The following is a 144,179-nucleotide window of genomic DNA, read 5'->3' on the forward strand; positions in this document are numbered from 1 at the left end:
ACATACTTAACAATAAAAAAAATTCCATTAAAAGTGATAAAGCAACTCATACTGACTATGCTTCACTTCCCTGCTTCCTTCCTCCTAAGCAAAATTATCCCATCTTAACTTGTAGTCCACAGTTATTCTTAGAATGCAAATCCTCCAGGGGTGGGGTCATTATTACAAGACAGTTACAATTTGACAATAAACAATCCTCTATCATTTTTAACCTAAAAATCACACTTCCATCCCAGGTACTTCAGCACAGCAGCCCTCTATTACCTCCTTGCTTTAAAAAGTGAGACTAAGACCTATTCCTCCTGGTAGACCTGATGGGAAATTTCAAAAGCAGCTTGGAATCTAATTTTAAAACACACATACACATACTCTAATAACACAGATATTTCAACACATATTTGATTGACAACTATTAATCAGGACTGGGATACAATGAGAAACAAGACACATGGCTCTCACTTTCCTGAAGCCTAGGGATCTGGCAAATGAGTTGATTAAACAAGCACACAAATAAATGTAAACACACCTACTGAAGGAGTTACGATTTTTGTCAGAGGGAAGTGCCCTTCATTAACTACCAGATAACAAAGCAAGCAATATATTCCAGGAAGACGCAGCTCCCTGAGAACTATCTTTCACAGCTACTTTATAAATCATTAAGGGTCCAACGCTCTCTCGTTTCATTTAGAGTCTCCCGGTGAGTAAGGCAAGAAAAAAACGAATCAAATCCAGGGCTTCCGTTTTTAGGGCAAGAGGGTGCTAGCTTCCATTTCCTGAGAGCCAGAGGAAGACAGGAAGTCCCAGCCAGCAACATCTCGCGCCTCATCTCGGAGTTCTCGCGAGACCAGCAGAGGCTTGGAAGCCTGCCTGGTGCATGGGCGCCGGCGGGGGAGGGGTGCCCAGTAAGGGCCAGGCTGTGGGCAGACGGCAGTTGAGGCACAGCCTTTACTGGGGGCTTCAGGGATGTCGCATTTCCTCAGTTTGTGCCTGCTGTGGCTGGGGTTCCTACTGGTTCCGTTCTCCCGTGAGTTGAACCAAGACGTGGGCTTACGCAGGAAGCTGTGTGGCAGGCACCTGCTGAGAGAAATACTAGAACTCTGTGGCCACACCAACTGGAGCCACTTCCATTTTGAGGGAACCCCTTTGGCAGAGTTGATTTCCGAAGCTTCGCAGAAGGTTGAAGCCTTAAGCACTGATGACTCGGAAAGCCCCCAAACCCCTTTACCGGTTTGGGAAACAGTCACAAATCCAGGTAAAATTTAAAGTAAGGGCATATTTGTTCTAATTTGTACATTTCTTGTCCCCACATTTGCCCTGCCAGACAGTGAGCTTCTGCAGAAAATGGAATTTGTGCTTTGTACACCGGTAAATTCAGAAAAAAAAAATTTTTTAAGCCAGTATATTAAAAATTCATAAAACCTCTAAGAAGCTCTTTTTTTAATTTAGAGGAAATAAGTGTACACATATAAGTGTACATATTTTCAAGGAACACTGCTCCTTCCTTAGCTTCACTTTTCTGGAGTGTCCTGTCATCTGGAAACCTTTTTGTCCTTTCAAAGCCCAACTTACGGTTTTTCCTTTGAAATCACCATTGACGGTTCTGTAGTCAATTGCTACATTTTCCCTTCTACCACAGTATCTAGCACAGGCAACAGTTCTGTTTGACTATCAACACTGGCTACATAAATGGCCCAACCGACTGCAAGATAAAAAGAGGGCCCTTGTTCTAAAAGCAGAAAGGGGTCAAATGTAATAAAACGTAAAGCTGTAACCTTTTTTTTTTTTTCTTTTATTCATATGTGCATACAATGTTTGGGTCATTTCTCCCCCCTTCTCCCTGCCGGCTTTGTAACCTTTTTTGTCTGAATCTCCTCTGCTCATAGGCATGGTCTGTTCTCCCATCACATACTTGCACTTCATTTACAAGTTCAATGATAAAATTACTGAGAATTTCAAGTCTGCCACAATGGACTTTCAAACTTAGTGCACAGCCTGTGCAGCTGCACAAACTTCACTCCCATAAAACCAGTCATGCATACCATACCTGTCTCATGCATATTTTTCCTGAGCACATAACATGTGCATAATGTGTATTGAGTTAATACTTGATGCTTTCAAGCAGTTTTTACCAAGAATATTCTTTAGGGTTTTTGCTTTTGCTGTTTGGTTGTGTGTTTTTTGTTTTGTTTTGTTTGAAACAGAGTCTTACTATGTAAGCCCAGGCAAGCCTCAAACTCTTGATCATTCTGCCTTAGCATCCTGAGTGCTAGATCACATGTGTGCATCTGGCCAGGACAAATACTCTTGTTTCAGATGCATGAGTATCTTCCAGCTACATTTTTATGTTTTGGTGCTAACATTTTATTCCTAATATGGTTTCCATTTTAATAGAAAATGAATTTTGTTCATATTCTATGCATATAAATAATGATAACACCATTGAAATTATTGGCTTTTAAAGTAATTCACTTGATTCAATTTGGACAAATCTTGCCAAAGTCAAGAGTTCTGAAGTTAAGGAAACAAGTAAACTCTCATGCTAATAGATGCTAATGTAGATGACTGAAACAAACCAAAACAATGCCTGGCATGTTGTAAGCACTCATTAACTTAATTTTGAATGAATAATGAAGCATAAATTTACTGCTGCCAATGGAATGAAAACTTAGTCAGAAACCATCAGACTGAATCTTGATTATTTTCCATCATATAACTTACTTAGATATAAACTCTCCTTGTCCTTCTCTTACAATGAAGTGTCTCTCCCCAGTCTTTGATTTGTGACTTATTTCAGTGATTCTCAGATTTTAATGTGTATATCAATCACTTGGGAATCCTGTTAATATACAATCAGAATTAGTAGGTATGGGGTTGTAACTGACATTCTGAATTTTTGACAAGCTCCTTGGTGATGTTGATGCTGCAAGTTGGTGGACAACACTTTTGAATTACAATAGTGTACCTCCTCTCTTTTTCTTCCTCCTCTTCCTTACTCATTTCTTCAGTCATTTTAGTTTTGCTATCTTATTCATTTAAACAACAACTCTTTCATTGTTACAATCTTTTCAGGCATTTCATTAGAATTCATATTCTGGCATAGAATTCAATAAGAAACTGCAGCCTTCCCAAGTAGCATGTGCTTTCCAAATTCCCTAACCTAGGAACCTCAGCAATTAACTAGCTCAATCCCCCTTGAAGTATAAGGAGGGTGAGTATATTCCCTTTGTGCTTCATGTTGAATAGGCATTTCTCCCACATCAAATACTTTTCTCCCACCACTTAAAGCTATAGTAAAAATATTACCTTCAGATCTTCAAACCTGAGTTTATTATTTAAAGAGAATTTGGAATCCCTTTTCTCAACAGGGTCTACTCTGAAGACACTTTTCATGATTTTAACTTTTAAAAACTCAGAGCTGATTAAGGACCTTTTGTTTTAGGTGTTATTTACACTCTTCTAGAAGAATAAGTGTCATTAGTTCAATGAGAGAGAATCTGCAATGAAACAAGATTTGTAGGGAATAAAAATATATCTGATAATATTTTAGATATATTTTAACCTGCTACTATGGGAATTATGTAAAAGACAATTTGTTGAAGTAGAAATATCAGACACCAGGAAAACCAGTTATTTTGAAATATGTGGAAGGAAAAACAGGTTTGGGTTATCACTATGAATTTGATTGAAGTTTTACAGACTATCAATCTATAAGGAGAAATGGTATTTGTTTTGTGCTGTTAATTTTCAATGAATAATTTAGAAGTTGCAGAGAAATATGTGCATGCATGTGTGTGTACATATATCCATTTATTTTACATGTGGCGTGGCTCAAAAATTTATTTTTATTTAGCTTTTACCAGCAGGACACATGGCTATATCAAATCAAGTCAGTCATCTGCAGTTTTTAATCTTCTGATGATCCATTCAAGCCTGGCACAGGAAAAGACAGTTTGGCATAGTGACACTAAAAATGTTTTCTTTTTCAGAAAAAAAAAACATGCATAGATAACTTGAATCTGAAACTGTATGCTTCTGGTTAGTGGATCATGGTGTGAACAATGTCTCCAAGACCTACCCAGAGTATGGTACCATGAAGCAAACATCATAATTCTAATTCCTACCTAACTATGGTTCTTCCCAATTCTTAGTGCCAGGTGAAATCATTAATGTTTCCACATCAGCTTTTCATAATTTGTAACCTTTTTTCCCGGTTAGATTGATCGTATTCTCCAATTTTTGGTCTATTGTATGTCTGTTCTTGGTATTTATTATTTAGTTATCACACAACTGGTCTGTGCAAGTCCCCTTTTCTCATACTATATATTAATTCAACAAATTTGAGGACCCTTTTTGTGTTAGGCATTCTTCTTGGTGTTTGGTGTAAGAGACTCCTGCCCTTATGAAGTTTATGGAATAGTAAAGACAGAAAAACAAAATAAATCACACAATATATTAGAACACAATTGTCCTCACCTGTTTCAACTCCCTGCCACTATATATAACACTGCAGTGAACATCATTGTATGTGTCCCCTTACAGACTGTGTGAAATATTTTTCTGGTGTATATATCTAAGAATGAAATTTCCGTGTCATAAGTATGCTTACATTGCTTGAGATGTGTCAGATTGCTCCCCAGAACAGTCACACCAGTTTATAATTGCTCCACCAGTCTGGTGTACTCATATTCATGCCAAAAATTAGTATTACATGGTTCTTAACTTTTGCCAATGTGATAGGCATGAAATGGCATCTCATTTTGTCTTAACTTGCTCTGGGTTTAATTAACTGTCTTCATAGGCATGTTAGCCTTTTAGCTTTCTCTTTCTGATAATTTCCCTTTCATATATTTCCCCATTTTTGTTGGAGTTGTTATAATTTTCCATTTGATTAGAAAGAGTTACTCAACTCTAGATACAATAGTAAACAGTTGTTGAGTTTAGTATCACAGATATGTTCCTCAATTTAGTTGTCTGCCTATAGGTGTTATTTGTCAGAAAGCTTAAACTTTTATATAACCAATCAAAAATTATTTTTTGTTATTGTTCCTACTTTTGAAATATCATATTATAGGTCCATTTTTGTCCCTGTGTGAACTTTGAATTTTACTTTCACATATGTCCTTAATTCTTTTGGGGTCCATTTTGGATTCTGGCCTACATAGGGATACTACTGTTTTAGTTTTCTCAGTAAGTCTTATTTTTATCTATATAGAAAGCAACTTTTTTTTTAACTTCTTCTACTAACCAGTCTTTTTTCCCATTTATTTGTGAGGTCACCTTTATTATTTATTAAGCTTGTCTGAGCTTCTTATTCTATCTAATTGATCTTTTTATTTGACTTTATAGCATTACTACACTATTTTAATACTGTGACTCATTGGGATGTCATTTATCTGGGAGGACAGGACTCCAGTGTTTAGTTTTTCCCCTTAAGATTGACTAAGTTAACCACCATCCTTTATTCTTATGTATGTACTTAAGAGTATGGTTATTTTCTTTTTTCTAAAAATTAATCTGCAATTAATTGGGATGCATGGAATATATAGTTTTATTTCTCTATGGAGATTTTTTTTGAAGTTTTAGCAAGGATTTATTTTAGAATAACAGAATAAAGTATGGAGAAGTGTGGGGGGGGAGTAAGAGAGAGAAACAGTTCCTGTTCCCCATGAAGGAAATGGAAACAAAGACTATGTAGAATTTTTGTATTTTTGGTTAAGTTCATGCTTAATACTTTATTTTGATTCTGTTTAAATAGTTGTGAAGTATGTTTTAGTTAGTGATTGTGGGTCAGAGAAATGTAATTTTCATAAGTTGATTTAAAAAATATTTTATTTTTTTATTATAATTATGAATGCATATTAATTATACATGTGTTTGACTGTGACATTTCCATATATGCCTATATTGTGCTTTGATCAATATCTACCCTCCCAACTACCTCTCTTAACTCTCTTTCCTCTTCCTCCTCCAAGGTCACATTACCCTTCCTTACAATTCCTCTACTCCTTTCAAGTATTTTTTTAAATTCTAGATTCCACAAATGAGAGAAAACATGCAATATTTGCTGATCTGTGTCTGGATTATTTCATTTGCCATGACAACCTCTAGTTCCATCTGTTCCTACAAATGAGACTCTTTCTACCTTCCCCAATTCCTCCCTTTCTCCCTCCTCCTATATATATTTACATTCCTTTATTCCATGGCAAGCCTAATAAAATCATTTCAGCTTTGGATGTCATAAACTCATCTTTTTTCTTATTCATAGTGCCAATTTTAAAAACAGGTAATCTGATTGGCTCAATCAGCCTTTGTGATAGATTTTTCTCTTTTTTCTTTTTACAAAAATGATGGGTTTCATCATTCTGTTGTCATAAATGTGTATAATGTAGTTTGATCACATTCACTCTTCAGCAGCCTCTCCTCTTCTACTAGCTCCTCTCCTCAACAGTCCTCCTTACACATTCATGTAATTATTTTTAGTTCTAGATTCCACATACAAGAGAAAATATACTATATTTGTCTTTCTGTAATTGGCTTATTTCACATAACAAATGATCTCCAATTCCATCCATTTTCCTGCAATAATAGTTTTATTCCTGTTTATGGATGGATAACACTCGATTGTGTATATATACCATATTTTCTTTATCCTTTCATGTGTACGTAGGCTGATTCAATGGCTTGGCTATTGTTAATAGTGCTGTAATAAACATGGGTATATAGGTATCTCTACTGAATGCTGACTTAGTTTCCTTCAGTTATATGCCCAGGAGTGTTACAGCAGAATTATATGATAGTTCTATTTTTAGTTTTTGGAGGAACCACCATACTGATTTCCATGGTGACTGCACTAATTTACATTCCCACCTAACAGTATGTGAGTTCTTTCCCCCTGCAACCTCACTAGTGATTTTTGTTGTTTTCTTGATGACAGCCATCGTGACTGGTGTGAGATAGAATCTCGAGGTTGTTTTGATTTGCATCTCCTTTATGGTTAAGGGTGTGGAACATTTCTTTATGGATTTATTGGCCATTTGTAGTTCTTTGAGAACTGTTTGTTTAATTAATTTGTCCATTTATTAATGGAATTATTTGTTCTTTTAGTGTTTGATTTTTTTGAGTTCTACATATATTCTGCATATTAATCCTTTCTCTGATGAAAAGTTGGCAGAGATTTTCTCCCACTCTTGTAGATTCTCTTGATTTTGGTCGTTGTTTCCTTTTCTATGCAATCCCATCTTTTGATTTGATACAATCCCATCTGTCATTTCTTTCTCTTTATTTCCTGAGCAACTGGAATCCCATTCAGAAAGTCATTGCCTATGCCTGTATCTTCAAGTGTTTTCCCCTAATGGTTTCAAAGTTTCAGTTCTTGCATTTAGATCTTTGGTTAATTTTGAATGAATTTTTTGGAGGGCATGAGATAGGGGTCTAGCTTCAGTCTTCAACATACTCAGTTTTCCCAAACACTATTAGTTGAAGAGTCTGCCTTTTTCTCCACAAATGTTTTTGATGCCTTTTTAAATAAATAAGATCTAAGTTTTTTTTAAGTAGAAGATATCATCTGCAAATAGGGAATAATTTGACCTACTTTTATTTCTTTCTCCTTCCAAACTGCTCTGGCTAATGTATCCAGCACTATATTGAATAAGAGTGGAAAAAGTGGCTGTCCTTGTCTCATTCCTGGCTTTAGAGGAAGTGGTTTCAGTTTTCCCCATTTAGTATGGTGTGGCTTATAGTTTTATCATATATAGCCTTTATTATGTTGGGCTGTGTTTACTTCTATTTTCATCAGGAATATTTTTTATTATCATTGTAGGGGTGTTAACTTTTATCCAAGGCTTCTTCTGCATTCATTAACACAATCTTGTGATTTTTTTGCACCTTATTCTGTTTATGTACTGTATTACATTTATTGATTTTCACTTGTTGAACCTCCTTGCTTCCCTGAAATGAAACCAACTTGATCAGGGTGTATGTTCTTTATAATGTGTTGCTGAATTCTGTTTGTAGGTATTTGAGAATTTTTGTGTCTATGTTTACCAAGGATATTGGTCTACAATTTTCACTTGGTCATGTCCTTATCATAAAATGATCTTGATAGTATTCCTTCCCTCTCTTTAAGGGAATAATTTGAGGAGTATTAGTTCTTCTTTAAAAGTATGGTAGAACAAACAAGAATGAAATTTTGTCATTTGCAGGTAAATGGATGGAACTGGAGAACATCGTCTTTAGTGAAGTTAGCCAGATTCAGAAGGCCAACAGCCATATGTTTTCTCTCATATGTGGAATATAGACCTAATACAAATGCAGCAGTATTATGAAAAACAGTTCACCTTAAAGGAAGGTCACATATGAGAGAGGGAAGGTTAAAAGAAGGAAGTTAAGGAAGTGAATATAGTTGATGTAATCTTTTTTTGTTGGTGGTTTTTTTTTGAGACTGAAAAGAAATGTTTATTATGAATGGATGATAAGATGGTATCTTTGATACCAAATAAAGGAACAAAAAGGAAGTGGTGACTAAATGTGTCACAAACTGTAGTGCTAATTTGGATAAAAACTGTGAGGAAAAGATCACTGGATTTTGCAAGTTGATGTAATCTTTACACAAGAATGAATATAGAATTTTTAAACCTATTGAAACCACCATAAGAAAGGGTTTAAGGTAGAACAAAGAAAAATAGATGATGAACCAATTTCAGTTATAATACATATATACATGGAAATATCACAAGGAAACACCCTGTGTAGCTATCTTAAATAAACAAAAATGGCATTTTTTTTCTTTTACCAAATCAGAGAACAGGAGGGCAGAACAGGTCCTGTTTGTAGGGGGAAGCAGTACCAGTGGGAGGGGGGAGGAGAAGGGAAAGGTTGGGTGAATATTTTGCAAATACTGTGTACACATATATGTAAATGGAAAAATGATACCTGTTGAAACTGTTCTAGGAATATGGGGAGAGGGGATAAAGAAAAATGGTGGAGGGCTAAACTCAAGTATGATATGTTTGATATATTGTAAGAACTTTTGTAAATGCCACAGTGTACCCCCACCCAGCACAGCAAAAAAAAAAAAAAAAGAGTTACTGAAAAGCTAAAAAAAAAAAGAATTCAGCAATGACTCCATCTGATCCTGAGCTTTACTTTGTAGGGAGACTGTTTATTACTGCTTTGGTTTGATTGCTTAAAATAGATCTTCTGGTTCAATTTTGGTAGGTCATATTCATCTAGAATTTTATCCATTTGTTCTATATTTTCCAGTTTATTAGAATATAAGTTTTTGAAGTATTCTCTAATGATCCTCTGAATTTCATTGGTGTTTTTGTGACATCCTCTTTTTCATCTGTGATTTTTATTAATTTGAATATTCTCTGTCCTTTTGGTTAGTTTTGCTAAGTGTCAGTCTTTTCAGAGAAACAATTTTTGTTTAATTGAGTCTTTGTGTTCTTTTAGTCTCCATTTCACTAATTGCTGCCATATTTGGAGCCTCAGAGTGTTTCCTACTTTTCTCTGTCATCTTTCCATTTCTTGTCCTTTTTATCTGCCCTGTCCCTGTCATGATTCTCAATGGTCTTCCTTTCTTTCTGTTTTCAGAATATAGTCTTTCTTTTGTTACCCTGTCTCTTTTCATTCATGGAGTCAAAAGAAGGAAGATTTTAATGCACCATTTTCTCCCTGCAATAAAATTTGTTTCCTTGGGATCAGTTACCAACCTTCCCTCTATCCACTTATGATGATAGGATGGACTTACATGATGCAGAATTGGGGTTCTTAAGTGCTGGATCTACCTACAGTGGCTAATATATCCTCCTAGAAGGTACTGTGGATGGGCAAGGGCCATAGTGGAACTCCAACAAACATCCAACTTATTACCTTCTGGGATTATTTTAGTTTCTAGTACACAATATCTAATAATACTGAATGAGTTAAGAGCAGTATAACAATAATAATCCATTCATTGTACTTTGAGCATGTCATCACTTCTTGTACTTTGATAAAGAACAAACTGGTTTCTACTTATTTAGTTATAAAGCCACTTTAAAATGGTAAAAATACTGAAGAGACATTTCTTCAAACAGGATATACAATAAGCATGTGAATAAATGCTCAACATCACTAGGTAAATACAAATCAAAATCAATCAGATCCGTTAGGGTAGCTATAATAACAAATAGAAAATACCAAGTGTTACTGAAGATATGAAGAAAGTAGAACCCTAGTTTATGGGTTTGGGATTTTAAAATGCTCTATCTGCTGTGGAAAAATTTGGCAGTTCCTCAAAAAGTTAAAATTACTACATGATCTGGCAGTTCTGCTCTTAGGTAAATACCCAAAAGGTCTAAAAACATGTTCACACATTGTATGCACATATGAATAAAAAAAAAACATGTTCACATAAAAACTCATATGTGAATGTTTATAGCAGTGCTATTCATAATAACCAAAAAGTTTAACACCACCAAAATATTGTCAACAGATAAATAAAATGTAATGTGGAATATCCAAAGAAAAATTATTCAGTCTTAAAAGGAATTAAGGAATTACACATGATACAATATGGATAAATATGGAAAAACATTGTGGTAAATGAAAGAAACAAACACAAAAGACTGGACTATGCATGCTTCCATTTATATGAAATTTACAGTATATACAAATCCACAGAAACAACAACAGTTTCCAAGAGCTAGGGGAAGAGGAAAATAAGAGTGACAACTAATAGTCACTGCCAGAAATTTTTACAAGGTGATAGAAATGTTCTGAAATTATATAGTGGTAATAGTTGTACAATCTTGTGACTATACTAAAACCACTGAGTTGTATACTTTAAAATGATGAATTTTTAGTATGTGAATGGTATCTCAATAAAAATATTATTACAAAAATGTACAAAGGTTTCTAACTTTTTGTAGGAAAATACTGTAAAATACATATATATGTATATACATATATATGTTTTGAGTAATTTCATTTAAAATATAATCACAATTTAAAAATAATTAGCTGATTATTAAATTTCTAAGGGAAGATTTCAATAAAATATTTTTTTTCTTGCCTATCAACAGCCTCTACTTCTACCTCTCAAGAAGAAGTAACAAACAATTGGGAGATTCAGTCACAGCCTGTGTATCAGTATACAAAGATTGGCTTGTTCCCTGATAAGACAACAGAAATTTCCTCATCACATGATGTCAACCCATCTGTTCAGTCTGTTCATAAGAGTATGAAATTTCAGAAGAAAAGTGGAAGCAAAATGAAAGCCTTAAGCAATTTATTTTGGGGAACTCATCCCCAAAGAAAACGCAGAGGATACTCAGATAAATGTTGTCTTAAAGGATGTACAAAAGAAGAACTTGGCATTGCATGCCTTCCATATATTCATTTTTAAAACTTAATGATAAAAGGACCATCATTTGTGACTGAAATGTACTAACCATCATAGGACCTATATTAAGTTAATAAAAGCTTACTATAATTTACTATTTATTTTGGTAATTGTGCTTGTAGGTACCATACTGTGAAACTACTGTTGAATGTACTTGCAAGCAACTAATAATACTTTCTGGTGGTAATTGTGAGGGCCATATAGTAGGATATAAGCAGTTACGGAAAGATGGTGGATTCCATGTGGTTGATGGATTCCATGTGACACCAGTGGCATGGTGTCTTCTTTGTCCCAACATGTCCTGGGACTGGGGAGGTCTCCTGCACTTCTGTACTTGTGCAGTGCTCATGCACACAGATGGGGGAACCAATCAAAAGGATACTTTACCCCTCATGCACACAGGCAGGGGATCCAATGAGAGACAGGGAAAGACAGCATGGACAGAGGGTGACAGAAGCCCTGGCAAATTTAAGGGGAGGGTATACCCCATGCCACCTAGGGGAGGGGAAAGGGAGAATCTTAAAATGGGAAATCCCAGAGGATTTCAATGGCCTACCAATTCCCTGTCCCCTTCTTGCTGGAGAAGTTCCTGCTTTACTTTCACTTTCTACTTCCACAATGAATCTTTGCTAAACTCCCTCACAATTTTCCTGCCTCTTAATTATCTGGAAGAGAAAAAGAACCCATTCCCCTAGATAGTATCATCTCTGTGGGCTCATCCAGGATATTAAGAGACCTTCCAGGACCACCAACTGAAGGTCAGTATACACTTAGCTGAATTAAGAAGGGAAATCAGAAAGTGGCTGTCAATTGTCTGGCACTCCTGATATTCACCCACTCAGGGAGCACCTCCAGCCATGCCTAGCATGGCTGAACCTCCCAGCAGGCGACCCTTTCTCCCATTCCCTCCCAGAAATGAGTGGTAGGTCCCACTGTCCTAGGCAAAAGTGGGGTTCTACTTTTCAGACATTTGGTGGTGGAGTCTGCCTCTCACAATTGATTTCTCTTTTGTGCCCTCTTCAAGTCCCCTGTCTATTCTGTTCCCCACTTTTCAATTAGCTTTCACCCCCAATGCTCAGACATGTCCCTCTTTTCTTTAATTAGAAACTTGGCCCATAGTACCACAATAGTACCCCATGTGGCTGCAAAATGTGTACAGGACTTGATGGCCATGGGGAAGGAAGCAGACGCTTTAGTGTTAATTAGCCACCTCCTCCAAGAGATAGAGGGAGAAATAGGATAGCCCCCAATGCTGGACCCTAAATCTACCCTTGCTGTGGTGCACAGCTATCTGACTCACAGGACTGTGATGCCCATTATGAGGCCAACTTGGCTACCTCCCCCAGGTCTCCTAGCCCTGATAACAACTTTAGCGCCCTTCAATTCTAAATCCCTATATGAAATCATGGCCTTTGGCAATCAGAGAAATGAGATATTGGGATATAAGAAACAGAAAGGGACAAAACACAGGCGGGACCACACCAGAAATGGTGACCCAAATCCAGACAGGTCTCAGAGGAACCCTGCCTCTTGATCACAAAGATGGGTGATAGTCGAAGGGGAAGACATTCTCTTTGTAAAAGGGGTCAGGACCTTTTTCAGAGACATCCAATTAGGGAGCTTTGACTCATGGGTCCACTTTCTGTCTGCAGATGGGTATAAGTTCCTCCAAGATCCCCAAAGGATCCCTGCTTGCCTGCTTGCTAAAACATTGGTGTGACCTAGATTCCCAGAGCCTGAAGAAAAAGGTCCTAGTATTTTATTGTTGTGAGGCAACAAAACCTGGCCCAAAGGCAGAAACCTTAATTTTACAACACTATTCTACAATTAGATCTATTCTGTAGAAAGGAGGGTAAATGGATAGAAATTCCTTATGTCCAGTTTTTCTTTTACCAGAGGGATCACCCCAAGTGAGCCAAAAGATATAAATTTGACTCCCAGACTCTGGCAGTGGTCTGCCCCAATGGTCGTTCAGATGCCTCCAGTAAAATGGAGACTTCCCCCAAAGCATCTCCTAGTGGGATGGGCAACCATCCCCTTGTGACTGAGCCACTGCCCCCAGTGGATGCCCTACCAACTGGGACAGGAATTTATCTAGACCCGAGGAAGCTGGAGAATCAACGAGACCCCCTGCCCTCCTTATCCAGGAAACAGATATACTCAAAGAAAGGAGTCCCAACTGGGAATATTTCCCATGAGAGCAATACCAGGGGGTGAATTTGGGCCTGAGTTTGTTCATACACCCTTTTCTCTTAACAACAAAGAAATAAAAAAGGACCTAGGGAGTTACATGGTTCCCAGACCACTATGTCCAGAACTTCTAACAGCTTACGCTACTCTATGACATAGTCTGTTAGAACAGACCCATACCTCTCTAGAAAAACAGAGGGTCCTTAGCCAAGCAGTGGACACTGGGAACAATTATTATCTGTCCACCACTAAGACCCAGAGGGCACAGCAGAAAGTTCCTTCCGGAGATCAGGCTGTTCCCCTCCGGGACCCCAAAAGGATATGGAGGATGAGAGGCATGAATGGAAAAGAAATCACTTCATATATTGCATACTAGAGGATTAAGAAAGGCTAAGGTAAAAGCCCTGAATTACTTTCAGTTGGCTGCCATTCACTAGGAAGAGTCTTAGCCTCTAGTGGCATTCCTTCAACAGTTGAAGGATTCCATCCAAAAGCATACTAATGTAGGGCCAGGGACACAGGAGGAGGAGATCATCCTAAAGGATAAATTCTTGACACAATCAGTCCCAGATACTTGTAGAAAACTGACTGAACCAGGAAAGTCATTGGACCAATTGGTCCAGGTGGCTACTGCTGTATTCTATAATAGGGACAAGGAAAAGGAAAGGAAAAAGGACAAATATCAGGAGGCACTGATTGCGGCCACGTGGGTGACTTCCTCAGGAACAGGCCCTAACTCGCAGACCTGATTCTTCTGTGGACAGGAAGGCCATTTTAGAAGGGAGTGCCCCCAAAGGCAAAAGGTGCCTCCATGACCCTGCCCCATCTGCAAGGGAACCACTGGAAGGCTCCATGCCCCTGACACCAGATGGGATCAGGTTCATTGCCTTCTGGGGAACAATGATGAGTCCCAGGACCTCCCATTTAGTCTCCTATAACCATGGTTAAAATAGAGGAGCACCAGGTCATGCTCATGGTTGAACAGCAAAAGATCAGCTTCCTACTGAATATAGGAGCCTGCTTTTCAGCCTTACTATTTTCCCCTAGACCCAGGTCCCCAAATAAAGTAACTGTTCAGGGCATATTGGGCCAGCCCCTAGAGCACTATTTAATTCAGCCTCTTGTCTATTCATGGAGAGATCTCCACTTCTGTCACTCCTTTTTGATAGTTTCCAAGACACCAGTCCCATTTTGGGGGCAGGACCTGTTATCCCAATTAAAAGTCCAGCCTTTTCTGCCTCCTGGAGAATACTGTTGCATGCTCTTAATAGAATCACAGGTGGACCCAGCCGTATGTACAGATGGCTAGATGATGGGGAGGGCCTGACCCCTCACCTGTCTTGATTGGCTCTAGCTCAGGACCTAGAGGAATGGGCTCACCCACAAACAGTTCTGCTTCAATATGTGGTTGACCTTTTTCTTTGTGGGCCTTCAGAGGACACCACCTTTTAGGCTATTGAGTCCTTTCTGAACTTCCTGGCAGATGGAGGATACAAAGTATCCAGGGAAAAGGCTCAATGGTGCCAGACACAAGTTACTTACTTGGTGATTGTTTTAACTAAAGGGACAAGGGCCTTGGGAAATGATAGGATACAACCTATTTTAACCTTCCTCTTCCTAGGACCCTAAAGCAGTTGAGAGCCTTTTCGTGGGTAACAGACTATTGCAGGATTTGGATCCTGGGCTATGTAGATCTGGCACAGCCCCTATACAAGGCCCTCAATGTAGCTCAAAAGCACTCCCACCTATTCATTGAATGGGATTATGTTGCCACTAATGCTTTTCATTAATTAAAGAAGGCTCTAATAAGGTATCCTGCCCTGAGCCTACCCACACAGAAGAGATTCCAACTCTCTACATACTCGAGAAAAAGAGACTGGCCCTGGGAGTGGTAACCACCACCCCAGCCAATAGGATATCTAAGTAAAGAATTAGATCAAGTAGCTAAGGGACAGCCAGGATAATTTCGGACAGTAGCCACTGTAAGCCTTTTGATCCCTGAGGCCCAGAAGCTTGTCTTGGGTAGGCCCCTGACACTTTACACTCCACATGATGTAGGGGGAGTTCTAAGCTCCAAGGGAGGCTTATGGTTATCTGAAAGCTACCTCCTCAAATACCAGGCTCACTTACTAGAAGGATCCTTTCTGCCTGATGATGAAGGTAACCTGAACACTCATGTGAGGACGTTATTAATGAAAAGTTATTCTGCTAGACCTGACCTAACTGACCACCCCCTGGACAATCCTGATCTGGCACTACATACAGATGGAAGTTCATTTGTCAGAAACAGGATCACACATGCAGGATTCACTGTATGATATTTTGGCCTAATTCTGTCAGATCCCCTACCCCCAAACACTAGTGCTCAGCTTGCTGAACTGTCAGCTCTTACAAAGGCATTGGAATTATCAAAAGGGAAGAGGGTCAAAATCTATACTGATTCCAAATATGACTTCTTAATCCTCCACACCCATGTAGCTATTTGGAAGGAACAGGGAATGCTAACCACCAGAGGATCCCCTTTTAAGTATTTTTTTTATTCATTTATTCATATGTGCATACATTGTTTGGGCCATTTCTCCCCCATGCCCTCTGCCCCCCCCTTCTGCACCCAACCCCCCTCACTTCCAGGCAGAACCTGTTCTCTAGTTTTGTTGAGAAGACATAAGCAATAATAAGAAAGACATAGCATTTTTGCTAGTTTGAGATAAGGATAGCTATACAGAGTATTATAGTATTCACAGGAGATCCTTACCCTCCTAGATGCTGTTTTACTGCCCAAACGAGTGTCAGTGATTCATTGCATGGGCCATCAAAAGGAAGATAATACTATAGCCAGGGGGAACTGAGCCACTGATGAGGCTGCAAAAAAGGCATCCCTGAGGGAGTTCCTGGTGGGTCCTCTTCTATGGGAGAAATTCCTGATTCCCCTGGGGAGGAATTTACCAGCCAGAGGAAGTCCGACAGGCCTCAATCCAAGGTGGTCATCTAGATCATAGGGGTTGGTGGATCTCCCCCAAGGGTAGTCAATGGCTTTCTAGAGCTCATCAGTGGAAGGCTTTTAAATCACTTCATCAACTCTATCATCTAGGATTGGAAAATACTCTAATCTTAACAAGGAAAATGTTCAAAGGACTAGGGCTCAAGGACACAGTTCAGCAGGTAGTGCAAGGATGTGAAATATGCCAAAGAATAAATCCCAGTAACAGTTGCCTCCAGGCTCTGGGAACACAGAAGCAAGGGACTTTCCCTGGTGTATTTTACCCATACATCAGTAGAGCCTAACTCAAAACTGTTGGTAGTGCTAGTTGACATGTTTACAGGATGGATAGAGGCTTTCTCTTGCAAAACTGAAAAGGCTAGAGAAGTAGTTAGAATCCTAATAACTGAAATCATTCCCCGATTCAGCCTCCCTGAAAGTCTCCAGATTGAAAATGGCCCCACCTTTAAAGCTGAAGTAACCCAGGGGCTCTTGTGAGCCTTGGGGATACACTATCATCTCCACTGAGCTTGGCAGCCACAATCCTCTGGTGAGGTAGAAAAGGTCAATGAGCTCTGAAGGAGACAACTGACCAAACTCATCCAGGAAACCCAGTCTCCATGGACCAAACTTTTGTCTGAGATTCGATGGGGAATTCCTAGGGAACAAACAAGCATACACCCTCTCTTTTGCCCAGGGGATCTAGTCTTGATTAAACTGCCAGACCCTGGCCAAAACCTAAACACCACCCCCCATGCACCACCACCTTGGGAAGGCCCATTCCCAGTCATCTTATCCACGCCAATGACAGTGCGGATGGCAGGGCTAGACTCTCGGATTCACCATTAGAGGGTAAAGTGTTGGAACTCTCCAATGAAGGACATGCCATCACCATTGGACAAGCTGACACTAAACCTAACAGCTCCAGATCACACTTTCTCCTGTGAGTCCACCAAGGGACTAAAGCTTCTCTTAGGAGGAAGAGACAAATTTTGAGAACAGATCTCAGCTGGGGTGGCTTTGCTGGTCATTTTTTTAGCCATGAGACTCTTCTTTGCACTACCCTAGGCCCATCCACCTGCCCTCTGAGTCTGGTGTCTCTTCTCTTTGTCCTTGTCTTCTTATTGTGGCTGGCCATTTTTCTGCTCCCATGGGCAGCCCTACCCATTTCTGACAGATCCTAACACTTCTCTCTCTCCTTTTCCTCCCCTTGACAAGGGGTATCTGGAAGCAGAATTCCTTCCTTTCTCTCTCTTGAGCCTTGGGCAGCAAGAACTCCCCTCTTAAAAATTGTTGGGTTTATAATGAACAGCCCAATGCTGGCAAAATTCCTGAGTGGCTTATCACCAATTTCACTGACCCTTTCATAGCTTGATCACTCCCCCTTATAGGGAAGCCTTTAAATTTTTTAGTGCCTTTAATTTCCTTAGCAGGGATCACTCCCCTCCCTATGAGCCAATTTCTGCCCCCCCACTTTTGTTGGTGGAGCACCAACATGGATTCTGGCTTCAATGTGTCTAGGTACCCCAATTGCTGGAACCCTAAAATAACATATATCTCAAACAGTGAAAATATGACAGGTATTCCTTGTGACTACCCTGTGACACTGTCACCTGTCAACATTGTAATTGTACCAACAAAATGTATATCTGTACCAAACACCATGACTTCTGGGCTATCAATTGTAACATACATGAGTGGTATTTCTCTGTTTCCAACTGTACTGTTCTGCACAATCAGACCTGTAATTACACTCAAACCAAAGAAACTAGGGACCTGTTTGACAGATATACAAAAAAACCTCACCCACAAGCCCTACCTTAGGAGTGTATAGGACAGTACCCAGGGTGTCCCCAGGAATCTTTCAGCTGGATCCTAATCTAAATTCCTCCAACTTTACTACAATGAAGCTATTCTACCTCCCCCTGAGATACCTATTCATTGGAGTAACTCTCAATGCCACCAAATTAGGAGCCTTGACTCCAATGCTTACATCTTTATAAGACTAGGGGCAGATGGGCCATTGGACAATTAGTTCCTAATGACAAACCTTCTAGAATAGCTCCATCCTTCAAACTATGGAGTTCTCCCAATGAATTGGGACTTCTAGTCTCAGGAATAAACAGGAACCTGGAACCTTAATGGTTTTAGGAATTATGGCCCTTGTAGACAGCCTGGCAGGACTGACCTATGGTGTAGGGACCAATACCATGACCACCACCACTTTAACCCATATGGTTCCATTGCCCATATGTGGCAATGGAAACTGGACTCAACTTTAAGGATATGCAAAAATCTCTTAATTCCTTAGCTGAGATTGTCTTGGACCACTGCCTGGCCCTTGACTTCCTATTAGCCAAGCAAGGTGGAGTCTGTGCCCTAGCCAACACTTCTTGCTGCACTTACTGAAATACCTCAGGAGCAGTGTAGGAACATGCCAAGCAAATTTTAGAAGAAGGAAAGTGACTTAAAGAACAGTCCCTGGACTCTCAGGTGACTAGTCAAGCATGGGCCCACATTCAGTCTTGGGTTGCCCTCTGTTACTTGGTTCATTCCCTTTTTGGGTCCCATGGTCACCATATTGTTATTACTCATCTTTGAACCCTGTCTCTTTAACCTACTGATAAAGTTTGTTTCCTCTTGTTTAGAATCCATCAAACTCCAAATGATTGTAGATGTGGAGCCTCAATTCCACTGAAGCCATCTGGATCAGCCTAAATCCTCCTCAGAGGAACCCTGGCTGGCTGACTAACTCTGCTCCCGCACAGAGAGGTCATCACTCCTGATCCCTAATGGCAAGGTGCCATCCAAGAGGAGGGAATGAGGGACAGATAGTAGGATATAGATGGTTAAGAAAGATTCCACGTGACTGGTGGATTCCAAATGGTGCCAGTGGCACAGGGGCTTCTTCGTCCCAACATGCCCTGGGACTGGGAAGGCCCCTGCACTTCTGTACTTGTACAGCACTCATGCACACAGATGGGGGAATAAATCAAACAGATACTTCCTCCCTTGTGCACACAGGTGGGGGATCCAATCAGGGAAGCCCTGGCAAACTGAAATGGAGGATATACCCCATACCATCCAGGGGAGGAGAAAGAGAGGATTTTCTGGGTCCCTTTCTTGCTGGAGAAATTCCTGCTTTTCTTTCACTTTCTATTTCCACAATAAATATTTGTTAAATTCTCTCACAATTTTCCTGCCTCTTAATTCTTTATCTGGCAGAGAAAAAGAACACATACCCCTAGACAATAACAATATTAGTATTTTTTTCAGTGATTTCCTAATTTTTCATATATACTTTTGAAAGATGTTGCTGGAGGTGGCATGCCCATACAGACATTTAAATATTACCTGTTGAATGTTATGCATACCATACAACCAAGTGGACCACAGGCTCAGCTGGCAGAAGTAGCTCCTACATTCAGCACATTGCTGGGATTGCTTAAGAATACTGGCAGGAATTCAGCCTAATAGTGGTCATAGTAGTTGTAGTGCTCAAGAGGAAAGGCAGCCTGGGGCTCAGTCTGCAAATAGTCTGTTCAGGTCTAAGCTATTTGGACTTCAGAGAAAACAACTCAATATTCCCCTGTCCTCATGCCAAATAAACTTGCAAAGACTGGTGGCGGTGGGCGGGGGGCGGGGGAGGGGGCACGGAAACAAAGCATCTCATTCTCTGTCTCCTCAGCAAGGAAAAAATATTGAGTGACCTTTTTTGTTGTCTTGCTCCTTACTTTATTGTGCTTTTCCTTACTAGTATTTCTCATAATTCATTCCATATGCTTTCCCTCTATCTCCTTTTTTTCTTTTCCTATTCCCTTCTTTTTATTAATTATTAATACTTTCACTAATTTTTTAACTCCTACTTTACCCTATAAGTATCCTCACTCTCTTCTTTATTATTCCTAATGGGGATACAGTTGTTGTGTTCAACAGTTTTTAAGGTACATTTAAATACCTGGTTTGTTTTTGAGTTGTTGCTGTTAGTGAGGCCTGCTTTCTGTTCTCTAAGGAGTTCTGGGGATTGAGACTTCAAATGAAGTCTACTCACTAAGAAGCCCTCTATATAAAAGTGGAAGAGGTATTCATCCCAACACATATAAAAACTGAAAAGTAGAAACACAAAAAAATATTCAAGATGATATGACTTCTCCAAAAAGTCATAACTCTTCAGTAAGTGAATCCAAAGATATTGAAATGATTGAAATGCCAAAGAATTCCAAATTCTAGTTTTAAAAATGATCAATTTTCCCAAACAAGAGTCAAATAGATGAATAAGTAAATAAGTCAATTCAAAGTTTGTGTAAAAAAAAGATAAAGAAAAAAAAAGAAAAATATACAAACAAAAAGATAAACAAAAAAGAAAAAAGATTTGGTGAGAAAGTCAGAAAAAAAAAGATTCTGGGAAAAGATCTTGGAAATGAAAAGATCAATACATAACATTTTTAAAACTCAGTGGAAATTATCAAAAATAGATTAGATCACACAGAAATAAAGAATATTGGGAACTGAAGGTTGAGGATGCTGCATTCAGCTAGCAGTAAAGAGGAAAAAGAAAAACAATCATGACCACAATTTTCAAGAGACCAAACAAACCTAAGAATTCTTGGTGTAAACAGAGCTGAGGTAGAAATTAACAGCATTGCTAATCTAATCACTTCTCAGTCCAATAAAGTTGACAATCACACATACCTCTCAATAACCCTAAATGTAAATGATCTTAACTCTCTAATTAAAAGATACAGACCAGCCAGTTGTGATGGTCCATGCCTATAATCCTAGCTCTTGGGAGGCTAAGTTCCAGGACAGGCTGGGCTATTTAGCAGAACCCTGTCTCAAAAAAAAGAAAACCTGTTAAAAAGCAACACCCACCTCATTGGCAAAGAAACATACAGTCTGAAAGTAAAAGAATGGAAAATGATATCCAGTGCAAATGGAATCTGAAAACAAGCTATGGTAGCTGTACTCATATATGCCAAAGTATCCTTCAGACCAAAATTTAAAAAGGTACAGAAGCTTATTATAAACTAATAAAGGAAATAATCCACTAAGAAGATATGATTATAAATATATATGCACCTAACATTTCTACTACATCTATTTCATGTAACTTCATTACTGGACACAAAAGGACAGATAAGTTCAAATACAATAATAATGGAAGACTGGGAAATTAAAATATCCTCCCTCATCTGAAGATGAGGTATTTAGGCTGGCTACATCAGGGTCCTTGTGGGAGAGGGAAACACCACTGGTGATGCATGTAAGTTGTGATATTTAGCCAGGCCACTGCTGAAGGTCAGACAGTTGGAAGGGCACATGCCTGGGCTGAGTTCCTCAGCCATATTAGGGAGTCAGAAAAGCTTTTCCTGGGGTGGGTGGTAAGCTTGGCCTCCACTGTGATCTCCTCTGGGGCTGCTAGAAGGAGAACAAGTAGTTTTGGCTCAGGACAGAGTTGGCCTGCAGTGAGCTGTTCATTTGGCCAGGCTGATGTCAGAGACAGGTGAGAAAGTGGATTTCTGTTTCCTGCTGTTGAAAAGACTATTTGCAGATAGGCTTCCTTCCCACCAAGCCACCACCACCATTTCTCCAGATTTCCATGAGATGTTTGCTATCTAAGGAAATTGATGTACTTTTCCTCTTAATTTAGGTGCTACTGGGCTTATCATCAGAGTGTACTCCTTGACCAAGATCAACAGGGAACAATGGGTTCCATAGGTCTGACTCAGGTAACCACTCCTCTATGAATATGGGAGGCTGGTTATAGTCCTGATAGAGGATAGCAGGACTCTTTTGGGAGTTATTATAGAAGAAATGGCCCTTATCTCTGCAAGGGCTGGTTGATGTTGTTGACCATGGAGTTGAGGTTGATGGTGACTGTGTGGAAAGGCCAGCAATAATCAACAGGGCCCAGGACTTGGGAGACCCACCTGCATTTAGGTTGGGGGTTCAGCTTATGTGTGCTTCCTATTGCTGCACTGTGGTGTTCTGCCTGTGGTTCTGCCCAAGTCCCTGTGGCCACTCACAATCAGGTTGTGCTTGGTGAAGAACAACTGCTTGGCACTGTGATTCTGGTTGGTGGTGAACATGATTCTCTTCTTGGTTTCACTCTCTGGGTCTGAGTAGGCAGAATGGGAGGGCAGGTCACTGTGCTGGCTGAGACAGCAGGACCTAGGAAGCCCCACACAGACAGAGATTGGTGGAAAGTTGGTGGGAGGGAGAAGTAGGCAGTGTTCTGGGGCTGCAGAGCACCACACTGTGGGAATCCAGGATGGCAAAGAGGCTCCCCTTACTGGAGGACTCATGTAAGGTCACCAACTCTGCTCCAGAGGCTGAGGAAATTACCCAGACTCAAAAAAAGAAAGAAAGAAAATTAGCAAAGAAACTTAGAGTTAAACTGCATCAACTGGACATAACAAACATCTACAGAATATTCTAATGATGTGGACTATATGCACTCTTAGCAATCCATGGAACTTTCTCCAAAATAGATCACGAGTCTTAACAATTGCAAATAAAAAAACAGCAATTTTTTTGCATTTTATCAGATTATGATGAAGTAAAATTAGAAATTGACAAAAAGAGAAATTGTAGAAGATAGACAAATATGTGGGCATTGATTTTGAATGATTCAGTGGGTCACTGGAGAAATAAGGAGGAAAATTAAAAACTTCTTAGAATAAAATGAAAATGAAAATACTACTTACCAAAATCTAAAAGTTTATAGCTATGAATGCCTATATTAAAAATCAGAGAGATCTCAAATAAATAACCTAATAATGTACCTCAAGGTCTTAAGAAAAGGAAAAACAAGCCAACCCCCAAAATAGTAGACAGACAGAAATAATAAAAATCAATAAATAAAAAATTAATAAAATGGAAATCAACAGAAAAATACAAGGAAAGGATAAACAAAATAGACAAAGCCTTAGTCAACTAGGCAAAAGAAAGAAAAGACCCATAAAATTAGAGATGAAAAAGTGGGTTTTACAACAGATACCACTTAAATCCAGAGGATCATTGGTCTAACATTTTGCACTTATATTCCAATCATTTGCAAAAATCTAGAAGAAATGGACAAATTTATAGACATATATGACCTACCAAAATTGAAGCAAGAGGGCATAAACATATCGGTAACAAGCAATGAGATTAAAACACTAAGACAATCCCAGGACTGGCCAGATTCTCTGAATTCAAACAGACCTTTAAAAAAAGAATTAACACCAATGTTCGTCAAACTATTTCATACAATAGAAAGGGAAGGAACATAATCAAATTCATCCTACAAAGCCAGTATTACCCCAATATCAAAACTGGATAATGACACAATAAAAAAAAAAGAAATGATAAATCAATTCACAGCATGAGCAGAAGAGCAGATGTGTAGACCAATGTAACAGAAGTCCCAGAACTAAGCCTATGCAGCTGTAGCCATCTGATTCTTGACAAATGTGCCAAAAAAAATACATTGGAAAAAAAGACAGCCTCTTTAACAAATGGTGCTGGAAAAACTGGATATCCATATGTACAACACTGAAACTAGATCTCAATCTCACCCTATACAAAAACCAACTCAAGGATTGAGGTGTGGCTCAAGTGGTAGAAACACTGACTAGCAAGTGTAAGGCCCTGAGTTCAAATCCCAGTACCATCCCCCCAAAAAATCAACTCAAAATGGATCAAAAGACTGAACCAAAACTTTGAAACCAGGGGAAGTCATATAAATAATATAAATTTTAAAAAAGACACAGACTGGTTTACTGGATTAAAAAACAAGTCACGATGAATCAAAGATCTTAATTTATGACTCTGAAACTACTAGAGGAAAATACAGGAAAAATACTTGAAGATATAGGCATAGCCAATGACTTTCTGCATAGGACTCCAAAAGCCAAAGAGATAATTGGAAGAACTGGCAAATGGGATTTACATCAAATTAAAAAGCTTCTGCACAACAAGGGAAACAATTATCAGAAAGAAGAAACAGTTTACAGAATGGGCAAAGAAGCTTTTTCAGCTCTTCATCCAACAGGGGATTAATATTCAGAATATATAAAGAACTCAAAAAATTAAATACCATAGCTGGGTACCAATGGCTGACGCTTGTAATCCTAGCTACTTGGGATGAGGAGATCAGGAGGATCAATAGTTCACAAGACCTCATCTCAAAAATACTCAACACAGAAAAGTGCTGGCAGAGTAGCAGAGAGGTCCAGCAAGCCTGAGGCCCTGACTTCAAACCCCAGTATCACAAAAAAGAAAAAAAAGAACACCAAAAGTACAAATAATCCAATCAACAAATGGGCAAATGATTTAAACAGACACTTCTCAAATAAAGAGGCAAAATGGCCAATAAGTACATGATAAAATGTTCTGTGTCTTTAGCCATAAAAGAAATGCAAATCAAAACTACATGAAGATTCCATCTCACCCCCGTCAGAATGTCAGAATGGTTATCATCAAGACAATGAAAAACAAATGCTGGCAAGGACATGCTGGGGTGGTGGGGGGAAGGAATCCTTTCATAGTGTTGGTGGAAATGTAAATTAGGCCAGCTACTATGGGTATCAGTATGGAGGCTCCTCAAAAAATTAAAAATAGAACTTCATATGATTCAGCTATAACACTTCTGATTATATACCCAAAAGAATCAAAGTAAGATTACTATGGAGATAGATACCTGCATATTCATGTTTATCTTGGCACTATTCACAAAATCCAAGTTATGGAATCTGCCTGGGTACCCATCAGTAGATGAAGAGATAAAGAAAATGTTCATATATACACAATGCATTTTTATTCAGCCTTAAAGAAGAATGAACTTGTGTCATTTGCAGGAAAATGGATGGAACCGAATAACGCCATTCTCACAAAGACAAGTATCACATGTTTTCTATCATCTGTGTAATTTAGGGGACAGGAGAAGGACATGAAAGTAAATGGGGGACTATTAGGGATGTGGAATAGGAAAAGAAAGAAAAAAGAGATTAGAAAGCATAAAAGAGGGGATGAATATGATCAAATTATTATAATGTGTGGAAATGTAGTAAAACCCATTATTATGTACAATTAAAATATATGCTTATAATAAAAAATTAAAAAATTAAAATAACATTCACTTAATTATTTTGATTAGTATGTGTCAATGGTACAAAGGGGTTCGATTGTAATTTTTCCATACATACATATAATGTACTTTAATCAAATTTACCCCCTTTATTACTTTTATCCCCCACCTTTAACAGGTTTCATCATTCTATTTTCACACATGAACATAAAGTACTTTGATCATATTCACCCACCCCTTTATCCTCTCCATTTGCCCTCTCCCCTCCTACTAGTTCCCATCCCATAATAGTCCCTTTATTTATTTTTTGGTGAAAAACACAAACATTTTCATCGGTTCCCTATATATAGAAATGTCTACTGAATAGTAAGACTGTATAGATAAAATTTAAATATCAGAAGTTACAACTGTGATAAAAATCTCACTTAACTTTAAAGCAGAAGTCTTGGGTTATAAGAAAGTACTCTTCCATAGCAAATTATAGTGCTACTGGTAGCATATATAAATAGCATGAAAAAAATAAATACTTCCTATAGCAAATATCTGTGGAGTGGGAAATTATTTATATAAAGATTATATAACAACATCTTGGAATATTTACAGAATTACAGAATTCTAAGAAAACTTTTTTGCTTATATCTGAAGAAAATTAATTTGAAGAAACATCTGATATTAACTGATATAATTACTTACCTATTTCTTATGCACAAGCAACTAAAGAGCTACAAGATCAATGTCTTTTTATGTATAGTCAGAATCAAAATTTAAAACATTACAAACCCTCAGTGACAAAGAAGTCTCTTGAAAACTTAGAATTTTACAATTAGATATCGTCTCAATCTATAAACTAAAGAATAAATGTCTGGGAATCTTTAAAACTAAAAAATGAAACATTTAAAAAAGTTTAATGAAATACATTTCACATCTTTGTTTTTAAAAAACAAAATGTTACAGACCTTTGAGAAAAAAATCTATTTTTAAGTAAGTTTAAGTATAAAAATCTGAAATCAAACATACTGTATAGTATGCTACTTTTATTTGAAAAGTAGAATCAAAGATCTCTTAACTGTAATACATATAGATCCTGGGTAAGACTTTATAAATTAAATAAAAATTATGTTCAACTTTCATCAAAATATCTACTAGAAAAAAACTTTTAAAAATCTAATATGCTCTCATTTTATGATTTTCTTCATTTACTAAAATGCCTTAAAGATGAAGACTGTAAGAAACATTCTTACCTTTCCTTCCCCAACCAAAACTCAGAAGTCTTAAATACAAGTTTTTTAAAAATTCCATACACCACTGAAAATAAAATAAGAAACTTTTTTACCAAAATATTGAGTATTTTAAATTTTGTATAAATAACACACAAAAAGCCCATCATGTCTAAAATGGAGCAGCACTAAATCAGATGACAACAGCAAACAATCCTTTATACTTATTTGAAAATATGTATGCTCTCTCTCCTTTTTTAAAGAAGATATACATTATGAATTTTCCACTGGCATTCTTGAATAAAATTAACAAAATGAGATAAATACCTCATTTCTCCTTTGTATAAGAGATTCTCTAAAAAAGGAATCTCTTCTATGACTGTAATAAAAAGTTCAAATCTACGGTCTTCAGACTACCTGTCCCAATCTACTACGCATCTTAAATAACTTGTATAATTTTAGAAACTATTTTATGGCTTATGTTTAAATTTAATTCATGACCACATGTCTCAAGGATTGAAGAATCTTATTGGCAGTCAACAGGTCAAAGGATGACAATGTTCCTGGCACTCTAGTCTCAAAAATGTAAAAGAATACTATGAATTATAGTCTTAGAAAAAAATTGGAGAAACTTCTATTTTAAAAACATATTCACCATAAACAAATACAAGGGGAAAAAATAAGAAAATAGATTGTGCTATATCTTTGCAAGCTTGTTCCACTTCAAAATGTACTCTTTAGCATTAGGGAAATTTCCTATACAAAGAAAACTAGACTTTTGTTCCCTTTGCTTTGAAAAATATTTACAGAACATGGAACTATAAGCAAAAATCATATACCTGCTTAATACTGCCAGAAAGCGATATAGATGAACAAGAACAGGCAAGGTGCTTGCTCAATTTTCTAAGCATCTTAATTTTTTTTGTAAAGTTATTATAGATCAACTATGGAAAAATTAGAACACCAGCCCTCAGGTGCCAAGGTATTATACACTCACAGTAGTAAAAACTGTACATATATATTCTGTGCATCTTTAACATTGCAAAATTTACAATTTTTTCATCTCTCAAAAAGCTGAGTTGAAAAACGTTACTTTTTTCTTTTGACAAAGAAGGAGATGTAACTGGCAGATAAGACTCATGAAACAAATTTCTTGCTCAAGATTTTTCATCAATGTCTTTTACAAATGGCTATGTGAAGAAAACCTCACTAAACTTTGAAGGTTTTGAGCAGATATTTTCACATCTTTTCTGGCTAGCATCATGATTTATGAAACAGTGATATGTGTAATAACAGTCCACAGCAATATGAAATACAAAACTTTGTTCTGGAAGTCTATTTTGGTTTCACTGTAAAGATCATTTCTTTCATCCAGCCATATTGTCCCGTATCTGATCAACTCGATGTGCTAAGTCCCTAAAGGAAGGGCGTTGATTCACATTATTATTCCAGCATTCTGTCATGATCATATAAATCTATAAAAGAAACAAACAAAATTACAATAAATACAAAGTAATCAGTGGAAGAAATGAAGTTGGAACACCATTTAATTTTCCTATACCAGGTATGGTACATCTTATAGTTAACCTTGATCCACAGGCATCTCTTTATTATATTTATCTAAAAGCTCAGCAATTTCAGTGACCTAAAATCTTTCAGTAAAAAGAAAAAGAGTGGGCGTGATTACTGTGGATAAAAGAAAATTGTTACCTCATCTGGGCATCCATCTGGTCTTGGTAGTCTTCCATTGTTTTTCAGTAGTTCTATCAAATGGAACACAATCATCTGCCCTTGTTTGTCATTACCAATCATACGCATAAATTCCTGAAATACAAGCCCATTTTCAATGATTTGATAAGTACATGCTCAATCACACTAATAAGGGAAATGCAAATTAAAATAAAATCGGTAACTTTTTTCATATCAATTTGCCAAATTTCATAAAAATATAATAGCTAATAAAGCAAATGATACACCCCCTACATACTACTAAGATACAATCTTGCATAGCCTTTCTAGAAAGTATATGGAAACAATCAAAAGCCTTTACTAGGTTATAACCTCTCACTTATAAGTATACTTTTATTTTAATTTAAGAGCCAGAGATAGATATATTTACATATAAGAATGTTCACTGAAGTGTTACATAAATGACTAATAAATTAGAAATGGTTGTCCAGAAATATATAACTTTATGATGGAATGTTACCCAGCAATAAGAAATCATATTTGCAATAATACTAATATAGTAAAATACCCACACTGTAATAATTAGTGAATTAGCAGGATAGCACACTATATAACATGACCTAATTTTATAAAACAATATCTATTTCTTCATAAAATTTCACTTTCATGTATAAAAATTTAAAAAGCTTAGAAGAAAATATACACAATATTAAAGTGATTGCCTCTGAGTGATTTTGCATTAGAAATGATTTTTATTTTTTCATGCTTTCCTACACTGAAAGAAATCTGTAATGAACAGTAAAACAAATAGTTTGAAAGGTTTATTCTAATTTATGTAATAATTCCTAGAGTAAATGAGCTTACTGAATTTACTTAATAATAAGAGATGCAATGGTTTGAAGGTAGTTTTCCTCTAAATGTTTGTATGCTGGAGGCTTGGTCCCCACTGTGGCAGTGTTGAGGTGGCAGACTCTAGCAGGTGGGGCCTATTTTAAGATAATTAAATCACTGAGGGCACAGACATGGAATGGGATTAATCTTCAAAAGGGTTTAATGCTGTCTCACAGAGTATATTAGTTTCTCATGAGAACAAGTTGCTTTATAGAAAAAGTAAGACTGATTCCTCTTGGCACTCTGGCTTCAAGCTTTGTGATGTGATTCCTTTTGTATGCAACTAATTCCCTTCACTTATCTGTAATGTTGTGATGCACCCCAGGGGTCCCTCACTGCAGGCCAAACAGATGGGACAGGGTTTGATATTGGACTTTCAGTCTCTAAAACCATGAGTTAAATAAGCTTCTATTCTTTATAAAATACTCAGCACCAGATATTTTGTTATAGCAACAGAAAATGGACAAATACAAGAGAACACATCTCCTTTAAAATAATTAAGTGAGTAAGTTTAGGGTTATTTTGCTGGATATTACCTTCAAATAAGCAATAAGAGGCTCTAAAATAAATCCTAAGTTTACTATTACTCTTTGAAGAAAGCCTTTCTCATGGTTAAAAAAAAATGAAGGTAAATGAAAAGCACACTGACCACTGGTGGACTTTTACTCTTCTCAATATATGTGAAAAGTTCATACAAAACTACTCCAAAACTCCAAACATCTGAGGCCACAGAAAATTTACTCTCTGTCAGTGATTCTGGAGCATACCTGTAACCATAAAAAGCATTTAAAAAACAGTTATTTGATTTTAATTGATTTTAATCTCTTAAAGGAGAAATTAAGTTTATGTAGCTCATATTTTTAATTTCATCAGTCTAAAAATAGATCTCTCTAAGCCATCTCAATAATAAAGGTAAAACTTATCAATGTAACCTATTCATATTCACAGTCCATTGGTCAAAATTCTCCCTTGGAGAGTATTGTGTTAAATAAATTGTCAAATTTTTAAAAATCCTAGGAGTACAGAAAATCATCAACTTAAGGCTTTAGGCTGCTATCCTCAGAAGGGCTTCCTTGCAATGTTAACCTTAACTGGCCCTGGGAAGGTTTCTAGAATCCCCTAATTATGAGTGGCTCACTCTCTCTATTAAAAATTTTTCCTAGGGCTGGCTCAAGTGGTAAGAACTCCTGCCTAGCAAATGTGAGGCCCTGAGTTCAAATCCCAGTGCCATAAAAACAAAAACAATAACAAAAACAAAAAAAACCCTTTTCCTTAGATAGTAGCATTCAACTATATAATAAAGCCTCCCAAATTTATAACCACACCTTTGATCTTTCTTTCGTGTTCTAGACATAGTGAACATTTCCACATAAAATATCTAAAGGCAAACAGTACTTCATTCCCAACTTTATATATTCTGCTGATTATTTTCATTATGAAACAAATGGCATTAAGATCTGCTTACTACCCATGCTGGAAATCTTAAGATTTATCTTTGACACCTCTTTCATTCCAATGTCTAGTGAGTGAAGTCCTTTTAGAATGCATTTTAGAAATGTCTCAAATCAGTCTCTTGACCCACTATCCACTGTTATAGTTTTAGGGCAGATCCTTATGACTAAAACAGAGTAACCAAGGAAGTACAAATATTGCCCAAAGGGGGCTCTATAGTAAGATCAGTATAAGGCTCCCCCAAGAGTCCAAAACCCTACTTTAACAATTTCTAAAGCTATTTAAGTAGAAGCATTTTCCCTCTAGCTCTTAATATCAATTCCTAGTACATACTGAAACTTGCTAGTAGCTTAAAAGAAAAAAGCTTGAACAATTAAAGTATTAGAGATAACAAAGATTCTTTTAAATGAAATTGTTTTTAAAAAAGATAAGATGACTCAATCCTACAGATAAAATGACATGATTTTTTTTTTTCAGACTTCATGTTTGCTACAGTTTGAATGTGTCCCCTGCAAAATTCAGGTGTTCAAACTTAATGACCAATGTGATAGTGTTAAGAGGGAGGCCTTTAAGAAATGATTTGTCTCCTCCCTTATGAATGGGTTTAAGGTTCTTATAAAATTTTTTTAAATTTTATTGTTTTTACATTTACTCACATGTGTATACACTGTTTGGGACACCTTAAAGGGCTCCAAGGATCCCTTTTGCCTTTTACCTTCCTCCATGTGAGGACACAGGGTTCTTACCTCCAGAGGCTGTACCAACAGGGTACCATTCTAGAAAGAGAGAGCAGCCCTCACCAGACAATGGAACCTATCACTACCTTGATCATGAACTCCCAACCTCCAAAATGATGAGAAATAAATTTTTTTATAAAATACATATGCTGTGGAATAAAAACACTGTTCATCATTCAATGAGCTAGCTAAACTTACACATTACCAACCCATATTTTAATATATAAAACTAGTCAACCTCTTTTCATTATAGAAAATGTTTACTTTTCTACTTACTATAAAAATAAAACTATATGCCAAATGTCTATTAATTAGTTTTAAACAGTATATAGCTTTTGTTTGCATTAAATATACAGGAAAAATTTAATCATGTTATAAAGGGAATTATTTCTGATTTTCATAAAAGTTTCTACGTTCTTGATTTATTTTCTTTTTATTGGCAGTACTAGGGTTTGAATTCAGGGCCTTGTGCTTGTTACACAGGTTCTCTACCACTTGAGCCACATCTCCAGCCCATGATTTTGATAAAAATTTCTTACTTAATTATTCCCCAAAGTCAAACATCAGAATTCACTATATGCCTCTCCCCAACACAGTTACTGAAGAAATGCCATGCATTAACCATATACTTAAACCTCTTAAGCTATAATCTTAGCTACATTTTACTCTGCATTATTTATTGAAAATTAAGTAATGATAAATGATTTTCCTAATTCAATGTGAAATTAATTATACTATATACATGTGTATGTGTATATGTGTGTGTGTGTGTGTATATATATATATATATATATATGTATATATATATGCTATTTAGCTTATCTTGACTGCCTTCATGACTTATCTTTCCAGATATTCAGAGAAACAGGTCCCAAAGGTTATTTGGTAGCTTTCTTTATGGAAAAGAATATAAAATTAGGTGTGATAGCAAATGTTTAAAATGAAAAAAGAAGGCATCTTGGAAGAAAGGGGCTCTGCTGGATATGTTGCTAGGCTTCATAATAACATGCTTCTTACATGTGTTCTGACATTTATTTCTCTGTTTTGTTTTGGGTTTTTTTGGTGCTGGGGATTAAGCCCAGGGCCTCATGCATGCATGTCAGTCTTTTAAAATTGTATTTTATAGCATTAAGATACTTACTTGAATTGAAAAAAATGAAGTTAGATTTTTCCTGCCAGAAATTAAGTTTATTTGTTTATGAGGCCTGGCATTACTGATTAGGTTGTAAGGTTATTCTTCAGAAAATTAAGTCAATCTTTGAAGCTGCTCAAAGGATTGACATATTTAAATTGTTTATCTAATAAAAGATGTTATTAAAATACTGCATTGAAACTTAAAACACTGTTTTTCCAAACTTCTGAGTATATATCAAATCAAATAATGTGCCTCAGTGGAAGTACAATAGCAAAATTTCAGTTAACTTTAAAACTTTGATTTTTCTCCCAGAAACTGAGAAAATGAATGACACTAATCATTTGTTAGTAATCCCATTTTTAAAAGTCAAGTGAGTTTTATTCTTTGATTTTCAATAAAATTGAAAAAGAATGGATCTAATAAAACTGCCAGGTAACATAATTTTAATGGTAGAACACTCCTCTTTTTACATATATATATATCAGGAGTCACATAAATGAATAGTTATAGCCAAACTCCTTCCATTTCTAGTATACTCATTTACACAAACAAGTTTTCTCAGTGTTTGAATCAGTAAAAATGCAAAATAAACACAGAATTCAAGTTGAATTCTGTCCCATTACAAAAATAATGTTCAATTGATCATCACATTAAGTAATGTTCATAATAAAAATCAATTATCTAGATTTGTAACTTATTTACATTGGTTTGGAAAATTTTATCTGGATAATAACTTTAACAAAAACTCAATACAGAAGAAAACTGCACATAGTTAAGAGTTTTGTGGCCACAAGAAAATTTTTAATTAATTTCAATGTTCATAACTATGTTAGTTAACAAATATAAGTGATCAAAAATTTTCCAAGTATAAAATATAATACTACATGCAAATTTGGGGTAACAAGGGAAGTAGAAGTTTAAGGAGAAAAAGGTATATAAAATTTGTAACTAAAATGAAGTCTGGATGGTGTGGTGGCTCATGCCTGTCATCCTAGCTACTCAGGAGGCAGAGATCAGAAGAATCTCCGTTTTGTGGTCAACCCTGGGCAAAAATGTTTGCAAGAGTCCATCTCAACCAACAAAAGTTGGGCATGGTGGCATGCACCTGCCACCCAGTTGCACGGGAAGCATAAACAGGATTGCAGTCTAGGCCAGTCCAGCCATAAAGCGAGACCCTATTTCAAAACTAAGCAAACAGAAAGGGTTGGTAGCATTGAGTTTGAGGGGTGCAAGTGCAAGGCCCTAGTTCAAATCTCAGTACTGCCCCACCCCCAAAGTCTGTTTTTGTACCTTTTGATAGTGGGTATTAAATTCTGATACAGTTAAGAAATTGATAAAGTTGTTACTTAAATGTCAATATTTACAATACTGTAGAAAATACAGCATTTATAATTATTTAAGCTTAACAAAGAAAAATTGAGTTCTCAATTTAAAAATATCCTAGAGAACACATTGTTTATCAAAATTCTTTTCATGGCTATATACATACAAAAGGTTTCAAAGCCAATGACCCAGATTCCTGCAAAGTATGCCTATTCAACCACCTCTCTGCCAGTAGTTTCTTAGTACAACCTCTTTTGGTTTCAGGCTCCCCTAATATGCTCCTAGAAATTACTGAGGTCCTCAAAAAACTTTGTTTAGTGGGTTATAGCTAATGATATTTGCCTAATTAGATATGGAAACAAAGAAATATAAACATTTTAATTCATTTAAAAATAATGTACTGCATGTTAATATAAGTAATTTTGAGAGGAAAACAGCACTTTTTACATTTTTCCAAGTCTTTTTAGCATTTGGTTAAATAGAAAACATTCTTTGCAGCCTCTGGGAAATTCTATTGTCTACCCATGAAAGCGGGAGAGTGAAAATGGCAAAAAAAAAAAAGAAAGAAAGAAAAGGTTGAACAGTAGTCCACATCTATAATCCCAGCTACTCAGGAGGTGGAGATCAGGAGGATTATGGTTTGAGGCCAGCCAGGCAAAAAGTTCTTAAGATGTAATCTCAACAAATAAATTGGGCATGGTGGTTGACATCTGTAATCCCAGCTATGGGGGAGGCATAGGTAAGAGGATTGTGGCCCAAGACTGGCCTCAGGCAAAAATGCAAGACTGTATTTGAAAAATAAAGCAAAAAGGGCCGGAGATGTGGCTCAACTGGTAGAGTGCTTGTCTAGGAACTGCAAGGCCCTGAGTTCAAACCTCAGTACTGCCACACACAAAAAAAGGAAATTAACATCCTGACTTCACTGTGAAATATTTTTTACTGATCCCTCACAGATCCCTAAAAGGAGATGGAAGGGACCCCCACTTTTTGAGAACTGCTCTTCTATATCAAAAGGCCCCTGCCTCCAATATAAACCTCACCAAACAATTAGCCTAGATAAAGCCTCTTCCCACCATATACACTGCCTACTGAACAAGGACTGAACTCATCACGATAGTGTTCAGGGCTTCTCTTGGTCCATCTGTGCTGCTGTAACAGTATACTTGACACTGGATAATTTATTGGGAAGTCCAAGATCCAGGGCAGGAATGTTTGGTTATGGGATAAGGGCAGCTCTCTACTTCCATTGTACCTTGATATCCTTCAGAGGGGAGGAGCCCTGTGTATTTGCATGAAGAAAGGTGGAAAGACAAGAGGCACTTAGTACTGGGTGAAGCGCTTCTTATGAGATTCTTAATCCCATTCTCAAGGAAGAAGCCCTCATGGCCTAATCATCTTTTAACAGTCCCCCTCCCCCAATACTATCACACTGGCAACACTTGCATTTTGGAGAGAGACATTCAAACCATAGCAAGGCTCAATCTCTTTCCAGCTGCAATTACTTTATTTGTTCTGTGATTATTCCATTCACTGGTAAGTCCTTGATCCTCTTGTTCTTGTCAACCTTCTCATGGAATGCTCTTGTTTCTTCTATACCTGGTAAACTACTGACCAACAGACTATATTTGAAATATTGTCTCTTAGTTGCCATTTCTGATTGTCATAAACCCTTAGAATTACTTGCATGCTAATATTTTTGCATTGTCTTAATTATTGCACTTCCACACTGTACTGCAATGATTTCATTGCTTATTTGATATTTCCTAAATTACAAGCACTTAAAGGGAAGGGACTATAAGTGGACCTGTCAGTTAAATTTTCCTGCTCTACAAAATTTATCCTCTTAGTTCAGCCTTCCTACTAAGAAACAGTCCTTTTTTTCTGATTCAGATCCTATCTTCCTGTCCCAAGCTCCTTGTATGGTCTTTGGACAACAGAAGTTACTCTGTAAATGTTTGTTAAACTACATTCATTAAATTTGCCAAATCACTGGATCCTCATATAACTAATATTTATCAATTACCAGTTAATTCAATTCAATTTCTTTAATTTTTCACTCTGGGAAAAAATAAAATTCATGTATCAATGAGGACATGATCAAAACAGAGGTCAGATTTAGCTAAGTCTGATTTTCTAGTTTCACTTATACCCTAAAAATAATTAAGTAGAAGGGATGGTAATGATTATCATAAGAACATGTTGTTAAAATTGTTAATATTATGAAAAATTTTAAACCTACACAAACTAGAGAATAATGAACAGCCAAGTACCTGTCACTCAGCAAAACTCACTGCTTGTCTTATTTCATATATTTCTCTCTGCTCCTTATCCCTGTTGATATGAAGTGAATCCCAGACATGGTTGTGTTTCAACCATAATTATTTCAGAGTAAATCTCCACATTATGTAGAAAATAGAAACTCTTTTTAAAAACACATTCATAATAACCATTGTAAGTTACTCTTCTATGGAAAGTCAATTGTTCTAAATCACTGGGCTTTTTAATACAATTTCTGTCTGGAATAACCATTTGCAACAGCTGGGATTAGTTATAAAATATATAGATACAAATAAAATGAGCACAATTAGCACATATAGATGATACATGAACATAGCAGTAGCAAGCTGATCTACATATTTCACATAATTCTGATAAGTCCTAGAAAGTATTTACAAATTGACAGTTATATTTTTTGAATTAGTACTTCTAATTTTCAAATCATGTATCAAAAATTACATAAAATACACTTACCTAAAATAAACAACCCCACCTCCTTTAACACTAATATCTGACTCATACAACACAGTTTAATAGCATTATATCAGCAGATAAATAAACCAAATTTAAAGTTCATTGGAAATGTATACAAACCCAAACCAACTAAACATAATTTCACAAATCCACCCTTAGAAAACAAAATGCACCATAAATGAATGAAGGCATAAAAAAGAAAACTTTGCATCAAAGCATAGATCAATCAAGGCATAGATTCAAAATACGTAGAAAAACGATGTACACCACATAAAAAAAAATGAGGTATATAGTCAGGCGTATTGGTGCACGCCTGTAATCTTAGCACACAGGAGGCTAAGACAGGAGGACTGCAAATTTGAGGCTACATAATGAGAACCTATCCCCCCCAAAAAATTAAAACAAACAAAAAAAAGAAAAATGAGATCTGAAGGCTCCTCACAATTAATTCACGATTTTAATTAAAGGTCAAAAATTACTTATAGCTTCAAATTACTGTTACTTATAAATGTAGTTAATTAATGTTACATTCTAGCATTAATTATAGTTAAGAAAGTTTAAAAGCGTAAACTCTGGGTTCAGACTATATGTATTTGAATCCGAGATCTACCATTAATTGATCATGTGACCTTGTGCAAGTTATTTAACTTACCTGCACTTTGGTTCCTTCATACTTAAAATGGAGATATAGGTAGAGTAGCCCTTATTGAAAATGTTGGGACTAGAAGTGCTTCAGATTTCAGAGCTTTTCACGTTTTGGAATATTTGCATAGACTTTACAAGTTGAATGTCCCTATTCCGAAAATCCAAAATCCAAAATATTTCAAAAACTGAAACTTTTTAAGTGTCATGTTGATACTTCAAAAAGGTTTTGGATTTCAGAGCATTTTAGATTTTGGATTTTCAGATTAGGGATGCTCAAACTATAATAATAATAATAATATATATTCTACAAAGGTTGTTATAAGGATTAAATGAAATAATCCATGAAATGTATTTAACCTGGTGTAAAACATATGACAAATGCTTGCCATTGTCATAAAAATATTAATACTAAACTTTATTAAATAGTGTATATTAAACAATAATAATAAAAATAAAGTTTGACATTTGTATTCCAAAATTTTATTTTAATTATCGTATTATTGTTGTTCTGGGGTTACACTGTAACATTTACAAAAGTGCTTACATATATCTTAGTTAAATTCACCTTTCTCCTTTATCCTCCATCTCCACATTTTTAGAATAGTTTCAACAGGTCTCATTTTTCCATTTTCATACATGCATACACAGTATTTGCAATACATTCACCCTTCTACTAAAAGTTGATTTTATTATACTGAAAAAATACTGTACTCACCAGAATATGGGACTTTCACCAGGTTCTTTCACTTTGTAGTATTCTTTGTCTTGTGGCAGGACTTTGGTTAATCCAAAATCTCCAATTTTAACTCTGTTCTCATTCTCTACCAATATATTTCTTGTTGCCAGATCCCTGTGGATATATCTTTTTGTACCAAGATACTCCATACCCTATAGAAAAAAGAACATTTTTCTTTCAGGTAGTTTTACAAGCACAATTTATATGGCCTTCTTACTATAAATTCCTTTTATTAGCTAAGGAAAAGTCTGTAGGATTTCTAAATTACTTCAACATGCTCATTTTATTTACAAAAAATAACCAGGATATTAGGTACCTTGCATATCTGAGATGTATACTGCAGAAGTTTTTTGTGATCTATCCGTTCTTTGTATTTTTGAAGATAGTCCCGTAAACTTCCATATGGTAAATATTCCATAATTAATCTTAGATTACGACGGCCTTTAATATACAAATGGAACATAATGTTTTACTTTGCTACATTTTACTGATGAAATATTAAGCAAAAATGTATAAATGACTTATATATTAAATCTGGGTCTAAGATATTGAAACTTTATTACAAATTAAAGGTTAGGTAGTAGTTAAGAACACAGGATTTTCAATCCAGAAGTTTTAAAAAAAAGCTTTTAAAATATATTTTAGTGTTCTTTAATTATTTAGGAAAGCCAAAATAAGATGGTAATAAAGCTTTCTGTTCTCATTTATATCAAAAAAGTACCTAATTTAAAAATAATATTTTGGAAGAAAATATAAGGAACGATAATTTTTTCATTAAAAATTACACTGTTTTGTTTAACTGAAGGAAGTGGTAAAGAGAACAATCAACCAGCCAAGGACCTCCTGAAGTTATAGCCCATGATCATCACACACCATTTCCAGTGGGCACTGGCATATGGTAAGTCCAGCAATTTAGATAATGTATGTTTCTATTACCCAGGACGTCAAAGACATACCTTGACTTTAAAATAGGTTTCTATGGGCAACATACCAGCACTGTAGCACACTCCCTTGTACTTTACAATGTTGTCATGCTGCAGGGATTTCAGGATTTCAATTTCCCTTTCAAAGTCTCTGAGGTGCTCTTCAGTACTATGCTGGAGTTTTTTTACAGCCACCACCTCCCCAGTGTTGTCTTGTAGAGGGTCATACCGGCACATCTCCACACTCCCAAAATTACCCTAAACAACACACTAGATTAAGGATGGAAGTCTCAAGTTTTCAAGATAAATTAGGAATACATTCTAATTATACAGGAAATCTCACTGGCTAAAATCAGTAGGAATATCTCTAAACTTAATTAGGCAACTTTTACAGCAAGAAAAGGAAATACTGTCTCAATACCTGGGGAGTAAACCTATAAAAATTAACTTCTTCAAAAGGAATTATAGGCTGAAATATAAACTACTTCAAAAAGGCATTTAAACAAATGATTAATTTTTACTAAGATAAGTCAAGGGACATGCTAAATTTCTGCAACTAACTTCCAAGAAGAACTTTCCTTCTTCACAATATACCTTTTGGTATCACTATCAGTGATCTGAGTGGAATAAGGGTTTGTTACAGACTCAATATCTATGACCCTCTAAAAATTTTATGATAAGCCCTAATTCCCAATGTGACTTCATATGGAGATAGGGCCTTGCCAAGAGGTGAAAAGGTGAAATGATGTCATAAGGGTGGAGTCCTAATGCAATATGGTGGTGCCCTTATAAGAACAAGAATAAACACCAAAGCTTTCTCAACCACGGTGGGCGGGATATACCAAGAAGGCAGTCATCTACAAGCCAGGAAAAGAGTCCTAGAAACCAAATCCTGCTAGAAATCTCATCTTAGACTTTCCAGGCTTGAAAACCATGAGAAATAAATGACTATTGTTTAAGCCAAGTAAGTCTATGGTATTTTGTTATCATAGCCAAAAGCAAACTAATATAAAGTCAGGTTTAAGAAAGACTTTTTAGGGCTAGAAGCATGGCTCAAGTGGTAGAACACTTGCCTAACACAAAGCCCTGAGTTCAAACCCCAGTACTACAAAAACAAACAAACAAATAAATGTAAGGCTGTTTAGCCTATAGGAATTCTCCTACATTTTCCAAAATAGATCTGTCTTGGACTGGTAGAGTGGCTCAAGTGGTAGAATGCCTGCCTAGTACAAGGCCCTGAGCACAAATCTCAATACCACCACCACCAAAAAAAAAAATCAGTCTTTAAAGAAATACACACTGTCTTTGAGACTTACTATCAATAGAAGATTGTTAAGCTGATTTATAACACGTGAAGTATAGGTTTTTACTATTAATCAAATTAGCATATTTTATATATTATTGCATTCTTAAAGAATGTAGTTCTTGAATTATAATACTCTAAGTAACTATATTTTCAGTTATATGCTTGAAGTCTATTTTTTAAACTTAGACCATATGTAGGCTCAAAGTTAAATCTCTAATTACATAGTTTGGAAGGGCACAGCAAGGCAGATAAGATCTGGGACTCCAGAGTCAGACAGACCAGAGCTTGAATTTTGGTCTACTACTTACTTTCTTTGTGACCTTGGATAGCTTAGTTCCCTCTCTGAACAGCAGCTTTTTCTTTCTCAAAATGGAGGATAATAAAATGTCTATTCCATACTGCTGTTGTCAGAAATTATTCCAAAATACATCTTAAAAAACAGAACTAGGAAAAAAGAGTTTTAAATCCTTTCTCCCTGCTTAACAGTATATCAAAATCCCAAAAATGATTTTTAATTATTGTAACTATCACATGCAGGCACTAGTTATTTAATTTAGAAACACAATTTACAGTAAAACAAGATTTAAAAATACATTTATGTCATTACAATGATGTTCTTATTCATAAATATCTGTGTATATCTCTATTAAAGATTCTTAAGAATTATCTGTTCAAAAGATATGGGTATTTCAAAGGCCCATGATACCTATTACATCAGAAGCTCTCTCAGGAAAGGTTACCAATTTCTGTTCTAATAAACAGTGGCTATTTTACCACATCTCTGTTGGCCATTATAATCTTTCTATAATTTGTCAGTTAGATTGACAAAAAAATCAAGCTTAATGTTTAATTTGGAATGCCTCTATTTTATTTTAGAATAATAATTGAAAGGCAAATGCTGAGAGCAAAGAAAAAGACTTATGATCTGAAACTAGAAGGGAATGGAATAAAAGAACAGTGAAAGAGTCCTAAGTACCTAGCCAGTGTTATAAACATGGGCTTTGCAATAAAGATAACAAACATATCTATTTTTTTCTTAAAGCATTTGAGAGATAGAAGCAGAAAAAAATACAGAATTATAGTGATCTCATACTAGGAAATAACAGGGAAAGTGAAGGAGGTGATCAAGGGAAGAACGGTGATTTAATTGTGGACACCAGAGAAAACAAAGTTTAAATAGTCTCCCAGGAGATCTGCCTATCTAGGAAAGGACAGAGCTGAATCCAGGAGTAGCTAGTGGGCTTTAAGAAGAAGAAATTGTTAAAGAAAATAGCAGTATCAAACACGTCAGAAGGATTTCTATGTTAGGAAGAGTCAAAAGACAAAAAGTTGTAAGTAGAAAATAAGACTTCAAGATCTGAAATTTCGTAACTAAGGTTATTATAGTAAACTGTAGAATTCAACATGAACTCATTTAATATAGACATAGGTTTGGGGTAGAAAAGTCAAAGAATTTTAAAAAGACATTAGGAAGGCACCCAAAATAATGGCAGGTGGTTAAGGTGAAGAAAAAATGAGTGCTGAAATACTCAAGAAATCCATGGGCCAAGATGTTAACCAATGATGGAAAGAGGAGAGAAAAACAGTATTATTTAGAAAAGACTAAGAATAATGCTGACAATTTCAAAGTGGTAGCAGTGATGCACAGATCTATGAATCTCAGATCTGTACCATGAAGGGACAGAAAATAATAGGGTGTTAAGCTAGGTTTTAATGAAGGAGAAGAGGTAACGGATATAAAGAATTAAGCATATGTGGGCATCAGGATAAAAGAAGAAAGCAATGAAAGAAAGTGATGAGATACTATTTGGGATTAAGTTATAAAAAAAATAAAAAGCCAGGGCTTCCACCTCGAGTGTTTGCTCTCAGCTGCCATGTTTATGAGGCAGCCCTGGAGAGACCCATGTAAGCAGATCTTCTCCAGAGTCAAGACTTCAAACTGCAAAGTCTAACTGACCCCCTGATTACAGTCTTATGAAAGATCTTGATTCAAAACAGCCCAGCTAAATTGTTCTCAGATGTCTGACTCACAGAAACTGAAGATAATATCGCTTTTAGTCATTAAGTTTTAGGGAAATTTGTTATATAATAATAGATAATATATCCAATAACTAGACATTTTTTCTCATTGCTGTATCCCTTCAAATATTCCTGAGTATTTTAAAAACAAGAACAGCAGCAAAGTATGAATATAGCTAAGCCAATACTTTACAATAACCTCAATGTTTAGCTCTAATGGAGCTCAACTGCAACACTGAGTTTCATTTCAAGGCCTAAGTGAGGCCTTCATATTGTGTTTATGCTAAAATTCAATTCATAATGAGACAGTGTACAGAACCCTATATAAAAAAGCTTATGCAAAATAAGAGAACTTATTACTAAGGTTGGATCTGCTAAGAATTGAGTCTTTTTTGGTCTTACTTATAATACACAGGTTATGCATGGCTGAGATCTTTTAATGGATCCTCAGCCTATTAGTGAACATGGTTCAGTCAATGTCCTAGGCCTTAAGAAAGCAGATTATTTTCCCTCAGACGTCTAAAGGTAAAAAGGCCAGCAGAAACACTTAACTGTTTCTTTCTCTACTTCACTGACTCACTTACCATGAACTACAACGTCTCCACTCCCACCTACCTTCCTGCCAAGCAACAGTCCCACAGTCAAAGCAACTTGGGAAGTATTGCTTAGTTTATAATCCTCTTGAAGATGTTCAATGAACATTATGTGTTAAAGATTCTGAGATGTTCTTTAGTAAAGAAAGTTGTTTATTTAACATAACATTTCTCTAACATCTAACAATTAAGCCTTTTTTCTGCAAATGTCCTTCAAAATTTTGGGGTAAAGTGGTTCAAAAACTCTCTAAAACCTTTTTTGTTCCTAAATAAAACATATGACCATATTGCATTTGAAAAACTTATGACAATTTACCTTGCCAAGCTGCTGTAGAAACTTCAAGTGCCTCTCTTCAAACTGTGTAGGGTCCCTGTCTTCAAATGCACCAGAAAACCCTAGGGCACCTATCCGCATGTTTGGTAACATGTCATTTTCTGTTAGTAGCTCATAATCTAGAAAAAAGCCAGCACTACCTTCAGTTGAACAGTACATTCTCTGGGTAACACTGATACATAGTCAAGCTGAGAAAATAATCAGAATGAGTTAGAAATACTAAATGATACAGGTAAACTGAAATAGTTTAGATTATATTAATGGGAGCCTTTAATTATTAACCAAAATCTGACAGGCTTTCAAGAAAGACTTTACAAAGGATAAACGATTACTTTCCAAATAGGTAATTTTCATATAAATTAAGTAAGGTTATGTTCTGATATTTGTGTTGAGGATGATGAGTAGTACTGAAGGACCTATGGGACAAACACATGAATAAATTTAACTCAATATTTTAAAGAAGTTGAGAAAAAACACATCTACTGTATCTTTAGAAAATTAATCAATTATAAAATACATGAGAACTAGTTAAAAACCAAGAGTTATTTAAAAAGTCAATGTAGTGAAATAAATATCTGTAGCCAAATAAACATGCTTCTCATTAACTAGAAAACTCAAATTAAACTAGAGTCTAAAACTTTCATGCCATACGCATGTAACATATTGTGTGTGTTCTTTTTCCCATTCAAACAAATAAACAGATAAATAAAATTAGTTTATCAAAAGAGGAAAAGGCTTTCCTAAAAAATAAAACTACTAGCCAGGTGCCAGTACAGGCTCACACCTGTAATCTTAGTTACTTGGGAGGCTGAGACTGGGAGGATAGTAGTTCAAGGCCAGCAAGGCAAATAGTTCATGAGACCCCATCTCTAAAATATCCAGAGCAAAATGGACTGGAGGTGTGGCTAAGGGGTAGAGCACCTGCTTTACAATTGCAAAATCCTGAGTTCAAATTCCAGTCCCTCAAAAAATAATAATAATACATTTTAAAAAATAAAGATAGTGCTTAATTAAGGAAATCAGAATCTATATAAAGCATGAGAATTCATGTGAATACAAGAAATTAAAAAGGCTTAAGAGGTATCAAAGAACTTCTTGGAAGGGATTACAAAATTAGTAAAGATGGTCATTAAACACAATAAAGGTAGAAAGTGATCAGTAAGCTCATTCCATCAATACAAACCTGGAGTAAATAAACTGTTTAGATCCCGTATGATGGCTCTGAAAGAAGGCCTGAAATCTGGTTCATAATCCATACAATTATTTATAAGGTTTGCTAATTCTGTCCACTTTGGTGCAGGAAGCTGATGTCTATCTTCATAAAACTGTAGCTTCTATAATTAAAAAAGCAAATACTGAGGATAAATTGTATAATGCTGCATCAATTTCCCTTTTAAAATTAGATGGACTATGAAATGCCAAATCAGGTGAAGGATCACAGAGAAAGTAATTCTAATTTAATAGTGTATATTAACTTACTCTTTGAGAATCTAGAGCACTCAGAGGTTTATCTCCTCCGCTGCAGATTTCCCACAAAGTGGTACCAAAACTCCATTTGTCTGTTGCCAAATTTAGAATTTTAGGATTTTCAATGCATTCAGGTGGTACCCATGGTATTCTCTCTTGAAGAACTTTTAAATAATAGGAACAAAGTATAGTGAACAATCACCACAAAATCATTATTTTATATACAAATCATTTTCAAACTCATTTGAATAATCAAATCTCTCCAGTTGGAGGACTATCCATGCTCAAGTTCATACACGCTTAAGCGCTAAAAGGGATTTTAAAGATCATCTAATTTATTTCCTTTCATTTTTTTCCCTACAGTACTGGGTTTTGAATTCAGGGCCTCACACTTGTTAGGCAGGTACTCTACCACTTGAACCACATTTTCAGATCCAAGATCATCTAATTTCATATCTCAGCTTTAACAACAACACTGAGATCCACAAAAACCCAATAATTTGCCCAAAGCCATACAATCTGTTAGCAGCATGGACAGAATTAGGATCATGTTCAATGAATTCTGGATCAACTAAACTTCTTTCCATTAAACTATAATGTCTGAACAGGCATACTACGTTCTCTACCACTTCCCATTAGTTCTGCCTCCCCCCCTTAAAAAAAAACTACAAAATTTGTCCTAAAATTGATTCAATTATATTTGAAAATTTCTTTATAAAGTATAAGAAATACAACTACAGTCATATCACTGAGAGATGTTTTAATAATTTTATACCATTGGTCATTGTGATTTACAGATAGACAAGACCCAACAAACATTTATCATTACAGCAGATGTATGAGTAAAAAATAACAATATATTCTAAGTATGGAATCGATATGGGTTCTGCTCAGATCATGGAATTTCCCAAGTGAAGTTTCTGTGGTCCATGACCCCACCACAAAGATGGTACTCAAGGAAGGAATAAGTAATATAACTCTATCTTCTTGGTATTCTAACAAATAGATAAATAGATAAGAATGAAGGATAATCTGGTTTTTTTGGCATATTTTCATAAAGCAATGCAAACATTTTTCTGTGTAACCAGTTAAAGAAGACATTGGCTCCTTTCCCCAATATCATATGAATACATTTTTGTCCATATTTACTTCCCAATCCAAAGGGTAAAATTTCCTCAATTACCAGAGATAAGGCTGTATAAGATTTTCTATTATCTTATTATTATTGTCTTCACTGTAGGAGAAGCCATTAAGTTTAAGTTCCATCGGCTCAAACAGGATACTGTTTATCAATTTTGATTCTAAATTTATAACATTCAATTAGAGAAATTAGCTAAGATAATGAACAAACAACAATTAAAATGTTGTTTGGTCCCCCAAAATGTCTCCCAACTACCTAACTGAAATTTCTACTTTTAATTTATTGTGTTAAATAGAACATTAAAAGACACATATGAAAGGCTTTTAAAAAAAGTTTTAAAACATCAGAATTAGCTGAATAATTAAAGATCTTGAGCTAGATAATATATCTTTGTAAAAGGGAAATTTTTTAATTTATTGTGATTCAAAGAATATTAGAACTTTTCATATTAAAAATGAACAAAATCCCAAATTCTATACATAATTAGGGATAAAAGTGTCTTTAAAAATTATCTCATAGTCCATGGTGACATGCTTATAGGAAAGAAATGGACAGAGATCAGATGTAACTATACTTATTTAAATTGCACATCAGTAAACTACAGATCAAGGGAAATTTCAACATGATTTTTATGCTACTACCCAAGTAAAATTTAAGAAAGTTTAGTGCAATCCCTCTAGAACTTACTGTCCTTTGGTAAAACTGTAATGCTAATGCCGGGATCACTAAGTTTGATGAAAGGAGGATTTCCTGTCTTCCTGTCTTCTTCTCTGATAAGTAGGATATTTTTGGCACATACATTCCCATGAGTAAGGTTTTTTTCTTCCTATTAAAGTTAAATGCACATACACTCAAATATCAACCAACAGATATTTAAGCATTTCATATTTTCAAAGCCCCAAAATAGATTTAAAGAAGATATGTAAGACAGCATAATAAATATTAATTTGGAGGCATGCTTTGAGATAATAAAATGAAGTTTTCTGTACTACATTTTAAATGACACAATAATCAATAACCATAATAAAGTGAATACATTAAAACTTCCTAGTCTAACACTTTCCAAAGCTAAGATTCTAAATGGTATGTATTTCTGATGGTAGATGATATTAGGAAATGTTGCTTTCCATTCAACAGGAGGAGACAGATACACTCTGAGGGGTCTGATGAATGATTAGCACTTTGGTGTTCTGTTTCTCTGTCAACACTGCTTTCATACAGAACGTAATGCCCAACTGCCCGCAAACACTGCAGCACATATCTGTTAAATTTTCTAAACCTAAGTGATTATAAATTATACATTGTCCATCAATGCTTCTAAAAGATTGATGGGATGACAAAACTGTTTCTTTCAAAACTGATTCTGCATCAACATGTGCCTAACCACTTTTCATTATCTAACAGATTATTATGAATAATTTGGCATCCATTTCTTGTTGCCAGGTCAAGAAAATTTCTACATATTTCTTCATAAGATAAAACTATAAGTCTTGACAAAAAAGAATATACTAATTACTTACTAGAAAATGCATAGCCCATGCCAACTGTTTAGCCACTCCAAGTTTCCATAATATATTTATAGAATTTTTATTCTTTTTCAGATATGTATCTAATGATCCAAACTTAACAAACTCCTGAACCAGAATATCTGCATTAAAATATAGATAACAATAAGTCTTAAGTATTCATACAATTATAATTCAAACTTCCATAAATACATTAATATGTGGATTCTATAGATAAAGAAATTAAGTGAAGTTCACTAATCTAAAGAAAATGTAATGGGTGTACACCAGTGTATGTTTAATTTTTAGTTTATTCACAATAGTAAGACAAAGGAATCTGGATAATTATATGCATAATATGTAATTATATATAATATAGACATTATATAATATATAATTACTCCAGCACACCTGGAGAACATATCTAATACCAATATCCAATTGTGTAAGTCAGCTCCATTAGCAATTCAGTCTATCAGTTCTATATTTAGACTTCATAATTCCAAATAACTTCATACAAATCTTGATGTCTATACTAAAGGTTCAACTTCCAATGTTATATTAAACCATCCATAATATGCATTGTTATGGTAAACACAAATGGCTATAAGACATTTGTTTACTATAGTACTGTATTGTGTGGATATTATAACAAGGCATTTTAATTGCCTTCTACATTTTAACTTTAATATTGATTTTCTTTCTTAGAAGATATAACTGAACAGTCCTACAATGCTTTCAAATCCAATATTTAATTCCTATTAAATCAAGGTTTTTGCAGGTATCTGTGATCCTGAAAATAAATTTTCTATGTAAACAACAATGGATTATCTGAAAGGCATGACATTAACATAAGAAATGCAGTACTTTACTTACTTTCCTCTCCACAGACACATACTCCATAATTTAAAACCAAGTGTTTGTGTGAAAGCTGGCTCATCATGCTTGCTGCTTCAAAGAAAGACTATGGGGGCAAAAAAATAAACAAGAAAAGTAAAAGAATTTTTTTGCTATTATGTGTAAGTATACATAGTTCAAAAAGATACTCTCATCCATGAAGAAATGCTCCTATTCTCAGGACTACAGATAAGGTTACACTGTACTTTATATGGAGTTACAACTACCATCGACCTTGATGTTATGATGCATTCTGAAGAAACCTTTTAATAAGTATGGAATAGAAAGATAGTGACAAGAGAAAGTAATACTGGTAGAATGCACCATGAATGATGCAAGTTAAATGGGCTTAGACCCCTAACACCTAGAATAGAATAATACAGTAACAACTATAAGTAGATACCAGATACAGTGATAACGGACTGAGGCAGATGGATGTTAAGTTTTAAATAATGGCTCCTAAATAACTAAAAATGATTTTTATGCAGATAAAAAATCATGGTGCCTGTATCCGGATACTGGCATGGTATTAACACCACTTCTAACTCAACTAATCCTTGACTGGAACTTCTGCTTATGGTTGTTCAAAGCACCATCATCACCAACACTGTGGCGTTCTGGATTACATACAATTCTTCAACTTGTATGTTTCACATCATCTTCAGCTAATGTCCTTTGAGATATTCTAAGGAACACACATGTGTTTTGTCATGTTTGGTGATGTCTTCCTATGCTCAGGGCTCTGGTAACTGGGATTCTGCTAGCTAGTAACTCTGGATGATGCCCAGAGACATCTTGTACTCAGTGCTTGTTAGTACAGTGCCTTTCAAATTTCTCCTGTTTCTAAGTACACGAAATTGTAGAGAAACCTCTGTGAAACCCATAAAGCTCCAGGGAGTCAAGTTAAAAACCAGCTGCCTCAATATATATGCAGAGATTTAATAATACTCACAATACAATTCCAAAATAATTTAGAAATAAGGCATTATTTTTAAAACCGTGTAATTTTCTATAGCCCCATCAGAATGCATACTCAGAAAGGTCTTAGATATAATTCTAAAAACTACAATTTTGAAAAGCTGCATGCATGAATGCTATGTGCATATGAAAGCACATCTTTATATGGTATAAACTACTACTCAAAGAACATACACACCTCTGAGTAATTTCTATGTGCTTTATCCAGAACTTTTAAAAGAACTTCTGTTTCATGCAGTTGACCATAGTCTCCTACTTCTCTTCTTACACCTTTAAAAATTTTGGTAAAAGTGCCTTGGCCAAGGCTTTCATTCTTTAAAAGAAAAAAAAGTAAAGAAAAAAGAATGAGAAAAGATGGAGAAATTAGAAAATATGTTCAATGACAAAAACTTTCTAAAAACAAGCAAATATTTCTTTCACACTAAACCTAGATTTGAAGTTCCAAATTAATTATGTATTCTTCTTCCTTAAATAGAATTACAGACAGGAAAAAAAAGATTAATGAAAAAAGTATACTTGGGCTCCATTCTAATTTTAAATCCCCTCCAATGCTCTAATTAATCACTTTTTATAAAGTTGGTATTTACCTACATTTATTTACAGATGAGTGTTTTTGTCTTTCCTACTATTGCAATAGCATGGCTGAACCATGTGGTCTGTGAAAGCACAGTATATATCTGACTTGTTTCTTACTACTTACTAGCTGCTTGACTTTAGGGTACAGGCTATTTAATTTTTCTGTGCTGCAGCTGTCTTAGTTTCTTCATCTGAGGAATAAAGACAATAACAATTTTTCCACAGAATTGTTTTGGACAGTAAGTAAACAAATACACGAAAGCACTAAAGTATAGTCTATGACACATAATAAATGCTATTACTATTGGTACCAGTTTGAACATCCTTATAGAATAATTGCTCAAAGCCTGCACTCTGAAGCAGGCCTGCTGCCTGTGCTCAAATCCAAACCATGCTACTTACCACTTCTGTAATATCAGTCAAATTACCTGGCCACTCTGTGCTTCCTATTACTCACAGGAGCATTTATGCCTTTACAATGTGGATAATCCTATCTACTGTCTCCGTATGGAACCCCAAAATTAGTTGGTCCTTCTCATTCTCCCCTATATGTCCCTTAGTTTCTCTTTTATAATTTCAATTTCTTCCACCCTATCTGCTGCATTCTGAATAATGTCTTCAGGTCTATCTTTCAACTCACTAATTCTCTATTCAGTTGTGAAAATTTGCTTCGTAATCCACCCATTGCATTTAAATGTCAATGAGCATATTTTTCATTTCCATGCTTTCTTTCCCAAATGTTTGCTCTTTAAAAATAATGTCTTATATTTTAAAATGTTTTCATTTTCCCATATTTTCAACTCCTTTTGTTTCTTTAAACATATGTATTTTTGCAGTCTCTATTTGAAAATTATATGAAATTACTGATGTATAATTTGGGTATTTGTTTGGTCTGCTGTCTCTTGCTTAGCTGTGGATTACTTCCCTGATTGCTTCTAAATTTTTAATTAAAAACTCATGTTTGGAGTTGTTTTCTCTGTGGGAGTGCTGGGTTGGCATAAGTTAAGAGTATGTTCTTCCAAAAGATTCTGCATGTGTTTCTCCTAAGCATCATAAGAGAGTATCACTTTTAATCTATTGATCTAGTGTTTCTCAGACCATCCAAGTAATATAAAGAAACCTAAATTCAAAGTTTAGGATTATAAATTCCTAGGGCTGTTTTATTCTCATTTAGAGCTCAAGTAAAATAGATGTTTGATTTCTTCTCCTTTTGCTGGTGGGTGAATGTTTCACATTCCATATGTGAAAGATGTATATTCTTGGCCAACTTTATTTAAAGATGGTCAAACTTTTGAACTTCTGGACTTGCAAAGATTATAGCCCACCCTTTTCTTTTGTACTGCTTTTAATTTTAGTGCCTGTGATAAAGGAGACAAATCTCCACTCCCCACCCACCTCCACACATATAAATCATATGATAGCCAAATCTTCAGTTCTATATACTATTTTCAATTCCTTAAATATAATTCCTTGAATTTCCCTTATTTTCTTGAGGGCTTGAGAGTTAAGATATAGGTCTTCTGTAGAAGAATTTTTTAAACTTTTAAGATTTGTAAAGAAATATTTTTAAATTTCTGAAAAAAGAATATAATTCCATTCTTAAATAATTTTGTTAATTACTAATAAAGGGTTATGTTTTTTCATAACAAATAAAAATGTTTAAATTGAAAGTAAAATTTTATAATACAGGCTATAACAAAACAGTACTAAATATCACATGAACATAATATATGATAGGAAATCAAGAACTCAGATGTTGTTTTAAAAGGAAAAAAAGAAGATAATCAGTATCTAATGGCTTACAAATATCAAGTCTTCATTTCTGATTTTGTGGAACACCATTTGGTTCACATTATTATGTCTTTGTAATGTTGGTGAGGTTGGTACATCAGAAACACCATTGGTTCTAAAGACTAGAAGGTTTGATTTATCTGAAAAGAAAACAATAAAATACATATATATGTGCATGTGTACATATGTGTGGGTATATCTATATATACCATTAAAACTACTTGAAAATATGAATTGCTCCAAAGAGTAAAATGTGTTTTTTTAAGGAAATACTTAATAACTGCTTTTGTTCATCTTTTTCACAGAAAATTATTTTAGGCTTTTATTCACTGAACTCTGATAAACTCTTACCAATAATTTTACACATCCAAAATTATAATCACTTCCTTAACTCAAGGAATTTTAATTTTCAAGGGATTTCCAATCTTACTGTCTTTAAAAATACAGAAGTTAAAATACTAAAACTGTAAGGAAGTGTTTATTTAAAACACATGAAAATTTGTTAGTGAGATAGTCCAAATCCATAAGTATGTGACTGACTTATACCAAGCAACTATTATCTTTAAAATGCAATTTCAGAAAAACAGAACTTCAAGTTACTTATAGACAAATCAAACTATTCGATCCTACTTGATGAAGCTTATACAACAGAATAAAGAGAAAAATTAGTGTTTTTTGGAACTGTCTTTCTCAATTGAAATAAATGTGCTGATAATAACTCCTACCACCCACAGTCTATGACCAGTATTTTAAAAATAACTAGAAAATTATTTTACCTTTTGGTTTGGGGGGACAGCACTTAGTAAACTGGAAGATTATACTGTCTGAGCGAACAGTTTCCATCTGGTAGCAATTCAAAAGATCTTTAAGATTATTGAAGTTCCTCTTAGTCCCACTGAGATTGTACTCTCTATTCTCATTTTTTGTAATCAAACAATGTTTATATTCAATGACATTTTCTCGCTATATAAGTTTAATTATGAAGAGAGGGAGGGAAAAATACAATGGACATCATAGTGATTATTTTGCCAAAAGAGTTATCACAAAAACACCCAACAGAATATTTAGACAATGAACTGTAAATCCTAAAGCAGTGCTGGTACAGTGAGAGAGGCCCCTGGTTCCTCAAAAAGGCATCTAGTCAGTCAGGTGCCAGGGGCTCATACCGGTAGTCCTAGCTATTCAGGAGGCAGAGATCAAGAGGATTGCAGTTTGAGGCCAGCCAAGGACCCCATCTCAAAAATACCCAACATAAAAAAGAGCTGATGGAGTGGCTCAAGTGATAGAGTGTCTGCCTAGGACATTTGAGGCCCTGAGATCAAACCCCAGTACTACAATTTAAAAAAAGGGGAGGGCATCTAGTTACAATTTTATACCCTACAGAACTAGCTCAAGACATATTTTATTAAAAAGCAAGCAATACAGCAAGAATAATTATTTAAAATATTACCATCCTTAATAGCTTTCCATTATTTATAAGATAAAGTCTAAAGCTAGTATAGTATACTAGGCCCCATGAGCTTATTTCTTCCTCCATCTCCATCCTCAGCTCCTGTCACCAATGTCATACAACCTATTTTCCAGTCATATTAAATTAATTTAAAAATTTCAAGCAAATGCCATGCTGTCTTATGCTTTGGTAACTATCCCTGCTATTATTCAATGTACATCATCTCTTGAACAATGAACTTTTATTCATTCCTTTAAATTTAGTTCAAGTAGTACTTTTTCTTTGAGTTACTCTTAAACATTACTCACTTCATTTAATAAGCAAAGGTGAATACCCATTTCATTGCACCACTACTGTATCTGTATGATTATCTTTAATATGGCATTTTAAATAATCTGTAGTTTTAAAGCATTTGTCGTATGTGCTGAACTATTAACTTGCCCACTCATCTTAACATATTTTGAGATGCTTTTCATAAGCATATTCAGCCTACTTATAACCATTTATAAAACATCTACCAATCTCTCCAGGTCAATCTTAAATCTTTCCTACTCCAAAAGATCTTTCTTAGTAAATAAATATAATCCTTTCTATTATTGCCTATGTTTGCTATACCACATAATTACAATGCTTGTTCAGTATTTTAGTATACTTTTCAATTTTTGTTTCCCAAAAGATAAATTCCTTTTGGTCTATATACACATTTTGAACCATAATTCAATACTCAGGATTGTCACATAAGAAGAAGGAATTCTGAAATTGGAATTAATAATTTATACAATGATGAAGTGATGAAGTAACCTACCCTCTATATTTTTATATGTCTACATATATAAATAATCCATTCTCTACACATTAGATGCAAGACAGTTTCTTTTATAAAAGTAATTGAATAATAAAATCTTTACTTGCTGTTTTCAAAGATGCCACTATAAAGAGATTTATGCCATGAAATTTCCTTAAAAATCATAGCATCTTTTACAAAAATAGTGGATAATAAATAATCTTAAGTGAGATCTAAGATGTTCTGCATTAACAGTGAGGTTTCAGTGCAGTTTTACAATAAAGCTATACTGTATGCTATAAGCCATTATTCTTAATATTGGAAAATCACTAGCTTAAAGTGCTATGATGTTTATATTTCTTTGTGATAGCCCTTTCTTGCTCTAATTATTGCTAGTAAACAGAAGATTTGCTTCTGATTCATTTTATTTCACAGGATTTAGTAAAGATTTCTACTTTTGTGAACTAAGAGATTTCAAGAGACTTGATGAAATACTAGTTGATAGACTGGTAACACCCAAACATCAAAAAATAAAACTAATGCCAAATAAAAAGATAGAATGATATTGTATATTTTTTTTCACATAAACCTTAGGAATTATGTTTATTTGGACAGAATCCCTGAGGCAAATTAAGCATTATTATGCCAGTTATTGGATCCAGAGCTTAATTCTGAGTATTAAAAGGAAATAATGTTAGGTAGATAAATATAAAGGTGAATGGTACATGGACAAAACATGCTACCATAAATAAATGTGGCATACTAACCTCAACAGCAAAAGTCAGAAAATACTTATTATAGTCCTTAGGACTACACCGAAGTACATACAGTCCAGTCTGATTACCTGCTTTCTTCAGTTTGCTGATGGCAAAATCCATTCTACAGGTAAAGAAGAAATAAATTGAATGATAGCAAGCACTATGACATTATGACAAAATGTCATAAAATCTAAAAAATCAAATCTAAAACTCCCAAAATGTTTAGAAGACTTGTCTCTTTTATATGTTTACCCACAATCTTTCAAGGAAAAAAATGTATCAAGCTATTTTAAAATAAGTTCAAACCAATTCAAAGGATGATTATATTACTTTAAAAACATATACAAGATATGAACAAAATAACAAAGAAAATTCATTAATTTAAATTTTCTGGGGGCTGGCAGAGTGGCTTAAGTGACAGAGTGCCTGCCTAGCAAGTGGGAGGCCCTGAGTTCACTACCAAAAGAATAAATAAAATAAATAAATTTTTGGCTTTCTAATCACAAATTTAGTGTTTTAAGAATACACTGTCATAAAAGTTCATTTAATTATGCAGATAGCATATCATAAAAATTTCTCATGATTCTTCTATCACAGCAGTTATTAACATAAAAATTACATGCATTATTTTAATATTTATTGTAATACCAAAGTCTAGTAGAAGAGTTATGGTAGCTGAGAAAACCTATGAATCTTAAAATTTGTTCTCTGCTTTTGAAGCTGCACATCTTGAAAGTAAAGATATGATATATATGGAAGTAGAAACTATTTCTATTGCATTTATTACCACATTTCTCATTTATAAAACACTGCTTACATTTAGTAGATACTCAGTAAATATTTTATAAATAAATGAAAGAATATTTAAATGAATAGTGAATGAATGAATGCAAGGAGTTTTTAAAGTACTAAGCATGCAAATTATAGATACAATGTTCAAGTAGTACAACTTTTCATAACAAGCATATTTATTAAGTAAACAGACATTAAGTATACACTGAAGCAAGTCTTAAGTATTATCTAAGATACTCAAATTTTTAAGGGTAGGTTAAATTTAAAAAAATATATGCTCAGGATGGTGGAATGGCTCACATGGTAGAGCACCTGCCCAGCAAGCACAAGACCCTCAGATCAAACCCCAGTATGCTCACAATCCCAGTTTTTCTTCTGCTTGGGGTCTTCAAACATGGTGCCAATCAAAGTACATTCTAGCTGAGAGATAACTAGGACTTGAGCTCAATATTATGCATGATACGTAGCTTTATCCAGTATAAAGTAACGAATCTACAACTGTGTGGGTCAATATGGTCATTATCAACCACATGTAGGTCTTTAAATGTAATGAAATTAAAATTCATTAAATATAAAATTAAATTCTTCAGTTGCACTAGCTACATTTCAATTGCTAAACAGCCACATGTAACTAGCTACTGTGTTAAACAGCAATGTGCAGAAAGTTCTATTGCACAGTACTAGTCTAGATATAAAAAATATACACCTTGTGTTTGAAGCTTCATTAAAGTTGGATTATTCAAAAGTAATGACGCAATTTCAAATGTTTCATTGTACTTTCTTCACGGTATTTCAAAATTAATGAAACATAAGAGATTTTGTTTGTTTATTTTACAGAACTAGAGATTGAACCCAAAGACTCCTAAATAGTAGGTACATATTCCACCACTAAGAATGTGTGCTATTTTACCTTGACACCCACGGTTTGTAGAGGTCTTTTTTTTTCAAAGTAACACCTTAGAGTTAATTCAACATAAACAACTAAATATTAAACTTATACAAAAAGTTGTAAGTATTACAGATTGTGACATAAGTGGCAAATTATATCCTAAATAATTCTAGCTATTATGTAATCTGACTTATATAAACATATTTCTGTTTTAAAGAGCTTCAAATTAGAGTAATTTTTTCAAAACTCCTAAGCCTACATCAATTGTATAAAATCTCCTTTGGCATCCACAGAGGCTTGGTTCTAGAACCAAAATCTGAGGATGCTCAAATCTCTTATATAAAGTGGTATAATTTGCATATAACCTATGTATACCTCCTATATACATTAAATCATCTCTAGATTACTGATAATACCTACTATAATGTAAATGCTATGGGGACAGTTGTTATACTATATTCTTTAGGAAATAACAAGAAAAAAGTCAGTACCCATTGGGTACAGACACAACTTTTAAAAAATATTTTCAATGTGTAGTTGATTGAATTCATCAATTGTAACCTACAGATTAGGAGGACTGACTGTGTAAAGTCTGTATTACTCACGAAATTGGGCCATGACAGTTGCTTTGTATATTTTCAAGCACTGCCGGAGGTGCTACTTCTTTACACAGGTAATGGTGTGCATCTGCAGTTAATCTATAATATCCATCAATTAATGACACAAATGACAAAGCTTCTCTTAATGAACTAAGTTCAATTTCCTAAGCAGAGAAAAGAAAAAGAAATCATATCATTTAAAGTCAACTGAGTTCTAAATGTTGAAAGTTCTCTTCATTATACATTGTTAGATTAATTCTCCTGAATTAATTTTGTTCTTTTATGACTCCCAAATACCCAATTTGAATTACAAATTCTTACATCTGATATTAAAGATCCTCCCAAAAAATGAGTTTATTATGTTTTCCCAGTTTTTGTTCATTCTACATTCAGATTTTTTTTATTTTCCAATATTCCTATTAGACTAATCTCAATTAGATAACTGACAGATATTAGATAGCTATCTGATATCTGTATCAGATAGTTAGATTTGATACAAAAGTTGGAATTAGAAATCATGAGCATTTTCTGGCAGTACTGGGGTTTGAACTCAGTCAGGACCTCACACTTGCTAGGAAGGAGTTTTACCACTTGAGCCACTCTACCAGCCCATGAGCATTTATTTTTACATACCAACTATATATTGCTAAGGATAAAAACTTATGCTACAAACTAAAATGTCAGGATATATAGCTATGCTGAGCTTTTATTATCATACATACATGTGTAAACATGTAATCAGCCTAAAGTGCAGCCTTTTATCTAATGGAGAATCATATACCATCAATAAGTATATTTACATATATAAAGTAGCTAATTTGATTATAAAATTAACAAGAAATGTCCATGTATAACAAAAAGATGTAGGTGTAAGATTAAATGTGCAAAATGATTTTTAGAAAAACTTCAAAACATTCTTGTACAATGCAACTTTTTCTTTCTTTTTTGGCAATACTAGGGTTTGAACTCAGGGCCAAAGCAAGCACTCTACCACTTGAACCACACAGCACTACAATGCAATTCTTTATTTGAATTATAGAGATAAGATTAACTATGTTCTTGACTAGAAAAAAAACAAAATCATAGTTGTAAAAATGCTCCATAAATTAATTTTCCATTGTGTCACAATTACATTGAAAATAGAGCATATACCCAGAAAAAAAGACAAATTATGGGATTAAGAATACAAGGGATCCAACATAAGAGAGATGAGAAGGTAATTCCTAGGATGATAAAAAAAAAAAGGTTGTCAATGGATTAGAGCTGTATATAGTAACAGATACATCCAGAGGGCATCAAGATTAAACAGTAAAACTCAATGATCAAGGAGGGTCTTCCCCAGAAAAGAAACAGAAATGCTTGACCACATGAATACTATACTAATACTGTGTTCAAACCAATGCTATCATTGTATTGAGAAACAAGTTACTATACAGAAAGAATTCTTATAGGAAATGGAAAGAGAACTACAGATACAAAGGAAAAAATGAAGCAATAATTAATTCCTGAAAAAACAAAAGGTTGTATGAGACTGGAAATGTGATCACAGTATATTTTTTGGCTAAGCAATGAACAATATGTACAGGATCACAATGAGAACACAGAAAAGGGACTTGCACCAGAAAGTATAATAAGGAAAACAGTATAGGATTGCTTGAAAAATTAGGTCATAAAAATAGATACTATCAAAGATAGCATAAATAACAAAAGAGACTTGGGAATTACAAATATGTACAACAAGGGATTAATACACCATATTTATCAGTGGAAAACTACATATCAACTAAAAATTTAAAAGAAAACTGGTCAAAGGGCATGAATAGGCAATACACAGAGAAAGAAACATAAACAGCTAGTTTATAAACAAATGTGAAACTGTTCAATCCCAGGTTGTTATTTAAAGAAATACAATGTAATAAAAGGAAAGCTTTTTCCGTCCACTGAGATGGCAGAAAAATTAGAAGTTGAAAATACCCGAAGTTGGCAAAGGGTACAAGGAAACAGGCATATAAATATATTGGAAACACTTTGGGGGAACAATTTTATAGTCTCTATCAAAGTCTGTATTTTTTGACTTAGCAATTTCACTTATTGCTATCTCTCCTAATGATATATTGACATGTATATAGAAAAGCACAAAAATGTCTACAGAAGAATATTACAAATTAAAGCATATGCAAAGCATGAAATGATATACAGTAGCTTCCCTTTAAAATTATATCAATAGTACATAGAAAGATTAGTAAGAAGACTTATTTTTTAAAAAAAGGAAGTTAAAGAACAATACATGAAGTATGACCCTATTTATGAAATTAAAAATACATGAAAAAGGGCATGTGTATTTATATACACATAGCATATATATTGACATATGTAAAAATACACAAGGCATAGAGGAATGCTTACACAGAGAGGTTACTGCAGAGAAAAGTAAGATTAAATGAGTGTTCATCGAAAGCAATAGTAAAATCCACCTATCCTCACACTGAAGAGCAATAGGAAGGAGCATACATGAGTAAATATAAAATAATATTAATTTTAAATGTAAAAGGAAAACAAATGGAATAAAAATATTTGATTAATCAAAGTAAGACAGAAAGAGAGAATAAAAACAAAACAAAATACATAGGATAATCAGAAGTCAAATAGTAAAATGGTAGATTAAACACAATGGTAGATTAAAAATAAAACCATGGGTGTACTAACCTAAATTTGACAGAAACAAAAAATAAAACAAAAACTATGTCAGTAGTTACATTAACCATAAATGGACAATACTCCATTAAAATTAAGGATTTTTAATTCTTCAAGAAATACCATTAAAAATAGGATGTCAAATCATCCACTGGAAGATGGCTTACATTTTATAGATACCCTGCAAAAGAAATCTTACACATATCCAGAAATCTATACCTATTCTACACACTGATAAGAAACAGACAAGTCAATGGCAAGTATACAAAAGACTTGCACAAGACCTCCTAAGTAGACTATCCAAATTAACAATAAGTATATGAAAAATGCTCAACTAGGAACGCTGTGTGGTATAAAAATAGAAAACACTAGAAGTTTCTCAAAAATTATAAATAAAATTAATATGTGATTCAACAATTCTATGTCTGGGTATATACCCAACCAAATGAAAGCAGGGTCTTGAAGAGATATTTGAATACCCATATTCACAGCACTAGGGAAATGACATAAAAACCACAGTGAGCTACCAGTGCACGTCTACCAGAATCACTGTTTTTAATTAGTGTAAATTAATTGTACAAAGGGGTTTCATTATGATATTTCCATACATGCACATACTTTGATCAAATTCATCCCCCCATTTCTCTTTCTTAGCTTCCCTCCTCTCTCCCCCACCTTTTATAAGTTTTTAGTAGATTTCATTATGTGGTTTTCATACATACATATAATGTACTTCAATCATATTCCCCAGCACACTCTCCTGTTCCCTTCACCCCTTCTGCAGATTGACCCCCTCAAACAGTCTGCTTTTTACAATCATGTTGTACTATTATATTGTTGTAGGTCTAAATTTCACAAATGGGTGTAAACTTGCAGTATTTGTCTTTCAGAGTTTGACTTATCTCATTAAACATGATGATCTCCAATTCTACCCATTTTCCTACGAATGGCATAATTTCATTCTTGTTTGTGGCTGAATTATACTCCATTGTGTATTTGTGGGTTTGGGGCACACAGGCTAATTCTACAGCTTGGCTACTGTGAATAATGTTGCAATTTACATGGGTGTGCACGTGTCTCTATTGTACAGTGATTTACATAAGACATATGCTCAGGATTGTGACAGCAGGATCATGTATGTGGTAGTTATAGTTTTAGTTTTTTTAGGAACTTCCATACTAATTTCCATAGTGACCTGCACTAATTTCCATTCTCACTATCAGTATATAAGGTTTGTATTTTCCCTGCATCCTAGTCAACATTTGTTGTCTTCTTGATGACAGCCACTCTGACAGGGGTGAGACGAAATCTTAGTATAGTTTTATTTTTCATCTCCTTTATGGCTAAGGGTGTGAAACATTTCTTCATGTATTTATTGGCCATTTGTACTTCTTCTGAGAATTGTCCAACTCATTTGCCCACTTATTAAAGGAGTATCTTCTTTTGGTATTTAATTTTTCAGCTCTTTCTATATTCTGTACATTAATCCTTTGTCAAATGAATATCTTGCAAAGACGTTTCTATCAGTCTGTAGGTTGTCTCTTCATTCTGGTACTTCTTTTCATTAATATACAGAAGATTTTTATTTGCTACAATCCCATTTTGTGAATTCTTGCTCTCATTTCCTGAGCAACTGGATTCAGAAAGTCACTGCATATGTTTTTATCTTCAAGCATTTTCCCTATATTTTCCTTCAGTACTTTCAGGTCTTACATCAAGATCTTCGATCCATTTTTAATTGATTTTTGTACAGGGTGAGAGATAAGGGTCTAGTTTCAGACTTTTACATTTGGATATCCAGTTTTTCCAACACCATTGTTGAAGAGGTTGTCTGTTGTCTGTTCTCCAAGGTATGTGTTGGGCCCCTTTGTCAAGAATCAAGTGGCTGTAGCTGTGAGGGTTTACTTCCAGGTTTCTATTCTAATCCATTGGTCTACATGTCTGTTTTTGTGCCAGCACCATGCTGTGTTTGTTACTATGGCTTTGTGATATAATTTGAAGTCAGGTATTGTGATACTTCCAGCATTGCCCCTTTTGCTCAGGGTTGATTTGGCTATTCAAGCTCTTTTATGCTTACATATGAATTTTTAGGATTGACTTTCTTGTTTCTGTGAAGAATGACATTGGGTTTTGATGCAGATTGCACTGAATCTGTATACTGCTTTCAGTAGTATAGCCATTTTCACATTATTATTTTGCTTGTCCATGAAAATGGGAGGTCTTTCCATCTTTTACTGTCTTCTTCAATTTCTTTCTTCAAGATTTTGTAGTTTTCACTGTGCAAGTTTTTTTTTAACTTTAGATTTATTTCTAGGTATTTTTATGAGCCTTTTGTGAATGGGATTGTTTTCTTTATTCTTTCCTAGTCTGTTTGTTGTTGGTATATAGAAAAGCTACTGATCTTTGTATATTGATTTTATATCCTGCTACTTTGCCAAAAGTGTTTATCAAATCTAAGAGGTTTCTGGTGGAGTCTTTAGGGTCTTTTAAGTATAGGTTCATATCATCTACAAATAGGGATGATTTAACTTCTTGCTTTCCACTTTATTTCCCTTTGTTTCTTTCTTTTGCCCAATTGTTCTAAGAACTCAAGCACTATATTCAGTGTGGAGAGTGTGTATACCCATGTCTTGTTCCTAAACTTTGAGGAAATGGCTCAAAGTTTTTCCCTGTTTAGTATGCTGTTGGCTATAGGCTTGTTGTGTATAGCCTTTATTACATTGAGGTACTTTCCTTCTATTCCTAGTTTCTTCAGAGCTTTTACCACGAAGGGATGTTAGATTTTATCAAAAGCTTTCTCTGCATCTACTGAGCTGATCATGTGACTTTTTTGTCCTTTGTTTGGTTTATGTGCTGTATTATGTTTATCGATTTGCATATGTTGAACCAACCTTGTAGCTGCGAAATAAAACCAACTTGATCATGATGTAAACCCTTCTAATGTACTGTAGAATTCAGTTTGCATTTTATTGAGAATTTTTACATCTATGTTCATTAGCTTTTTAGACTGACAAAATTAAGCCTTTATGAGGATATGAGGCAACTATAATTTTCATTAATTATTAAAAAAGGGTGAATTGATATAATAACTTTGAAAAATTGTCAGTAATATTAAAGCTATCAATATAACTGAATAATCCTACTCCTAAAAATAGCCCAAATGTCCATCCACAGAAGAGTGAATTTCAAAATTGGTATATATTCAAACAATGTGATACCACCAACAATAAAAAAGGAATGGACACATGTAACAGCATAAATGAATCTTCAGATGTTATGCTAAGTATAAGAATCCAGATTTTTAAAGGCAAAATAGTTTCTGCCTGGTAGCAAGGGGGGGTGGAGGGGAGGGAGGGGGGAAGGGAGAGGGTGGGGAAAAGGGGGGAGAAATGACTCAAACATTGTATGCACATATGAATAAAAAAAAGCAAGTTAAGAATCATAAAAGGAGTACAGTTACCATTGTCCATAGGACTAGGCAGGGATAACAAGACATTTCAGCAGAGGACAGGTGATGGAAGGGACAATTGGAGGGAAGAATGATAGGGATGAGAGGTTTCTATTTTTGCCATTTTGAGTTGTGTTAATTTTTTACATAATTAACTAGAAGAATAAAAAGCACCATAAAATTAAACATAAATGAAAAAAAAAGAATCCAGGTTTTTAAAACTACATACGGTATCATTCTATTTCTATGAGGTTCATAAATAGACAATTAATGGCAGGAGAAATCAGAACGATGGGTACCTTAAATTGGAGGTGAGGGTGGGAATAAGCAGGAAGAGGCATGCAAAAACCTTCTGAGTATTCTATTTCTTGAGCCACATGTGGCTACAAAGGTACGTGTGTGTGTGTGTGTGTGTGTATGTAGAAATCCTTTGAGCTACATACTTTACATCAGTGCACTTTATTGTGTTTGCAACATCTCAAAAAAGAGTGAAACAAACAAAAAAAAGAGATAGGCAACAAAAGCAAAACACAACAAAGTAAAAAAGCAACCTATGGAATGAAATAAAGTACTTGCAAATCAAATGTCTGAGAAGGGGGTTAATGTCCAAAACATATAAAGAACTCCTACAACTCAATAACAAAAAATAAAAAACCAGGTTTTTAAATTGGTAATCTTTTTTAAAGATACACAAGCAGCCAATGAGCCCATGAAAAGATTCCCAACATCACTAATCATTAGGGAAATGCAAATCAAAATCCCAATGGGATACCATTTCATACCCATCAGTATGGACGTTATTCAGATAAGGAAAAATTTGAATGTTTTTATACTGTACACTGCTGGTGGGAATGTATTATGGTGTGGCTATGATACAAAATACTATGGTGGTTCTGCAAAAAAAATCACCATATGATCCAACAATTGTACTTCTAGGTATATATCCAAAGAAAATGAAAGCAGGGTCTTGAAGAGATATTTGTACACCCATATTCACAGCAATATTAGAAATAATAGTCAAAAGGAGTAGAAGCAACCCAAATGCTTATGTATGGATAAATGTGGTATGTGGGTGTGTGTATATGTAAGTATGCATACATACATATATGCATACATTGGGATATATGTATACATTAGAAAGGAAATTCTGATACATGTTATAATATGGGTGAACCTTAAATACATTGTGCTAAGTGAAATAAGCCAGTCACAAAAATATAACATTGTATTAATCCACTTATATAAGCATCTACTAGATTAATCAAATTCATAAAGATAGAATGGTAGTTACAAGGACTAGAACTTAGGTGTTCAGATCATGAATTTGGTTTTAAATAGTCATATCACTTAACTAACACTATGACCTTAGAAAGTTACTTAATTTCTCTGTATTACAAACTTCAAATTAAACCAGAAAGCCCAAACAAGCCCCATCAAGAAACTGTTTGTATTATTAAAGGATGCTACCAATAGCATCAATGAATTCTTCCAGAAATATTTATCATAGATCTATATGGGGGATGATAATGATTAATCATCCTTTCATCCATCCATGAAATATTTATTAAGCCCTACCTAAACTAGGTCCTGGAGGACTGTTCAAGGTACAGAACACATAACACATGTTAATGATTCTTACATACAAGAAGTTTACAGTATACTAGCTAGTAGATGTACACTATTTATTATATTTTTACCTAAGAATAGGAAAGTGTGCTAAGTTGCAAGCCATTTATAATTTTTGTAATAATTCAAAATGGTAAGCCATACAGATATTTAAGATAAATGAAAAAAAATAACATTAATATAACATTTGAGCCAGAAGGTCAAAAAGCATCCAAATTAAAAAGAAACAGATAAAAATAAATTTAACAGGAGAGATTCTGTTAAAGATGGCAACTAGCGGGAGGAAGCAGAAAGCGTGATTCCTAAAGTAAACTCTTGGAAAGACGCTGGAGATACACCTGGCAGGAAAAACCACCAAGAACAGGCAAAACTCTGACACCTCCACATCCCCAGCCTGCGCATAGCATCCCCACACCATGTTGAACAGAGAAGCCAGGAGGGCTCCAGTGCCACCAGACACCATCTCCTAACCTGCTTGGGAGGACGCATACCACCAGATAAATGGATGGAACTGGAGAACATCATCCTGAGCGAGGTTAGCCAAAAATCGTATGTTCTCCCTCATATGCGGACTTTAGGTTAAGGGCAAACACAACAAGGGGATTGGACTTTGAGCACATAATGAGGTGAGAGCACACAAGGAAGGTATGAGGATAAGCAAGAAACCCAAAAAAAAAAACAAGATAGCATTTGATGTCCTCAAAGCAAAGGAACTAATGCAGAAACTTTAAAGCGACAGAGGCCAATAAGAGAAGGGGACCAGGAAATAGAGAAAAGGTTAGTTTGAGAAGAATTAATTTAAAAGGAAACACATATGTACAGGAAAGCAATGCCAGTAAACTCCCTGTATAGCTATCCTTATCTCAACTAGCAAAAACCCTTGTTCTTTCCTATTATTGCTTATACTCTCTCTTCAACAAAATTAGAGATAAGGGCAAAATAGTTTCTGCCTGGTAGCGAGGGGGTAGGAGGGGAGGGGGAAGGAGGGTAAGGGAGGGGGTGGAGGGGAGAAGTGACCCAAACATTGTATACATATATGAATAAAAGAAATAAAAATAAATAAATAAAATAAATTTAACAGAATAATAGAAAAGAATTTATTTCTTCCTTTTCAATTAAATGAGATTTCTGAAGCTATTTTAAAAAACAAAATAAAACAGGACTAATCCTTTAGAGTCAATCATGTCTTACAGTTTGAATAAGGCTCATTTGGGAATAGTTTATACTGTATCATACAGATCCCAAATAATATTGTTTTATTTTTCTGTTCTAATTAGGCAGTATGATTGGCATTATGCACATTCCTATTGATTAGAAAAGATATTTTAGTTAGGAATAAACGTAACATCAAAGAACTAGCATGTCCTAGAATCAAAGGAAAGGTGTAGGAGTAACTGATGCTTTGTTAATCATAAAAATGAGTGAAAAATATAGCAAGGTACAAAAAACTCTGTGGGAAGATAATAGTAGTAACACAAAAGACTAAATGTAATAATTTTCTTAACTGAAATTTAGGTTTAGAGTTATACTAATAACCATAATTGAGATTTCTGTAAGAAAGTAACTTTAGTTAGAAGATTCTAAAACACTTATTTTTGACAAATGTAAAATGTAACTACTATTTAGCCATAAAAACAAGCTTACCAAAATTTTTCCATCCTGTTTATGAATAGTTACAATTCTACTTTCATTTGAACATTCCTGGTTTGCTTGTTTAATACTGACATCAATAATATCAGGAAAATCACAGTACAACTGTAAATCCTGTAATTAAAAGAGCATTTAAAATTACAAAGTTATGAAGCCATTTTTAAATAAAACTTAAAAAGGAAACAACAGTTATCCAAAATTCTTTAAGATAATAAAGGTATTGATAAAAAACAGGCATTAAATGTGATTGCTTCTCCCTAAAATCTAACCCTAATACTATACTTAACTTGCTTTAACGTAAAAATGAGAGTATTAAATGATGCCAGGAATCTAAATTATGTTATAATACTCTTCAAAACAATTAACTTTAATAAGAACTGCGAGAAAATTGGAGAATTAACTACCAAAGATGATAGAAAAAAATAAAAATAAAATAATCCCACTAAATCTCTGAAAGAATCCAAGAACAATAGATATGACAAATTTAAAACTTGCAATGCAAACCTAAAAACTAAATTAATTATTTAACAGGTATACATTATCATAAATCAATCTTTTCCATTTAATTAGTTTTATGATTGTGCTTCCTTATCATCAATACTTAAAGAAAAGGGGAATCAAAACTGATCTAAAATCACTTATCGAATTCATCCCTTTTCTGAAAGTATAAAATGTTACTGTTTTGTCATAAAATTTTAAATTAAAAACAACAAGAAAAGAACTATAGCTGTGGACTTGATGATTTCACACTATACTTTCACTTCTATCTGTAGAAGAAAATTGGAAGATCATGTTTCAAATGACTAAAATTACTTTATTTTTATCATTCTACTTAGCATAACAAAGAATGAGAACATATCATTAAGGATTACCTGTTCTGTCAGTGTCTCACTTTCTTTATGTTTCCCTCTTGACCACTGAATTCCACCGTTTCCAGTTATTATAATGGTTGCAAAAATCTCCTCACCTGAAGGACCTCTTCCAGATTCTTTTACTTCAAATTGTTCTGTGTAGAAGGCAGACTGAAGAGTTTCCAGATTTATAAGATATTTAAGTTTCAAGTTTCTGGCAGTGGCTTTGCATTGACTGAACTGCTGAATAAATCTGCGAAATCTGTACCTTATTCGCTTCCTTGTCAAAATATGATAGTCTTGGATCTTTGCTCGAACACATTTTGGTAAGAATGTCTTGTAGCTAGGAGTAATGAGCACACACAGAAAAAACAAAACAAAAGTTGGAAGATAAATCTTAAACAAAATTGAAAGGTCCCTACCTTTTTCCATGATAGTCAACGCTACAACACAGTAGTCAAGTGAAGTAAAAGTTGACATAACCACAATCTACAGAGTTGATATATACACACTCCCTGAATTACCAAAAAGTTTACAATAGGAAATGTGAATTTTCTTTCCCTAGAGAAATGAATTCTCCATCTAGTTAATAATGGAGTCTCTAAAAATTCATTTTCTTGATCATCATTCATTTATAAGATATTTTTGTCATTTATTGATCTACGCTGCAAATACTTCCTATAGTCTACTTCAAAATTTATGTATATTCTGAAATTGATGGATTTTGTTGGATGCTATTGTTCATTATGCAGACATACTTTTGTACATATTGTTTTGTCATGTCAACTTCAATAACTCCCAATATTTCCTTAGGATCAAAATAATTCCTTTTACAAATGTTCTGACTCTTCTGTACTTTCAGTTCTATGAACAATAACCTAAAGAAGAGAAATAATCTATTTCTCTGCTTCTGATGAACATTTTATTTCAGAAGTAGAACTACAAAATTTCCATGCCTTCACATTTGATAATATTTATTCCTATCACCCTATCCCCTATCTGATTAGCTCTTACTCATCCTACAAATCTCAGCTCAAGCGTCATCAAATCCAGGAAATCTGTGTGTACCTCATTCAATGAGTGAGTTAGATGTTCTTCTCTTTGTTTTCACAGTATTATGTGAACTGCTCCATATTGTCACCTATTTTAACATTCTGGAGCTGGCTCAGGCTGAGTGATTATTATTATAAAGATATTTTTCAGCTTATGGCTGAAATAATTTAAGAAATATAATATTTAAATAAGTTATATTAAATATACAGGTAACAAACAACTCCTAACTTGGGTTTGAACTCAGGGCTTTGTGATTGGTAGGCAGGTGCTCTATCACTTGAGGCATACTTTCAGCTCTTTTTGCTCTGGTTGTTTTGGAGATAGTGTCTCCCTTTTTGCCCAGGCAGGCCTGGATCACAATCCTCCTATTTTAGTCTTTACCCCCATAGCTTGGATGACAGGTATATACCACCATGCCCAGCTTTTTTCCATTGAGATGGGGTCTTGCTAAGTTTTTGCCCAGGCTGGCCTCAAACCACACTACTCCCAATTTCAGCCTCTCAAGTAGCTAGGATCACAGGTATGAGCCACTGGCACACAGCTGAAATTCATAACTTCTTAATTACTCTAATTTTTTATTTTTGTTATGTATTTTACTACTACTTATGTCTTTGAGATTATTTACATCTACCATATGTAAATGGGGAAAAAGGTCTGCCATTGCTCCCAATTCTAAATTGGAATATCAGGTCAATACCTTAAAAATTGGCCATGATAGAATATTTATACCATCCATATCAACAGAAGTTGCAAACAAATCAAAAACATCAGTCTTCCTATTTTTGTTTTTTGGGCAAATGATTGTTACCAGCATACCACTGCTTACTTGCACCCTTCTTCACCACTGTACATAAGGCCCCTGCATGGACTCTCAGAGTTCTGCATTCAAGTAAGGCAGAAGCATAGCTAAAGAAAGCCATTTTACAGAGAAACTGGGTTGCATTATAAATGCATAATCATCAGTTTCAAAAGGCTGTATTCCTGCCATCACTTTTACGACATTTCTCTGTTCAGCTAATTTTCCCAAGTTCCATAGCCATTTCAAAGCTTCTCCATTTTCCTCAAAGCTCCTTCTTACTTCTGTCACAAACTTCAGCAAACATTCTTACATTTTTTCTGAACAAATGCCTTCACCTTCCCCTTGCAGGCTCCCTTAATATTCTGCTAGCACATCTATAGACATCTGCACTTATTTTCTCTCCTCACTTATAAACCTGCTAATTAAGCCATTTCTTTGACATGTATCTACCTATATGCTCTCCCTTTCTCTAATACATATACAAACCATCTCAAGACTTTGCTCTGCATACTCTTTTCTACCCATGCATTTTAAGAATACTGAAGTCCTTCTCATCTTAAATTTGAGAATCTCTTTATTCCACATTTACCTCCAGCTGTAGCCTATCTGATCTTTTTAAACATCCATTTCCATCTTCTTACCTTCCATTTATTTACTCCTCAACTCATTCCTATGTCAGTTCTGTTTCAACATTCCAAGAGAAGATGCTCTTGCTAGAATCATGAAAGACTTCCATGTGCTAAAATCATATTTCCACATTGATTTTATTTGTCACTTTTTAGCAGCATTCAACACTATTGATCATTCTCTTCTTGGAACTCTCTCTACCCTTAGCTTTCCTGATTTTATCCACATTTATTTGGCTACTCTTTCTCGGTCTTTGAGGGTTCATTGTCCTTTACACCTTGTGATTAAATGTTATAGGGCTTATACTCTTTCTAGATATTTCATATGAAAATGACTAGTTCTACCTCCAGCCTCAATCACTAAGTTTTATGTCCATTTGTCCCAAAATCAAGTCAATCTACCCATTTAATTTGGATTCCTCAAAAATTTCTCAAGCAATATATCAAACCAAAATCATAAGTCCCCTTAACTTCCTCCCCCAAAAGATTTTCTTGAGTAAGGAGTACTACAATTCATCTATTTCTGCAAGCCCCAGAAACCAAGGAAACATCTTTCTGCATTACATTTTACCCTCAATCACACTATCAAATCATCACCACATCTCCTCAATTTTCCTTTTAAATATTTCTCTTATTTGCCAGTTTTTCTCATGACTTACCATCTCCTAGAGGAACTGCTGCAATAGCCTACTATCTTATCTATCAGATCAACTCACATTTACATTTATTTTTACCTCCCTCTGGTTTGTTTTCTACAATGAAGGCATAAGGATCTTGTTAAAAAAAAAAAAAAGACAAATTAATCATTTTACCCTAGCTTAACACGCTTGTATGGTTTCTTAAGGTTCTCAAGCTTCTTAACATGATCCTAAGGTTCTACCTACATGTTCTCCTACTAGCACTTTGAGCTCTACATACACTGACTCTTTTCATTCTACCTAGGCTCCCTTCTGCCACAAAGGCTTTTCTATGGAATCTATACATTACTACATTTCCCTGCGTATCTTCTTCGCCCAATAAATTCTGCTCATTTTTCAGATCTCAAAATTAACACTCTGTTCCTGTTTGGAATAGGTCGAGTCCCTAATTTTATACATTATTCTAATAATGTATATTTTTCATAGTAATTATACACTTATAAGTAAATATATATTAATAACAGTCTAGCTCCAAAGGGCTCTAAAACTGAGCTTGACTTTGACTATACTACTTTTTGTTCCAGAGAATGTAATTTGCAGCGAAATGTCTATCTTATTTTTATAACTGAGATAGATCACTGGAAAGACCAGCACTTGCTTCATTCTTTAGAAAGTTAGTCTAGTGATATGTGGTACATAGCTCAGTTGCCAATGTAAGTAGCATTGGCCCTAGTCTATTGTTTTCAAGTTCAACAGAATCTCTTTTAAAAAGGAATCAGGTGATTTTCATTTAACAACAAAAAACTCTCAAAGATGAGATGATATGTATCTTATGCTTTCCATTTACAAGAATAGCTTTCACAGGTAAATTAACATGGTACATTTATTTTACACAACTTTTTAAAATAGTACTGAGGTTTGAAAGCAAGGCCTCACGTTTCCTAGGCAGGCATTCTATCACTTGAGCTATATCCCCAGCCCTACAACTGACAATTTTAATGTAATATTTATTGCATCTTAAGTGACTCTCCTGTAGAAACCTCATAAACTATGTATGTGTTCACTTGTTAAAAACTGGGCTAGAAATTCAGGTTATGATACATATAAATATGTAAATGTCACAATGAAACACCTTGGACAGGTGTTTATCTTAAACAAACAAAAATTTCCTTTTATTTTTCAAAAACAGGGAAGAGGAAGGCAAAACAGGTCCTGTCTGGGGGCTGGTACCAGTGGGAGGGAAGAGGATATAAGGAAAGGATGTAGGAGGGTGAATATGGTTGAAATATTACGTAGTCATGTATGTAAATCAGACCAGTTGAAACTATTTCAGGAATGGGGGGGAGGGGGAATAGAGAATGATGGAGGGGGTGAATTCAACTATGATATATTGTAAGAACTTTTATAAATGTCACAATGTACCCCCAGTAAAATAATAAAATAAATAATTAACATTGGAAAAAAAGAATCTCTTTCAATCTCTTTCCATTCCCTAGCCCTTCCCTCCCTAACCTTTAACAAATAATTTTTAAAGAGCACATGAAGAATAAAAACAAAAAACTCTTACTAGCTTCCTTCACTTTCTGTATTATGAACACCTAAGCCACAATATCCAATTAGGAATGAACATGCAAAAGAGTATCTAATGCACGCACATCCACACGCACGTGCATAAACATATATATTCAAGTGCACATGTATACATAAAGACACGTGTTCACAGACACAGACAGATACAGTCACCTTTTTTTTTCAGTCTAGGAAAGAATATGCATATTTGTATTATTCAAAGATCTGCATCTTCCTGAATATTTCCAGAACAAAGCTGTTTGGTTTTTTCTTACCAATAATTAATCTCTCATCTATTCTCCCATTAATCCTAAAGACAATTAACAATGAGTAGAGTTCCTTGATTATCTTTCAGAAATAAGCACAAATGAGAATGTGAAAAACTTCGGTGAGTTAAAAATGCGTTAAACTATATTAAAAAGGCAAGCAAGGCAGACGTGTTTTTGTCATTCATTCAAAGCTTATTTGTAATACTTGCTATATGCCAGGCTAAAGTAGAACAGAGTTGGAGGAAGAGTATCTTAGAAGTTGTTAATACAGTTGAAGAATAGAATTTTATCAGAAAACTAATATCTAATGTGTATCTGTCTGCACTTTAATAAAGATCAAGGTCTTAGTAGAAAACAGGAATGTTTTTGGCTTTCCTTTGAACATAATCTTCTAGATTCCTAAGTGAGTCCCTCACATCAGTCCCTTATGGCCTTCTCCCTTGAGTTAAGCCTAACAGGGCATCTGAAAACAAAACAAGAAAACTTTAAACCAAAAAGGAAAACACAGAAATTGATCCTCTGCCAACTGGACATGTAACTGTTTTTGAAAGTATTGTGCAAAGAACTGACTTAAGTTATTTACTAGGGGAACAACAGCAAAAAGGAAAGGAAGTCTTAATCACATTCACACTCCCCAAACTTTTAATCTGGTGAGTATGTAGGATAAAATACACATTTAGTCTTCCAACTAAAAAAGATAATCAAAGCATTCTTATTATAGCTATATATGTCCTTTTTAAAAAGAAGAAAATTTACAGTCACTAAAGCTGGGCTATAAAAGTAGTGCTTCAAAACACTGTTTTGATTGTCAAAATCCAATGTGCAGAAGATATTAGAGAATGCTGTTTGGATCACTTGCATAAGAACCCTCTTTAGCACCTGTAAAATTTTACAGTTGTGGGCTGCACCAAATCTGTTAGATTATGGTCCATGAATCTGATTTTAAAATGTACCCCAGTGATTCTAAAGCAAGTGAAACATAAAACACAATTTGAGAAATACCAATTCAAATCATTTACATAATTCAAGGATCTATTATCAAAAATTATCCCTCTAAGTGTTCTTTCCATTCCTCTGAACTTACCAAGCCTTTTAAGAATGTATCAATCAAAACATAGATAGATATCGAATACTTCTGATATTTTCTATAGTACTAGAACTCTTTCAATAATTTCTGCTCCTGAAGTTATATAAACAAAAAATTTATGTGCGTAAAATAGTTTTTTTTTCATTTTTGCGCTATGCTAGATATTGGACCCATGGCCTTGTTCATGCTAGGCAAGCACTCTACCACTAAGCTATATTCCCAGTCCAATTTTTTATCATGATAAAATCAAAAGGTGTGGGCAAACATAGAAAAAAAACAAGTAAACTACTTAAACTCTATAACCATTCATTTATGTTAATATACATGAAGAAGGAAATTACCTGATAGAGTTATAGATAGCCAGTGGAGTTTGATCTTTTTCTTTGGCTATTCTCATCATATCTAATACTGCCATCCCAAGACATTCTTCCTGTGTTTCATGAGTCACAGGTATGTTTATCCATCCATGCACAAAATCATGCCGCCACTGAAGAAAACAAAAATAAGAAGGAAATATCTCTATTTCAGTTTTACTATAATCTTAATCTACTATTATATTTTAATTTATCACATAGTATTTCCAGAATATATACAATTTTTATTCATTTATTCATATGTGCATACATTGTTTGGACCATTTCTCTCTCCCCCTGCCTCCCACCCCCTCCAATTTCCCCCCACCCCCTGGCTTCCAGGCAGAACCTGTTCTACCCTTTTCTCCAATTTTGTTGAAGAGTAGACATAAGCAAGAATAAGAAAGACAAAGCGTTTTTGCTAGCTGAGATAAGGACAGCTATACAGACAGATTCCTAGCAATTGCTTCCATGCACAAGTGTATTATAACCCGAATTCATTCATCTCTATCTGACCTCTTCACTACTTCCCAGTCACCTTCCCCTATTGACCTCTGTCATTTTAAGGTCACTGTATTAGCTCCTCTGCAGTGGGGACATCCAACACTTTCAAGTTTTAGATTTCCTACTTATCCCCATTCCTCCCGTATGTGCTCTCCCCTTAGCGTGTGACCCAGGTCCAACATCATTCTGCATTTGCCTTAGATCTAAAGTCTGCATATGAGGGAAAACATACGATTTTTGGTCTTCTGAGCTTGGCTAACCTCGCTCAGAATGATGTTCTCCAGTTCCATCCATTTACTTGCAAATGGTAAGATTTCATTCTTCTTCATGGCTGAGTAAAACTCCATTGTGTATAAATACCACATTTTCTTAATCCATTCATTAGTAGTGGGGCATCTTGGCTATTTCCATAACTTGGGTATTGTAAATAGTGCTGCAATAAACATGGGTGTGAAGGTGCCTCTGGAATAACCTGAGTCACATTTCTTTGGGTATATCCCTAGGAATGGAACTGTGGGATCAGATGGCAGATCTATGTTTAGTTTTTTAAGAAGCCTCCATATTGCTTTCCAGAGTGGTTACACTAGCTGCGTTCCCACCAGCAGTGTATGAGGGTTCCTTTTTGCCCACATCCTCACCAACAGCTGTTGGTGGTGGTGTTTTTGATGATAGCTATTCTAACAGGGGTGAGGTGGAATCTTATTGTGGTTTTGATTTGCATTTCCTTTATTGCTAGAGATGGTGAGCATTTTTTCATGTGTTTTCTGGCCAACTGAATTTCTTCTTTTGAGAAAGTTCTGCTTAATCCAATTGCACATTTCTTAATTGGTTCATTGATTTGGGGAGAGTTTAGTTTTTCAAGTTCCCTGTATATTCTGGTTATCAGTTCTTTGATGTATAGCTGGCAAATATTTTCTCCCACTCTGTGGGTGGTCTCTTCAGTTTAGAGACCAATTCTTTTGTTGTGCAGAAGCTTTGTAATTCTATGTAGCCCCCTTTGTCCATCCTTTCTCTTAGTTGCTGAGCTGCTGGGGTTCTACTGAGGAAGTCCTTGCCTGTACCTATTGCTTCCAGAGTATCCCCTGCTCTTTCCTGTACTAACTTCAGAGTTTTGGGTCTGATATTAAGGTCCTTGATCCATTTTGAGTTGAAAGTACAGGGTGATAAATATGGATCTAGTTTCACCTTTTTGCAGGCAGATAACCACTCTTCCAGCAACATTTGTTGAAGAGGCTGTCTTTTCTCCACCATTTTTTGGTGCCTTGTCAAAAATAAGGTAGGCATAGTTGTGTGAATTCATATCTGGATCCTCTATTCTGTTCCACTGATCTTCATGTCTGTTTTTGGGCCAGTACCATGCTGTTTTTATTGCTATTGCTTTGTAATGTAGTTTGAAGTTGCGTATTATGATACCTCTAGCATTGCTCTTTTTGCTCAGTATCGCCTTGGCTATTTGAGGTCTCTTGTGTTTCCAAATGAACTGTAGGGTAGATTTTTCAATCTCTATGATGAATGTCATTGGGATTTTGATGGGAATTGCATTAAACATATAAATTGCTTTTGGTAGTATATCCATTATTACTATGTTGATTCTACCAATCCATGAGCATGGGAGGTCTTTCCACCTTCTACAGTCTTCCTCAATCTCCTTCTTCAGGGGTTTGTAATTCTCCTTGTAGAGGTCATTCACATCCTTTGTTAAGTTTACTCCTAGGTATTTGATTTTTTTTTTTTGAGACTATTGTAAATGGAATTGTTTCTATATATTCTTACTCAATTTGTTCATTGTTGATGTATAGAAAAGCTAATGATTTCTGTAAGTTGATTTTGTATCCTGTCACCTTGCTGAAGCTGTTTATGGTGTCTAGGAGTTTTGGGGTAGAGTTTTTTGGGTCCTTAAGATGTAGGATCATGTCGTTTGCAAATAGGAATACTTCGACAGTTACTTTACCTATTTGTATTCCTTTTATTTCTTCTCCTTGCCTAATAGCTCTGGCTAGGAATTCCAGGACTATATTGAATAGGAGTGGGGATAGTGGGCACCCTTGTCTGGTTCCTGATTTTAGGGGAAATGGTTTCAGTTTTTCTTAAGTATGATGTTGGCTGTAGGTTTGTCATATATAGCCTTTACAATGTTGAGGTACATTCCTTCTATTCCTAGTTTTCTTAGAGCTTTTATCATGAAGTGATGTTGGGTCTTATCAAAGTCTTTTTCTGCATCTATTGAGATAAGCAAGTGGTTTTTGTCTTTGCTTCTATTAATGTGTTGCATACACATTTATAGATTTGTGTATGTTGAACTACCTCTGCATCATCTCTGTATGATGAAACTGACTTGGTCATGGTGATCTTTCTGATATGTTGTTGGATTCAGTTTGCCATTATTTTATTGAGGATTTTTGCATTGATGTTCATTAAGGAAATTGGCCTATAGTTATCCTTTTTTGGAGGTCTCTTTGCCTGGTTTTGGGATGAGTGTAATGCTGGCTTCATAGAATGAGTTAGGCAGTATTCCTTCCCTTTGTATTTCATGGAAAAGTTTAAGGAGAGTTGGTATTATCCCTTCTTTAAAGGTCTAATAGAATTCAGCAGAGAATCCATCAGGTCCTGGACTTCTCTTTTTTGGGAGACTCTTTATTGTTGCTTCAATTTCATTTTGTGTTACAGATCTATTCAGGGGATTAATATCCTATTGGTTCAATTTTGGATGGTCATAAGTATCTAGAAATCTGTCCATTTCTTCAAGATTTTAAGGTTATTAGAATATAGATTCTCAAAGTAGTCTGATGATTTCCTGGACTTCCATGGTTTTGTTGCTATCTCTCCTTTTGCATTTCTGATTTTACTGATTTGGGTTTTTTCTCTCTTCATTTTAGTCAGGTTTGCCAGGGGTTTGTCAATCTTGTTTATTTTTTCAAAGAACCAGCTTTGTGTTTTGTTGATTGTTTGTATGGTTTTTTTGTTTGTATTTCATTAATTTTGGCCCTTATTTTTATTATTTCTCTCCTTCTGCTTGTTTTGGGATTTGCTCATTCTTGTTTTTCTAGGAGTTTGAGATGTAGCATTAGGTCATTGATTTGAGATCTTTTTGTCCATTTAATATATGCACTCATGGCATCAACTTCCCTCTTAGGACTGCCTTTGCTGTGTCCCATAGGTTCTGGTAAGTCATGAAAATGTTTTCATTTTCATTAACTTCCAGGAATCTTATAATTTCCTCTTTTATTTCATCAATGACCCATTGATCATTGAACAATGTGTTGTTCAGGTTCCAATTGTTTGCATGTTTCCTACTGTTATTTTTGTTGTTGAGCTCTAGTTTTAATGTATTGTGATCAGATAGGATGCATGGGATTATTTCTATTTTCTTATATTTGCTGAGGCTTGCTTTGTGCTCTAAGATAATGATCAATTTTTGAGATGGTTCCATGGGCTGCTGAGAAGAATGTATACTGTGCAAAAGTTGGATGAAATACAGAATATATACAATTTTAAATAACTCCTCCTTTCATTTTTAATCATTTCATTACAAAATTTTCAATGAAAGTTTATTTTCAAATAAAAATTTACTTAAAATGGGTTCACAGCTATAGAGTACATATGACATCAATCTATTTCATTGCATATATTTTCAAATATTATATTCTACATAAAAATTCCTAAATTAAAAGATATTAACTAATTAATTATGTACTGAGTTCCATTTATGTTGAAAACATTACACAATCACATACTAGAGATTGTGTTGAATACAAAGAAATATAAGACATGGTCTTAGCCATCAAAAGGACTAAAATCTATGTTGGAATCTAAACATCAAAACAATTACAATGCCACATCCTGTGTAGGAAGTGCCACACAACAGCTATTTTAAGAACTTAAAGAGTTGAAACTGTATCTAATTGGGCAATTAGGGGAGGGACTGTAGAAGAGTTGAAACTTCAAGTTGTTTTTAAAGATGAAGACATTTTTGATAGACATAAAATAGAATAAGGACATAGAAGTAAAAACATAAAAACAAAGCACAAGGCAAGTCCAGAGATGTAACCTAATTTTGTTGGGGTCAGACTGTGGGTATTGTTGAATGACTAGATGATAGAAACAATGGAGATTCTCTTCCATTGGTTGGAGAAAATAAAGTATGCTAGGGAGACTCTTTAAGAGGCTGCTGTATGGCTCAGATATAAAATACTAAGGATCTGATAAAGGGAACAGAGACACTAAATAAACTTGTAACTTATTAGCTATACAAAAGAAATGAAGAAAAGAGAAAAACAGGTTCCGAGATTTTGATCTGGATATTTTAGAGATATGAGTAAAATCAGATTGAATGTGTAATGAGGAAAGTGGTATGGATATACTAAATACAACAGAAATTTTCTTTAAAAGAAAAAAGTAATAGCCACATTAAAGACCCTATGCTAAGTGCAATAATCCAGTCACAAAAAAGAAAAATATGTATAATTTCCATTTATATGCAGTACTTAGACTAATCAAATTCATAGACGCAAAACATGGGGTCAGGGACACAGGGAAATGGAGAATTACTGTTTAATGGGTATATGAAGCTTCAATTTGGAAAGATGAAAGGTGCTCTACAGATGGATAGTGGTGGTGACTGTAAAAGAATGTGAATGTACTTACTACAACTGAACTACATACTTAAAATAGCTAAAATGGCCTATTTTTTGTATTTTTGAAGGGGGCCTGAGGAATAGCTCAAGTGGTAGAGTGCTTGCTTAGCATGCAAAAGGCCCTTGGTTTAATCCCCAGTAATGAAAAATAAAACATTATGCACTTTTTACTATTATAAAAAACAATTCCTTAGTATCACATCCAAATAGAGAAACATTTTTCAATTTCTTGCTCATAAACCTAACAAGCCTTATAAGTATTCTTGAAAATGTGAGCTGTGAGGATTGTGGGTTTATTTCCTATGACATTAGTAAATCTGATTTGGAACTCCATCATTAGATACCTTGAGGATATCCTTACCTAAGAGCACTAATTATCTTTTCTTTTTTTTCTTTAGTTTCTATTCATACTACTCCAGCAGCACATGAAAACAAAAGTAATTTAACAACAAAATATTTCAATGCCTATTTAAATAAAGGTAAGAGAGAAGAAAGCATTTTGAAATGTTCAAACATGCTAAAAAAATTTAACATGACAATATTAATGAACAAATAGCTGGAATATAGCTCTCAGACGATCAACATCTAGCCACCCTTCTATGAGGAGATATACATAAATAAGCTCCTCTTATTTTCTTTACATTTTACTAACCACTAGTTAAGTCTGATTGTCCAGAAATTTTTTAAAAATCTAAAAAAAAAAATTGTCTATTGTACACATGAATCATGTAAAACTCAGTCCACACTTTATAAAATCCTTAAAATGAACTAAAATTCTAAAATAAAAGGAAAGAAATTTCTGGCTCGTAAATCATTGTATTAAAAATTAGTGTTAAAAAGACTATCTTTTTATCTCTCTACACCTGCTATACAAAGCAGAACTGCAATTTTCTCATTTGAAGTTTGTCCTAATTAAGAGATATACTTCATAGGAAGATATTTATCATTTAATGCACGTAAAACTAAGATAATACAATCATACCTGAGCAAAAAGGTAAGACATGACAAAGTCATCGAGGAGAGGAGCTTCAGTGCCACGGGATACTCCATGTCGATAGGTTCTGTTGCTGCCGCTGCAATACCAATGAGGAAAGTAAAATCTGTAAGACAATTAAAACATTTCATCAGCCTACAAAGATTTCAAACATAAACATGTATGTTTAACCACTTCTAGCATACTGAAAAGTTTTATTCCATTATCAGAAAATACAGCACTAAGTTCAAGTTAGGAACAAAAGGATATATGGATAATAACATAAGTAGAAAATATGACAAACACAGCCAAGCATAGTGGTGCATATCTCTAATCCCAGCACTCAGGATATAGGCAGGAGGCTTATGAGTTTGAGGCCAGCCTTAGCTACATAGTGAGACCATGTCTCAAAAAAACCAAAAACCATTCCCTGCCCTCCCCAAAAAATAAAATACAAAAAATACAATTGTAAAATTAACATATTGCCTACTTTGGTGCAATATAGAATGTAGAAATATTGCAAAAAGAAAAATGCTGAAATAAAATATTAACAAAAAGTTTTAATTCTAGTAACATCAGAAAAAGAATCTGAAAATGCTAATTTGGCATGAAGACAAATAATTGCTTCTTCTGTTAGAGAAATTCAAGTTAAAAACGTCCTTCAAGAGAAAAAATAGTATGTCAATTTTTTAATAAAAGTTTGATACATAATTCATGTACCATAAAGTTTGCCTATTTAAAATATTCAAGTCAATGTCTTATAGTAAATTCATACTATTATACCAACATTACTGCAATCCAATTTTACATTTTTATTCTTCTTAAAAATCACACTCAGTCACCCCTATTTACTCCACAGCTGCAGGTTACCAGGATATTTCTCTTATGAATTTGTCTAGTTTGGACATTTTATATCCAGAATAATGGACATAATGGAATCATATAATATGTGGCCTTTCCTTGTTTACCTTCTTTCACTGAGCATAATGTTCAAGGTTCACCCACATTATAGCAAGTGTCAGCTACTTTATTCCTTTTTACCTGGTGAATTAATGTTCCATTATATGAATAAACCATATTTTACTTCTCCATCACTTGAAAGACATCTCAGTTGTCTCCAGTTTTTTGCTAACATAAATAATGCTACTGTGAACAGTCATGTATAAGTTTCTGTGTATGTATGTTTTAATTTATCTTACATATACGGCTAGGACTGGAATGACTGAGTGATATAGTAACTCTAAATTTATCTTTTTAAGGACTTGCCAAACTATTTCCAAAGTGGCTGCACCATTTTACATTCTCAATAACAATGTGTTGAGTATCACAATTAGCCCAAATTCTCTCCAACATTTGTTGTCTCTCCAACATTGTCTTTTTTACATTTGCCATTATTTGTGAATCAATTAACTGTCACTTCTCTAATGACCTCTGATGTTGAACAAGTTTTCAAATTCTTAGTGGTCATTTGCATGTCATCTTTAGAGAATGGTCTGTTAAAGTCTTTTGCCTCTTTTTTAATTGAATTGTTGTTGCATTGTTGAGCTATAAAAGTTCCTTATATATTCTAGACATAAGACTTACCAGATACACAATTTACAAACATTTTCTTCCATTTTGTGGGTTGTCTTCACATTCTTGACAGTGCCCTTTGATGCACAAACATTTTAATTTTGATAAAGCCCAATTTATTTTTTGTCACTTTAGTTTTTGGTGTCATATTTAAGAAACCACTCCTTAATTTAAATGCACAAAGGTTTACTCCCATGTTTTGTCTAGGAGTTTATAGTTTTAGCTCCTAGACATAGGTCTGTGATCTATTTTGAGTTATTTTTGTATACAGTATGAAGTAGTGGTTCAGTTTCATTTGTTTGCATGTGGATATCTAGTTACCTCATTACCATTTGCTCAAAAGACTATTCTTTTACCATGACTGTCTCGATACCATGAAAAATCAATTACCATCAATGTGAGAAATTATTTTTAGACTATGAATTCTATTGAACTGATCTGTTTATCTAACCTTAAGCAAATACCACATTATCTTAATTACTGTGGCTTCATAGTAAAATTTGAAATTGAAAAGTGTAAGTCTTCCAACTTTGTTCTTTTTTCAAAAGAGTGTTTTGGCTATGCTGAGTGCCTTTGATTTTTACATGAATTTTATGTCGATTTCTGAAATTTACCCATTTCTTCAATAAAGACAGAATTTCAGTAAAGACTGAATATACAGATTTTGGGGGAATATTATCATCTTAACAATATTACATTTTCTAAACACAAAATATCTTTCTGTTTATTTAGGTGTTTTAAAATTTTCTTTCAATGATGTTTTCTATTTCTCTGTCCACAAGAGTTGTACTTCCTGTTAAGCTTATGTCCAAGTATTTTTGATATTATTGTAAATGGAACTAATTTCTTAATTTCATTTTTGGATTGTTCATTGCTTGACTTTAGAAATATAATTGTTACAAACTGATCTGTCCTATAACTGTGTTGAACTCATTTTTAGTTCTAATACTTATTAACTCCTTAGAATTTTTTAATATACAAGATTATGTCATCTGTAAATACAGAGTCTTTAATTTTTTTTTCTTTCCTAATTTGTCTGCTAGAATCTATGTATAATGTTAAACGGAAGTGGTGAGAACAGAGATCCTTATCTTTTGCCTGATCTTACAGAAAAGACATTCAGACTTCCACCACTAAGTATGATGTTAGTTTGGGTTTTTAAACAGATACCTTCTATTTGATTGAAGAAAGACCCTTTCATTGCTATTATGCTGAGTACTGTTACTATTAGGTTTTGTCAAATACTTTTTCTGTGTCCACTGAGATGATCATATAGCTTTACTCCTTTATTCTACTAATAGGATGTATTTCATTTATAGATTATTGTAAATTTCTGGTTTCTGGGCTAGATCTCATCCTAGTCTACACAATTACTTTTATATATGGCCAGATTTGGTTTGTTAAGGTTTTGCTAGGGACTTTTATAACTATATTCATAAGGGATACTGATCTATAGTTTTCTTTTCTGCTGGATGTCTTTGTCTGATAAACCGAGTTCAGGGTAAAACCAAACTCTGAAATTCGACTTAGAAAGCATTCCCTCCTTTTCTCTTTTTTTGTGAATAGCCGGTAATAATTACTTAACTATTTGAAAGAATTCACTACTGAAGTCATTTGGGCCTAAGCTTTTCTTTATGGAAAGTTGTCTTCAATTAGTAATTCAATAGTAATTCAATTTTTACCTATTATAGATCTATTCAGACTTCACATTTTTTCTTTTGTCGGTTGCTACAGTTTATGTCTTTCTAAGCATTTGTCCACTTCATCTTGGTTATCCAATTTGGTGGCATACAGCTGTTTCTGATAATCCTTTTTATTTCTATAAGGTCATGAGATGTTCCTCTTTCATTTGTCATTTTAATAATTTGTCTTCTCTCATTTTATCAGTCTTGGCTAAAAGTTTGAAAGAACCAACTTTTGAGAGTTTTTTCTCTATAGTATTTTTCTGTTCTCTACTTCACTTATTTCTACTGATTTTTATAGTTTCCTTCCTTTTACTTGCTTTGTGCTTAATTTTACTTCTCTTTTCCAACTTAGAAAAGTTAATGATTTGAGACAGTTTTCTTCCTCTTTTATTTTTTAATGTTGTTGTTGTTTGGGTCTTTGTTTTTATTTTTGTTTTTTGAGACAGGGTCCCACTAAGTAGCAAAGGCTGGTCTGGAATTCACTATGTAGCTCAGGCTGACCTCCAACTCATGATCCTCAGATGCCTTAGCATCACAGTGCTGGAATTACAGGCATGTGTCACCACACCCAATACCTTTTTAAAATGTAGTTATTTACAATTATAACATTGTTTTAGGAACATGCATTGTTTTAGGAGCACAGCCTAAGTTTTGATATGTCCTGTTATGATTTTCAGTTGTGTCACAGTATTTTCTGCTCTTCCCTCCTTTGATCCATTGGTTGCTAGGCAGATACTCTACCACTTGTGCCACTCTGACAGTCATTTCTGCAGTTTGTTTATGAGACAGGGCCTCACATTATGCCCAGACTGGCCTGGACTATGATGCTCCTATTCATGCTTCCCTGAGTAGCTGAGATAAAAGGTGCAGCCCCCATGCCCAGACACTGGTTGAAATAGAGTCTCTCAAACTCTTTTATTACCTGGACTAGCCTTGAACTATGAATCTCCCAATCTCTGCCTCCTGAGTAACTAGAAATAAGGCTTGAGCCACTGTGCCCAGCCAGGAAAATATTCCTAAAAGGATACTGATATCTTATCAATCATATACAGCACGCTAACAGGATTCTTTAAATGATACAAATTTGTAGTCTTAAAACCTCCAGAAAAGTCTCACATCATTTTGAACAGATTTAATCCTAGATATCTTTTTGCTATTACTTGCTATTTTCAATGACCTCTTTTCTGTTCATTTGCAGCGCACACAAATCAGTGTTTTTTTTTAAATACTGTCCCTCAAGATCTAGCATTCTGCTGAATACTTTATATATGAAACTTTGTTCATAGTTCCTATGTGAGTAATTATATCATCTCCAAATAACACTTTGCTTTTTTTGCTTCTTTGTTCTCAACCATTACATATTTTTGTTATTTCTCTTGTCTTACTGCATTGGCTAGGAACTATACTAAAATCCTGAATACTTTAGTGATAGTAGGCATCTTTGTTTTCTTGACTTTTTATTTGTCTATTTATTCATTTATATATTGGCCTTTTATTATTAGGATATATTTGTTGTATAGGGGGGATTCAGTGTGACAATTCCAAACAGGCTTATATTGTACATTGATGACATCACCCCCACCGTCTCTCTCTACTCCTCAAGCCCCTCTCAATCCACTTAAAGCAATTGCAACAGGTTTCATTGTTCTATTTCATATAATCATATGAAATCCATCCACCATATTCCTTCACCTTAATCTCATTCTTTCACCCTCTGTCCTCCCACAAGTAGCCTCCCACATACACACACATACAATGTACCTATTTTAAGTCCTGTCTTTTGTTATTAATTTCTAAGTCAATGTTGAAAGGGGTTTTTCAATGTATCCCCACTGTGAGTATATTTTACTTTGCTCATTTCAACCCCTTCTATTGCTCTCCCTTACTCTTCACTCCCACCCCACATTTTTTAACAGCTTTCAATACATATCCTTATAATCTCTACCTTCACAGATGTTATATATTATGATATTGTTGAGGTTCTATCATACCTTTCCCAAGTTCCATAGTGTAGCTCCACTACTACAAACATGTTTTACATGTACTTTTGTATATGATTATGTTTTTTGTGTATATGTTTATCTTTTGTATCTCTCTTCCACCTATGAGCGAAAACATGTGACCTTTATCTTTCTGAACCGGACTTACTTCACTTAACATGATGTCCTCTAATTATATTCATTTTACCTTCAAACCACATGGTGTCATTCTTCTTTGTGGTTGACTAAAACTTATATATACATATATCACATTTTCTTGAGCCATTCATCAGATATAGGGCATCTGGGTTGTTTCCACAGCTTGGCTACTTTGAACCGTGCTGCCATAAACATTGGTATGCAAGTGTGTTTATTGTATCCTGACTTATGTGTCTTTGGCTATATGCCCAGGAATGGTATCACTGTATCATATGGCAGTTCAACTTTTAACTTTTTGAGGAATCTTCATACTGCTTTCCATAATGGTAGTACTAATTTGCACTCCCACCAACAGTGTATAGGGTTCCTGTTTCATCACATCATCACCAGCATTTGTTGTTGTATTTGCTCTTGAAGATGACCATTTTAACTGAGATGAGGTGAAATCTTAGTGTAGTTTTGATTTGCGCATCTTTCTTAGTTGAACACTTCTTCATGTATTTATTGGCCACTTGTACCTCTTCCTTTGAAAATTTCCTATTGAATTTATGTGCCCATTTATTCATTGGGATATTGATTCTTTGGGGATCAAGTTTTTTGAGTTCCCTGCAGATTCAGGATATCAGTCCCTTATTGGATAAATATCTGGCAAAGATTTTTTTCCCACTCTATGGGCAGTCTCTTAAATCTAGTGACTGTTTCTTTTGCTGTATAGAGGCTTTTTAGTTTGATGCAGTTCCATTTGTGAACTCTTTCTCTTGGATGCTGAGACACTAGAGCTCTATTTAGGAAGTTATACCCTATGCCTACATTTTCCAGTGTATTTCCCACTATGATACTGCTTTCTGTAGCTGTTCCAAAGTTCCAGATCTTACATTAAGGTCTTTGATCCACTTTAAGTTGATATTGATACAGTGTGAGAGACAAGAATCTAGTTTCAGTCTTCTACATGTGGATATCCAGTTTTTTCCAGCAACATTTGTTGAAGAGGCTGTCTTTTCTCCATTTTGTGCTTTAGGCTCCTTTGTCAAAAATCAGTTGAGTTGACCATACCTGCATGGGTTTATGTCTGGGTATTCTAATCTAATCCATTAGTCTTCATGTCTGTCTTTGTGCCAATACCATGCTGTTTCTATTGTTAGGCTCTATAGTATAGTTTGAAATCAGGAATTGTGATACCTCCAGCATTGGAATTTTTGCTCAGAAATGCTTTGGCTGTTTGAGGTCTTTTGTGTTTCCATATGAATTTTAGGATTGACTTTTCTATTTCTGTGAAGAATGTCATTGGGATTTTGATAGGAATTGCACTGAACATGAAGATTGCTTTTAGTAGTATAGCCATTTTCATAATGTTGACTCTGTCAATTGACAAGCATGGGAGAGCTTTCCATCTTCTGATGTCTTCTTCAATTTCTCTCTTCATAGTTTTCATTGTAAAAGTCTTTGGTTTCCTACATTAAGTTTATTCATAGGTATTTTAATTTTTTGAGGCCATTGTAAATGGAACTTCTCCCCTGATTTCTTTCTCAGTCTGTTTGCTGTTGGTATATAAGAAGGCTACTGATTTCTGTATATTAATTTTGTATTTCTGATAGTTTGCCAAAAGATTTCTACAAGTTTTGTGGTGGAGTTTTCAGGGTCTTTTAAATATAGGATATAATCTGCAAATAGGGATAGTTTGACTTCATCCTTCCCTATTTGAATCCCTTTTATTTCTTGCTCTTGTATTATTGCTTTCATTAGGAATTCCAAAACTATACTGAATAGGAGTGGGGAAAATAGGCATCCCTGTCTTGCTCCTGACTTTAGCAGGAATGGTTTCAGTTGTTCTCCATTTAATGTAACATTTCCTATAGGTTTGTCATATATAACTGTTAGTATATTGAAGAACATTACTTCTATTCCTAGTTCTTCAGTGCTTTTATCATGAAATGGTGCTGAATTTTGTCAAAGGCTTTTTCTGCATCTACTGAAAGGATCATGTGATTTTTGTCCTTGCTTCTGTTTATATGCTATATTACATTTATAGATTTGCATATGTTGACCCATCTATATTACATTTATAGATTTGCATATGTTGACCATAATTCGGTCATGGTGTATGATCTTTTTAATGTGTTGTTGAATCTGGTTTGTCAGTATTTTGTTGAGAATTTTTGTGTCTATGTTCATTAAAGATATTGGTGTGTAATTCTTTTTTTTTTTTCTTGCATCTTTATGGGGTTTTGGAATGAGTATAATACTGGCTTCATAGAATGAGTTTGATAGTGGTCCCTCCCTTTCTATTTCCTGGAAAAGTTCTGAGGAGTGTTGGTATTAGTTCTTCTTCAAAAGTGTGATAGAATTCAGCTGTGAGTCCATCAGGTCCTGGGCTCTTCATTGTAGGGAGACTCTATTACTGCTTCAATCTCATTGCTAGTTATAGATTTATTTAGGTGGTTAACATCTTCTTGGTTAAATTTTGGTTGGTTATATGCTTCTAGAAATGTATCCATATCTTCTAGATTTTCCAGTTTACTTGAACATAAGTTTTCAAAGTAGTCCCTATTGATTCTCTGGATTTCATTAGTATTTGTGGTTCTAACCACTTTTTCAACATTGATTTTATTAATTTGGGTCTTCTTCCTTCCCCATCTTGTCATGTTGGCTAAGGGTTTATCGATCTTTATCTATTTGTCTATTTATTTATTTATTGGTTTTTTAAGACAAGGTCTTACTATGTAGCCTAGGCTGGCCTTGAACTTGAGATCCTCCTGCCTCCCAAGAGCTGGGATTATAGGCAGGAATCTCCACACTCAGCTTATTCTTTATTCTAAAGAGACTGCTTCTAACATTTTATCATGAAGAATAATATTTGCTACATGTTTTTCATAGTTACCCTTTATTGTACTAAGCATGTCCCTCTCGAACCTTATTTAATAAAGTTTCTGTTGCCTATCTTTTTATAATCACAAATGAGTCCATATTCCTTTTGCTATGCAATACTGATGCTCTGCAAGGAACAGATTTATTTCATAAGTAATAGTACTTATAATCTAAAACTCAATAGAAAAATCATGAGGAATAGCATATGACATAAAAAATTATAAATATTTTAAAATTATTTTCCACAGAGGTGGTACAATATTAGATTTTTACCCAGTAATTAATCATAAGACATTGGTGGCTTGACATAATTACAAGTAGTTATCATTATCATAACTACTGAAATAGAGCATATTTTCAAACTATCATTAACTATTTGTTCTTTGGTAGAATAACTCTTCATGTATTTTAAGTAATTATTTAACAGACACAGTAATTTTAATTTCAGATTCTCAAAAATAGTAATTTCTTAAATTTGTTGAAAGTATCTTTAAGGTTTCTCTTTTAATTTTAAGAGTTTAACCTTCAGAAGTTTAAACTTTGTTGCAGTCAATGATATTAATCAGTCTCCTGTGATTTTTTCTACCGTTTTCAAGCTTAAGTGGTATTTTCCCCATGAAACTGATAGGTATTCAATTCTCATGTGGATTTTTATGGTTTGGTGTTTATATTATCAAACTATACTTTAGTCCATCTGTAATATATTCTGATACATATTGTCAAGTTAAGAAGTTAAAATTTTACCCAAACAGCTAACCAATTGTGCAACTACCACTTACTGATCAATCTTACCCTTCCTTATGGACATAAAAATATTTCATTATACAGTATGTTTCCTTTTGTATGTTTTCCTATATAAAAGGACTATTTTCATATTGGTCTCATCATTCTCTTATTTATGGTATGAGTGTTAATCTAATTATGTGCTTTAATTATAGATATCACTTTGTGCTTCATACAATTTGAAAATATTTCCTAAGACAAAATATTTTACAATTGCCAAGTAAGTCTTCTTTCTCATGGCTATCTTAATTTTAGATTAACTTTGTAATAATATGCCAAGTTTTGTAAAATGCCTGTGGTTGGATTTTAGAGTTAATCTTGTATTTTGAAAAAATCATTATCTTTATAGTACACCATCACTTCAGTCCAGTACATTCAGCAGCCCTCCTTATCCATGGGTTCAGCATCTGTGGACTCAACTAACTGCACATCAAAACTACTTGGAAAATAATTACATCTATATGGAACATGTACAATTTTTTCTTGTCATTTATTCACTCTACAACATAATTATTTATATAGCTTTTACACTGTACTACATTTATTACAATTTAGGGATTATGTGAATTTCACATGAGGATGTGCATAAGTTAAATGAAAATACTATGCCATTTTATATAAGGAATTGAACATCTATGTATTTTGATATCCAAGGGGGGATCCTGGAACCAATGCCCCATGGACACTGAGGGATGCCTGTATTATGTTCTCACTCTTCATATTTTTCAGATAAGTTTCCAACTTTCCAACACTGTATCATATTTTTTTCTAATTAAGATTATTCCTGAATAGTTAATGTTTTGTGGCTATTTTGAATGGGATCTTTTTTATTACGTTAAAACTGGCTGCTTGTATGTAAGAATGCCATTGATTTTTGTATTTAATACTATCTATTTGGACATTGAACTTTTACTAATTTTGTCTTTTCAATAATTATATCAGAAATTATCTGAACTCAGTGCAAATTATACCTTGGAAATCAGAAAACTCAAACATATCCAACCACATATTTTTATACAGAATGGGGAAAGGGGAAAAGCAACTTAATACTAAAACTTATTAAGAGACCATCAAACGATAGCTTCAACACTAAATACTATACATTTATCATCTCTTTAATGAGGTACACATAAGGCACTTAAAAGGTCAGCTTATGAAGCAAACTAGGTCTGGATCTGAACCTGACTGTCATCTCCTGGCTGTGAAACCATGAATAAATATCTTTAACATGGAACTCTTAATACCTCATGAAGTTGTGAGAAAATTAATGATATATATAAATACTTAGAAAATTACAGCTATTTGTGAGACACAGAACAAAATTATTTCTTTGTTTTCTCCTTTTTTTTGTTTTGTCTTTCTGTTTTGTTTTTGGTAGTACTAGGGTTTGAACTCAGAGTATTTCCTTCTTGTAAGTAGAGAAATACTTCTGGATTTCTCTAAGTAGACATTACATATTGAACAAACACTGGTAAAATCTTATCTTTCATTTAAAGTTTAAAAAGTTATACATAAAGAAGAAATCTAATATTTCATTTTATTGCACAAAACATCAAATTTCCTGGGAAATCAGAAATATCCTGAGCATTTAGGATTTTACTAATGAAGACCATTCTCATCCTTTCTTTTTAAAATTTCCTTAACTAATCAAAAGTGGATCCACAGAGGATAATTGTGACCCAACCATTACCATCTGGAGTATAGACATGATAAACCCAGCAGCAGGAATAGGATAGATTCCTTACCTTGGGCCAGGGAGAAAGAGGATAATCATGGAAAATAAAAATGCTAATACATGTAGGGTATGAAGACTGGCAAACCAGACCACTAAAGTCTTACAGCTACTCCTCACACTCACAACTCAGGCTTTTCTATTGCAAACCAACAAGCCATAGACTTCCTTCTTGCACACTAGGATGGAATATGTAAAACTGTTGATAAAGAAAGTTGCATAAAGGTAGAAGAACTTAATCTGAGATCACTGATCACATGAAAGCAGATGAGGAGAAGGAAAACTATGCTAACTGCTTTGGAGGTCTAGGATTTTTGGGGAAGAATAACCCCTGTTGCCATGAGCTGATTTTATGACTTGCTGAGGCAAGCTAGAAGTAAGTTACCCACATCTGGCTCAGGGATGGCCCAAACCACCCTCACTAGGCCGGGAACCACCTATGCCTTCTCCCCACTCATTGATTATTGGATGGGAATCACCTAGTTCCTCCCTTCCATAGAGTATCGTAAGTTTTGAAAGTACCTGAGAAAGAGAAGCATGTCCTCTCTGCCGGTAGATTCCACCTGGGCCCCACCATGCTCCCTTTTGTATTTCCTTTCCCTAACTTTAAACTCCCTTTACACCCACAAAAAAATAATAATAATCAAAAGTGGTACAGTAGCATCTCACCAGAACAAAACATTACAGTTATTAAGTAATTTAGTTGATCATTTCTTCCACTTTGCTCTTTGAACAATACATAAGTCACTTTACATAAGAACATACCTTATTCTGTAAAGTATATTATGCCTGGTTGACTCATCTATATGGAAGACATGGTTGGGTGGATACCAGATCCTTTCTGTTTCACTCATTAAAGCGAACATATTATGATACACAGGTGTGATACCTACAAAAGCAGCAGAAAAAGAAGTGATTACATACAGTTAAAGATACATAACATGTACAGTTAAATATACATAATGTGTGTATATTTACATAGCATGTATAAATCATAATGGGCTTTAGTAACAACTCTTACACTCAACAGAAAATGCAGTAGCAGTTGAAATCTTTTGGTATAACATGACTTAAACTGTTGAGCAAGACAGACAAAACTCAGAAAGACAAATAACATGTTTACACATGCTATTTTATGTGAACCTAGACTTAAATAAAACAACATGACATGGTTAAAAAAGAGTAATTGGGAGGGGATCAAGTGTGAGCAGGGAGGGGAAAGAAGAGGGTGATGGGGTGAATAAGATTGAAGTAAATTATACACATGTATGAAAATAGCATACTGAAACCCACTAAAAACTATTAAAAAGGATGGGGGAAGAGAAAAAGGGTTAAGAAAGAATATTACAGATAGAGTGAATCTGATCAAACTACATTATATTAATGTATGTAAATATCACAATAAAACTGCTTGAATAACTTATGCTAAAAACTAAAAGAAAGTCTATATATTATCTTTAAGCATATATAAAATAAACTCAAATTGACTTAACATTTTTCAAAATGTGCTTTGTTATGAGAAAAGCACAATGCACCCCAGAATATGATTTCATTTTGTAAAATAATGGCCTCAAAATCCTAAACTGGGGAGAAGGAGAACAAGAGGCAGAACTGTGTGCCTCTATACAACTAGTATATGATCATAGAGAAAGTTAAGAACACTTACAAGAGATTATTTTCCTAGTTACCAAGGATGAGAATTAAGGTAAAAGGAAGACAGCAATACAACAGATCCTTGGTATCCATGGGTATGTGGTTCCAAAGAGACCACTGTTGAGGAAAAACTGCAAATGCTCAGGATGCATAGAGTTCAGTGCCATACTGCAGATACTTGATTCATTTTTCCCATAATACCACCCAACTCCCACTAAAGACATGTTTCCTGTCAACAGATCTAAAATTTTCACTTTATCACTTAAATTAAGCACATAAATGTTTACCTTGCTTTTTGTACACCATTTGCTTTTGGGGAGGCATATTTTCATAAAATTAAGGGCAGGGAAATATTTGGCAAATCACTCAACAAATTAAACAGAAACAATGATAATGCAGGACTGAGAGCTTCTCTGCGTCAAAGGAGCTGCATAATGTATACACAGGAATTTTTTAAATTTACATTTTTGAAAGTTCTTTTGATTATTTATTTTTGACCCACATTTGGTCAAAACCAAATGTAATAAATCTGTGAATAAGACAGGCTTACTATTTAGTGAAGAAACCTCATTTTTTAATAAAAGCATTCATTAAAGGGATACAAAATCCTCATGTAAAAAAAAAAAGTAAAAGAAAATTTTAAAAAAGGAAGATCATTTCCAAGATGAGGGGGCAGGTGTACCGTGCAGATCGTCTTCAAACTATAGACAATAATGACTTACATAAACTTTAAAATAACCACATGGGAACAGGAAATAATGTAATTCAAATAATTTGAAAAAGTTACTTTGCCCAGCACCAGTGGCTCATGCCTGTAATCCTAGCGTCTCAGGAAGCAGAGATCAGGAGGATCAAGGATCGAAGCCAGCCCAGGCAAATAGTTCATGAGACCCAATCTCGAAAACACCCATCACAAAAAAGGGCTGGTGGAATGGCTCAAGGTGTAGGACCTGAGTTCAAGCCCCAGTATCGCAAAAAGAAAAAAGAAAAAGTTACTTTATCTGAATACATGCTAGCATTTGGATGTAATCATCTGAATAACATTTTAATCAATATTCTTAGCATATCATAGTTTTTTAGAATGTCATGAATTTTCAAATACAGTACTTACATAGAGCATGAAAAGTGAACTCATACTCATCAATCATCAAGATTTTTAAATGATTAATAGTTTCTAAACATAAGACTCTGTACCTTAATTATAAATATCAAAATAAAAGAATGATGAGTGTGTGCACATATAAATTGGCACAAAGGGGTCAGAAAAGGGGATATACACCAAAGAAAATAAGTCAGCCCTCAAACAAATAACAAAAGACAGTATTTATAAGTCATGTTTAGTCACTGATGCCTTTTTCTAAAACTGCAATTATGTATTATACTAATTTCAATTTTTTTCTTAGTAGTTTATGTTAAGAGTTGTCCTAGAGAGGAACAAAAAATAGTGAAACTTAGCTGAGATATGCTTTATAATGAAAAGACAGGACCACAAAGAAATCTCAGAATCATTTTAAACTCCCTTTCTTTCCCTATATATCAATTCCAAATTGGTCTTACTCTTCTTCATTAAAACTGCTTCAATGTGTTCCTCTTTTCAAAGCCATTACCAGAATTGTGATTCGGTTCCATATTCAAAAGCAAAACTAGTCATCACTTTACTGATATTAACAGAGTCCTTATTTTATAATAAATACAAAGCAGGTACTGAAAATATAAAAATTTAAAAAATTACTAACTTTAAGGATCTCACAGTACAGTAGATGAGATTAAAAAGACATTGGAAATTTATGATTCAAGAAATTAAGTGCAAGCCGGACACCAATGCCTCACACCTGTAATTCTAGCTCCTTGGGAAGCTGAGATCAGTACAGCAGTTTGAGGCCACACCAGGCAAAAAGTATGCAAGATCCCATCTCAACCAATAGCTGCATTTGGTGGTTCATACCTGTCATCTCAAGCTATATGGGAAGCTAAGATCAGAAGGCTAACACTTCTAGGCCAGTCTAGGAAAAAACCTTTCTGAGACCTCATCTCAATGGAAAAAAGCTGGGCATGGTGGTATGTACACACCCATCATCCCAGCTACAGCAATAAGAGTAGTATAGGACCATGGCCTAGGCCAGTCTGGGCAAAAAGTGAGATCTTATCTCCAAAATAACCAGAGCAAAAAGAGCTAGAAGGGTGGCTTAAGTCATATAGCACCTGCTTAGCAAGCTTGAAGCCCTGAGCTCAAACCCCAGTACTACAAACAAAATTAAACAAATAACATTTTTTTAAAAAGCTAAGTGAAATAATAAAGACCACAGGAAAACAGATTAAAAATTATCAAGAGGGAAAATGAGTAAAAACTTCGACAGTCTTCTGACAAGTAATACGTAAGCTGAAAGCACCTTAGTATTTAATTATTCTATGTAATTCCAGAGAGTCATAAAATGTACATAGGCATGAAGGTGGGAGGGTATATTAGCTACAAATGCTTCTGGAGCTAAAATAGTAATACAAAAAAAACATGCAAGGTACTATATAAAAAAGTGGTTATAGATATGATGGTCATATAACCCAGCTGAAATAAGAAAGTTTTGATTTATGCCTAGTATCTCAGCTAATAGCACACGTATTTTTTCATCTTAAAAAATGACAGTGGGAACCTAGTTATTCAGCATAAGCATAGGTGGGTATAAGTTAAGTCTGAGCTCAGCCATGTGCTAGCTAGGTAAACTCATGATGGTTAATCTCTCTAGGCCTGTTTCATCATCTGTAGAATTAGGAGAGAAAACTGAGCTCAAGAGAATAAAAGTGATAGTGCTTAGGAAAGCATATGGCACATAAGATGGGTTCCATTGTAAGATACAGGAGTATGTCTTAACTGAGATTTATAAGGTATATAAATCACATACCATATAGTGTATCTTGTGTGTATTTGTTTGTTTCTCCTAACTGAATAACACTTTTCTAATTTTAATGTGTATAAGAATAACCTGGGTATTATGCTAAAATACAGATTATTTTTCAGTATTTCTGAGCTGAAATCTGAGATTCTATATTTCTAACAAGCTCCCAGGTGATTTGACAGTAGAGTCTATGGGCTAATAGGTGAATTTAATAGCACACTATACTCTGCAGAAAACAGGAATAGTCAACATAAAGACTGTATGTGTCTGTGTGTATATACAAACTGGAGTACAAAAATGACAAAATAGAAAAAACTGCATACTTAAAAGGTGAGTCAGATATGACAAACATCTAATTTACATGTAATGGAAGACATAATGATTAAGACTTCTCCAAAGCTAAATAAAGACATTGATGTACAAATTCAATAAACTCAGAGAGCCGCAAATAACACAAAGTCAAAGAAAACAGCACACAGGTACAACCATAGTCAAACTGCTAAAGGTTAACAAAAAAAGGAAAATCTTACAAGTGGCAGTGGGAAACTGTGACTTTCAAGAAAACAGAAATGTATTACCTTGAAAGGCAGAATTTAAGTCTGACAGATAGCTTTCCAATAAAACTATGGACGCCAAATTACAATGAAATGACATATTGAAGGCACAGATGAAAAAAAAAATCCAACCCAATATTCTACACATTGCAAATATACCTTTTTAAAAGGAAGCCAAAAAGATGTCTTCAGATAAACAGAGCTAAGGGAATTTGTCAGCAGATGTGCAACACAAGAAACACTAAGAAGAGGGTTTTTTTGGGGTGGTGGGTTCTTTTTTCTTTGGCAGTACTGGGGTTTCTATTCAGGGCATTGTGCTTGCTAGGCAGGTGTTCTACCACTTGAGACACACCTCCAGCTCCTAAAAAGAATTCTTTAGGCTAAAAGAAAATTATGGCAAATGGAAGCACGAAACTATAGCAAAGAATGAAGAATAAGAAAAAGTAAACAGAATAATGATAATTTAAATCAACTACAACATAAGTGCCTTGTGTACGCTTAGGATGCACACAGAAGTATCCCAACAGTACAAAAAGTGAAAAGAAATAAATGGAGTTAAACTATTACAAAGTCCTGAATTGTTTGAAAAATATTAGACTTGTGTAAGTTTTTTTTTTTTTGGCAGTATCGAGGTTTAAACTCAGAGTCCAATGGTTACTATGCAGGTGTAGCATTAAGATTTTAATAAACCCAAAATCTACACTGTCAATCTCTAAGGTAAACACTAAAACTATACAAAAATATATTAGAAGAGAAAAGGTCAAAAAATTAAAAATAGTTGCTCAATGTAAGAATGAAAGAAATGGAAAATAAAAACAGATGAAATAAAGAATATGGAAATAGATTTAAATACAATTATATCAGTAATTATATTAAATATAATTGTAAACAAGATAATTAAAACATATTAATCAGTCTGGATTATAAGACGACTCTGGGCTTTTTATAAGAGACACACTTTAAGTGAAAAGAAAAAAACTAAAAGTAAAATAAAGGGAAATTATATACATGCAAACAGAGACTAAAAGAAACCTGGTAAGTCAACATTAGCTTTAGACAGACTAAACTTTAAGGAAGAAGTGTGAGAAGAGATAAAAAGGGACAATTCATAAGTGGATCAATTCAGTAAGAAGACTAAAAAATATTAAATGTATAATACAGTATATATGGAAATGTCACAACAAAACTCCTTCTATAACTACTATATACTAATAAAGTCATTCAAAAATATTAAATGTATATGCAACCAGTAACATGGCTTCAAAATTCATGAAAAATTGAACCAAAAAGAGAAACAAACAAAATTCAAAATATCTCAGAGACCAAGGGAAGAGAAAAAAGTAAAATAATACAAATTTTAGATTATTAATCAACTTAAATTTAGTTTATATTTGGAAAATAATATACCTAGCAAGTACAGAATATACAACTTTCAAATACATGTAAAACATTTAACAAAACTGTTGATCATCTAGGTTACAAAGAAAGTTTCAGCAAATTTCAGAAAACTTAAATCATACAGAGTATACAATGACCACAGAAAAAATTTAAAATCAGTAACAGAATAATCAGAAAATCCCCCAAAGGAATCAGTATCCAGATGTGTTATAAGGTATTATCTAAAATGTCCAGTTTACAATAAAAAGATTATGAGACATGTACAGAAACAGAAAATTGTAATCAATACAAAGGAAAAAGGAAGCAAAAGAAACTGCCATGAGAAGATTCAGCTTACAGACTTAACAAAGATATCAAAAATCATTATGAATATCTTCAAAGAGCTAAAGGAAACCATGACTATAAAAGTAAAGGAAGAATGACATTGAAGAAAATGATTGAATACATAGCTCCAAGGGCCTATCTCTCCAGAGAAACACAAAAAATATAAAATAGTAAAAACCATCACAAACAACTTAAAAATGATAGGAAAGTTCTACAGTATTTTTACCTTCCCTTGTCCCACCCATCTTCCAGCTTAGCAAGGTCTTGAAGATATCAACTGGTGTTACCACTGTGGAACTCTGCTCCCTGGCCTGGAATGGTCAAAGCCATCCTTAGTCCCAGTGAATTGTTTTTTCTCTTTTGATCTGACCTGGGAGTGGCTCAAGAACTGATACAAAAAGTTCAACCATGTTTCACTTATTTCATAACTTTCTCAGAGCAGAAAAGCAGCTACATAGAGGACAATTATTGAAAATATTGTAAGGAGCCAGGTGTGGTAGTACACACCTGTAATCTCAGCATTCAAGAGACTGAGGCAGAACAGCAAGTTGGAGGCCAGCCAGAGATACAGAGTAAGTTCCAGGATACCCTGGGTTATTTAGCAAGACCCTATCTGAAAAAAACTAAGAAGATGAATCCTTCAAGATATAACAATTATAAAAGTATATAATTAGCCCCAAAATCTATGAACTAAAAACTGAGAAATGAAGGGAGGAATGGATAATTAAACAATAATAGTTGGGGAATTCAATACATTATTCTCAATAATGAGCAGAAAAACAGTAAGACATACAGTACTTGAACAACACTATAAATTTCACAGACATACAAAGAACACTACTCCAAAACAGCAGAACACACATTTTTTTCAAGTACAAATAAAATATTCTCCAGGTTTGGCCATGTTAGGTCACAAAACCATCTCAATAAATTTCTGAAGATTAAAATTATCCAAGTATCATCTCTGACCACAATGTAATAGAAAAACTAGAAATTAATAAAAAAAGAAATACTATAAATTTCACAAATATGTGGAAATTAAAGAACCCACTATGAAACAATCAATAGGTCAAAGAAGAAATCACAAGAGAAATTAGAAACCATGCTGAGACAAATGAAAACACCACCATAACACATCAAAACTTAACAGGATGGAGAGAAACCAATGCATAGAAAGTTATGACTGCAAACATCTATGTTAAAAAATATTTCAAGTCAATAACCTAACTTTATATGCTAAAGAACTAGAAAAGAAAACTAAACCCAAAAGAAAGAAGGAAAGAATAATAACTAGAGCAGAGACAAAGAAACAGAAAATATAAAAATAATTGAGAAAAAAATATCAATGAAACAAAAAGTTGGTTCTATGAAAAGATAAAGAAAATTGACAAACCTTTAGCTAGATTGAATAAGAAAAAAAATAAAGACAATTCAAACTGCCAAATTAGAAACTGAGAACAATACTGACATTACAGAAATAAAAAGGATTATAAGAAAATACCATGAAAAAATTATTTCCTAACAATTACACAATCTAGTTGAAATGGTAAAATTCCCCAAAAAAGCTATTAAAAATTGACTCAAGAAATAGGAAATCTAAACAGAACTATAAGAAACAAGAAGAGTGTCTGTGTAATCAAAAAATTCCCAACAAAGAAAAGTCCAGGATCAGATGTCTTCATTGGTAATTTCTATTAATTATTTAAAGAAGAAATAACAATAGTACCTCTCAAGATTTTAGAAAACATCAAAGAAATGCTTCCTAAATAATTCAATGAGGTCAATATTACCCTGTTATAAAAGCCAGAGAAAGATACTAGGGTAAAACTTACAAACCAATATCCTTGATGAACATAGATGCAAATATCTTCAACAAAATAGTAGCCAACTGCATTTAGCAACATATTAAAGAGATTATACATCATTACCAGGTAGGATTTATCCCAGGAATACAAGGGTGCTTCGACATATGAAAATAATGTAATGGCCAGGTATGGTAACACATGCCTAATAATCCTAGTACTCAGGAAACAGTGGCAGGAGGATCATGAGTTCAAGACCAACCTGGGCTACATAGCAAGACCCTGTCTCAAAACAAACAAGCACACAAGCAATGTAATGAAGGGGAAAAAAAACATATTTATCATCTCTATTTATACACAAAAAGTGCCTAATGTTATTTATCAAGTATGATTAAAACATTTAAATTAGCAGGGAACTTCCTCAACCCGATACAGAATATTTATGAAAACCCCACAAGTAACAACCTAATCACTGGTGAAAGAATGAAAGCCTACCTCAAAGGTCAGAAATAAGACAAGGATGCCCACATTCACTACTTCAACACTATAATAAAATTTCTAGCCAACGGGACGGCACATACGGGAGATATAGGAATAGGTAGAAAACCCAAAACATGAAAGCATTTGATGTCCCCACTCCAGAGGAACTAACACAAAAACCTTAAAAGCAACAGAGGCTAACATGAGAAGGGGATCAGGAACCAGTGTAAAGATCAGTTAGAGATAAATCAACATGGGTTGTAACACATGTGTACATGAAAGCAATGCTAGGAATCTTTCTGTATAGCAATACTTAACTAGCAAAAACTCTTTTTCTTCCTTATTATGCTTATGTCTTTTCTTCAACAAAATTAGAGATAAGGGCAGAACAAGTTTTGCCTGTGAGGGGAGGAGGGGGGAAGGGTGGGGAAGGGGGACATGGGGGAGAAATGACCCAAACAATGTATTCACATGTGAATAAATGAATAATTTAAAAAAAAAAGTTTTAGCCAAAGCAATTAGGTAAGAAAAATAAATAAGACATCCAAATTAGAAATAAAAAATTAAAACTGTCTCTATTTGCACATGACATGATCTTATAAGAAAATAATCCTCCCCAAATAATTATTCAGCAAATTTGCAAGATACAATATCAGTACAAAAGTCAGTTGTATTTCCAGACCCTAGCAATGAGCAATCCAAAAAGGATAATAATGAAACAATTCCATTTACACTAACATCCACGTAAATGAAATACCTATGAATAAATTCAAGAAGCAAAAAACTGAAAACCATAATACATTGCTGGAAAAAAATTAAAGAATATCTACATAAAAGATATCCATGGACTTCATAAAATTAAAAAGCTTCTGCACAACAAAAGAAATGGTCTCTAAACTGAAAAGACCACCCACAGAGTGGGAGAAAGTATTTGCCAGTTATACATCAGACAAGGACTGATAACCAGAATATACAGGGAACTTAAGAAACTAAACTCTCCTAAAATCAATGAACCAATTAAGAAATGGGCAACTGAACTAAACAGAACTTTTTCAAAAGAAGAAATTCAAATGGCCAAAAAACACATGAAAAAATGCTCACCATCTCTGGTCATAAAGGAAATGCAAATCAAAATCACACTAAGATTCCACTTCACCCCTGTTAGAATAGCCATCACCAAAAACACCACCAACAACATGTGCTGGCAAGGAATGTGGGGAAAAAGGAACCCTAACCCACTGCTGGTGGGAATGCAAGCTGGTACAACCACTCTGGAAAAAAATTTGGAGACTTCTTAAAAATCTAAACATGGACCTGCCGTATGATCCAGCAATCTCACTCCTGGGATATACCCAAAGGAATGCAACACAGGTTACTCCAGAGGCACCTGCACACTCATGTTTATTGTAGCACTATTCACAATAGCCAAGTTACGGAAACAACCAAGATGCCCCACTACCAATGAATGGTTCAAGAAAATGTGGTACTTGTACACAATGGAATTTTACTCAGCCATGAAGAAGAATGAAATTTTATCATTTGCAGGTAAATGGATGGAACTGGAGAACACCATGTTGAATGAGGTCAGCCAGGCTCAGAAGACCAAAAATCGTATGTTCTCCCTCATATGCAGACTTTAGATCCAGGGCAAAGCAATGTGATTGGACTTGGATCACATGACAAGGGGAGAGCACATACAGCAGATATAGGAATAGGTAGAAAACCCAAAACATGAAAGCGTTTGATGTCCCCACTCCAGAGGAACTAATACAGAAACCTTAAATGACAGAAGTTATCATGAGCAGGGAATCAGGAACCAATATAAAGATCAGTTAGAGTTGAATCAACATACGTCGTAACACATGGACACACGAAAGCAATAGTAGGAATCTCTCTGTATAGCTACCCTTAACTCAACTAGCAAAAATGCTTTATCTTCCTTATTATGCTTATGTCTTTTCTTCAACATAATTAGTGATAAGCATAGAAGAGGACCTGCCTGGAACTGAGTGGGGGAGGGAAGGAAGGGTGGAGGAAGGAGGACAGTGGGGAGAAATGACCAAAACAATGTATGCACATGTGAATAAATGAACAACAACAAAAGAAAGACATCCCATGGATTATATTGGAACCATTGCTAAGATGGCAATGCTCTCAAGTGGACCTGTGTATGCAATGCAATCACTATTGAAATCTCAGCTGCCTTTTATGCAGTAATCAACAACTTAATTGTGAAAATCAAAGGGATTAGAATTGCCAAAATAATTTTGTAAAAGAACAAGGAAGTTTCAAAACTTACTACCACACTGGGGGTTAGCTTGCCTAGCATGTGCAAGGCCTCGGTTTGATCTTCAATACTGCAAATAAAAAAACAACAACCTACTACCAAGCTACGGTGATCCAAACAGTATGTTACAGGCATTAGGATCACTAATATTTAGCTACCCTGTATTTCCTTCTAGTCACTAAATCAAAACAAAGTAAACAACAATTTTTTGGCTTCAGTATTTAGTTCTATAGAGTACTTAGAAATTTTAAATTTAAAAATATTCAACATTAAAATCATTTTTCTGTATTATATGGTCTTTATATCCATATTTTAAGCAGCCTTACTATTAGCAGTTTTTGGTAGTTGGAAGGGTCTCTAACAGAAAAAGTAAAGCAACTTGCTCTTCCTAAGAACAACTGATGAATACACAAAGCAACCAATTCTTACTTTTAACTTTGTGTCAAGTGAGAAAAGAAAAAGAAAAAGGGTTCAGCAAGGCCAAGATAAAAGGAGGCTGAATCCATCCCTCAAAAAGCCTATGCAAAATAGTTTTACACCTCCAATCATCATTTCTTTTTCTTTGCCCATTGTTCTCTTTCCCAGCCTCCCATGTATTATTTAATGGAACTATATCTGCAACATTACTAAACTAGAATGGGATGTCTTGTTCACATTTTATTCCTTTTCTTTGGCTTCTCAAATTAAAAATTATATAAATAAAATGAGATAGGATGATGGTTATTACTCACATCCTACATCTGATAACAAATTATCAAAGCTACTGAACAGACTAGCTAAGCATTTTATAAACATCTTAATATGGACTAAAACTGTCAATGAAGTTAAACATAAAATCTTCAGGTTTAAAAAACCTCTCCAAACTGCTTTGAAACAGTCAGGAATATAGTTACTTTGAAATTATTGTCATAATAGTCTTAAGAGATTTTTTTAGGATTTTTAGTTTCTTGAAAACTACATTCTACTGGACCATTTTCAAATTCAATTAGAACCTTATTTATAATAGAAAGAAATCACAGGTGTGTGCAGTACTTTTATACAGATAGAGTTTTTATAGGAACTCTAAAAAAAACAAATCTAAGACAGTCAGCACATATTATAGGAAATCTGTAACTAGAGTCACGGGGGTTGAAAATTATTTTTAAATAACAATGTATACATTTTTGCATGTATTCAAAAGAAATTCATGTATAATATATGATAACTGAGAGCTATAAGTCTAATAAAAGCAAGCTTGTGGTATAATAAAAATTGCATAAGAGATTAACCTAAATTATTTATTAATCTGAAGAAAATAGCCACTACAGGCTGGGAATGGATAGAAACTGCTACTTATAAGTCATTTCAATTTATAAAACTCCCTCTTTGGAACCATTTGCTTTAAGAATTAGACATCAGCCAGGATTTAGTGGCTCATGCCTGTAATCCTAACTACTAAGGAGGCAGAGATCAGGAGGATCACAGTTTGAAGCCAGCCTGGGCAAATAGTTTGAGACCCTATCTCAAAAAAAAAAGAAATCACTAAAAAAAACTGAAACCATTTCCTCTAAAATCAGGAACCAACCAAGGATGCCCACTATCTCCACTCCTATTCAACATAGTACTGGAATTCCTAGCCAGAGCAATTAGGCAAGAAGAAGGAATAAAAGGAATACAAATAGGTAAAGAAACTGTCAAAATATCCCTATTTGCAGATGACATGATCCTATACCTTAAAGACCCAAAAACTCTACTCAGAAGCTTCTAGACATCATCAATAGCTATAGCAAAGTAGCAGGATATAAAATCAACATAGAAAAATCATTAGCATTTCTATACACTAACAATGAGAAAACGGAAAAAGAATGTATGAAAACAATTCCATTTACAATAGCCTCAAAAAAAATCAAATACCTAGGTGTAAACCTAACAAAAGATGTGAAAGACCTCTACAAGGAAAACTATACACTTCTGAAGAAAGAGATTGAAGAAGACTATACAAAGTGGAGAGATCTCCCATGCTCATGGATTGGTAGAATCAACATAGTAAAAATGTCGATACTCCCTAAAGTAATCTACATGTTTAATGCAATTCCCATCAAAATTCCAATGACATTCATTAAAGAGATTGAAAAATCTACTGTTAAATTTATATGGAAACACAAGAGACCACGAACAGCCAAGGCAATATTCAGTCAAAAGAACAATGCAGGAGGTATCACAATACCTGACTTCAAACTATATTACAAAGCAATAACAATAAAAACAGCATGGTACTGGCACAAAAACAGACATGAAGACCAGTGGAACAGAATAGAGGACCCAGATATGAAGCCACACAACTGTAACCAACTTGTCTTTGATAAAGGAGCTAAAAATATACGATGGAGAAAAAGCAGCCTCTTCAACAAAAACTGCTGGGAAAACTGGTTAGCAGTCTGCAAAAAACTGAAACTAGATCCATGTATATCACCCTATACCAAGATTAACTCAAAATGGATCAAGGATCTTAATACCAGACCACAAACTCTTAAGTTGATACAGGAAAGAGTAGGAAATACTCTGGAGTTATTAGGTATAGGTAGGAACTTTCTCAATGAAACCCCAGCAGCACAGCAACTAAGAGATAGCATAGATAAATGGGACCTCATAAAGCTAAAAAGCTTCTGTTCATCAAAAGAAATGGTCTCTAAACTGAAGAGAACACCCACAGAGTGGGAGAAAATATTTGCCAACTATACATCAGACAAAGGACTGATAACCAGAATATACAGGGAACTTAAAAAACTAAATTCTCCCAAAACTAATGAACCAATAAAGAAATGGGCAAGTGAACTAAACAGAACTTTCTCAAAAGAAGAAATTCAAATGGCCAAAAAACACATGAAAAAATGCTCACCAGCTCTAGCAATAAAGGAAATGCAAATTAAAACCACGCTAAGATTCCACCTCACCCCTGTTAGAATAGCCATCATCAGCAACACCACCAACAACAGGTGTTGGCGAGGATGTGGGGAAAAAGGAATCCTCTTACACTGTTGGTGGGAATGTAGACTAGTACAACCACTCTGGAAAAACATTTGGAGGCTACTCAAAAAGCTAGACATCGATCTACCACTTGATCCAGTAATACCACTCTTGGGGATATACCCAAAAGACTGTGACACAGGTTACTCCAGAGGCACCTGCACACCCATGTTTATTGCGGCACTATTCACAATAGCCAAGTTATGGAAACAGCCAAGATGCCCCACCACTGACGAATGGATTAAGAAAATGTGGTATCTATACCCAATGGAATTCTATGCAGCCATGAAGAAGAACGAAATGTTATCATTCGCTGGTAAATGGATGGAATTGGAGAACATCATTCTGAGTGAGGTTAGCCTGGCCCAAAAGACCAAAAATCGTATGTTCTCCCTCATATGTGGACATTAGATCAAGGGTAAACACAACAAGGGGATTGGACTATGAGCACATGATAAAAGCGAGAGCACACAAGGGAGGGGTGAGGATAGGTAAGACACCTAAAAAATTAGCTAGCATTTGTTGCCCTTAATGCAGAGAAACTAAAGCAGATACCTTAAAAGCAACTGAGGCCAATAGGAAAAGGGGAACAGGTACTAGAGAAAAGGTTAGTTCAAGAAGAATTAACCTAGAAGGTAACACCCACGCACAGGAAATCAATGTGAGTCAATGCCCTGTATAGCTATCCTTATCTCAACCAGCAAAAACCCTTGTTCCTTCCTATTATTGCTTATACTCTCTCTACAACAAAATTAGAAATAAGGGCAAAATAGTTTCTGCTGGGTATTGGGGGGGAGGGGGAGGGGGCAGAGTGGGTGGTAAGGGAGGGGGTGGGGGCAGGGGGGAGAAATGAACCAAGCCTTGTATGCACATATGAATAATAAAAGAAAAAGGAAAAAAAAAAGTACACTTCAAAAAAAAAAAATCACTAAAAGGGCTGATGGATCAACGTATAGGCCCTGAGTTCAAGTCCCAGTACCTCAAAAAAAAAAGTTAGACTTCAGATAATAAAAGGATATTTATTTAAATGAAAGCATACTGTTTATAGACTTAAACTGTTCATCTTCCAATTATCGGTAGTGAGCTTTACTACATTTTCATATCCTATTTCAAGACTGGATATATGTAAATCATTTTTTCCAACTTACATTTAATGGCTATCCTGATCTCTACTGATCAGCTGACCTCATTTGCTTTGTTAAATAAGACAGGATAAATTAATGTTATGGAATTTTCTTATTTATATTAGACATTTATTTCTAGAATTAAAATCACACTACTATTCTTCAAAAAGAAATATCTAGTCAATTAAAAGAATATTTAAAAATTAGATACCATGAGAACAGGACCTACTGGACTACAGAAAGAGTTCTATAGGCCACAGTTTTGAATAGGATATAAAATAATCAGATCTCAAGAGTAAAAATGATTTCAAGATACATCAAGAGACAAGAAAAAAACGTGTGTATGAGGAAAGACTGACAGAGATCTTCGGAGGCTAACTAGGAAAAACCTGATTTGTCAAACATAGCTGTAAAATATTTAATCAATAAATGGAACCAACTGCACACCAATGGCTCGCACCAGTACTCTTAGTTACTCAGAAGGCAGAGATCAGGAGGATGGCAGTTAAAAGCCAGCCTGGGCAAACAGTTCCACAAGACCCTATCTTGAAAAAAACCCATCACAAAAAAAAAAAAAAATAGGCACTAAGTTCAAGCCCCAGTACTGCAAAAAAAAAAAAAAAAGAATTTGAACTAAATACATATTCTAACACACTGATACACTATTTCCATGCTGCACTCAGGATATAATTGTAAGATTAACTTTTGAGATATCCTACAATAGGATTCTTTAGTCACCTTACTTGATCTTGTAACAAGTGCTTAGCAAATATTTATAGGCTTCTATTTGCTTTGATATCTAGTCCTAAGCAAAATTACCTTAAATTCTACTGTAGTACTATTCTTGCATTTTAGCATGTGCAAACACACCTGCTAACCACAGCAACACACTATACATGTATACTATTTTAGAGTTGCATATTAAAGCAATGATCTATTAAGAAGAAAAATGCTGGAGTCTCTGCTCCCATTTCCTGTGCAGGGAACAGGAAATGTTTCTTTCTTTTTCTCTCGACACCCACAACTTGTCTATGTTTATGCTGTTATACTAAAATAAATCCTTGCTTTAAAAAAAAATAAAAGAAAAATGCTGATTTTTAATACTTACCACAAGCTTTAGAAGCAGCAATACACATTTCCTCTGCAACATACTCTCCCATTGGGAACTTCAGATAATCTCCCTCAGCTTTTCCAAGGGAATGATAAAGATACACCTGAAAGACTGGATCTATTTGCTTCACAGAGTTAGCATTTCCAGAAACATCACCATTCTGATGTACAGGAGATGTGGAAGTTGCTTCCATTTCTGTCATTGTAAGGCAAGCCATTTCCATCCAGAATCTTTTTCAGAACACTGGCCTATTGGAAAAAACAATAAAGTTACAAATCAAAGAGACATTGATAAGGTATCTTTCATATACAAAGAAGTCTTCTTGACAGCAATAATTCTGTCAAATACTACTACAAAGCACAGTGCAAGATATCAGATTACAAATTCCCAGTGGGCAATCTGGAGTTATCAACCTGAGAAACATAATATGAATTCCTCAACAAATGAATTACTCTGCCAATTCTTAGTGGTATCTATAGGGGGAAAATAACATTTTGAACTGGAATAACTTGATGAGTTTTACTAAAGAAAAGTTAGACTTAAAACTGATCTTCAAAAAATGGATTGGATTTAGATGAATGGGTAAGGAAAAACATCTCACAAGAGTTTGTATCTTCCTTGATACAAAAGCCCAATTTTCTTGGGGCCCAACAAAACACTGCAAATCCCTATCAATGGATAGCTATGTGGACTAGTTTTAGCAAATGAGATTCAAGTAGAAGTTATTGGGTAATTTCTGAAGACCATCTTTAAAAGGAGCTGACTATGATCTTCTTGTTTTTTTCCCTTTCCTCTTTTTTCTACCTGAATCTAGGCATGAATTTAAGATACAATAGTCACAAGACCATGAGGTAACCAGATCTGCCTTTCTTTTAGAAGTTCAATCAGTACAGCAAACAAAGATCTAAGAGGGAAGTTTATAGCAATAAACACATCGAAAAAGAAATAAGATCTCAAACAACCTAACAAGAAAGGCCAAGAGAACAAACCACTTGGCATGCTCAAGCAACTGACTTTATTTCAGGGTCAGAAATCATCTACCTACCACCAGACATCTTGCTACTTGCAAATGAATGCAATGCTACCTAATATAGTGTAAAGTTAGGAAAGAAAGACTTAAATGTCAGACCAAAGAACTTAAATTTTATCCCACAATGAATTAGAAAGGTAAAGTGAACAGTCACAAAGCTACTGCAACAGTATAGTCAATAGCAAATCCTGAGTTGAAACAGTCAAATGATGAGAATAAAATAAAAACAAGATTTGATACTACTTGGTGACTAAGTGAACATGGAGGAAGCCAATGGAGTGAAAGACAAGAGGGCAGTGTTCAAACTTTGGAGATCTATAAAACCATTAACAGAAATAAATGAGAAAGACATTTCCCCATGATGTAGGAAGGCAAAAAAAAATAAAGACTACTTTTTTACACATATCCATTTAGAAACATAGTTTCTAAATAGTTGGGCAATTATACCAGAATCTAGATGGCAACCAAAACTTGAGATTGGTATTTGGAAGAGTTCATTTATGACTAGAGATAAAAATTTAACAACTCTTCCTGCAGATGTAACCTTCCTAACTTCCATTAAAAAATTAATAAATTAAAACCTGGTGTTCCTCACAATTCTTAAATCTATGATTTCCATTCAGTTAATGCATAATCTAAGTACTAAATAAATATCTTAAGTGCCTCAAAAATAACAGAGGAGAATGATCGTAATTGTTAAAAACAAAGAAATGTTTTAGAAATTTCACACATCTATTAAAACATGGGCTAGGAGATAAAAGGAAAACAATTTAGACAATGAAAAAACATCAAAAGAAGAATGCACATAGTACGTTCTTAGAATGTGCAGGTCCCAAAACAAAATAATTAAAAGCAAATTAAAATTGAGATTCTGTGTTCAAACAGTAGAGCACCTATCTAGCAAGCCCAACACCCTGAATTCAGAATCCAGAACCACACACACACACACACATGAGAACACAGACACACATATACAAGCTTCTAATTTTCATGTCTTGGCAAATATAAAGCATCTAAAAATACATTATGTTAGCAAAAGTGTAGAAAAGTATAAACTGGCACTTCTACATCAATTTGGCAATATGGGTTGAAATTAGTTACCACATAACACTTATACAATTCATCTTCTATTTAACACACAGTGAGATATAGATATAGATAGATAGATAGATACACACACACAAAGATATTTGCTACATTTTTAAATTATAAAACATTAAATGTGTTACCTGTTTAAGAAAAGTCTATGTTTTTTAAAAGACTAAAAAGAGACATACAGACAGTTCTTTCAAAGAGTTTTGCTCTAAAGAGGAGTAAAAAATGGAAGAGTGATTTGAAGAGACTATGAAGTCAAGTAATGACATAAGTTGGGAATTTGCAAATTAAGGGTTCACATGTCAAATTCAGCCAGTTGCCTGTTCTTGTACATAAAATTTTATTGGAACCACAGCAATGTCCATTTGTTTATATACTGTCTATGATTGCTTTTGTGCTACAATGGCACAGTGTAGCTGCAACAGAGATAATTTGCCTACAATGTCTAAGATACTATTTGGTTCTTAATAGAAAAACTTTGGCAACCCCCAGGTTAAATCAGTGATTCTCAGAATCTGGTCTAGAGCAACATCTTGAGCATCCTCTGGGAACCTATGAGAAATGCAAATGCTCAGATCCCACTTCAGACATACTGAAACAGAAACTAAGAGGTGGAGCCCAGAAATTTGTTTCAACAAGTCCTGTGGGTAATTCTGATAAGAACCATTAGGTTAGGGAACCGTTATAGTGTATCCAGGAACAGATCCAAGGACTTATCTGAGGTGTGTCTTCACAGATTAAAGGGGATTGAGAAAAACAACTAAATGGGAGGAATCACCACATACCTATCAATATTAACACCGAACATCAACAGACTCAACTCCCCCATCAAAAGACACCATTTGGCAAACTACATTAAAAAAGAAGATGCAACAATCTATTGTTTACAGGAGACCCATCTCATTGACAGAAACAAACACTGGCTTAGGGTAAAAGGCTAGAAGATTTACCAAGCCAGTGGCCCATGAAAACAGGAAAGAATAGCAATACTTATCTCAGTCAAAGTAGACTTCAAACTTACATTTATTAAATGAGATTAAAAAAGACACTTCATACTAATAAAGGGGGAAATACACCAAAAGGAAATAACCATTATCAACCTTTATGCACCCAATGTCAGTGCACGCAATTTCATCAAACATACTTTAAAGGACTTACAAGCACATATAGACTCCACCACAGTGGTAGTGGGAGACTTTAATATCCCCCTATAACCACTAAATAGGTCATCCAAACAAAAAAAAATCCATAAAGAAAGTCTAGAACTAAATCACAACATAGATCAAATGAACCTAGCTGATGTCTATAGAATATTTCATACACTATCCACACAATATACATTCTTCTCAGCAGCCCATGGAACTTTCTCCAAAATTGATCACAGCTTAGGCACAAAGCAAGCCCCAGCAAATATAAGAAAACAGAAATGACCCCTTGCATTCTATCTGATCACAATGCATTAAAACTAGAACTCATCAACGAAAACAGCAGAAAATATGCAAACAATTGGAATCTGTACAACACATTGCTCAATGATCAGTGAGTCACTGATGAAATAAAAGAGGAAATTATAAGGTTCCTGGAAGTTAAAGAAAATGAAAACACAACTTACCAGAACCTATGGGACACAGCAAAGACAGTCCTAAGAGGAAAGTTTATAGCCATGAGCACATATATTAAAAGGACAGAAATATCTCAAATAAATGACCTAATGCTACATGTCAAACTCCTAGAAAAATAAGAACAAGCAAAACCCAAAACAAGCAGAAGGAGAGAAATAATAAAAATAAGGGCCAAAATTAATGAAATAAAGACCAAAAAACCATACAAAGAATCAATGAAACAAAAAGCTGGTAAATCTGACTAAAATGAAGAGAGAAAAAACCCAAATCAGTAAAATCAGAAACAAAAGGGGAGATAACAACAAACACCAAGGAAATTCAGTGAGTCATCAAAGACTACTTTGAGAACCTATAGTCCAATAAATTTGAAAATCTTAAAGAAATGGACAAATTTTTAGATATTTATGACCATCAAAAACTAAACCAAGAGGATATTAACCACCTATACAGATCTATGACATGAAATTGAAGTAGTAAAAGTCTCCCAAAAAAGAAAAGTCCAGGACCTGATGGATTCTCTGCTGAATTCTATCGGACCTTTAAGGAAGAGCTAATACCAACTCTCCTTAAACTTTTCCATGAAATACGAAGGGAAGGAATACTGCCTAACTGATTCTATGAAGCCAGTATTACACTCATCCCAAAACCAGACAAAGACACCTCCAAAAAGGAGAACTATAGGCCAATCTCCTTAATGAACATTGATGCAAACTTCCTCAATAAAATAATGGCAAACCAAATCCAAATATATCAGAAAAGATCATTCACCACAACCAAGTCGGCTTTATCCCAGGGATGCTGAGGTGGTTCAACATACACAAATCTATAAATGTAATACAGCACATTAATAGAAGCAAAACAAAACACTTGATCAGGGATGGGATGTAGCTCAGTGGCACAGCACTTTCCTAGCATGTGCGAGGCCCTGGGTTCGATCCCAGCACCAAAAACAATAAAAAAAAACAAAAACCACTTGATCATCTCAATAGATGCAGAAAAAGACTTTGATAAGATTCAACACAACTTCATGATAAAAGCTCTAAGGAAACTAGGAATAAAAGGAATGTACCTCAACATTGTAAAGGCTATACATGACAAACCTATAGCCAACATCATACTTAATGGAGAAAACTGAACCATTTCCCCTAAAATCAGGAATGAGACAAGGGTGCCCACTATCTCCACTCCTATTTAACATAGTCCTGGAATTCTTAGCCAGAGCAATTAGACAAGAAGAAATAAAAGGAATACAAGTAGGGAAAGAAACTGACAAAATATCTCTCTTTGCAGAAGACATGATCCTGTATCGCAAAGACCCAAAGAACTCCTAGACATCATAAACAGCTTCAGCAAGGTGGCAGCATACAAAATCAACTTACAAAAACCATTAGCTTTTCTGTACACCAAAAATGAACAAACTGAGAAGGAATATATGGAAACAATTCCATTCACAATAGCCTCAAAAGAAATCAAATACCTTGGAGTAAACTTAACAAAGATGTGAATGACCTCTACAAGGAGAACTACAAACCCCTGAAGAAAGAGACGGAAGAAGATTACAGAAAGTGGAAAGATCTCCCATGCTCATGGATTGGTAGAATCAACATAGTAAAAATGGCTATACTACCAAAAGCAATCTACATGTTCAATGCGATTCCCATCAAAATCCCAATGACATTCATCACAGAGATTGAAAAATCTACCCTAAAGTTCATTTGGAAACACAAGAGACCGCAAATAACCAAGGAAATACTGAGCAAAAAGAACAATGCTGGAGGTATCACAATACCCAACTTCAAACAATATTACAAAGCAATAGCAATAAAAACAGCATGGTACTGGCCCAAAAACAGACATGAAGACCAGTGGAACAGAACAGTGGACCCAGATATGAATTTACACAGCTATGCCCACCTTATTTTTGACAAAGGCGCCCAAAACATATGATGGAGAAAAGTCAGCCTTTACAACAAATGTTGCTGGGAAAAGTGGTTATCTGCCTGCAGAAAACTGAACCTAGATCCATGTTTATCACCCTGTACTAGTATCAACTCAAAATGGATCAAGGACCTTAATATTAGACCCGAAACTCTTAAGTTAGTACAGGAAAGACCAGGGAATACGATGGAAGCAACAGGTATAGGCAAGGACTTCATCAATAGAACCCCAGCAGCTCAGCAACTAAGAGAAAGGATGGACAAAGAGGACTACATAAAATTAGAAAGCTTCTGCACAACAAAAGAAATGGTCTCTAAACTGAAGAGACCACCCACAGAGTGGGACAAAATATTTGCCAGCTATTAGTCAGACAAAGGATTGATAACCAGAATATACAGGGAACTTGAAAAACTAAACTCTCCGCAAATCAATGAAACCAATTAAGAAATGGGCAACTGAACTAAACAGAACTTTCTCAAAAGAAGAAATTCAATGGGCCAAAAAACACATGAAAAAATGCTATCTCTGGCCATAAAGGAAGTACAAATCAAACCATACTAAGATTCCACCTCACCCCTGTTAGAATAGCTATCATCAAAAACACCACCAACAACAGGTGTTGGCGAGGATGTGGGCAAAAAGGAACCCTTGTACACTGCTGGTGGGAACACAAGCTAGTGTAACCACTTTGGAAAACAATATGGAGGCTTCTTAAAAAACTAAACATAGATCTGCCATCTGATCCCACAGTTCCATTCCTAGGGATATACCCAAAGGAATGTGACTCAGGTTACTCCAGAGGCACCTTCACACCCATGTTTATTGCAGCACTATTTACAATACCCAAGTTATGGAAATAGCCAAGATGCCCCACTACTAATGAATGGATTAAGAAAATGTGGTATTTATACACAATGGAGTTTTACTCAGCCATGAAGAAGAATGAAATCTTACCATTTGCAAGTAAATGGATGGAACTGGAGAACATCATTCTGAGCGAGGTTAGCCAGGCTCAGAAGACCAAAAATCATATGTTCTCCCTCATATGCAGATGCAGCAGTGTTGTTGGACCTGGGTCACATGCTAAGGGGAGAGCACATATGGGAGGAATGGGAATAAGTAGGAAACCCAAAATGTGAAAGTGTTCGATGTCCCCACTGCAGAGGAGCTAATACAGTAACCTTAAAATGACAGAGGTCAATAGGGGAAGGTGACCGGGAAGTAGTGAAGAGGTCAGGTAGAGATGAATGAATTTGGGTTGTAGTACACTTGTGCATGGAAGCAATGCTAGGAATCTCTCTGTATAGCTATCTTTATCTCAACTAACAAAATTGCTATGTCTTTCTTATTATTGATTATGTCTACTCTTCAACAAAATTGGAGAATAGGGCAGACTGCCTGGAAGCAAGGAGGCGGGGGGGGGGGGGAGAAGAGAGGGGGCAGAGGGCAGGGAGGAGAGATGGCCCAAACAATGTATGCATATATGAATAAATGAATAAATAATCTGAAAAGGCGGGGGGAACTTGACGATATGTAATGGAAGCCCAACAAGCCTCAAGGAAATTGTCAGTGAGGGCCTTACCCAAAATGAGAAAAATGCTATTGAAAACTGCATAAAATGAGACTCATATACTACTAGAGAGTTTGACAGAACTATCACCTATAGTAACATGGTAAATAAAATACAAAATTAAGGATATTCAAGGCAGAACATTGAAGCAATTTGATTTCTTTTAACAGCCTTTGCAATTTAAACAAAGGTAAAACATTAGCTGTTCACTTTTTACAGGGCATCTTAAAGAAATGAAAAGAGGTCAGAGCAGGCTTTTTAGTCAATAAAGTGTTCTCAAGGCAAAGATCTAGACTAGGACTATCAGACTGTGTGTTAATATCTAAGTCAGTTACTTTTTGATCCTTCCAGACAAAAGATTATCTAAGAATTTTAAGAGTATTGTTCCTAGTGGCCTCATAGGGAACCTAACATAGGAAATACCTCCTCTCAAGAGATTTGTGGGTATGGTCTTGCCTGATGCAGTAGATTATGAACTGACACACTGGAAGTCCACAGTTTTTGAAAGAGGTGTATTAGCCTGGAATGAAAGCAACAGTTACTACAGTAGTCCTCCCTTACCCTTATTTTCTCTATGGTTTCAGTTACCCATCATAAACCATGATCCAAAAATACTGAATGGAAAATTTCAGAAATAAAGAGGCCACATTCACATAACTTTTATGACAGTATTTTAATTGTTCTAATTTATTATTAGAATAATAAAAAAGGAAACAACTCTGAAAAAGCAAGAGATTCTCAGTCATAATCAAAGAATTGGCAACACATGCCTAGTGGAATTTCAGAATTGCTATGGACTGTTGTGTGCCTCCTTTGTGCTTTTTTTGAACAGTAAGGTCTACTGCAGTTAACCTAGGTCCTTTTGATCTTATACATTAAGTATACGAAGGATATGTAAGTTGTCCTTCACACGTTTTCAATTCAAGAGAAACCATATCAAGAAATCAAAACCAAGAAACCTCATCTATTCTTGGACCTATTTTAGATGATGAGATACTGGATTTGAGCTACAAGGAACACAGTACCTGCACAGCATGACATGAGAGGACACAGATGAATGACAGACACGCTGTCAAAAAATACCCTTCTAATAATCTAAAATTCTCATCATAAGTCCCAGTGATGGGAGAGCTTGGGATAGAAGCTAATTATCCAACTGTTAAACTCAAAAGTCTTTTGTTAAACAAAATGTAAGTGGTTATTTCTACATGGGAAAACTATAAGCAATTTTCTTTACTGGTTTTCCAGACTTCATATTAGGAATAACACTAGTACATACTTTAAGACCTTTTTTCAGTTCTACTGTTTCTAATTTATTGGCAATGATCAACAATGATCAACACGGTGACGACATCCACCTTTACCTACCTACCCTCCTGTCTCTGTCCTACTAACTACTATTCCTTTTGTCTCCTTCATCAATTCTCTTCTTTCATGAAGTCTCCAATTATGGTCAGTTCTCATGACTCAATCCAGGCCCACATTCTTCTGCGTACCACAATGACAGTCTCAACTTCTCTATCCAACACTAGTCATATGTCCCATTGTCTAGCTGCTTTCACCTGCCTATTCCACTGTCACCTCAAGCTCAACAAATCCAAAATATATGCTTAACTGTATATATCCCCTCAATCCTCTACACACCTATTTTTGACAGTACTACCATTAATCAAATTCTAATTCTTACTACTCTTTCCTACAAACCTTCATTCAAGTTGTTCTAGGTACAGCTCATGTATATATTTTATCTTTGATTACCTCCTACACAAGTTCCTTCCTCTTATGTAAAATCAAGTTCTGACTAGTTTTGATTCTACCTTCTCTCTAGAGCTTTAACTCTAAATGGTCTCAAATGCTTTTATTGTTTATCTTATATCCTCAATTATACTCTAAGACCTCAGGGTAAATAGCCTATTTTGTATTTCTCTGTATCTCTTTTGGACATAGCAAAATACCTCTTCTGTTATATGTATTAATAAATATTTGGTTACTAAAGCTCTTCTATAATATACAACCAGCCTCTACATATTTATGCTGCCCATGTGTTCTGCGTTGTGCATGGTTTTTGTCTTTAATAAGGTATTGTTCCTCAAAGCATACACAATCAACTTGAAAAGATATGGCAACACTAAGGAAATAATAAGCAACCAAGCACAATATATAACCAAACAACATGAAGATATTCTAAACAAAAAGCTATGGAAATACAGACAGGGGAAAACAACAATAGGAAATTTTCACAAATTAGGTAGAATTTCAACTGAGAATATTTTTAGTGGTAGTAACAGCAGTCATGGTGGAAGCTATTATAATAATAGCTCACAAATAAAGAGATTTTAATGTACTAAGCTTGAAGAATTTTAGTGTATTAACTCATTTAATTTTCATTATAACCCTATGGAAAAAGTACTACCATTCTCACCATTTTTCGTATTAGGAGACTGAGGCACTGCTCAATTGTTTCATAACTTATGAGCAGTAACACAGGATATAGAACTGGATGTGGTATAAGGAAGATGAAAAGATGAACAACATGAGTGAAAGTTAAAGGATAAAATAAGCATAGCTTGCTTATTAGAAACTGTGGAAAATGTCCCTGGGGCATGGCTCAAGTGGCACTTGCCTACCAAGTGTGAGGCCCTGAGTCAAACACCAGTACTTACGAAAAAAAAAAAAAAAAGTGTGGAATCCAGCTTACAAGTCTACAGCAGAAAATACCTGTCCTTGGACAAAAGACTGAATGCAGCAGAGAATGATAAGAGTATCCTAAAATCCAAGGAAAGTTAACTTTAATAGGTAAAAAGTAGTAAGGCACTAAAGATTTGGGGAAAAGAAAATGTCATAATGAAGAATATAACAGTGATAATTCCAAAGAGAAAAAGATGCTGGATTCTAAGAAATGGATGTAAGTCTACGGCCATACCACCCTGAATGCGCCCGATCTCGTCTAAGAAATGGATGTGAGTTTCAAAAACCTAGGCTCAGGAAATAAGTCTTGGGATTCAAATGGTAAAAGGGAAAAAGAAGAGCTATGAGAGGAAAAAGAAATATAGATATTAGACATACTGAATGGGTATATATAAATATATTAGTTTCTTATTCTCCCTCCCCACCTTTTTAAAACAATTTGAATGGGTTTCAATACTTCTGAAAGAGGTAGTTTAAAGATGGTGCCTAATTTAAAGCCTTCAAAACCTGGAGAGAAGGAAATTAGGAGACTGTGTTAGTTAACTTTCAGTTAGTGCACTAAATACCTGACACAATCAACTTATAAAGGAGGAAAGGTTTATTTTGGTTCATAGTGTCAGAGGTTTTGGTTCATTGTTGCTCATGCATTGGGCCTACAGTGGACAGTACGTCATGGCAGGAACACATGATAAAGGAGACCTATTCACCTCATGGAAGAAAGGAAGCAGAAAGAGAGGAAGGGCCACCATCCCAATACCTCCTTCTAGGGCATGTCCCTACTGACCTAACTTCCTCTCGCTAGGTTCTAAGATCTCCCTGTAGTGCTAAGGCTGGTTACCAAACCTTCAACACATGAGCCTTTGAGAGACATTCAAGAACCAACTATGCAGGTGTATAAAAAATAATTTTCATTTGGGGCATATTGAGTTTAGGGAGATGATCAGAAATAGTAGTAGAAGTACACTACTAAAAAATCTAGGAAGTGATGTACTGACAAGTAAACAAGAGAATTAGTTTTATAGTGAAATCACTAAGCAGACGTTATAAAGGAGAGGATATAGATTAAGCCATGATCAACTGGTACTAGCTCTATCAATTATTTTATCAGATAAGCCAAATGAAAGCTTATACAGGAGTTTCAAACTATCTCCATTCAGGGACCCTTCAAGTCTTAAATCATTTTTTTCCTGCCATACATAGGGAAAAAGAAATACCTCAGTAAGAAGGTTCAAACAACCTAACAAGTATTAATATTCTTATAATTTAGCATGTATTTGAGTACTGTACAACTCCTCAAACTTCGGAATCAAATTGGATACTACCACACTGTCATTTCCAGCTCCACACTAATTTTACATAGTACATAGTTGCTTTTTTTAGCAGAGCAAAGCATAGTTTTACAAAGACATGACATTGTAGAAAGGGATGTAGATATCTAACATTGACACGATGAACTACATCAAATTTCAGGTTCAAGACTGTGTTCACTGGTATTTGAGTGCCTGTTTGGGAAACTCAGAACTAAAGGAAGAAGCATAAAAAGGAAAAACAATGTAATGGAGAAGCAAAAGAAAGTTCTTCACACAGTCAACCACAAGAGGGCAGCACAATAGTTGGTGGGGGTAGTAGCACAATGGGCCTCACCACAGATAGTTAAGGGTCAAACCTTTACAAAGGTTGTAAGACTACTTAGCCAGTCAAGACCTAAAAGTCCTTTTCTCCTTATACAAAAGAGGAAGAAACTGTGGTCTCTGGCAGATCACCATATGCTCAATTATTCTACCTTTCTCTGAATCTCCTTTGCCTGCCCAGCTATGACAGCAGCCAAGACTTCAGGGTTTCCCTTTCTACCATGTCATGTCTTTGTAAAACTATATTTTCAGAGGTTGCTCTGCTAAAAAGCAACTATTTACTGGATGAAAATTAGTGTGGAACTAGAAATGACAGTGTGGTAGTGTCCAATTTGATTCCTAGGAATTTACTTTATTTAAAAGAAACTTACTACTTTGCATGCATCTTATTCAATCCCCACAACAATCTTGTAAGAAAATAAGTCGTAAATAATACAGATGTTAAGTAGCAAGAGCACCATCATTTAAATCCAGATCTAACTCCACAGCCAATGTTATTTTTATTTTGCCTTAAAAGCATCTCACCTTTCAGGGATAGCCAGGTAAGCAGAGAAAAGGTATCCTGTTTGTGTCCCATACCTGAAACACCTGTCTCAAAACCCTAAGGAAAAATCACTAGGAAACAAGCTATTTCTCAACCAACCTCTAAAAGATGTTATAAACTGTAGACACAGGACATTCAGTTAGAGCAAAAATAAGCATCATATGTGTATTTGGCCTGCAAGTACAGAACCTTTCCTGTACGAGTAAATACATGTACTGTTAACAAGTGCCAGACACATACAATTTGCAGATGTTACACTCCAACAAATAAGTTCACATATAAGCAAGTGAAATCTACTGGATGTTCTATCAGAATATTGCAGTAGCCCAACAGCTCACTTGTACAAACCTTCATGAAACCAAAAGCAATCATCATCACCCTTATTCCCACTTCTGTTTTCCTTCTCCACATTTCTCCTCCCTCTATGACACACTCAGCCGCTCCTATCCTTTCATTCAGAGAGGAGTTTCCCCTGACAGATTAATAACCACCGGAAAGCAAACTGGGTACATTCAACCGACACAGCAAACTTAGGCAGATAAAACCATCCAGGAAGCATTCAATGTGGTAGTAGAAACCCCAGCAAAAACAGCTAACGTGTTGACTCAGTGGGTATTTCTTATTACTTGAAAATATTCCTGTTTGAAAGACGAAGAATCGGGCTGCTTGGAGACAAAGTATGGGCCGACGTTTTACTTTCCTCTACAAATCCATGTCACTTGTAAAACCAACAAGGACTGCTTCTTAACGGATCCAACAGGAACCAAAAACACCCCAAAATTAGTCTTCCATACCAACATTAAAAGTTCAGCACTGCCATGTTCAGAGTGAGCCTGTCTACACACGCATCCAACCTTCCTACGCACGCCCCAGCACTGGCTGGCCCGACACCCTGGCCTCTTTTGCGGCAATAGACTGCAGCCACGATCGCTCGCGTACCCACCGTCGCGGGAAGGGAAGGAAGGGCCTCTTTTTCTGCAGAAGAGAAACAGTTCACATCTTGTTCCCGTTGCCTGCTTCTGAAACGTAAAAACAGAAGCAGCGGTTACTGCCGCAGAAATCCAGGGCAAATCGATGCTCTTTTCTAGGCTGCTCAGATACCCAGAATTTTTTTTTTTTTTTAAAGAGGGATAAGTAAAGGGGGAGAGGTTATAAGGGACACATGGATGCAAATATCAACAGCAAGACACTGGGTTCTGGGTTTCGTCTTAAAGAGGACGACTTCCCCGGCTGAGAAGTTTACTGCCACCAGCAGGAGTGAGACGGGGATCGGGAGGTGGAAAGGGGCTTGGGGAAGACAACTGACCCCCCATTCAGAGGCCAGGCGGCGACAACACCCACCAGCGAGCGCCAGAGATCGGACCACCAGGGACCTCGAAGGGGCAGCTCCTCCACGTCGCGTCTGGCGAGCCAAGATCTGCGAAGCCCCCGGGACCCCGCACCGAACCCGGCGCCGGCCCGAGCGTCCGCCAGGCTGGGCACCTCGGGGAGCCCTCCCGCGCGGGCTCGGTGTCGGCTCACATCCCTCGGCGGCGAAGACCCGGCCTTGTCCCTGCGCCGAGGCGGACAGCTCAAGACCCAGGGACCGAGGGCCGAGGGCCCGACGCGGCGGCGCGAACTCCCGGGAGAGCCAGGCGCCCGCCCAGCCTGTCAGCGCCGCGGGAGGCCGTCCGCGGCGGGCGCTGCTGCCCCCTTCGGCTCCTCTTCCTCTCTCCTTCCTGAGCCCAACACCACTCCCACTTAGGGCAGCCGGGAAGCCCGTCACAGCGTTGTCTCCACCCTCTCTAGAGCCACACCGTCTCTTCAGCGCCGTAGACGACCCTAGCTTAGCCGGCGCGTTTGCGTCGCTTGCTTCCCAGCGGAACGCCCGCTGGCGGCATGACTGAGGCCGCCTGGGAGCTGGGCGGGGGCGGGGGCGGGGGCGGAGGTGGAGCCGGGAGCCAGGCGCGCCCCCCTAGTGCGCATGCGCAGCACCTAGCCGGGCAGCTCCTCCCGGAGCACCGGGGGCGAGGTTGGGCAGGCCAGATCCACGGACTTTCGGGAAGTTAGCGGCATGCATGGAGATTCCCGGGGCAGCCCCTAGAGCGTGAGCGCTCCGGGACGGTGAGGTGGCCGGGCTGGGGGGCGCTGGACCCCCACACTCCTGCCGGACCTGGACCCGGCACTCCCCAGATGGGCGTGTGTGTGGCCGCCGCCCGCTGTGGAGGCGGCTGGGGATGAGTCAGCCGGGCTGGGAAGGCCCCGCTTGCGCACACCGGAGGAGGCGGACTGCCTCCTCATGGAGACTTTCCCCTGCCGGGCACGTTGTACCCTTTTCTGCTTTCGCTTCCATGTTCCGGGTACTGCAGACCTGTCCTTCCCCAACCCAGGACTGTATGTGGGCTGAGGGGATCTGGCACAGCGTTCACACCCGCTGTTTGGTGACAATGCTTTCAAAGTGTCTGATTCCCAATCAGTCATCTCTGCTGGAAAGGGGAGAGGGTGGAATGAGGAGAAGCAACTTCCACCGTCCCAAAGAACCTCATTCATTTCTTCAAATACTGATTGCCTACAAGGTGCCAGGTTGTAGGCATTCTTCTTGCCCTACTGGAGCTTGTATTCTCATAAACGCAACAAAATACGCTCTAAATGACCAATGTGCTTGGTGTGTGATGGACACTAAAATAATAATACAAAGTAAAGGAGTAGAAAGTGAGTGGGAATGCCTTATTTTAAGATGACCAGGAAAGACCTCCCAGAGTAAGTGACATTTGAGCAGAGATCTGAAGATGAGAATGAGCCAGTCCTGTGACTGGGAAGAGTTTCAGGCAGAGAGTCTGGCAAAGACAAGGACTCTAACATGGGAATATGTTTAGCAAGTCATTGTGGCTGGAGGACTGTGCAGTGGTAAGTGACGAGGCCAAAGAAGTAGGCTGGGGCTTTTTTTTTTTTAAACTTAGTAGCCTCCGTTTTGTTCATGAATGAAGTGATGTATTTATAGTCCCTGTTTCTCCATACACAAATGATGCTGCTATTCCGATCTAGCTTGTACTTAATGGTTTCTTTAAATAAACTTCACCAAAGCAACAAGACAAGGAAAAAATAGATTATTTATGAACTAACGTGACTTCAGTGTCATTCAGAAAGTGTAATTCAGAAAGTGAAAGCCTCCCTTCTCACTGAGAAGGATTTTAAGCCAATTCTACCCAGAAATGTTGGGCTTTTTTAAACCGTGTATTAGAGAAATTTTGAGCTCTTTATCTGATTCCTGGTAGTGGCATAGCTAGAAATTTGCTCCCCAGGGAAAACATTTCAGAAAGTTTCCCCTATTTTTTGATAAGGGAGAATTCTAAGGAATTTGACCAAGTCTTTCATGACATTCACAAAATATGGAGAAACAAGAAATGTTAGGTGATAACACATTTAGATTTAAAAGTAAAGAGCCAGATTCAAAGGTAAAAATTAACAGCTAGTGGTTAACTGTGGTGCTTTGTGTAGAGTCATGTGGCAAAATTCTGTCCTTCCACTATGGTAGAGCATGGCACCTGAAGTTATTTACTGCCACACCCCAAACTCATACCTACAAGACTTCCACTCAGCTACATGAGATCAGGCCTTTGCGTCTGTCTTTTTTAAGTTCTTAGGTAGTTTTAATATAAAGCCAAAGTTGATGTAATTCCAGCAATCAGGAGACTGTAGCAAAAAAATCTCAAATTCAAGGACAGCCTGAGCTACATAGTGAGACACTGTCTCAAATAAATAAATAAAGCAAGCTAAGGTTGAAAATCCATGGCCAAGTTTTTAAGGAGTTATGCTTGAGAGTCTAGGTTTCAATCACAGCTTTCACCAAGGTAACCATTTAAATTATCTAAGCGTCAATTTCCTTACCAGTACAGTGAGGAATACACATTTCCTCAGCAAAATATGATGAATGAGTGTAACAACATTTTCCTTGAAGAGACATCATGAAGATTAGATGAAAAAGTATTTTAAAGCCCTTTAAGCACACTTATAAAATGCCTATGGCGGTCACGGTGGGGCCAATTTATGGATAGCACCAATTTGGAAGGTATAAAAAATATTTTGGATTTTACTAGTAATCCTAAAGCATTTGTCACAGTTTACTATGCTACATAGAACTTTATAGATTGAAATGGTAAGTGCTGAGTTGTAATGGATACAAGTGCAAAGATCTTCATTTGGATTTTAAAAACTATGTTATTAAATGAGATCATGGAAACGTCATTCTTAAGGGCAGCATAAACATGAGAGCAAAGAAAGAGAAACAGAAGTCCTTGGAAGGCAATTGTCTTAAATGAAGGTCTAGATGTAGATCCAGAAATTAGGTTGCTTCTTTTCTGAAGGCAGCAAAGAAGTAGTAGCTATGGAAAGAGGCTGATTTATTCTAAATCTAGGATTATAAAACAAAAGGCAAAAGCAGGAGTCTGAATCAGGTAGACAAACAAGCAGACAATGTTTTCATACTTTAAATCACCCAGATATTTTAGAACCATTCATTTCAAAATTTCATTGTCTATGGCAAAGAGATTTTCTAGAACTTCCTCTGCTCTTCAGCATATCCTCTCATCCTTTCATCCTACAGTCACAAACAAAGAGATGTTCCTGGTGAACAGGACCCCTGTCCCTTGAGATAATCAGGTACATTAAACTTTAGTGTATTAAAATCAAAATTGTTTTCCACTCTGTCAGACAAAAATTAATAACCTCTCTCAGGTGAGAATAAGTATTTGGTAAAATATACAAAATGTCAATTATCCTCTACTTTCAACAACAACAACAAAAAAATTAGCTTAAAACCATGAGAGTCACCTGCTCACTAAAAATATCTTTTCTGTGTAAAAGAATTCATATCAAGATTCACTTTTTTTTTTTTTGTGGTATAGGGTTTGAACTCAGGGCCTCACACATGCTAGGCAGGCACTTTCTACCACTTGAACCTCTCAAGATTCATTCCTTTTTTAAATTATCACATTATTATTATACTGGGGGTACATTGTGACATTTACAAAGTTCTTACAATATATCGTAGTTGAATTCATTGCCTCCATCATTCTTTATTTCATCTGCCCCCGTTCCTGGAATAGTTTCAACAGGTCTCATTTTTCCATTACATATATGAGTACATAATATAAAACAGAAATTCTCCTGGCATAGTTGCCTCTTGAGAAAATTAATTTCTGAGACCTAATTTAGATTAAGAATTCTACCCTCTTTCTCTGAAAACTTCCCTCTTCACCCAGTCTCCATCATCTATGTTATAGTTTGTTACCCTGTCCCCACTCCCTTTGGATGGGCCATTATGGCCACCTGGCTCAAGCAGAGTCAATCAGAGTCTCCTTCCTGGTGAATTTGGAATCAAGATTTCCAAGATAGAGAAATAGACTTTTCTGTTCACTTAAATTAGATTACTCATGCTCTAAAGTTAAGATTATTATAATTAATGTGAAGTGCTTAAAAGCCCACTGACTGAAAGTGTTATGCAAAAATCATACATGTCAAATAACATGGGTATCCCTAAAAGATATGTTGAGATTCTAACCAGTAGTATCTGTGAATGTGACCTTATTCATAAATAGGCTTCGTATATGTAATCAAATTAAAATGAGATTATTAGGGTGGGTCCCAATCCAATATGACTGGTGTCCTTATGAGAAGACAGAGACACAGGGAGAATATAGTCATGAGAAGTAGAGACAGAGGTCAAGTGATGTATTTACACTAAGGGATGCCTGGAGCTAACAGATACTGGAAGAGGCAATGAAAGAACCCTGCCCACCACATGCTTCAGAAAGAGCATGGCCCTGCCAACACCTTGATGGTAGGAAGTCCAGTCTCTAGAGTTGTGACAGAATAAATTTCTATTGATTTAAGCCACCCAAATTGTGGTACTGTGCTATAGCAATCTAGTAACCTAATACACTACCCTGTATTCCTTGAACTGAAACATCCACAAGCCTTGAGAATGTTTTACTCTTTTTGCCGGCCACACCTAAGATTGCCTCCCACTAAATATTGATTTAACTGTTCATTTGGAGTGTAAAAAGCATGTTGGTTTCTCCTTTGAGGTAATGGTGCTTCTGTTTAATTGTTTGTGTACTCTCACCTTCACCTGTTTCAGGGTAAGCATAAATGATATAATGGTCCCGTGGCAAATTCTTTTGGCTGAGTAATCCATTGCTGCAAGAATTTTAGTGTCTTGTGCTTTCCACTCAATGCCAATTCAGCTCTTTCACTGCTCACAGGAAATATGCTGGGAATCAACAGCATTACAGTAATAAAATTTTTAGTAAGAATGATGACATAGGAAAAAATTTAAGACAATAACTGACATAGACATATTTAAACCTTATGAACACTTACTGTGGTGCATTTCAACATCTATTATCCTTATTGAATGGTTTTTAAGTATGTTGAGAAGCTACTTTTCTTTCTTTTTTTAATTTCACAAGTAAACATTAATACATACTAAGCATGAAAAATCCAATTTGGAAGATGAAGTGTACAAAGTAGAAATTTCTCCTGACCCTGTTTTCCTAGCCCTCTTCACTTTCCAGAGGCTATCATTGGTAACTATCTGAGGTAAAACCTTTCAAGCTTTTTCCAGTGCATTTTCCTACATATTTCTGAGGCAGGCTACACATTAGGGAAAGTTCAGAACTTTTAAAAAACCATTCAGCCTGATTTAGAGCACCTCGCTCAGACCTTCCTTACCCATCCCCTCAGCCATTTCAATTGCAAACCCTTTAAGTTAGTGTGGAAATTTCCTCCTGTGGAGTTAGGGTACCTGAGAATTGGCATAGATGTTTGCATGACTCTGCCCAAATCCTCCCCTGGCCTGAAGTCCATTGGAAAAAGGAAATTACATGGATTTTCTCCCCGCCTGCAAGTTAAGGATGATATAAAAATGATCTAAAAAAAAAACTTCCCTTTTGCCCCCTGCACAGCAGCACCTCCATTCGACCTCCATTCGAGACTCCTCCTGTTATCTCCTTCCCCGTTTTTAATAATAGAACTCCATTCTACATCTGCATGTTCTGCTTGGATTCTTCCTTGTCAGAACACACAAGGACCAAGATCTTCTTGAGTTATCAGTGACTTCAATATTTCCTAGAGAAGTAGTTTTGAGTTCTGTAAACAGATGGATAATTCTACAAATCTTTCTGGTTTTTTTTAATCTGTTACCATTTTTTTACTTAACACGTCTTGGAGAACTTTCAGTGTGTGTATCTTTTCCTAATTCTTTATTATAACTCTTACACAGTGTCCAAAAAATAGATGACTCTATCAAATAATTCCATTTATGAATATTTAGGTTTCACAATTTCAGTGATAAATTTGAACAGTATTGTACATACGTTTTATAAGCACAAAAGTATTTCCCAAGACAAACACTTAGAAACAGACTTTCTGGACCAAAGGAAATATACATTTAAAATTTGTTGACTATTGATAGATCACCTTCCAAAATACTCATGGTAATATATCAATCTCATTAACTATGGATATTGTAAATCTTTAATTTTAGATAATTTTAATTCCAAATCACATTATCCCAATAGTTCAACATATTAAACGTGTTATGCAACAAGTACTCAGCAAATGTTACTCATTAGTGTGTTATATAGCCACTCTACTACTTATCTTTGCCTGACATTATTTGTCTTTACATAATAACATCAGATTATGAAATTCACAAACTATATTGATAAAGGAAGTAATTATTCAACGACATTCAAAAATACATTCAGGGCTGGCAGAGTGGCTCAAATGGTACAGCACCTGCCTAGCAAGTTCTAAGCCCTGATTTCAAACCCCAGTACAGCCAATATACACACACACACACACGTACATTTAAATGGTATAACTTTCCTATACCATTTTCTTTACAGGAGAAAATGATTCCTTTAGGAAAATGCTGTTAAAACACAAAGACCAGAGATTGTTACTAGCTAAGAGACCTAGATCAGTTATTCAGCCTTTATGATCTATTTCCTAGTCCTCACAATAGGAATAATAGAGGTATTTACCTTTTAAGATTGATTTGAGGTTATAATGTTGAAAACACTCAACAAATTCCTGATAACAATAATAGGTCACATACAATATATCAAGCATCGTTTAAGGGCTTTATATGAATTTATAAAACAAAAACAAAAACAGCTGTAGTACCTTCATCATGCTCAGTCACTGAGAGGAGCCTCAAGAGGACTATAGGAGGAAGAGAAGACTTTCAGTGTAAACGCTGCAGCAGATCAAAAGTGGGGACAACTAGAATCAGTCAGCCAAGCACAGCGGGTTCTCTTGAGCAGAGCACCACCATGACTACCAAAGAATAAGAGAAAATAGATTACAGACGTAGAAAACTGACAGCTATTTTCTTTTTATTTGCTGGTTGATTTTTTTTCTATGCATAGAAAGCAAGGTCATCATCTGAGAGCACGGGGGTGGGCAATATGTAGAATTGTTGCGTTTGAAGATAAAAGTGGAGGCCTGAAGAAGTTATCTAGAAGAGTGGGAGAGTGAAGAATCAAGGACATGTTGTTTGACTGCCAGGCAGAATTAAGAACCCACTAGGCATCAAATATCTGAAGTGAATTTAGCAGCAGCTTGGTTGTGGGTTTTTCCTCCACCCACACTCAGCTGCAAAAGCCAACACTCAGAATAAAGAAAGACTTCAATTAAAGCAGGGCTGGAATTTTCCCAGGTGTGTAATAAGAAGTGAAAAAAGGGCAAAAGTTGAGAATACGTGCAAATAACCAATACAGATTAAGTATTCCTTATCCAAAATGTTTGGGACCAGAAGTGTTTCAGATTTTGGACTTTCATTAAAATTTTGAAATATTTGCATATTTATTATGAGAGATTTTGTTTGTGTGTGTGGTACTGGGGTTTGAACTCAGGGCCTACACCTCAAACCACTCCACCAGCCCATTTTTGTGATAAGTTTTCTCAAGATAGGATCTCACAAACTATTTGCCCAGGTTGGCTTCTAACTGTGATCCTCCTGATCTCTTCCTCCTGAGTAGCTAGGATTACAGGCGTGAGCCACTGGTGCCTGGCATGATGAGATATCTTGTATGATATCCAAGTCTAAACACAAAATTCATTTGTTTTGTCTCAGATACACTTTATACACATAACCTGAAAGTAATTTCATTACAGTATTTTTAATGTGACTGCATTTTGACTGCAACCCATCATGTGAAGTCAAGTGTGGAATTTTCCACTTGGGATATCATGTGGATACCCAAAAAGTTTTAGATTTTGGAGGATTTTGGATTTTCAGATTAAGGAAATTCAACCTGTACAATATTCAGTCATGGAATTTAAACTGGGTAATCCAGGAGGTGAAGGTATGGGTGAAGTGAGGGCAAGCAGAAAAGAATTCATGTTTTGTTCTAACAGGGGTTTGTGTCCAGGTCTACAGGGCAAAAACTGTAAATTCTTGGATGAGTTGTCACAAAATAAAAGCAGGAAGAAAAATGAAGAAACTTTCTTAGAATTGTTGACTGAATTTTAAAATGAGCAAAAGCATTTTCACCTTCATTTATCTTCCAGGTATGAGAGAGGAATTAAACTAAATAGAACTCTAAGGTATCAATGCCCAAGAAGGCATTAACAATACTTTTAGGGTATGACTCTTAATATTGACTTGCCCCTTAAAATTGGGCCTCATTGCAAGTAACTTAGGCTTCTTCACATTTTTGAGATATTTGATATTTAATCATTAGGAAGCCAGGCAACTCAGCTACTGAAGAACTAACACTTGTCATCATCTGTGCTTGGTCCAACATTTCTAGACTATAAATTGTCAATGAAGAGAAGCAGGAGTAATATCAGAGCCTCAGTGAATGGGTGTGTGTTTGTATAGGTGTATGTGAATGTTATATTTATTAAAAAGTGATATGGGGCTGGGTATGATTGTGCACATTTGTAATCCCAGCTACACAGGAGGCAGATATAGGAATACTGTGGTCTGAGACCATCTAGGGCAAAAGCAAGAACCTGTCTGCAAAATAAACAAAAGCAAAATGGGCTGGAGATATGGCTCAAATGGTAGAGTGCCTGCCTAACAAGTGCAAGTCCCTGAGGTCAAATCCCAGTACTGCCAAAAGAAAAAAAAAAGTGGCATAAGTTACTCTTCTTGGGAATCTGTCCTCACCTATTTCAACATACTGGTAAGTCTACTTATATTGGAGCATCCTGAAGACAACTATTTCCTGAACAAAAAATTTGACATTAATTTCTGTGATCAGTAAAAAACAGCTAGAAAATAGTGCCGTTCATTTTTTTTCCACATTACAATCTGTACTGTTTCATATAAGCTTCAACCTAAAACACCTTCAAGAAGGAGAACACAGTTATTTGTATGATACGCTTTTCTAGGGCCCAGATTATATGGTAATTATTTTCACATTCGAAAATGAATGGTAAGAACTTTATCTTATGGTTGTTTTCATAATGCCTAGAATAGTGTTCCCTGAATAAATACTTAATGAACTGGATTGAGACAGATACACCAAACCTACATGGTATATCAAGATCTAAGACAAAGAAAGAAAATTCTTTTATCCCACTCTTCTAGTACTTCTGTCATACAGGACAAAAAAAATTGGATGTTCCTCTACTATATTAATGATGAGAATTTATAAATGATGGTAACCAATAATGTAAACTTAAAATAATTTTTCATGGTATTTCATCTTTTATTTTTGAAAACATTAAACAGATGATTAAATTAGCCAATGCCTTGATCAAATGACATCCAAATACCTGTTAAGATATTTGAACTTGTTTGGAATAACAATAATCTTTAAAATTGACCTAAGGAAAAGTAAAGGATTGATGAATACTCATTTAGCACGGAAAGGACATTCATAGACAATTTGTATTTGTGGTATTTCTACAGAGAAATTCATGTCAAGGAGATCTATGCATCTGAATGACAAAATTGAGAGTGTTGTCTGACTAGATGAAAAATTTATCTTTAACACTAGTTTTAATATTAGATTTTAGGCCTTAACATATCCCTTTTATCAGACAGTATCTCTAGTTTTATTTCCTTTTTGGAGACCTTCATTAATATCAATAAAAAGCCTGAATTCTTTTCTTGATCTTTGACCTAACTTAAACAACTTTGAAGATTACTTTCTTTGGCACACTTTTAAGGTAGAATTTTCTTCAGACTTGATTTTTTTTCAAAACTCAAGAAAGGCTTTGCTGCTTTCTTCTCTAATGAGGCTTAGTCCTCAAGCCTTGCTACTCAGTGTGATCTGCAGACCAGAGGTATTAGGATGACTTGAGTGCTTGTTAGGAAACTAGGGTCTTAGTCTCTGTCCCAGATGTATTCCACATTTTAACAAGACCCTGAGGTAATTTCTCTGTATATTGCAGTTTGAAAAGTGCTTCTTTAAAACACTAAAGTTAAAATGTGCATTACTTCTCATAAACACTTTTACTATTGACAGAACCATTTCAGAAAAAAATTAAAGTTTGAGATTGGTTATGGCCGGGCGCGGTGGCGCGCGCCTGTAGTCCTAGCTACTCGGGAGGCTGAGGCAGGAGGATCGCTTGAGTCCAGGAGTTCTGGGCTGCAGTGCGCTATGCCTATCGGGTGTCCGCACTAAGTTCGGCATCAATATGGTGACCTCCCAGGAGCGGGGGACCACCAGGTTGCCTAAGGAGGGGTGAACCAGCCCAGGTCAGAGATTGGTTATGAAGTTGGAGTATGAATTGGTACAATCCTTTTGACTATTTGGTAAATAGTATCAAGAATCTTGGGCTGGTAGAGTGGCTCAAGTGGTAAGAATGCCTACCTAGCGTGAGGCCCTGAGTTCAAATGCCAGTACCACAAAAAAAAAAAAAGAAAGAATTAAATAACTCAGAACATGAAAGATCAGTGCTCAAATAAGCCTACTAAGATTTTGGGCTGGCGGAGTGTTTGAACCCCAGTACCACCAAAAAAAAGGAAAAAAAAAAAAAGTCTTAAAGTATCAGAAAATGTATCCTAAAGAAAGAATCCAAAAAAAATGATAAAAGTCTTTACATACAGAGCTGTTCATTGTAGCCTTATCTAAAATATAAAAAAAAAATCAGAAACAAACATTGGGGAAATGATAAATAAATTATGGTACTTCAATGGATAGAATGTTATCCAACAAAATTATATTCACCAAAATATATGACAGGGACTGAAAGTGGCAAAGGAGAAAACTCTAAGGCTCGGTTCCTCTGCAGAAAGCAGCCAATGAGCTGGCTAAAACTGTCAAAGTCAACTTTTGCAGAACTCTTGTTACCTAGTCAAAAACTTAGAACAACCAGGAGGAGATCTGGTGAAGCTCTGTGCTAAGAGAACACAGTAGTGCCCACCTCCCTTCCCCCAAGCCTCAGAGCAGCAGTGGCCATCAGGACAGCAGCCAGCACCCTTGGTGCAGATTTCCAGTGCCAGAGGGAGCCATACAAACTTTTATTCTTGAAACACTGTGGTTTTGACCTGGAAGCTCCCTCAAAGACCTGCACAAAAGATTACCTTTGTTTCATTGACTCCAGTGTTCCCAGGGCTAGGGCAGCTTCCCAGGTGGCTTTTGTTGAGAGCAGTTAAAGCTATACATATTGGCCACAGCACCCTGGAGCAAGGAACAACACTTTGGACAAGAAATAGAGATTGGGCAAGGTGATATGGAGGATAATAAGGATTTAGAAGCCATGGGAATACCCAAGGCAAGCAAGGAGAGCAGCTTGATAGGGTGTTACATGCCTGTAGTCCCAGCTTCCCATGAGGCTGAGCAGAAGGACTGCTTGAGACCAGAGTTTGTAGCCTGCCTGGGCAACACAGTGAGACCCCATTTCAAAGGAAAAAAGAAAAAAAGGATTCAAACTGAGATTTCACAAAAAAAGATATAAGAATGCCATAAACATAGGAATAAATGCTCAAAATCATTCATCAAAGAGATATTGCTATAAATACCCAAATGCCAGTGAGGATGTAGAACACATTGAACTAAACTAAGCTGTATTAAAAAACATAACAGTAGCGGTTGCCTTTTAAGGGATGGATATGTGAGGATTATCTACAAAGGAGTATAAGCGAACTTTCTGGGAAGATGGAAATATCCCATATCTTGACAGGACTTTGGGTAACCTAAATGATGCATTTGTCAAAATTAATTGAATGAGCCAGGCGCCAGTGGCTGTAATCCTAGCTTCTCAGGGGGCAGAGATCAAGAGGATCGTGTTTCAAAGCCAGGCCAGACAAATAGTTTGCAAGACCCTACCTCAAAAAACCCTAGCTCAAAAAACCCTTCACACATACTTACCTGGCAGTGATCACGAAGGTGGTTTTCCCAGGGTGAGACTTATCCATTGCACTCCGGATGTGCTGACCCCTGCGATTTCCCCAAATGTGAGAAACTCGACTGCATAATTTGTGGTAGTGGGGGACTGCGTTCACGCTCTCCCCTATAAAAAAAAAAACCTTCACAAAAATAGGGCTGACGGAGTGGCCCACAGTGAAGGCCCTGAGTTAAAGCCCCAGTACCAGAAGAAAAAGAAAAATTCATTGAAAGATACATTTAATACTGTGCACTAGTTATATGTAAAATCTTAAAAACCCCCAAACCCATAAACAAATAATGAATTTTAATTAATGACATTCATGCTGAAGTATTGGATGAAGTATACTGATGTATACTCTTACCTCAAAATGCCTAAAACAGAAAAAGATGGATTAACAGATGGATAGAGAGATCAATAGACAGATGGTTAGATAAGAATGTAATGAAACAAATTAATTGCTAACAATAGAATCTAGGTGGTGAGCATATATGAATTCACTGTAGATGTTTCCCTTTTTTTGACAATTCTCATAATAAAAGTATTGGGGAAAATTATGCGTAAAAATAAGCTAAAAGGAAACACACAGTTCAGATACTGACACTTTGGAAATGGCACATATTATTTTTAAAGAGAAAAATGTGATCCCCAACACCTCAATATATATGTGTGTATATATATGCCTATATGTATACACATATATTTTCATATACATGGCAAAACTTTACCCTTTTAAAATCCCCTACCATTTCCAAGAGGCAAAATCAGATTTTTATTTTTCCATCTTTTACTAATCAGTATAATAATAGCTTTCTAACTAAACAATTAACTATTTTATTTTTTTTTTTTTATTTTTTTTTTTTACTTTTCATGACTTTATTCATCAGTTTGGACCACCTGAGGTCATGTGGCTCCAGTCTTCTCATTGTGGAGAGTTGAATCTCTAACTTCTTGGATTATTGCAATAAGGAGGAAACACCACATAAGGCAATGCCAAAAAGCCTAAATCATTATGCTTTTTTCTTTTTTCTTTCTTTTTTTTTTGTTAAAATAGCTTTTTTTTTTTTATTCATATGTGCATACAAGGCTTGGTTCATTTCTCCCCCCTGCCCCCACCCCCACCCTTACCACCCACTCCGCGCCCTCCCTCTCCACCCCCAATACCCAGCAGAAACTATTTTGCCCTTATTTCTAATTTTGTTGTAGAGAGAGTATAAGCAATAATAGGAAGGAACAAGGGTTTTTGCTGGTTGAGATAAGGATAGCTATACAGGGCATTGACTCACATTGATTTCCTGTGCATGTGTGTTACCTTCTAGGTTAATTCTTTTTGATCTAAACTTTTCTCTAGTTCCTGGTCCCCTTCTCCTATTGGCCTCAGTTGCTTTTAAGGTATCTGCTTTAGTTTCTCTGCGTTAAGGGCAACAAATGCTAGCTAATTTTTTAGGTGTCTTACCTATCCTCACCCCTCCCTTGTGTGCTCTCGCTTTTATCATGTGCTCATAGTCCAATCCCCTTGTTGTGTTTACCCTTGATCTAATGTCCGCATATGAGGGAGAACATATGATTTTTGGTCTTTTGGGCCAGCCTAACCTCACTCAGAATGATGTTCTCCAATTCCATCCATTTACCAGCGAATGATAACATTTCATTCTTCTTCATGGCTGCATTGAATTCCATTGTGTATAGATAGCACATTTTCTTAATCCATTCGTCAGTGGTGGGGCATCTTGGCTGTTTCCATAACTTGGCTATTGTGAATAGTGCCGCAATAAACATGGGTGTGCAGGTGCCTCTGGAGTAACCTGTGTCACAGTCTTTTGGGTATATCCCCAAGAGTGGTATTGCTGGATCAAATGGTAGATCGATGTCTAGCTTTTTAAGTAGCCTCCAAATGTTTTTCCAGAGTGGTTGTACTAGTCTACATTCCCACCAACAGTGTAAGAGGGTTTATAATAATAGCTTTCTAACTAAACAATTAACTATTTTAAATGTGAACTTTATTTTAAAGACATGGCTAAATGAATATTACTGTCTCATAAATAATCATTTTAATATGGATAAATTATTTGAAGCACATTTTCTTTGAGCATTCATATGGTTTCACAGGTTAAAATTATGTCCAGGGGGTTGTTTGTTTGCTTTTATTTTTGTTTTTTTGAGACAGGATCTCTCTATGAACCCAGGCTGGCCTCAGGTTGGTGATCCTCTTGCCTCAGTCTCCTGAGTGCTGGGACTTTAGCTGTGTACCACCATGGCGGGCAATAAGGTTAATTTTTAGATACCCTGAAGTGTGTCACAGTCTAGTTATATCATAGATACTAAGTAGTTTTATGACTTTATTTAGAAAATGTAACCTTTCTGTTAGGGACATCTCTAAAGTGTATATTAATATGCTTGACTTGCTTTCAAAACACTGTAAAATACAACATACTCACACACTGCATAATGACGTTTTTGTGAATGATGGCATATATGATCATGGTCCCATAAGATTACATTGCCTAGAGATGCTGCTATCTTAGTTGTATAAGTCCTCAACAATGTTCCCACAACAAAATCACCCAACAACACATTTCTCAGAATGTGTTCCATGATTAAGTGGTGCATGTCTATACAACAATGGACATAAAGGTATTTTCAAAAATTCAAGTTATGATACAAACTTGTTAAGACATTTTGCTCTTAATTGATGTTGAATGCTAGCCTTCAAAAATCATAAATTTTACTTTTTTCATTTTTCAAATAATTAGTTAAATCTGCTACAGTCTTTTTATGGTAAAAATGATTCCTATAACTTGCTTAATTATCCTACTTTTGTCTGTTCATGAAAAAAACTCTTATGGGTGAAGAGCCCTTCCCTCACTTGAATGAATTCAGAGTGCCAAATAATGATAGTCCCAAAAAACTGTGCTTTCGTTCATTCATTCATTAAGGGTAATTGCTAGTTAATCAGAAAGTAAAATTTCATTTTTCTTTGGAAAATACTTCTCGATAGTGTGTTTCAAATCAAAAGGTCATTTCAGAAGGAAGTCTTCTAAGATGGAACACATGCCAAATTTTCATGTGTCAACCTCCCCATCTATCTATTTAGACAAAGCTAGATAGATTTTCTGAAATTGAAATTACCCTACTTCAATTCCCAGATCTCTTGTACCTATCCAAATTTTAACCTGAAACTTGAGAACGAAAACTTTGAGAAAGGACCCCACTAATTTTAAAGGCCTTCACTTTTAAATTTTCACGATACATTTTACTCCCTGGTTACAAACCCCTAAAAATAAGCCTGTGTGAATGGGTAGGCATGTGTAACCCAAAATCAAATTTCACTTGCAATTAAATGAATTCTTTCTTGGCTAAACAGCAAGCATAGCCAAATTCAGAAACTGTCATTAAAATATGTTCACAATGCATACTCTTTTTAAGAATTTATACTTACTCAGCTATTTTATTAAATTTTCATCCATCGTATTGGAAAATCAGGATATTGTCCACATGAGTAAATGTCACTTATTCTGCAAGCCAGTAAATATTTCTTTTGAATTATTTGGATTACTCTATTTGTGTTCACATGATAGATTAGATCATTGTTCTCAATTCTTCATCTCCTCACTGTCAACTTCTTCTTTTCTTTTTTTTTTTTTTTTTTTTTGTGCAAGACTGGGGTTTCAACTCAGGGCTTCTAACACTCTGCCAGCACTTTTTTGTGTTGGGTGTTTTCAAGACAGGTTCTCTCAAACTATTTATCCAAGCTGGCCTTGAACTGAGATCCTCCTGATTTCTGCCTCCTCAGTAACTAGGATCACAGGCCTGAGCCACAAGCGCCCGGTTCATGTGAACTTGTAATGGGAGTTATTTCTCCACCTTATCGGTGCTGCACATCATTTATGTATTTGACTTGCTTTGGCCAATGAAAGACAGCAGACATGGGTGACCAGCTACCCTCAGGTAGCTAATGGGATTATGAAGTAGACCATGTAAAGCAGATAGCAATCTGAAGCACTGACACAGCCCAGCTGTCCTGCAACAGAAGCAGAGCTATCCCACTCATCCACAGACTGACAAACAAGGAAAATAAGTACTTATTTTTATAAGCCACTGACTTTTGGTGTATTCTATTACTCAACGTTAGTGTAACAATAGCTGACTTTATACCATATATTTCCCTTTTGTTCATTGACATGCAAAGGTGTAAAAGCTAACTGATAGAGTCAGATCCTTACATTAACTCCCATCCCACAATATGCAATGACCAGTACTTTTGGAATATCAAATAATCAACCACATCCCAATAACCAGGGTTTCTTGCTAGTATCAGTGGGGACCACAGATAAAAACACTACCATAAATGAATTTGGGGAAGAAAATGGACTAAAGGAATCAACCAAAATGAAGGAAAAAGCTATAAGAACTTAATAGAAATAGCTGAAGTGAGGAAGTAGGTTTGTATTTAACCAAGCAATCTGCCTTGATAAAAGATTCAGTGATATACTCCTGCTCTGAATTCTCTTCTGGGTATCAGAGCCTAGACTATTTCACTTGGTAATAATCTCTTCCTTTTTTCTCTACTTCAGTTGAACTAGTAAAGTTGGTGCATTTTCTTCCCAGCTCTCAGAGCAAGGTGAATAGAGTATCCTAGAGAAGAAGGGAGGGCAGTTTCCTATTCTTGTGTTGTGGCTCCTTCAAAAATCTGCTTCTGGAATATTCCCTTTTTCTTCGCAGTGGTCTCTCTCCATTTTTTTTTTTTAGTGGACCAGAAAACGAAGAAATAAAAAATGCTTATTTTTGGAAAGGGAGTTTTACGTGTACATTAAGATTATAAGATTATAAGAATAGTTCTATATTTCTACTAGTCAATTGGAATTTTAGCAATTGTCCAGAGAAAAATTAATCTACATAGCTCTTTCAGGTTAAAATATGTTGATTTACTTTTCCATGAGGTTTCTATCATCAGAATAATTTTGGTGCATTTCTTTGTATATATCATGCTGTAAGAAAGAATTTTTCATGTGGCTACAAACTAGTGAGTTTCATTACTCTTCTGCTTTACTTAAGATTAATCCACTTAAGATTTTCCACTAGGGTCATCTAGATAGTAGTAGTTTTTTTCATAATCATTATTTCTAATGGCTGCATAATCTCCCATTGAGTGAATAAACCACAATCTAATCAACATTTCCTGTTGTTGTATGGGTGTGTGATTTTTTTATATTACAAATAACTTTCCTGTAACAAAGTACAAATTTTAATCATGTATTTTTTAATCTTCAAATTATTTCCTTAGTTAAAATTCCCAGAAGATTCTACTGGGCTAAAAGATATAAATATTTTTAAATCTCTTGATAGATACTGCCAAGTTGATTGTGCTAAAAATTTCTTTAATTCTCCTGTTAATATATAGAAATTACTAGGAAGCATTGAATATTATGATTAATTATGAATATTCTTTGAGTGTTGCTTTGTTTTGTAGCTAAATGAATGGCAGAAAAAAGGTACCTTATTACCATTTTAATTTTTCCTTTTTTTTTTCTTTCCCCCTTTGGCAGTACTTTGTTTTGAACTTAATGTTAGGGAGAACATAAGGACTTCCGTGTTTGGACCATACCATTGCTCCCTCACAGGAAACTTGTTGGAAACACCGCACCACTTACTGGAAAAATCACATCTGGCCCCAAAGAATGATAAAAATCCACCTTACGCCATTGTCACCAGGAGGTAAGAGTCAGTTGAGCAACCAACTGACCTAATCATCATTTATCTCCCTTACCTATCCCTAGCAACATGCCAATCACAAAAAATTTCCTGACCTAACCAGCACTTTCTCACTAACCTCCCATAACAATCGCCCATGTCTGTAAGCGATAATGGGCTCTAGCTTCTGCTAGAGACCCCCTCCACAGGTTTCCTTTCCCAAACAAAACCTGTGCTGCCATTGAGCTGTCTCCCATCTATTCTTTCGGGCCTTTTTTTCAGTCTAACCCTCAGGGGCTTGCACGTGATAAGCAGACACTCTACCCCTTGAGCCACACCTCCAAACCCAAACGTTTACTTTTTTAAAATAAAAAAATGAGATGGAACATTTTTCCATGTTAATTGGCTAGATGACCTCCTCAGTATCTATATACACTTTATTAGACTAATGAAGGAATTGAAATAACTTTCAAGCAGTGCTTATCAAGAAGAAAGTATACTTATTTTTCTGTAGATGCTTTACATGGGTCACCCTATGGATTTACATTTGAACGTATTGACACAAAATAAATCAGTTACTTGGGAACACTTCTTTACAAAACCAAACAAAAACAAAGAGCAATGGGAAAATCTTTCAGGAAAAAAATTGTCAGAATATTTTTTCAGCATTTACTTACTTTGATCCAAAAGCATTGGGTTTATAGAAAACTCTAATCAACTTAGCAAATCAGCCAAAAACAACAGTACATGACAGATCAAATTCCATTTGAACAAATACTGCAAAGGCTGGGTAATTCCAGAGGGCAGAAGTAGGACCGATGAGATCAGGAGCAGTTTGGAGAACTACTGTATGGGTTGGGGAGGACTTGCACTGATTAGGATGGATGGCCTCTAAAGTCCTTCCAACTGTTTTCCCTTGAGCAGCCAGCCCTTGCACCTGAAATTCTTGGTTCTGGAAATAGGGAACTACTTTGTGTAGGAGAAAGAAAGAGGAAGAACCTGTCTTTTCTTGTGGGTGAGGCTGACAGTAGTCAGAATTTTGAAATAGAGTTTATCTTTGGCATCTTCCCACTTCCCTTTCTGTACTTTTGCTTACCAATTCCTCCAGTCCTCAGCAGCCCAGTACAGTGATGAGGGCCTTAGCCTCCAAGGAGTGTCATTCCTACTCCATTACTTTTTTCTTGCTAACCACTCCAAAACTCCCATTCTTCAAATACAGCTAACCTTACCTAGATGAGGAGAGGAAAGAAATCTGCTTAAAACATTTCATTCTAAAAATTGAATGACTGATAGTCCCATAAAAGTTCCCAGACAGATATGAATTTTGAAAACAAAATGTTTTGGAAACAAATGACATCTTTAACTATATGTGATTTTCCTAAACTCCAATTAATGGACCTGTAGAATCCCAGCCCCACTAATTACACTCTGGTGATCTTCAGGAAATTACTAAGCCACATTGTGTTTCAATATTCTTATCTGTAAATGAGGAAGATGTATAATGAAACCAAAGAGCAAATAATCTGCCTAGCATAGTACTTGACACATGGATATTATCTATATATATATCTACCATTCTTTTCTACTGCATTATTTTCTATCATTACTATTTTTTTTCATTTTCCATTCTCTTTTCTTTGTGTTCATTTAATTTGATTGACTGTTGGATTGGGATTTAATTTCTTATTTCAAAACCCAGTTAACTTATTTTCAGTGTCTCTTACTTTCTAATTTATATATTCAAGAGGAACCCACAGATTTTGTAAAATAATGCTTCTGTTCATCTTTGCATGCTTTATCATTTCCTCTTGATTTTCTCTTTAACCAAGAATTATTTAGTAATACATTTTTAACTTTTTTGCATGTATTACCTTAGTGGGAATATTATTGATATTGATTTCTGACTCACAAGTATCTGTGAGTACACACACACCGTTTTTTAGGGCTTTTTTTTTTTTTTGACTATACTGGGGTTTGAACTCAGGCATTGTGCTTGCTGTGCACATGTTCAATACCTTGAACCATACCCTCAGTCCTTCCCACATTTTTGACCCAGGGTCAGCCTGGACCCAAATCCTCCTACTTAAGCTTCCCTGAAAGTTGAGATGACATGCACATGCCACCATACCCACCTTACTTGTTGAGATAGGGTCTTGCTAACTTTTTGTCCAGGATGGCCTAGAACCACAATCCTCCCAATCTCCACCTCCAAGAGTAGCTGGGATTTTGGTGTGAGCCATCTCACCTGCCTTTTTTTTTCTTCAGTACTGGAGATTGAACCCAGGTCCCCAAGCTTTCTAGGCAAGTGCTCTACCACTGGAGCTACGCCCCCAACCCTTTTGTTTTTATTTTGAGATAGGAGCTTGCTGACTTTTCCCAGGCTAGCTTTGAACTCACTATCCTCCTGCCTCTACCTTCTGTGTAGCTGGAATTACAGGCATGTACCACCACACCCAGCTGAATATATTCTTATAATAAGTAAATAAATAAATAAATAGGGCCAGCAGTCATCTGGTGGCTGCCCAGACTCTTTTTCCTCTTTATGTCATAAGTGATGCTCACTCTCAGAAGTTTATATTAAGTGCAGGTCAGCTATAAATGAAAAGAGGCTTAATTAAACATATTTTAAAAATAAATAATAGTGTAAACCTTTCAGTGAACAATAGCAGCAGTATTTAAATAATTCTGAAACAATAAACTATGCTCTGTTAATGTGGTGAGCAGTGCTAGAAACTGTGATAAAAGCATAGTAAGTCCAAAATAAAAACTGTCTCCGTGTGTGTGAGTGTGTGTGTTGTAACGTCTTTGCAGATGTAATCATTTATTGTCACACACTAAGCTAAAATTTGGCAATTTCTTATTAGTGGTTTCAGCCAGGAAAGTTTAATTATGTAACTGTTGTTATTTTGATAGCCACATTTAGTTCTCTGCTGATTACAAGATTGCCTTATCTTAATGAGATAGCAGAATAATTTCCCAAACAGTGCTGTTGTTTAGTTATTTTATCTTTTCTTTTTTTTGGTGCTGGGATCGAACCCAGGGCCTCACGCATGCTAGGCAAGCGCTGTACCACTGTTTAGTTATTTTAAAAATTCTCTTTTCCCCACAAATACTGGAGTCCAAGCTCACCATCATATTAAAGTGAAAGTTAAGAGACTATAATCCACTTTTTAATTTGGGTCTTATAAGGTAAACAGATGTTCTGGTTTGCTCAGGATTGGGGGTTTCCTGAAATATCAAACTTTCAGTGCTAACATGGGAACCATTCAGGGCAAACTTAGTTGATCACCTATATTTTTAATGAATTTAGAAAACATTTAATTGACATATAAAAATTGTACATTCTTATTGAGCACCATGTTATGTTTCAGTACATGTAATGTACACATGTAATGTTCAAAGCAATGTAAGCTTTCTCAAACATTCATCTTTTTTTTTTTTTTCTGGTACTGGGGTTTGAACTCAGGGTGTGACTCTTGCTAGGCAGGTGCTTGAGACACACTTCTATCCCTTTCTGCTCTGATTATTTGGGAGATAGGGTCTCACTTTTTGCCCAATTTAGCGTGGACCACAATCCTCCTATTTTAAGCTTTCTGCCATACCCAACTGTTGTCTGTTGAGATGTGGTCTCCCAAACAGTTTTGCCTGGACTGGCCTGGAACTGTGATCTTCCAGATCTCAGCCTCCCAAATAGCTAGCATTACAGGTGGGAGCCACTAGCACCTGGCTAAAAATTCACTTCTTTGTAATGAAAATATTCAAACTTCTTTCTTCTAGGGCTGGCGGAAAGGCTCAAGTGGTAAGAATGCCTGTCTGGCAAGCATGAGGCCCTGAGTTCAAATCCCAGTGCTGCCAAAAAAATCATCAAAATACTTTCTTCTAGCTTTTTTTGAAATATAATATAAAGCAATTATTATTATACACAGATATTTACTGTGCAGAACACCAGAATTTCTTTCTCTCATCTAACTATAACTTAGTACCTTCTGATCAACCTCTTCCTACCTCTTACCTACCTCTACTCAACTCTCCCATCCTCTGATAACCTCTTTTCTACTCTCAACTTCTATGAGACCAACTTTTTTAGATTCTTCATGTGAGTGAGATTATGCAGTATTTGTCTTTCTGAGCCTGGCTTATGTCACTCAATATAACGATTTCCAGTTCTATCCATGTTGCTGCAAATGTCAAGATTTTACCTTTTTTATGGATAAATAGTACTCCATTGTGTATATATACTACAGTTTATCCACTCATCAGTTGATGGACACTTAAGTTGTTTCCATCTCTTGGCCATTGTGACTAGTGCAATAACAGGAATGCAAGTGTTTCTCCGACTCACTGATTTCCTTTTCTTTAGAAATATACCCAGTACTGTGATTGCTAGGTCATATGGTAGTTCTATTTTTAGTTTAATCTCTGAGCTTCCATACTGTTTTCCATAATGGCTGTACTAGTTTACATTCCCACCAACAATATGCAAGGGGTCTCTTTTCTCCACATCCCTGTCAGCATTTATGATCTTTTCTCTTTTTTGATAATAGCCATTCTTGCTGGCAGTGATGTCTCTTGTGGTTTTAATTAGCATTTGTGGTAGTTAGTGATGTTGAGCTTTTTTCATATACCTGTTGGTCATTTCTCTGTCTTCTTTTGAGAAATGACTATTTAGGTTAAATTCCCATTTTTTAATCAGATTATGTGGGGTTTTTATATTGAGTTCTTTATAGATTCTGCACAATAAGCCCTTGTCAGATATATAGACAAGCTGCAAATATTTTCTCCCACTCTGTAGGTTGTCTCTTCACTCTGTTGATTATTTCATTTACTATGCAAAAGCTTTTTAGTTTGATCTAAACCTTGTTTTGTCTACTTTTATCTTTGTTTCATATACGTTTTTGGATCTTGTCCAAAAAAGATATGTGCTCACTACAATGTCCAGAAGTATTTCTCTTATATTTTCTTGTATAGTTTCATGGTTTAGACCTTAGATTTAAGTCTTTAGGTAATTTTAGTTTTTTTTTAATGCAGTGAAAGAGGTCTAGTTTTATTTTCCTGCAGGGTCATGTACCTGTGCTTCTTCAGCATTATTTATTGAAAAGTTTTGCCTGTTCCCAATTCATGTTCATAGCACCTTTGTCAAAGATCAGGTGGCTATAAATGTATAGGTTTACTTCTACTCACTCTATCTTAGTACCTAAATCTGTATGTCTGTTGTTATACTAACACCATCCATACTCTTTTGATTACTCTAGCTCTGTGGTATATTTTGAAGTCAAGTAGTACAATTTGTCCTGCTTTGCTCTTTTTGCTCAAGAAGGCTTTGACTATTCAGGAGTGTTTTTGTGTGTGTTTGTGTGTGTCTGTGTGTGTGCTTGTCTTTGTGTGTCTGTCTGTCTCTGTGTGTTTATGTGTGTGTATTTCCATACAAATTTTAGGATTGTTTTTCTAGTTCTGTGAAGGGTGCCATGATGATTTTCATAGGAGTTTCATGGAATCTATACATTGCCTGGGTCAATATGGACATTTTAACAGTATCTATGAACATGACATATTTCCATTTTTTGTGTCCTCTGCATTATCTTTCACCAATGTTTTACTTTTCATTCATAGAGATCTTTCATCTCTGGTTAAATTTATTCTTAGGTATTTTATTATTGGGGTAGCTATTGGAAATGGGATTATTTTCTTGATTTCTTTTTCATTGTTCATATATAGAAACATTACTGATTTTTGTATGCTGATTTTGTATCCTGCAACTTTGCTGAATTCGTTTACTAGTTCATAAGTTTTTTTGTATAGGATTGAGCAAATTGCAAACAGTGATCGTTTTACTTTCTCATTTCTAATTTGGATGA

The 144,179-nt window shown here is 35.3% G+C and overlaps 2 protein-coding genes and 1 pseudogene across 3 annotated transcripts; 2 read left to right on the forward strand and 1 right to left on the reverse strand.

Moving 5' to 3' along the window:
- Nucleotides 1–811: 811 nt before the first annotated feature.
- Insl6 (insulin like 6) lies at nt 812–11,461 on the forward strand. Its single transcript, XM_020173385.2, has 2 exons — nt 812–1,252; nt 11,067–11,461. The coding sequence occupies exons 1-2, from the start codon at nt 964–966 to the stop codon at nt 11,387–11,389; spliced, it is 612 nt and encodes a 203-aa protein (XP_020028974.2). The 5' UTR covers nt 812–963; the 3' UTR covers nt 11,390–11,461.
- A 13,872-nt stretch (nt 11,462–25,333) lies between these two features.
- Nucleotides 25,334–120,704, reverse strand: Jak2 (Janus kinase 2). 2 transcript variants are annotated; one of them, XM_020173383.2, is made up of 25 exons: nt 120,643–120,704; nt 120,245–120,320; nt 107,181–107,431; nt 91,319–91,442; nt 79,788–79,905; nt 73,656–73,801; nt 67,295–67,616; nt 66,417–66,536; nt 57,011–57,168; nt 54,734–54,845; nt 52,509–52,695; nt 51,745–51,872; nt 49,544–49,678; nt 48,367–48,454; nt 47,506–47,633; nt 46,673–46,811; nt 44,857–45,008; nt 44,561–44,711; nt 43,360–43,496; nt 39,194–39,383; nt 38,519–38,643; nt 38,182–38,354; nt 30,073–30,190; nt 28,554–28,667; nt 25,334–28,318 (listed from the first exon to the last, which is right to left on the reverse strand). In XM_020173383.2, the coding sequence occupies exons 3-25, from the start codon at nt 107,404–107,406 to the stop codon at nt 28,211–28,213; spliced, it is 3,399 nt and encodes a 1,132-aa protein (XP_020028972.1). In that variant the 5' UTR covers nt 107,407–107,431; nt 120,245–120,320; nt 120,643–120,704; the 3' UTR covers nt 25,334–28,210. The 2 variants fall into 2 exon arrangements, with proteins under 2 accessions (XP_020028972.1, XP_073908036.1); XM_074051935.1 differs by lacking the exons at nt 57,011–57,168; nt 67,295–67,616; nt 73,656–73,801; ... (3 more) ...; nt 120,245–120,320; nt 120,643–120,704.
- Nucleotides 120,705–132,609: 11,905 nt separating this feature from the next.
- LOC141415844 (U1 spliceosomal RNA) lies at nt 132,610–132,762 on the forward strand (annotated as a pseudogene).
- The last annotated feature ends 11,417 nt before the right edge of the window (nt 132,763–144,179 follow it).

This window comes from Castor canadensis, chromosome 13, assembly GCF_047511655.1.
Source record: "Castor canadensis chromosome 13, mCasCan1.hap1v2, whole genome shotgun sequence".
Classification (NCBI taxonomy): Eukaryota; Metazoa; Chordata; class Mammalia; order Rodentia; family Castoridae; genus Castor; species Castor canadensis.

What these genes read in the sequence shown, in the direction of transcription:
- Insl6 (XM_020173385.2), top strand. Translation starts at nt 964, where the DNA reads ATGTCGCATTTCCTCAGTTTGTGCCTGCTGTGGCTGGGGTTCCTACTG. An exon ending in GGAAACAGTCACAAATCCAG is followed by an intron (nt 1,253 to 11,066) that starts GTAAAATTTAAA and finishes GCCTATCAACAG; the next exon opens with CCTCTACTTCTACCTCTCAA.
- Jak2 (XM_020173383.2), bottom strand. Translation starts at nt 107,406, where the DNA reads ATGGAAATGGCTTGCCTTACAATGACAGAAATGGAAGCAACTTCCACA. An exon ending in AATATACTTTACAGAATAAG is followed by an intron (nt 79,906 to 91,318) that starts GTATGTTCTTAT and finishes ATTGTCTTACAG; the next exon opens with ATTTTACTTTCCTCATTGGT. An exon ending in TACAGTTTTACCAAAGGACA is followed by an intron (nt 45,009 to 46,672) that starts GTAAGTTCTAGA and finishes ATTATTTAAAAG; the next exon opens with TTCTTCAAGAGAGAATACCA.